This window comes from Amia ocellicauda, chromosome 20 (genome assembly GCF_036373705.1).
Source record: "Amia ocellicauda isolate fAmiCal2 chromosome 20, fAmiCal2.hap1, whole genome shotgun sequence".
Taxonomy (NCBI): Eukaryota; Metazoa; Chordata; class Actinopteri; order Amiiformes; family Amiidae; genus Amia; species Amia ocellicauda.
In genome coordinates this window covers 18,776,926-18,921,104 of record NC_089869.1, presented here as the reverse complement: position 1 = coordinate 18,921,104, position 144,179 = coordinate 18,776,926, and the positions used below count along the sequence as shown (strand labels likewise).

The 144,179-nt window shown below is 38.6% G+C and overlaps 10 protein-coding genes across 16 annotated transcripts; 4 read left to right on the top strand and 6 right to left on the bottom strand.

The window, feature by feature from the left end:
- Positions 1 to 51,882: 51,882 nt before the first annotated feature.
- On the bottom strand, positions 51,883 to 55,251 carry LOC136715784 (5-hydroxytryptamine receptor 7-like). The gene is made up of 2 exons (XM_066693165.1): positions 54,468 to 55,251; positions 51,883 to 53,096 (listed from the first exon to the last, which is right to left on the bottom strand). Exons 1-2 carry the CDS (start codon positions 54,992 to 54,994, stop codon positions 52,343 to 52,345), a joined length of 1,281 nt encoding a protein of 426 aa, XP_066549262.1. The 5' UTR covers positions 54,995 to 55,251; the 3' UTR covers positions 51,883 to 52,342.
- Positions 55,252 to 56,613: 1,362 nt separating this feature from the next.
- Positions 56,614 to 59,643, top strand: LOC136716112 (C-signal). The gene is made up of 3 exons (XM_066693605.1): positions 56,614 to 56,984; positions 57,100 to 57,277; positions 59,248 to 59,643. Exons 1-3 carry the CDS (start codon positions 56,661 to 56,663, stop codon positions 59,532 to 59,534), a joined length of 789 nt encoding a protein of 262 aa, XP_066549702.1. The 5' UTR covers positions 56,614 to 56,660; the 3' UTR covers positions 59,535 to 59,643.
- Positions 59,644 to 61,729: 2,086 nt separating this feature from the next.
- Positions 61,730 to 77,908, top strand: pank1a (pantothenate kinase 1a). Of its 2 annotated transcripts, none has more exons than XM_066693146.1 (7): positions 61,730 to 62,213; positions 69,711 to 70,063; positions 71,067 to 71,320; positions 71,839 to 72,015; positions 72,212 to 72,335; positions 73,747 to 73,872; positions 74,181 to 77,908. In XM_066693146.1, the coding sequence occupies exons 1-7, from the start codon at positions 61,958 to 61,960 to the stop codon at positions 74,238 to 74,240; spliced, it is 1,350 nt and encodes a 449-aa protein (XP_066549243.1). In that variant the 5' UTR covers positions 61,730 to 61,957; the 3' UTR covers positions 74,241 to 77,908. The 2 variants fall into 2 exon arrangements, with proteins under 2 accessions (XP_066549243.1, XP_066549244.1); XM_066693147.1 differs by lacking the exon at positions 61,730 to 62,213 and adding an exon at positions 63,003 to 63,201.
- A 7,478-nt stretch (positions 77,909 to 85,386) lies between these two features.
- On the top strand, positions 85,387 to 98,700 carry LOC136715714 (monocarboxylate transporter 12-B). 6 transcript variants are annotated; one of them, XM_066693077.1, is made up of 8 exons: positions 85,387 to 85,702; positions 87,359 to 87,453; positions 88,741 to 88,994; positions 93,620 to 93,723; positions 94,992 to 95,135; positions 95,393 to 95,981; positions 96,350 to 96,609; positions 97,048 to 98,700. In XM_066693077.1, the coding sequence occupies exons 3-8, from the start codon at positions 88,846 to 88,848 to the stop codon at positions 97,239 to 97,241; spliced, it is 1,440 nt and encodes a 479-aa protein (XP_066549174.1). In that variant the 5' UTR covers positions 85,387 to 85,702; positions 87,359 to 87,453; positions 88,741 to 88,845; the 3' UTR covers positions 97,242 to 98,700. The 6 variants fall into 6 exon arrangements, with proteins under 6 accessions (XP_066549174.1, XP_066549176.1, XP_066549175.1 ...); XM_066693079.1 differs by lacking the exon at positions 87,359 to 87,453; XM_066693078.1 differs by lacking the exons at positions 85,387 to 85,702; positions 87,359 to 87,453 and adding an exon at positions 87,942 to 88,153.
- Positions 95,901 to 102,937, bottom strand: LOC136715713 (interferon-induced protein with tetratricopeptide repeats 5). The gene is made up of 3 exons (XM_066693076.1): positions 102,735 to 102,937; positions 99,367 to 100,884; positions 95,901 to 95,988 (listed from the first exon to the last, which is right to left on the bottom strand). The coding sequence occupies exons 1-2, from the start codon at positions 102,764 to 102,766 to the stop codon at positions 99,441 to 99,443; spliced, it is 1,476 nt and encodes a 491-aa protein (XP_066549173.1). The 5' UTR covers positions 102,767 to 102,937; the 3' UTR covers positions 95,901 to 95,988; positions 99,367 to 99,440.
- A 797-nt stretch (positions 102,938 to 103,734) lies between these two features.
- LOC136716309 (interferon-induced protein with tetratricopeptide repeats 1) lies at positions 103,735 to 106,611 on the bottom strand. The gene has a single exon (XM_066693908.1). The coding sequence runs from the start codon at positions 104,731 to 104,733 to the stop codon at positions 103,735 to 103,737; it is 999 nt and encodes a 332-aa protein (XP_066550005.1). The 5' UTR covers positions 104,734 to 106,611.
- Positions 106,612 to 106,711: 100 nt separating this feature from the next.
- On the bottom strand, positions 106,712 to 109,585 carry LOC136715996 (interferon-induced protein with tetratricopeptide repeats 5). The gene is made up of 2 exons (XM_066693466.1): positions 109,382 to 109,585; positions 106,712 to 108,725 (listed from the first exon to the last, which is right to left on the bottom strand). The coding sequence occupies exons 1-2, from the start codon at positions 109,411 to 109,413 to the stop codon at positions 107,282 to 107,284; spliced, it is 1,476 nt and encodes a 491-aa protein (XP_066549563.1). The 5' UTR covers positions 109,414 to 109,585; the 3' UTR covers positions 106,712 to 107,281.
- A 481-nt stretch (positions 109,586 to 110,066) lies between these two features.
- LOC136715768 (interferon-induced protein with tetratricopeptide repeats 1-like) lies at positions 110,067 to 111,643 on the bottom strand. Its single transcript, XM_066693149.1, has one exon. The coding sequence runs from the start codon at positions 111,620 to 111,622 to the stop codon at positions 110,384 to 110,386; it is 1,239 nt and encodes a 412-aa protein (XP_066549246.1). The 5' UTR covers positions 111,623 to 111,643; the 3' UTR covers positions 110,067 to 110,383.
- Positions 111,644 to 113,189: 1,546 nt separating this feature from the next.
- Positions 113,190 to 115,937, bottom strand: ifit9 (interferon-induced protein with tetratricopeptide repeats 9). Its single transcript, XM_066693600.1, has 2 exons — positions 115,855 to 115,937; positions 113,190 to 115,319 (listed from the first exon to the last, which is right to left on the bottom strand). Exons 1-2 carry the CDS (start codon positions 115,857 to 115,859, stop codon positions 113,873 to 113,875), a joined length of 1,452 nt encoding a protein of 483 aa, XP_066549697.1. The 5' UTR covers positions 115,860 to 115,937; the 3' UTR covers positions 113,190 to 113,872.
- Positions 115,938 to 128,225: 12,288 nt separating this feature from the next.
- Positions 128,226 to 129,228, top strand: ch25h (cholesterol 25-hydroxylase). The gene has a single exon (XM_066693044.1). The coding sequence runs from the start codon at positions 128,238 to 128,240 to the stop codon at positions 129,030 to 129,032; it is 795 nt and encodes a 264-aa protein (XP_066549141.1). The 5' UTR covers positions 128,226 to 128,237; the 3' UTR covers positions 129,033 to 129,228.
- The last annotated feature ends 14,951 nt before the right edge of the window (positions 129,229 to 144,179 follow it).

Sequence of the window (144,179 nt, the reverse complement as noted above, 5' to 3'; positions counted from 1 at the left end):
CCTCTGGCTCAGCCACTGACTCCTCCTTTGGCTCGATCTCTGGGTCAGGCACTGACTCTTTCTCTGGCTTTTCCTCTGGCTCGACCTCTGGGTTGGCCTCTGGGTTGGCCTCTGGTTCGGCCACTGACTCTTCCTCTGGGTCGGCCTCTGGCTCAGCCACTGACTCCTCCTTTGGCTCGATCTCTGGGTCAGGCACTGACTCTTTCTCTGGCTTTTCCTCTGGCTCGACCTCTGGGTTGGCCTCTGGGTTGGCCTCTGGTTCGGCCACTGACTCTTCCTCTGGGTCGGCCTCTGGCTCAGCCACTGACTCCTCCTTTGGCTCGATCTCTGGGTCAGGCACTGACTCTTCCTCTGGCTCGACCTCTGGCTCGACCTCTGGGTTGGCCTCTGGTTCGGCCACTGACTCTACCTCTGGGTCGGCCTCTGGCTCAGCCACTGACTCCTCCTTTGGCTCGATCTCTGGGTCAGGCACTGACTCTTCCTCTGGCTCGACCTCTGGCTCGACCTCTGGGTTGGCCTCTGGTTCGGCCACTGACTCTACCTCTAGCTCGACCTCGGGCTCGACCTCTTGGTCGCCCTCTGGCTCGGCCACTGATTCTTCCTCTGACTCTTCCTCTTGCCCAGCCTCTGGCTCAGCCACTGGCTCTTCCTCTGACTCTGCCTCTTTCTCGACCTCTGGGTCGGTCTCTGGCTCGATCTCTGAGTCAGCCTCTGGCTCGGCCACTGACTCTTCCTCTGGCTCGACCTCTAGCTTGACCTCTGGGTCGGCCTCTGGCTCAGCCACTGACTCTTCCTCAGTCTCTTCCTCTTGTCCAGCCTCTTGCTCGACCTCCGGGTCGGCCTCTTGCTCAGCCACTGACTCTTTCTCTGACTCTTCCTCTGGGTCGGCCTCTTGCTCGATCACTGACTCTTCCTCTGGCTCAACCTCTGACTCTTCCTCTGACTCTTCCTCTGGCTCGGCCTTTGGCTCCCTCTTCCACCATCTCCTCCTAGAGCACAGGCCCCAGAAGATTAGCCCACACAGGATCAGCTCCACTCCCAGCAACCAGTGCCTGTGCATTACGTTCTGAATCTTCAAGGCACATTCCTCCCAACTCCAGTAAAGCTTGTCCTCTTCTGGTGCTGTCTGGCTCAGGCTGTCGATCTCCTGGTATAAGATCTGCAGCATGTCGTTCAGATAATTCTCGCGCACTCCGTCACGGAACAGTATCTCCAAACCGCGCTGATCTTCCCCCACAGACGAGGGGCCCTGCAGACCACCACCCAGGAGGAGGTAGAGCAGAACCACCAGTGACATTCTGCAACACAGAAACGGAAACTCAGATATTTAGGTAAAGTAAACCCACACAACTTCAGTAATATTGGTTCCAAGGCTAAGTTGAAACTACTGCCTCGGTTACACTTGCTTAAGCGTCTATGCCGTGTGTTTCGTTTAAAAAACAGAGACAGAAAACAACACTATGAGCGATACAGCCTGACTTTTGTGTCTATTTTATTGTATTTTTTTGCAGTCAGCATAATAAATATGCGTTTCTGTTAAGAGATATTAAGAAGAGCTAAACGTGACAACATTATATTCAGACAAGCATTACATTACCGTAAGAAAACATTTCCACGTGCAACAATAAAAAAAGAAAATGCTATTTAGTATTATTGTTATTGTTCTTATTATAATCATCATCAAGATATGTGCTGGTAGATATCTCTCTTAAACTTAAAGGTTTTGAGATTTAAAGTCGAAAATAAACTTTTGAGAAAAAAGTTGGAAGTTCAGGTTCAAATACCAACAGCGTCGATATGGTGTTATAAGGGGACTGGGTAAAACCTGAAATGGGTTCTAGATGAGAAGAAGGTTTTCGTGAAGCTAAAAAGACTGTTGAGCTGTATTGAACTGAAATGTAGCTGTAAAAGGGAATTATTGTTGTCTAAATTACTGAAAAGTATGCCTTGGAACTGAATTGATCAAAAGGACAAATAGTGTAAACTATTTTGGGTGTATGTTTCCAGTTCCAAAATAACTCCCCAGCAAAAAACGACTGTACCTTAAAAAGGACTACGATGATTTTGGGGAGCTGTCTTTTCAATATTAGAAAGCAAACCTTGGAGAGCTAACAATTCAATCTAAGACACAAACTTGTGACACTGGGGACACTAATTTGCGTGTCTATTCCCAGTCCCACAAATGGGTCCCCAGCATGAAACTATTGTAGCACTATTGAACCTTATTGCCACTATTACTTTTACAAACTCTGTTCAGTTTAACAAGTTGTAGAAAATGTGTATACATGATTAGTGGTAGTAGTAGTAGTAGTAGTAGTGGGGGGGGTAGTAGTAGTATTGTTATTGTTATTGTTATTGTTATTAGTAGTATTAAAGTTCATTATTAATATTTATTTACATTATGTAATATAATATTTTCAATTAAAACAATTAAAAGTTTCTGAAAACCCAGAATAAGTATTTTTCTGTTTCAGACGTCTTTGTAAATCTTTCCACCGGCCTTTCGGGTTTTACCCAGTTCCCTTATAACACCATATCGACGCTGATTGTGTTTGAACCTGAACTTCCAACTTTTTTTAAATTAGATCATATTAAATAAAATACACACATTTCACGATCAATCATACAGTAACAGCAGCTGCAATATAGCAGGTTATAATTGAACTAAAGTGTGCATGTTTCAGTCATGGCGTTTATGGACTTATGGACGCATTTATTAAACCAGCCCTTGTTTTAGAGGGAAACCCAGATCTGCTGTATTTATTCATTCATTTAACTTGTAAATGGGCACACGTTAACTGAATCGTGTTGGGCTTCACACTGACTGTTACACAGCAGACTGCACACCATCCACAGGACAGCAGCCTGAAACACCTGCAGCTGTTCATACAATATTAACACCATGTGCTGCTGCCGATCCGATGACTGTCCTGCAGGGCGTCCAACAGTCCGCACTGCGCCGCTGCGTGAAACCGTGTTCGCCACGTTTTAATGCTCGGATATGAACTGCAACCGTCATTGTCTCTGTACGTGGATTTCACTCCATGCTGCTAAGAAAACTGTCATTTCTTCGTGATCGCACACGACACTTGAGATGATATCTTGCGACACAATGTATCTGATCTCTTCCCTGTCTGTCTCATCTCCGATCTGAAAGCGCAGTGTTTCTCAGTGGGTGACGGACGCTTAAGCCAGTGAAACCCGTTTAAGCGTCCGGGGCGTCCGGCACTGGAAACGGGCACACGAGTAACAAAGACAATACAGCTATCAGTGCCAGCATTACCCACCAGCGGGTTCCGCAGATACACTCAGGCTAGACGACTGGCCTGGCAAAAACTTTGCGTGCACGTCGACTAAACTGAAATAACAAGCCTTTGCTCCTCCCCTGCTCTCGTCCGCTCTCTTACCTTGAAACTGTGCTGTGATTATTCAACCAGTAATTCTTCTCCTGGTCTCAGCTGCAATTTCCTCTTCAAACTCGAATAGTTTGGTATCTCGAATAGATACGGTATATAGCGAATAGATACGGTATATCTCCAAGCTTCACAGATGTGATGTTGCTCTCTCGTTATACCAGTCCGAATGTCTGACTTCTGCCTTCGATTGAACTAACAACTTGTCCATGTGACGGCATAGCCGCTACTGACGTCATAGCCAGCGGTAAAGTTTACTGGACATTGTGTCACGTGTGTCGATGAAGTTGTAACCGGAGGTGTATGTGTGATACTGGCAACTGACCAAGTGCCCCAGCCCCCCAACTGTGCACAGCTGCACCCGTCCAAAAAGTGCGCGATTAAGCGTCTGTTAAAGAAACTGTCCAAATTCATGATTCAATACTCGCAATAGCATTCTCCCATTTGGTTGTTCTGTTTATTGATTTATTTGATAGATTTTTGTTCTAGGTGAAGCAAGAAAACAATCGTATTACTTGAGATTTTTTTTATTATTGAAAGGTGCTGTTTAATGATTGTGATTATGCCATTCACTAAAAGTTGACATTGACACATTTCAAAGACAACTCCCAAATACTACAACTCCCACTACAAATAGGAAATAACCCACCCTTTTAGCTAAATTAAGTGACAATAATGTCATTTTGACCATAGGCACATATTTGTAGCAGAAGCAATACATGTTTAAATTATTTTTATAAAGTGACATATAATTCAAGCTTTTGTATTTTAATGAAAACCTACATATAAGTGGGATATATCACCTTACACTTTCAGGGCTGCTAAAGTGTGCAATAAGGTGCACACAAATAAAGCTCATGTATGTTGGCCATAATAAAACCACGCATGCCTGGAATAGGTTGTATGGAGTTACAGGAACTTTATACCAAATTTGAGTTTTGTTTTGTCGTTTTCTTACATTGATTGTGTATTGATTTACACCCATGTGCTGCATTTCCAATCAAGCCCATAATGTTAGATGTTTCACGCATTCCGCTTCTTCAAGCAATCCGGTGCTAATGGGTGTGTAAATAAATCCCATCCTTACAATTATACACAAGGTGGCGCTTCTTCTTCACAGCGATGACTCCAGTGATCTCACCATGGCTCTCCGCTGTCAGATCATGTTTGCAGTTTATGAACATCCCATGCTGGGTGACTCATGGGTGATTTGTATGAGTGCAAATGTTTTAGTACTGGCCTGTATTGGAGTGCATAGAAAAAATACATCACTTGTATGTTTAATTAAATACGATAGTGTATCGTCTTGAAGAAGTGCATCTCTCTCTGGATTTCTACGACTCTTCAGTCTCAACAAGTGCTCTGAATGCAAAATAACTAAACGTATAGGTGGAGGTTTAAAGTCGCAATGTATATGAGCATATGTGTAACTTGGGATACAGGGGGCGCATCTATTCATTCATTTCAGTTACAGTGGTTAAGCACTAAAAATGATGGTAAGATTCAACCTACTTTATCAAAAGCCCCTGGGTGCTTGAGTTAAGAACATAAGAACATAAGAACGTTTACAAACGAGAGGAGGCCATTCGACACATCGTGCTCGTTTGGTGTCCATTAATACCTTAGTGATCCAATGATCCTATCCAGTCTATTTTTGAATGTTTCCAAATGTTCAGCTTCAATCACATCGCTGGGGAGTTTGTTCAAATTGTGACAACTCTTTGTGAAGGAGTGTCTCCTGCTTTCCGTCTTGAATGCCTTGAAGCCCAATTTCCATTTGTGTTCCCGGGTGCATGTGTCCCTGCTGATCTGGAAAACCTGAATTTCATCTGCCAGGTGTCGGCCCACAACTGAATATTATCTAAGTCCCTTTGAATAGCCTATGCTGCCAAGATTGTATCTGCTCAGCCACCTATTTTAGTATCATCTGCAAATTTGACAAGATTGCTAACTATCCCAGAGTCCAGATCATTAATATAAATTAGAAAAAGCAAAGGCCCTAGTACTGATCCCTGTGGAACTCCACTAACAACCTCACTCCAGTTAGAAACAACTCCTCTAATCGACACCCTCTGTTTCCTATACATCAACCAGTTCATAATCCATCTACTTACATTAACCTGAATGACTGCAGCTTCCAATTTGAGGATCAGTCTTTGCTGTGGAACCTTATCAAAAGCTTTTTGGAAATCTAAGTATATCAGATCATATGCTTTCACATGATGTACAGCTGCACTTGCATGTTCAAAGAACTCCAATAAATTAGTAAGACATGATCTGCCTCGTCTAAACCCATGTTGACTATCTCCAAGAATATGGGTTTTATTAAGATCCTGCTCTATTTTCATATGCTTTCACATACATTTCCAACATTTTACAAGTGATGCAGGTGAGACTGATTGGTCTGTAATTTCCTGGCTCAGTTTTGTCCCCTTTCTTGTGGATTGGTATGACATTTGCTGTGTTCCAGTCAGTTGGCTCATCCCCTGTTCTAAGTGTCATTTGGAATATTTGAGTTAGCAGCATATAAATCATTTCCCTCATTTCTTTAAGCACTGTTGGAAATATACCATCTGGCCCAGGTGATTTTTGTGTTTTAATTGTGCTAGTTCCTGTAGTACCTCCTCCTCATTTATCCTGATCTCTCTTAGGGTTTGACTGGACTGGTTGTTAACCTGTGGCATGTTATCTGTTTTCTCTTGTGTAAAAACCTCTGTGAAATACTCATTTAGAACATTTGCCACATGTTGTTCGTTTTCCAAGATACTTCAATACTTGCTCTTTATCCGTTTCACTTCCTCCTTTATAGACCTCTTGCAGTTGTAGTATTGAAAAAAGCTGTTTGCATTAGTTTTAGCTCCAAGCTTTGCTTTCCTGATCCCTTTCTTAAGATCTCTTTGCAGTTCGATATAATCTTTGTCTATTGTTTTCTCTGCGCTATACAACATTTTCTTCTCTTGATATTTTTTTTACATAATTCTATCATTTATTTATTACAAAATATTTGGAATTATTAATATTGTTTGAATTTTGAATATGTCGCCTCTTACCAGATGTAATGTACACCGATCAGCCATAACATCATGACCACCTGCCTAATATTGTGTAGGTCCCCCTTTTGCCGCCAATACAGCCCTGACCCGTCGAGGCATGGACTCCACTAGACCTCTGAAGGTGTGCTGTGATATCTGGAACCAAGACGTTAGCAGCAGATCCTTTAAGTCTTGCGAGGTGGGGCCTATATGTTCAGCAAATTAATTTCTCATCAGACTAAGGCCACACACCAAAGCTGAAATTTGAGCTCTCATTACAAATTATTCTAACAAGTAAGATGAAGGCACGTGTATATCTGTTCGCAACTGAAACATTTTAAATAAAAACACAATTATATATATTGCTCACATTAAATAACAAGCCATTTAGTGTTTATTGTAATGTTTTATTTGTAATCAGGGAAAAGGGACATGAAGGAAAAAAAAAAGTGCTGAAGTGTTGAAGGAAAAGGGACATAGGGCAGTAAGGAAGTGCTGAAGTGTTGAAGTGTTCTCGGATCTTCACAGTGGCCATTCATTCAGCCTGTTCTCTGTGATTTCGCTGTTCCTGAGTCTGGTCTTTTCACAGAAACTGCGTGTGAACATCCTGAGACGTGTAGTTAGCCGCCGGAAGTCTTTCATTGCCACCATGTGCTGATGGGGGTCCTGCTTCAGTGGCTCGAAGAGGTTGACGGACGAGGTGTGAGGGAACACGGGGGGCATCCCCTGGAGTGACCCCAGGTCCCGGGACCCCTGCACACAGTGGGGGAGCCACTTGCACTCCAGGTGTTTCTCCAGCACACCAAGGGCGATTTGGAGCTGCCTAGATAGCTGCCTCTGCGTCCAGTCCTGCGGATCGGGCCATCTGAACAGCATGTACAGCACAATCGTCTTCAGGTGGTAGGAGGTCAGGAAGGAAGACTCGGGATCCTCTGGGCTGAGAGACGCTGGCTGCGTGTTGGCGACGGAGAGCATGTGCAGACATTTCAGGTGGCAGGAATTGCTTGGCATCTTCTGAGTCACGTCTCGCAGGAAATTGCCCTCGTCCACACTGAACCACTGGACCCAGTGCTCTGGAGGCCGCAGAACGGGTCCCTGGGTGACCAGGAAAGCATTGGTCCCCTCCACTCTCACTGCGGGCACCAGGTTTACATACAGCCTCCGGCCTGAAGGATTTTCCAGTTGTAGCCTGCAGGGACACTCCGCCCCCCCGAAGGTCACCTTCATTGTTTTTCTTTGGTCCCAGGCCTTCTTCAGTGTACTTCCCAGCCACTGCAGCACCAGGGCAGGCTCCAGGTGCTCCCCGGGGCCCATCCAGTCCAGGCTGCTCTTCGGCTCATGAGGCCTGGGTGGCACACCCTGAGAGGGCGGGGAGGTACTGATTAAACGCACCCTTCCCTGCCCGCGGTAATCAGGGGGGGCCTCCCAAGCCAGGGGATTGCTTGCATCATTGTAGCCAAGCTCCACCTGGAAGGAGAGAGTGCGGGGCGGGTTGATGACCACCAGCATATCATAATCAGGCTCCTGCTGTCTTCCGCTGCTCCAACCACCCTCAAACTGGCTGCCCACACCCACACAGCCTTCCTGCAGCATGTCGGTATACAGCTGGCTTGAGTCCCGTGCCACATCCAGGAGATGTTCCACCACCTCTTGGACAAAACGGATGTCTCTGTCTCTGTCTCCGGCAACACCACCTTTTGATATTACTTTAAGATTGGCTATCAGTTGCCTCTTGGTCCAAGCCTCTGTATTTGGCTCTACCTCTGGCTTGACCTCTGGGTCGGCCTCTGGCTCTGCCACTGACTCCTCCTTTGGCTCGATCTCTGGGTCAGGCACTGACTCTTTCTCTGGCTTTTCCTCTGGCTCGACCTCTGGGTTGGCCTCTGGGTTGGCCTCTGGTTCGGCCACTGACTCTTCCTCTGGGTCAGCCTCTGGCTCAGCCACTGACTCCTCCTTTGGCTCGATCTCTGGGTCAGGCACTGACTCTTTCTCTGGCTTTTCCTCTGGCTCGACCTCTGGGTTGGCCTCTGGGTTGGCCTCTGGTTCGGCCAATGACTCTTCCTCTGGGTCGGCCTCTGGCTCAGCCACTGACTCCTCCTTTGGCTCGATCTCTGGGTCAGGCACTGACTCTTCCTCTGGCTCGACCTCTGGCTCGACCTCTGGGTTGGCCTCTGGTTTGGCCACTGACTCTACCTCTAGCTCGACCTCTTGGTCGCCCTCTGGCTCGGCCACTGATTCTTCCTCTGACTCTTCCTCTTGCCCAGCCTCTGGCTCAGCCACTGGCTCTTCCTCTGACTCTGCCTCTTTCTCGACCTCTGGGTCGGTCTCTGGCTCGATCTCTGAGTCAGCCTCTGGCTCGGCCACTGACTCTTCCTCTGGCTCGACCTCTAGCTTGACCTCTGGGTCGGCCTCTGGCTCAGCCACTGACTCTTCCTCAGTCTCTTCCTCTTGTCCAGCCTCTTGCTCGACCTCCGGGTCGGCCTCTTGCTCAGCCACTGACTCTTTCTCTGACTCTTCCTCTGGGTCGGCCTCTGGCTCGGTCACTGATTCTTCCTCTGGGTCGGCCTCTTGCTCGATCACTGACTCTTCCTCTGGCTCGACCTCTGACTCTTCCTCTGGCTCTTCCTCTGGCTCGGCCTTTGGCTCCCTCTTCCACCATCTCCTCCTAGAGCACAGGCCCCAGAAGATTAGCCCACACAGAATCAGCTCCACTCCCAGCAACCAGTGCCTGTGCATTACGTTCTGAATCTTCAAGGCACATTCCTCCCAACTCCAGTAAAGCTTGTCCTCTTCTGGTGCTGTCTGGCTCAGGCTGTCGATCTCCTGGTATAAGATCTGCAGCATGTCGTTCAGATAATTCTCGCGCACTCCGTCACGGAACAGTATCTCCAAACCGCGCTGATCTTCCCCCACAGACGAGGGGCCCTGCAGACCACCACCCAGGAGGAGGTAGAGCAGAACCACCAGTGACATTCTGCAACACAGAAACGGAAACTCAGATATTTAGGTAAAGTAAACCCACACAACTTCAGTAATATTGGTTCCAAGGCTAAGTTGAAACTACTGCCTCGGTTACACTTGCTTAAGCGTCTATGCCGTGTGTTTCGTTTAAAAAACAGAGACAGAAAACAACACTATGAGCGATACAGCCTGACTTTTGTGTCTATTTTATTGTATTTTTTTGCAGTCAGCATAATAAATATGCGTTTCTGTTAAGAGATATTAAGAAGAGCTAAACGTGACAACATTATATTCAGACAAGCATTACATTACCGTAAGAAAACATTTCCACGTGCAACAATAAAAAAAAAAATGCTATTTAGTATTATTGTTATTGTTCTTATTATAATCATCATCAAGATATGTGCTGGTAGATATCTCTTTTAACTGCACAGGTCTGTAACTACAAACGACTTTTCTTGCCATATTATTAGCAGAGCATTAGGGCCACTTAAGAGAAAGAAAAATATATATACTTTGAGATAAAAAGTCAAAGGTTTTGAGATTTAAAGTCGAAAATAAACTTTTGAGAAAAAAGTTGGAAGTTCAGGTTCAAATACCAACAGCGTCGATATGGTGTTATAAGGGGACTGGGTAAAACCTGAAATGGGTTCTAGATGAGAAGAAGGTTTTCGTGAAGCTAAAAAGACTGTTGAGCTGTATTGAACTGAAATGTAGCTGTAAAAGGGAATTATTGTTGTCTAAATTACTGAAAAGTATGCCTTGGAACTGAATTGATCAAAAGGACAAATAGTGTAAACTATTTTGGGTGTATGTTTCCAGTTCCAAAATAACTCCCCAGCAAAAAACGACTGTACCTTAAAAAGGACTACGATGATTTTGGGGAGCTGTCTTTTCAATATTAGAAAGCAAACCTTGGAGAGCTAACAATTCAATCTAAGACACAAACTTGTGACACTGGGGACACTAATTTGCGTGTCTATTCCCAGTCCCACAAATGGGTCCCCAGCATGAAACTATTGTAGCACTATTGAACCTTATTGCCACTATTACTTTTACAAACTCTGTTCAGTTTAACAAGTTGTAGAAAATGTGTATACATGATTAGTGGTAGTAGTAGTAGTAGTAGTAGTGGTGGTAGTAGTAGTATTGTTATTGTTATTGTTATTGTTATTAGTAGTATTAAAGTTCATTATTAATATTTATTTACATTATGTAATATAATATTTTCAATTAAAACAATTAAAAGTTTCTGAAAACCCAGAATAAGTATTTTTCTGTTTCAGACGTCTTTGTAAATCTTTCCACCGGCCTTTCGGGTTTTACCCAGTTCCCTTATAACACCATATCGACGCTGATTGTGTTTGAACCTGAACTTCCAACTTTTTTTAAATTAGATCATATTAAATAAAATACACACATTTCACGATCAATCATACAGTAACAGCAGCTGCAATATAGCAGGTTATAATTGAACTAAAGTGTGCATGTTTCAGTCATGGCGTTTATGGACTTATGGACGCATTTATTAAACCAGCCCTTGTTTTAGAGGGAAACCCAGATCTGCTGTATTTATTCATTCATTTAACTTGTAAATGGGCACACGTTAAGTGAATCGTGTTGGGCTTCACACTGACTGTTACACAGCAGACTGCACACCATCCACAGGACAGCAGCCTGAAACACCTGCAGCTGTTCATACAATATTAACACCATGTGCTGCTGCCGATCCGATGACTGTCCTGCAGGGCGTCCAACAGTCCGCACTGCGCCGCTGCGTGAAACCGTGTTCGCCACGTTTTAATGCTCGGATATGAACTGCAACCGTCATTGTCTCTGTACGTGGATTTCACTCCATGCTGCTAAGAAAACTGTCATTTCTTCGTGATCGCACACGACACTTGAGATGATATCTTGCGACACAATGTATCTGATCTCTTCCCTGTCTGTCTCATCTCCGATCTGAAAGCGCAGTGTTTCTCAGTGGGTGACGGACGCTTAAGCCAGTGAAACCCGTTTAAGCGTCCGGGGCGTCCGGCACTGGAAACGGGCACACGAGTAACAAAGACAATACAGCTACCAGTGCCAGCATTACCCACCAGCGGGTTCCGCAGATACACTCAGGCTAGACGACTGGCCTGGCAAAAACTTTGCGTGCACGTCGACTAAACTGAAATAACAAGCCTTTGCTCCTCCCCTGCTCTCGTCCGCTCTCTTACCTTGAAACTGTGCTGTGATTATTCAACCAGTAATTCTTCTCCTGGTCTCAGCTGCAATTTCCTCTTCAAACTCGAATAGTTTGGTATCTCGAATAGATACGGTATATAGCGAATAGATACGGTATATCTCCAAGCTTCACAGATGTGATGTTGCTCTCTCGTTATACCAGTCCGAATGTCTGACTTCTGCCTTCGATTGAACTAACAACTTGTCCATGTGACGTCATAGCCGCTACTGACGTCATAGCCAGCGGTAAAGTTTACTGTACATTGTGTCGTGTCGATGAAGTTGTAACCGGAGGTGTATGTGTGATACTGGCAACTGACCAAGTGCCCCAGCCCCCCAACTGTGCACAGCTGCACCCGTCCAAAAAGTGCGCGATTAAGCGTCTGTTAAAGAAACTGTCCAAATTCATGATTCAATACTCGCAATAGCATTCTCCCATTTGGTTGTTCTGTTTATTGATTTATTTGATAGATTTTTGTTCTAGGTGAAGCAAGAAAACAATCGTATTACTTGAGATTTGTTTTATTATTGAAAGTTGCTGTTTAATGATTGTGATTATGCCATTCACTAAAAGTTAACATTGACACATTTCAAAGACAACTCCCAAATACTACAACTCCCACTACAAATAGGAAATAACCCACCCTTTTAGCTAAATTAAGTGACAATAATGTCATTTTGACCATAGGCACATATTTGTAGCAGAAGCAATACATGTTTAAATTATTTTTATAAAGTGACATATAATTCAAGCTTTTGTATTTTAATGAAAACCTACATATAAGTGGGATATATCACCTTACACTTTCAGGGCTGCTAAAGTGTGCAATAAGGTGCACACAAATAAAGCTCATGTATGTTGGCCATAATAAAACCACGCATGCCTGGAATAGGTTGTATGGAGTTACAGGAACTTTATACCAAATTTGAGTTTTGTTTTGTCGTTTTCTTACATTGATTGTGTATTGATTTACACCCATGTGCTGCATTTCCAATCAAGCCCATAATGTTAGATGTTTCACACATTCCGCTTCTTCAAGCAATCCGGTGCTAATGGGTGTGTAAATAAATCCCATCCTTACAATTATACACAAGGTGGCGCTTCTTCTTCACAGCGATGACTCCAGTGATCTCACCATGGCTCTCCGCTGTCAGATCATGTTTGCAGTTTATGAACATCCCATGCTGGGTGACTCATGGGTGATTTGTACGAGTGCAAATGTTTTAGTACTGGCCTGTATTGGAGTGCATAGAAAAAATACATCACTTGTATGTTTAATTAAATACGATAGTGTATCGTCTTGAAGAAGTGCATTTCTTTCCCTGTGTGTCTGAGTGGACAAGGTCGCTGTCTCACTGTCTCACTGTGCTACGGTACTGTGCTATATGTTTTCACCAGCAATTTGGGTTTGATATATCGTACAAACCCCCTTATATTAAACATTACGTGTGCCTTAATTCTCCCCGTTTTTACTGTATACGGGTCTTCCTGAGCAGTTGTTAGGCAGAAACTTGAACTCTTCTCGGGACAGACATGTGAGCCTGTTTTCTTTGTCTCTTCTCTGGTCTGCATAAAAGTGCCTGTGGTTTGTAACTTCTCTGAGACTGTTCTTGAGATTGCCTCTTCAACCTCTTCCATGCAGCTGCTTGTAATAAAAATGGAGGTGCATCTCTCTCTGGATTTCTATGACTCTTCAGTTGGCATCACGATCAGGATGGTGGCTTCGGCATCCCGGACTTTAGTGCCAGTGCAGAGCAGGATAAGGGTGAGTTTAGGATTTTCAATACCACCCTGTAAATTAGTGTTCTGTACGGGTATCAGTAGTCACCAGGGGCACTATCCTGCTATCAAGTATAAAAGAGTGCAATAAGTCTAGAGAGACTTTCTGTGTTTCCAAGTCAAAAGGTCCTGGGTTTTAGGGCTTTTTGCTGGTGAGGTCGTGTCGTAGCCATTGTTCTGCTGCAGTGTGCGGTTCGGGACCTGCCGTTGGGATACAGAGACTGCAGTGTGGTTGCAGGTGCCCAAGTCTGCAATCCAGAGGTATAATAATTGTGTGTTATACTGACCAGGGTATGCCACTGAAATGTAAAGTTTTTTTGGTTTCCTTGCAGTACGACTACAGTTTGTAGCGTATTGATGTAATATGCGTATGATATCAACGAAGTGTTACTGGAGTAATATGGGTCTGCGATTTGGGTGTTAGGGTAGTTACAGCTGTCATTGTTAAATCATTGAGGTGTGACTCGTGTAGCACAGGTCTGAGGTGAATTGCATATTTTGCAGTCGGGTGATAGCAGACTAGCAGCTGTCATTGTACTTTCGACCAGAGTATTACGTGGGACGGAAATACGGGAAAGACTGGGACACGATGTCAAACTGGGAAGGACGAATTGGTGGTGGATTATCTGGGAAGCATGAATAGGATCGGAATGGCAGGCCATCCGATCAAAAAAGAAGAACAGGATTGTAACTAGGTTTTACACATAAGTAGATAGATTAATAGCAGGTGTTGGGTAAAGGTATTCGAGCAAAACAAATACATAATAAATACATTTTGATATATATATATATATATAGAGAGAGAGAGAAACAGGAATCTGAGTAAACAGAAATTACTCAGTGAAGGTTTCTTAGATATGGGATAAAGCAATAGCCAAGTGCTATTATAATGCTGTAAATTAACTTTGACGGTCATTTCCATGATGAAGAGTTTGATGTCCCCACAGTAACAACACAAAATCCCTAAATACACTGAATAGGTAAGACATGAACTATTGATCAGTTCAATCTGGCTTCAGTAACACATACCAGTGTAGACTGGACTTCAATAGGAGGAAGTGGAAAAAATGAAGAGCTATGAGACGCACAGGCGCACACCTGTCTTAGTACTCACACAAACTTGTGGTTAGGGAAGTGATTGGCTGTACACATTTCATGAAACTTACTTTCCTGAAGTACTTGGGAATCATTAGATATAATATAATAATGATATAATATAATGGTATGATATATGTATGACATATGTTGATAAATAACTTGGACACCACTTTAGCAAGGAGGCTTGGGAAGCTGAAGAGAGAATTTGTTTCGATTGGGGGGGGAAAAAAAACACTGTATAGGTATTGAGACCAGGGACTACAGTCTGAATTATGACAGGATCAGATCTATCTGTAAACGGATTTCTTAATGATTAATATGTTAAGGTGGAAAATAAAATGAAAAAGAACGGATGGGATCCCAAGTGGATTCTGAGACAACATAGAGAATGGGGGGCCAGGGAGAGGAAAAAATATATCATAAAAATTCTAAAACTGATAAAGGAATCTTAGTTCTGTGCCACATTAATGAAATCGAGGCTGGGAGAGAAGCTGTGGGACAGAGCCACGCAGATAAAGGACCTTTGTGCCTGTCTTCACAGGCAGGAGCCAGCAGTAACGACTAACCCTCACATTCATCCCACAGGTCCCCCACCCACATGACATGACTTATCAAATTGAATGGTCTTTCGATCATTTCACTGATTGGGACTCCGACCAAAGTGAGGGAAATGTTTTTTTCCGCATGTCCCCCCCCCAACCCCCACACTGCCTCAGTGTACATAGGCAATAGCCCATCATCCTTGTCCACTGCAGACAGTGCCTATGGATGAACAGGAGGGAGAGGTGTGGCGGGAATATTGGCCTCAGGTCAAATCATATTATGGGAAAAAAGACTGGGTGAATAATGAGTTTGTCTCTTCCAAGAGCAGGGTGGTCAAAACAACATGTTTCAATACAAATTGAATGGAGTCTATTCCACGAATGTGTCAATGTACTAATTATAGTATGAGTCTATGACCCCATTCACACTTATTAGGCCGGCCCTGGGCTGCCTCAAATTTAGACCGGCTTTTTTTAGAGGACCCGTTCACGTTTGCGGTTTTAGGAGGCCTAAGTGCATTCACAAATGTGGGCGAAAAGGAGGCCTAAATGAAATGCTTGCCGGCAATTAAACAAATCTGCTCAAACAAACCAGTGACCCATGACATATTAGGTCTGCTTACAGGTATATGCGATGTGTTTATAATCACAACTTATTAATATTGATGTACAGTGAGGGAAAAAAGTATTTGATCCCCTGCTGATTTTGTACGTTTGCCCACTGACAAAGAAATGATCAGTCTATAATTTTAATGGTAGGTGTATTTTAACAGTGAGAGATAGAATAACAACAAAAAAATCCAGAAAAACGCATTTCCAAAAAGTTATACATTGATTTGCATGTTAATGAGGGAAATAAGTATTTGACCCCTTCTACTTAGTACTTGGTGGCAAAACCCTTGTTGGCAATCACAGAGGTCAGACGTTTCTTGTAGTTGGCCACCAGGTTTGCACACATCTCAGGAGGGATTTTGTCCCACTCCTCTTTGCAGATCCTCTCCAAGTCATGAAGGTTTCGAGGCTGACGTTTGGCAACTCGAACCTTCAGCTCCCTCCACAGATTGTCTATGGGATTAAGGTCTGGAGACTGGCTAGGCCACTCCAGGACCTTAATGTGCTTCTTCTTGAGCCACTCCTTTGTTGCCTTGGCTGTGTGTTTTGGGTCATTGTCATGCTGGAATACCCATCCACCACCCATTTTCAATGCCCTGGCTGAGGGAAGGAGGTTCTCACCCAAGATTTGACGGTACATGGCCCCGTCCATCGTCCCTTTGATGCGGTGCAGTTGTCCTGTCCCCTTAGCGGAAAAACACCCCCAAAGCATAATGTTTCCACCTCCATGTTTGACGGTGGGGATGGTGTTCTTGGGGTCATTCCTCCTCCTCCAAACACGGCAAGTTGAGTTGATGCCAAAGAGCTCAATTTTGGTCTCATCTGACCACAGCACTTTCACCCAGTTCTCCTCTGAATCATTCAGATGTTGGCAAACTTCAGACGGGCCTGTACATGTCCTTTCTTGAGCAGGGGGACCTTGCGGGCACTGCAGGTTTTCAGTCCTTCACGGCGTAGTGTGTTACCAATTGTTTTCTTGGTGACTATGGTCCCAGCTGCCTTGAGATCATTAACAAGATCCTCCCGTGTAGTTCTGTGCTGATTCCTCACCGTTCTCATGATCATTGAAACTCCACGAGGTGAGATCTTGCATGGAGCCCCAGACCGAGGGAGACTGACAGTTATTTTGTGTTTCTTCCATTTGCGAATAATCGCACCAACTGTTGTCACCTTCTCACCAAGCTGCTTGGCGATGGTCTTGTAGCCCATTCCAGCCTTGTGTAGGTCTACAATCTTGTCCCTGACATCCTTGGACAGCTCTTTGGTCTTGGCCATGGTGGAGAGTTTGGAATCTGATTGATTGATTGCTTCTGTGGACAGGTGTCTTTTATACAGGTATCGAGCTGAGATTAGGAGCACTCCCTTTAAGAGAGTGCTCCTAATCTCAGCTCGTTACCTGTATAAAAGACACCTGGGAGCCAGAAATCTTGCTGATTGATAGGGGATCAAATACTTATTTCCCTCATTAACATGCAAATCAATTTATAACTTTTTTGAAATGCGTTTTTCTGGATTTATTTGTTGTTATTCTGTCTCTCACTGTTAAAATACACCTACCATTAAAATTATAGACTGATCATTTCTTTGTCAGTGGGCAAACATACAAAATCAGCAGGGGATCAAATACTTTTTTCCCCCACTGTATCCTCAGACAGCAGCGCTGGACACTTCCTGCGGTTTCTTTTTTAATGCCAGCATTTGTGATTATATTGCTCAGTTCTATATAGTCCTATTTTCTATTGGCTAGTAAATAGCTGGTCTCGTTTTAAAATGCATTGATTTGAATGGAAACCTGCTTCGGTTAAATTTATATAGTTTTAATGCAAAATTCGGATAATTCATAAAGTTACCTGGTCCCGTTCACAATTTCACAAAGCAATTTTCACGTGTAAAATACATACGGTTAAATTTCAGACTTTCACACTTTTATTTTAATCGACCGAGTAGTTTGAACTGTTTACAATATTATAACTCATTACTTAGCATAGACTTTTTAATATATATAAAGTTGTGAGCTAGCGAAATGTATCGGTACATTTAAGGCTATAGATCGATATGACATTCAAACAATATAGAGACAATACTGTGTGTCCTGTGCAGTGTGTGAGTTGTCTTGGTGCCTGTGTTTATTCTGCGTCTCTTTGACTCGGACACAATGTCTCTGGGGCCGTGGCTTGAGCTGCATCACGCACTGACGCTTTCCACCCAGCCCAGGGCCCAGCGCATCACATTCACATTTAGGTCACCTTTAGGCCACCTCAAAAGATTTAGGCCGGGTCAAACAGTGGGAGTAGCCCTGGGCCTTTCTTCCTTTTTGCAGGTCCTGGGCCCACGACAATGAAGCAGGAAAAGATTATATTATACTCAATTATGATGTGTACACCGTACAGTAGCTCACAGCATATATCACTACATGGGACATGTTGACCACAAGGCTGTCGAGACCTGGCTTGAGATCTGTTTATTAGTTCTGCGACTGGGAGATTGTGCCTCTCCACACTACACTAGGGTCACTCCTATTATGCAGCATTATATTCTTAACCATTCTGAAACGATAGGCTAAGACTCAACATCATGTTCCCTCTTCCTCTGAGACAATCGCATTTCACTCACTGAGGCCCAGTTTAGTGCCGAGCCCTACTGAAAGCAGCTCGGTCCAACACTATGGGTATAGTTGAGTACTCCAGGGTGCACGCCTGGTTAGACGGGAGTCACACTAATGCCCACTGCCAATTCGCTGCCATGAGTCTCCCTCATGACAAGAGGGTAGGGCTGTGGTAGTTGTGAGGCACCTAGTGGTGTGTTGTGTCCCCTGTCACACAGTACCTCTACGGAGGTCATGGGAATCTACATATTTCCCCACACGGACTGCTATCATACCTCCATCTCTGAGACCACCACGAGGATATCACAGCACTAAAGGAGAGACTGGTTTGACTGGGGTGTAGCAGTTGCTTTTGCATTTATACTGATTATCAATATAGGCATGTGTTTCTGTTTAGGACAAGCATTTGAAAACTACACTTCCTGGTTCCTCCTGTAAGAGATATCTATATTTTAGAAGGGGTTTAGATGTGTTTATGGCTCTTCCATTACTAGAAGTATCCAGAATTATTAGAGTATGCTCTGTTTATGTTCTGTCTTTTTCACACTGCTCAGGCAGTAATATTATCCTTCAGGACTTTCCAGTCTGCCATATTTTTAATTTCTTTACTGATGTTTTCATTTCTTGAGATAACTAGCTTTGCTCGACCGAACGAAAACCCACTTGATTTCTTATTAGGATTTCAGAAACCGAATCAGGATTTGACTGTTGCATTAGCATAGAAACTTAGCACTCCGCTTTCAAGTTCCCTTATAACTGCATTTCTTTCCCTGTGTGTCTGTGTGAACAAGGTACCTGTCTCATTGTCTCACTGTGCTACGGTACTGTGCTATAGTTCAACCCTGATACCTAGAAGAACAGGGTCTGATAAGAACCAGTTTTCACCAGCAATTTGGGCTTGATATATCGTCTGGTCTGCATAACAGTGCCTGTAGTTTGTAACTTCTCTAAGACTGTTCTTGAGATTTGCCTCTTGAACCTCTTCCTTGCAGCTGCTTGTAATAAAAACATTTTGATTGGAGGTGCATCTCTCTCTGGATTTCTACGACTCTTCAGTCTCAACAAGTGCTCTGAATGCAAAATAACTAAACGTATAGGTGGAGGTTTAAAGTCGTAATGTATATGAGCATATGTGTAACTTGGGATACAGGGGGCGCATCTATTCATTCATTTCAGTTACAGTGGTTAAGCACTAAAAATGATGGTAAGATTCAACCTACTTTATCAAAAGCCCCTGGGTGCTTGAGTTAAGAACATAAGAACATAAGAACGTTTACAAACGAGAGGAGGCCATTCGACACATCGTGCTCGTTTGGTGTCCATTAATACCTTAGTAATCCAATGATCCTATCCAGTCTATTTTTGAATGTTTCCAAATGTTCAGTTTCAACCACATCGCTGGGGAGTTTGTTCAAATTGTGACAACTCTGTGTGAAGGAGTGTCTCCTGCTTTCCGTCTTGAATGCCTTGAAGCCCAATTTCCATTTGTGTTCCCGGGTGCATGTGTCCCTGCTGATCTGGAAAACCTGAATCTCATCTGCCAGGTGTTGGCCCACAACTGAATATTATCTAAGTCCCTTTGAATAGCCTATGCTGCCAAGATTGTATCTGCTCAGCCACCTATTTTAGTATCATCTGCAAATTTGACAAGATTGCTAACTATCCCAGAGTCCAGATCATTAATATAAATTAGAAAAAGCAAAGGCCCTAGTACTGATCCCTGTGGAACTCCACTAACAACCTCACTCCAGTTAGAAGCGACTCCTCTAATCGACACCCTCGGTTTCCTAGACATCAACCAGTTCATAATCCATCTACTAATATTAACCTGAATGACTGCAGCTTCCAATTTGAGGATCAGTCTTTGCTGTGGAACCTTATCAAAAGCTTTTTGGAAATCTAAGTATATCATATCGTATGCTTTCACGTGATGTACAGCTGCAGTTGCATGTTCAAAGAACTCCAATAAATTAGTAAGACATGATCTGCCTCGTCTAAACCCATGTTGACTATCTACAAGAATATGGGTTTCATTAAGATCCTGCTCTATTTTCAGTCTAATCATCTTTTCCAACATTTTACAAGTGATGCAGGTGAGACTGATTGGTCTGTAATTTCCTGGCTCAGTTTTGTCCCCTTTCTTGTGGATTGGTATGACATTTGCTGTCAGTTGGCACATCCCCTGTTCTAAGTGTCATTTGGAATATTTGACTTAGCGACCTATAAATAATTCCCCTAATTTCTTTAAGCACTGTCGGAAATATACCACCTGGCCCAGGTGATTTTTTGGTTTTAATTGTGCTAGTCCCTGTAGTACCTCCTCCTCATTTATCCTGATCTCTCTTAGGGTTTGACTGGACTGATTGTTAACCTGTGGCATGTTATCTGTTTTCTCTTGTGTAAAAACCTCTGTGAAATACTCATTTAGAACATTTGCCACATGTTCGTTTTCCAAGATACTTCAATACTTGCTCTTTATCCGTTTCACTTCCTCCTTTATAGACCTCTTGCTGTTGTAGTATTGAAAAAAGCTGTTTGCATTAGTTTTAGCTCCAAGAGCTGTTTCTTTCTATTTCCCTCTTTACTTTCCTGATCCCTTTCTTAGGATCTCTTTGCAGTTCAACATATTCTTTGTATTTTGTTTCGTCTCTATCCCTTTTGTTTGCGCTATACAACATTTTCTTTCTCTTGATATTTTTTTGCATACTTCTATTATTAACCTCAAGGTGTTCGATTTAACACATTTCCCAGCAAAAGGAGACTTATAGTTGTGCATGATTAAAGGCCTTAAAAGGAGCCCTTTAAAGAATTTAGAGCAAGTGCACAATAACCTATCGCCATAAAATGAATGGATGTATGAATTCATAAATACATCAAAAGATAATTGAGGAAGATGCAATTAATATATTTAATACGTTTTTATGTTTAGCACAAAATATTTGGAATTAATAATATTGTTTGTATTTTGAATATGTTGCCTCTGTAGCGTTATGTTGGGTGTATTTTGATAAGAGCATTTTAGCTCTGAGCTGAAGCACTGATCTAAAGAAGACCTCTCCCCCGCAAAGTTATCAGATTTCCTTAGCTCATCAGCTTGGAACTGGATTACATCAAAGTGACAGTTTTGGGGAGGATGGCACCGAGAATAGGCCAAATAGTTTGGAATCCTGCTATGAGATGTCTGGAGAAAGGGGCCTGTAGGTGATAAAAAACTCTTTGAAGTGGATGAGAGCCGAAATCCCGACATAGAGCTACGAACCCAGGCCAACCGGCATTTCCAAAAGATGGCATGGATTGACATCAGTCATAAATCAAGCCCCCCTCCAATAGGACACTGGGGGCTGAAACCGAAATCCAATCTCAAAAACTCAAGAACCAATCACCTATTGATCTGACAGACTATAAAGAACAGCGCACGGCCTCTTTCTCGCTCTCTCTCACCTGAACCAGAAACTCGCTGCCACAGCTCAACCTGTAGCTCTGTTGCCCGAACTGGAACCAGAAACCAACCAAGTCTTTGCCGGCAACAGAAGAGTTAAACTGGGAGAAGGAGATTGAGCCGTATGAAGAATTCTTTTAAAGGACTTTATCAAATAAAGAACTTTACAGACTGAGCTGCCCGCCTGTGCCCACCTGATCAGTGGAGTTTTACAGCTGGACAATTGACTAAGTCGACTGAATACGAAAGTGTCAGTCATTTAAATAGCTATTTGAGTCTTAAGAAACTTGACCCTTGGAACAAACAGGGCCCTGCTTTCCTCAAAGACTTTGTCTTCAAGTAACTACGGTGGAAGCCCTGCTTACAAAGAAGATTTTGTGCACAACCTTGGAGCCTTCAAACCAGTGGAAAATCTGTTTGGAAAAGACTCTACATTCGCGAAACCCCAACTTCCAGGTGCATCGACTGAGTGGAAGTTCTTGGACAAAGCCGAACCGGACCACACGGACCTCGTGCCGTGTGCTGTTATCTGAGCCCGAAGCCAGAGAGGCCTCTCTGCGACGAAGTTCAGATAAGTTTAACAGTTTGGAGTTCATGATTCATGACATTTGAGAAATCAATTAGAAATATTAATCTGTGATTCATAACTCTAGAATGTGTAATATCATTTAGTTTTCTTAAATATAAATGTGTGTTGCATTAAACTGTTTTGTTGATAATTTTAGAAATAAAATCTGTCAACGCCGAGAAATATCTTCTCATTCCTGTTTAACTGTTTAGTCTGAAATTGACACACGTTAATAGACATTAGATTATTGGTGGCCCTGCCTATCCTTAATCATTGAATAATAATCAGTTAAGGGAAATTGTGGTAACAAGTAATGATAGGATCTTTCTCGGCACCTAAATGTAAATGAGACTGATATATATATAACGAGAAGTTACCTGACATAAATACTAACCTGTGTAGTTATTTAATGTCTGACTAACAATACTAACAAGAGACTCACCTTTGTCTTACTAACCGGTATTGTAGTCATTGTGTTTATAACCTTTTTTGTTTAACGATTTGTGTGATTTCATATGCGATCCCATGGTCTTTGATTTGGTCACGGAAGTGATTTGTCTTTGATTTGTTGATCTAGAGTTGAATTTTAATTAGTTTTTCCCTTTTGTATAATTAGTGTAGTGCTACATTTAGTCTTTGTTTTGAATAAATTTGACAATTTATATCTTTGGAATTGGTGTCTGCGTCCAATTATTACAGAAATTGAGTTCTACAAGATTCCAGGATTCGTGATAAGGTGATACTATAAATTCACTTCTTTAATTGAAATTTATAAGTGTACCTTACGCTACACCTCTTACCAGGTGTAATGTATACATGTAATTAATTAATAAATTATGATTAAAAAAAAACTCTCACTTGTTTCTTTCCTGCTTCCTGTGTGCTACTGAAGCATTTTAAATAAAAACACAATTATATATATTGCTCACATAAAATAACAAGCCATTTAGTGTTTATTGTAATGTTTTATTTGTAATCAGGGAAAAGGGACATGAAGGAAAAAAAAAAGTGCTGAAGTGTTGAAGGAAAAGGGACATAGGGCAGTAAGGAAGTGCTGAAGTGTTGAAGTGTTCTCAGATCTTCACAGTGGCCATTCATTCAGCCTGTTCTCTGTGATTTCGCTGTTCCTGAGTCTGGTCTTTTCACAGAAACTGCGTGTGAACATCCTGAGACGTGTAGTTAGCCGCCGGAAGTCTTTCATTGCCACCATGTGCAGATGAGGGTCCTGCTTCAGTGGCTCGAAGAGGTTGACGGACGAAGTGTGGGGGAACACAGGGGGCATCCCCTGGAGTGACCCCAGGTCCCGGGACCCCTGCACACAGTGGGGGAGCCACTTGCACTCCAGGTGTTTCTCCAGCACACCAAGGGCGATTTGGAGCTGCCTAGATAGCTGCCTCTGCGTCCAGTCCTGCGGATCGGGCCATCTGAACAGCATATACAGCACAATCGTCTTCAGGTGGTAGGAGGTCAGGAAGGAGGACTCGGGATCCTCTGGGCTGAGAGACGCTGGCTGCGTGTTGGCGACGGAGAGCATGTGCAGACATTTCAGGTGGCAGGAATTGCTTGGCATCTTCTGAGTCACGTGCCGCAGGAAATTGCCCTCGTCCACACTGAACCACTGGACCCAGTGCTCTGGAGGCCGCAGAACGGGTCCCTGGGTGACCAGGAAAGCATTGGTGCCCTCCACTCTCACTGCGGGCACCAGGTTTACGTACAGCCTCCGGCCTGAAGGATTCTCCAGTTGTAGCCTGCAGGGACACTCCGCCCCCCCGAAGGTCACCTTCATTGTTTTTCTTTGGTCCCAGGCCTTCTTCAGTGTACTTCCCAGCCACTGCAGCACCAGGGCAGGCTCCAGGTGCTCCCCGGGGCCCATCCAGTCCAGGCTGCTCTTCGGCTCATGAGGCCTGGGTGGCACACCCTGAAAGGGCGGGGAGGTACTGATTAAACGCACCCTTCCCTGCCCGCGGTAATCAGGGGGGGCCTCCCAAGCCAGGGGATTGCTTGCATCATTGTAGCCAAGCTCCACCTGGAAGGAGAGAGTGCGGGGCGGGTTGATGACCACCAGCATATCAAAATCAGGCTCCTGCTGTCTTCCGCTGCTCCAACCACCCTCAAACTGGCTGCCCACACCCACACAGCCTTCCTGCAGCATGTCGGTATACAGCTGGCTTGAGTCCCGTGCCACATCCAGGAGATGTTCCACCACCTCTTGGACAAAACGGATGTCTCTGTCTCTGTCTCCGGCAACACCACCTTTTGATATTACTTTAAGATTGGCTATCAGTTGCCTCTTGGTCCAAGCCTCTGTATTTGGCTCTACCTCTGGCTTGACCTCTGGGTCGGCCTCTGGCTCTGCCACTGACTCCTCCTTTGGCTCGATCTCTGGGTCAGGCACTGACTCTTTCTCTGGCTTTTCCTCTGGCTCGACCTCTGGGTTGGCCTCTGGGTTGGCCTCTGGTTCGGCCACTGACTCTTCCTCTGGGTCGGCCTCTGGCTCTGCCACTGACTCCTCCTTTGGCTCGATCTCTGGGTCAGGCACTGACTCTTTCTCTGGCTTTTCCTCTGGCTCGACCTCTGGGTTGGCCTCTGGGTTGGCCTCTGGTTCGGCCACTGACTCTTCCTCTGGGTCGGCCTCTGGCTCAGCCACTGACTCCTCCTTTGGCTCGATCTCTGGGTCAGGCACTGACTCTTCCTCTGGCTTTTCCTCTGGCTCGACCTCTGGGTTGGCCTCTGGTTCGGCCACTGACTCTTCCTCTGGGTCGGCCTCTGGCTCAGCCACTGACTCCTCCTTTGGCTCGATCTCTGGGTCAGGCACTGACTCTTTCTCTGGCTTTTCCTCTGGCTCGACCTCTGGGTTGGCCTCTGGGTTGGCCTCTGGTTCGGCCACTGACTCTTCCTCTGGGTCGGCCTCTGGCTCAGCCACTGACTCCTCCTTTGGCTCGATCTCTGGGTCAGGCACTGGCTCTTCCTCTGGCTTTTCCTCTGGCTCGACCTCTGGGTTGGCCTCTGGTTCGGCCACTGACTCTTCCTCTGGCTCGACCTCTGGCTCGACCTCTGGGTTGGCCTCTGGTTCGGCCACTGACTCTACCTCTAGCTCGACCTCGGGCTCGACCTCTTGGTCGCCCTCTGGCTCGGCCACTGATTCTTCCTCTGACTCTTCCTCTTGCCCAGCCTCTGGCTCAGCCACTGGCTCTTCCTCTGACTCTGCCTCTTTCTCGACCTCTGGGTCGGTCTCTGGCTCGATCTCTGAGTCAGCCTCTGGCTCGGCCACTGACTCTTCCTCTGGCTCGACCTCTAGCTTGACCTCTGGGTCGGCCTCTGGCTCAGCCACTGACTCTTCCTCAGTCTCTTCCTCTTGTCCAGCCTCTTGCTCGACCTCCGGGTCGGCCTCTTGCTCAGCCACTGACTCTTTCTCTGACTCTTCCTCTGGGTCGGCCTCTTGCTCGATCACTGACTCTTCCTCTGGCTCAACCTCTGACTCTTCCTCTGACTCTTCCTCTGGCTCGGCCTTTGGCTCCCTCTTCCACCATCTCCTCCTAGAGCACAGGCCCCAGAAGATTAGCCCACACAGGATCAGCTCCACTCCCAGCAACCAGTGCCTGTGCATTACGTTCTGAATCTTCAAGGCACATTCCTCCCAACTCCAGTAAAGCTTGTCCTCTTCTGGTGCTGTCTGGCTCAGGCTGTCGATCTCCTGGTATAAGATCTGCAGCATGTCGTTCAGATAATTCTCGCGCACTCCGTCACGGAACAGTATCTCCAAACCGCGCTGATCTTCCCCCACAGACGAGGGGCCCTGCAGACCACCACCCAGGAGGAGGTAGAGCAGAACCACCAGTGACATTCTGCAACACAGAAACGGAAACTCAGATATTTAGGTAAAGTAAACCCACACAACTTCAGTAATATTGGTTCCAAGGCTAAGTTGAAACTACTGCCTCGGTTACACTTGCTTAAGCGTCTGTGCCGTGTGTTTCGTTTAAAAAACAGAGACAGAAAACAACACTATGAGCGATACAGCCTGACTTTTGTGTCTATTTTATTGTATTTTTTTGCAGTCAGCATAATAAATATGCGTTTCTGTTAAGAGATATTAAGAAGAGCTAAACGTGACAACATTATATTCAGACAAGCATTACATTACCGTAAGAAAACATTTCCACGTGCAACAATAAAAAAAAAAATGCTATTTAGTATTATTGTTATTGTTCTTATTATAATCATCATCAAGATATGTGCTGGTAGATATCTCTTTTAACTGCACAGGTCTGTAACTGCAAACGACTTTTCTTGCCATATTATTAGCAGAGCATTAGGGCCACTTAAGAGAAAGAAAAATATATATACTTTGAGATAAAAAGTCAAAGGTTTTGAGATTTAAAGTCGAAAATAAACTTTTGAGAAAAAAGTTGGAAGTTCAGGTTCAAATACCAACAGCGTCGATATGGTGTTATAAGGGGACTGGGTAAAACCTGAAATGGGTTCTAGATGAGAAGAAGGTTTTCGTGAAGCTAAAAAGACTGTTGAGCTGTATTGAACTGAAATGTATCTGTAAAAGGGAATTATTGTTGTCTAAATTACTGAAAAGTATGCCTTGGAACTGAATTGATCAAAAGGACAAATAGTGTAAACTATTTTGGGTGTATGTTTCCAGTTCCAAAATAACTCCCCAGCAAAAACGACTGTACCTTAAAAAGGACTACGATGATTTTGGGGAGCTGTCTTTTCAATATTAGAAAGCAAACCTTGGAGAGCTAACAATTCAATCTAAGACACAAACTTGTGACACTGGGGACACTAATTTGCGTGTCTATTCCCAGTCCCACAAATGGGTCCCCAGCATGAAACTATTGTAGCACTATTGAACCTTATTGCCACTATTACTTTTACAAACTCAGTTCAGTTTAACAAGTTGTAGAAAATGTGTATACATGATTAGTGGTAGTAGTAGTAGTAGTAGTAGTGGTGGTAGTAGTAGTATTGTTATTGTTATTGTTATTGTTATTAGTAGTATTAAAGTTCATTATTAATATTTATTTACATAATGTAAATAAATATTAATAATTAAAACAATTAAAAGTTTCTGAAAACCCAGAATAAGTATTTTTCTGTTTCAGACGTCTTTGTAAATCTTTCCACCGGCCTTTCGGGTTTTACCCAGTTCCCTTATAACACCATATCGACGCTGATTGTGTTTGAACCTGAACTTCCAACTTTTTTTAAATTAGATCATATTAAATAAAATACACACATTTCACGATCAATCATACAGTAACAGCAGCTGCAATATAGCAGGTTATAATTGAACTAAAGTGTGCATGTTTCAGTCATGGCGTTTATGGACTTATGGACGCATTTATTAAACCAGCCCTTGTTTTAGAGGGAAACCCAGATCTGCTGTATTTATTCATTCATTTAACTTGTAAATGGGCACACGTTAACTGAATCGTGTTGGGCTTCACACTGACTGTTACACAGCAGACTGCACACCATCCACAGGACAGCAGCCTGAAACACCTGCAGCTGTTCATACAATATTAACACCATGTGCTGCTGCCGATCCGATGACTGTCCTGCAGGGCGTCCAACAGTCCGCACTGCGCCGCTGCGTGAAACCGTGTTCGCCACGTTTTAATGCTCGGATATGAACTGCAACCGTCATTGTCTCTGTACGTGGATTTCACTCCATGCTGCTAAGAAAACTGTCATTTCTTCGTGATCGCACACGACACTTGAGATGATATCTTGCGACACAATGTATCTGATCTCTTCCCTGTCTGTCTCATCTCCGATCTGAAAGCGCAGTGTTTCTCAGTGGGTGACGGACGCTTAAGCCAGTGAAACCCGTTTAAGCGTCCGGGGCGTCCGGCACTGGAAACGGGCACACGAGTAACAAAGACAATACAGCTACCAGTGCCAGCATTACCCACCAGCGGGTTCCGCAGATACACTCAGGCTAGACGACTGGCCTGGCAAAAACTTTGCGTGCACGTCGACTAAACTGAAATAACAAGCCTTTGCTCCTCCCCTGCTCTCGTCCGCTCTCTTACCTTGAAACTGTGCTGTGATTATTCAACCAGTAATTCTTCTCCTGGTCTCAGCTGCAATTTCCTCTTCAAACTCGAATAGTTTGGTATCTCGAATAGATACGGTATATAGCGAATAGATACGGTATATCTCCAAGCTTCACAGATGTGATGTTGCTCTCTCGTTATACCAGTCCGAATGTCTGACTTCTGCCTTCGATTGAACTAACAACTTGTCCATGTGACGTCATAGCCGCTACTGACGTCATAGCCAGCGGTAAAGTTTACTGTACATTGTGTCGTGTCGATGAAGTTGTAACCGGAGGTGTATGTGTGATACTGGCAACTGACCAAGTGCCCCAGCCCCCCAACTGTGCACAGCTGCACCCGTCCAAAAAGTGCCCGATTAAGCGTCTGTTAAAGAAACTGTCCAAATTCATGATTCAATACTCGCAATAGCATTCTCCCATTTGGTTGTTCTGTTTATTGATTTATTTGATAGATTTTTGTTCTAGGTGAAGCAAGAAAACAATCGTATTACTTGAGATTTTTTTTATTATTGAAAGGTGCTGTTTAATGATTGTGATTATGCCATTCACTAAAAGTTGACATTGACACATTTCAAAGACAACTCCCAAATACTACAACTCCCACTACAAATAGGAAATAACCCACCCTTTTAGCTAAATTAAGTGACAATAATGTCATTTTGACCATAGGCACATATTTGTAGCAGAAGCAATACATGTTTAAATTATTTTTATAAAGTGACATATAATTCAAGCTTTTGTATTTTAATGAAAACCTACATATAAGTGGGATATATCACCTTACACTTTCAGGGCTGCTAAAGTGTGCAATAAGGTGCACACAAATAAAGCTCATGTATGTTGGCCATAATAAAGCCACGCATGCCTGGAATAGGTTGTATGGAGGTACAGGAACTTTATACCAAATTTGAGTTTTGTTTTGTCGTTTTCTTACATTGATTGTGTATTGATTTACACCCATGTGCTGCATTTCCAATCAAGCCCATAATGTTAGATGTTTCACACATTCCGCTTCTTCAAGCAATCCGGTGCTAATGGGTGTGTAAATAAATCCCATCCTTACAATTATACACAAGGTGGCGCTTCTTCTTCACAGCGATGACTCCAGTGATCTCACCATGGCTCTCCGCTGTCAGATCATGTTTGCAGTTTATGAACATCCCATGCTGGGTGACTCATGGGTGATTTGTACGAGTGCAAATGTTTTAGTACTGGCCTGTATTGGAGTGCATAGAAATAATACATCACTTGTATGTTTAATTAAATACGATAGTGTATCGTCTTGAAGAAGTGCATTTCTTTCCCTGTGTGTCTGAGTGGACAAAGTCACTGTCTCACTGTCTCACTGTGCTACGGTACTGTGCTATAGTTCAACCCTGATACCTAGAACAACAGGGTTTGATAAGATCCAGTTTTCACCAGCAATTTGGGTTTAATATATCGTACAAACCCCCCCTTGATATTAAACATTACGTGTGCCTTAATTCTCCCTGGCTTGACTATATCTGGGTCTTCCTGAGCAGCTGTCAGGCAGAAACCGAACTTGCACTCTTCACGGGACAGACATGTGGGCCTGTTTTCTTTCTCTCCTCTCTGGTCTGCATGTAACTTCTCTGAGACTGTTCTTGAGATTTGCCTCTTGAACCTCTTCCATGCAGCTGCTTGTAATAAACACCTTTGATTGGAAATATATATATTTCTCTATCTGGATGTCTACTACTATTCACTATTATTTTCTTTATTTTTGTTTGTTTGGTTGGTTGTTTGGTTGGTTGGTTGGTTTTCTAAAAATAAATGCAAGCAAGCACTGTAAATTAAATAAATTCCATATGAAATGGAATTAAAGGAACTAAACAGAAACTGCCTAGGTCACTGTAGTCTTTCTTGTTCATATTTTAAAGGGTGTGAATACTTGTGGAGGTTTTTTTTTGTGTGTGTGTGATTTGGATTAGGGAATGGAAAATCTTTTATTAAATCAATCTGACAAACCCACTCTGACCTTAGAATTACATTCTTGCACTTGCTGGTTTGCTGGCAGTGCACCAAGTTGTGTAGTACAGAACGCAAAGATGGGATTTGATGACACCACAGTCTCACAGCAAGGATAATGGGGCAGCAAGGTGGAAAAGACAACTGTGCGAGATCAACAGTGACACAGAGAAACAAGAAATAAAGATAATTAAGTAGAGATATAAACTGATTTGAGCTTTGCTGATTGGAGTAATGTCCCCAGGAATGTCATACAGTGGCAGGTGCATGGCAACACTGGGGACATGGAGTGAAGGGTAAAATTATGTTTTTCAAAAGCAAAGACAGGTTTAGATAATCATATATAACACTGTTGAGGACTAAAGGTATATTAACTGGATTTGACAGGTCCATTTCGCACACATTCCCAGCCCTCTGTGTTGTGAAGGGCAATATTGTAAGATGTAATAATATTATTAAAAAAAAAAAAAAATCAGTGTATCTTATTTTGAGGGGTTGGCAACAGACGAATGGAGGAAAGCAAAATACTACAGAGAGGTTGGAAATGGCACAGCAAACCCATAGCTGCATATTTGCCAGGGTTCATCTCCCACAATTTTCTACAGAAGGTTTTGCTCTGTGTATACATGAACACATTTATAACATTGCAAATGGCTTTCCCTGGTGCACTGTCAAAGTGTATGAAAACGGTTCTTGACTGATCAAATAATCATTTTCTACGCGCCTGATTCTGAAGGAGGTCGTGTTTGCCATTTCTAACCGACGCCAAAAGAGAGCTTAACGTATTTTGGGTTAGAAATATAGATGCAGAAAACAATGTTATTTAATGTTTAAAGAATCTTCCTGTCATGATTTGAAGAGAAAACATAAAAAGTACATCAGTTATGTTATTATTAAAGTATAATCATGGCATATTTAATGTACCTAGTTTTTATAGTGTTCTAAATCTTTACAGACCATGCACAGGCAGCTCACCTGTTTAAATTAATAATAATACATTGCATTTTCAAGATATATTGTACATAACTTTACTGGTATTTCACCCACAGTATTATCAGCTTTCACAGTGTGTGCTTTTATAGATGCTTAATCTGTGATTTACACCTATTTGTGTGCATTTGTGTTTGTTTGTGAGAAAATGTGAATTTGTATTTACACTGTCAAGTCATGGCTGATCATACTATAATTTTCCTGAATCGATTTAAATATAACACTGTACATCTGCAGACTGTTAAGCATCACGCTTTCAAAAGAGTCAAAATGATCAAACCTTAATAATAAATTATCCCTAGTCAAGCCTTGATCATGACGAAGATGCCGCAGATGCACAATGACAGACCATGAAGCGGAAGCTTGCAGTGACATACTTCATCTGACCATTATCCGGGTTAGCGGAAATGAAATGCATCGCCTATTACAGCCAAAAATAAATGAGTGGCAGAATGTGTGCTCTTGTGAAATCCTACAATATATTGGGGATTAGATACAGGAAATTCACTGGAAAAATATTACCATCTGTGTTATTTAATATTTATACATCTAATTGATAAAATATTGCCTTTAGGAAAACCTTAAATAGAAATGGAGTATTTCACCCCAAATGTACAAATATCAAAAGCCAAGTAGAGCAGACTGAATCTGTGTAATCATGTTTCTGTTTATATAACAGCACATGCGATCCAGTTCAATCAAAAATAAAAAAAATCCATTCAATTATGTAAAATAAAAATCTTAATTATTTGTATGTTTTGACATTTTCCAAGCCTCTAACAGACATACAATTAAAAACCAGCATCTGAAATTCGAATGAAGTCCTACTACCACGAGGGGCTTTCTGTGAACTTAAGGAAATATATCTATATTAATCCCTCATTAAAAAGGGCATGTCAGTAAAGAAAATACTTCATCTTTAACGTTGAATGTTTAAATCAGTGGCTTATTAACAAACCATATCCTTCAGCAATATCTAGATAAAATCAGAAGGGGTCCCCAGGAGCTCACAGCCCCCCCAGATACTCACCCACTGGATAGTGTTCAAGGAGAAGGGGGTTTATTGGGGGGTTAATTAGTCTAGCATTACCAACACTCACAATTTATCATCGTTCCAGCTGTTTCCAAGTGTCCCTGGGGTTTGAAACCTTGTGAGGGGGCTTCACAGAGTTTCCTCTGCAAAGGGATGTTTACATTTTTATTTGAACAAAGACAGAGACCTTGAATTTCATTTTGGTTTTCAATGTTCAAGGTTCAGTGTTTTCAATCGTTGTCCACTACAGCAACTAATACAACTCTGAATCTTAATTACACTTTAACCATTTAAAAACATGGAAAGAAAATATAATCTATTCACTAAATTAGAAGATAAGGACATTAACAATATGCTGTAAGGTGCCTAGAAATACATTGTCTGTCACATGACCTTAATACATGTCTTGCTAAAGGCACGTCAATTGGTGCACCATATTCAACCATGATAATCAAACCAGGTTCAATGTCATTTTCACCTGGTTCAAATGCACTAACTATTTTTACTTGTTTTCACATGTTTTTTTTTTGTGTAAGGTAATGTAAGTTATAGAAATGCATAAAACATATTTCAAGTCTTCAATTTGGATCGTTAATCATGTAATGCCTTGGTAACTATCTCTAGATCTCCATTAAATTAATTTAAGTAGTGTAAATCCTATAATACAGTACAGTACTAATCTTGCCTGCTCTTATCAATTTTAAATGCAATGCACTTTCAGCTTGTAGGTTCAGTACATCCCAGATCTGTATCTGAGTTTTTTAAAATAAGTTAATGGTATTAAAAAATAATCAAATTAAATAGGGAACCATTTTTTTTCTTTATGTTTTTTGTTTTTCTCCTGTGTATTTTTTTACATCTCATTCAGTTTCACCCAGACTACTTTCATGTTCCAGTCTTTGATGAAAAGGTGCGCTGCCGGGACCTGTTTTCTGTATGAAAGTTCCTGTTGTTGCATGAATCAGCTTTAAGATGGTTATATTAAGGAACATGCTGAGGTCTCTATTTTAAGATTTGAATCCTATCTGCAAGATGCAGCATTGAAATCAGTTTCTAAGAGCAAGGAATGAAAAGTTATAGTGGCACTGTTTGGGTTTCTGCTCATAGCAATACAAGGTTGGACAGTAGGGCAAAATAAAATTTGGTTTTGATAATTGTTCCTAGCTAGAACAACTTAGAAATGGATTGAACTAACTAACACACAATGAATCTATAGATACACAAGGTCATGAAATTTGTAATATATTATATGTTATATATGATGCCATATCTAATTGACAGTTTACTAGGATCATAGAGCAATTTTATTCCCTATTTATTTAGTTTAATTTTCTTTATAAAGTTGTTTCTAATTGGTTAAATGTATACTGTAAATGGAAAAAGTTACATATACCTATAAGTTACCTATATGGAAGTTATGAATGATGATGCAATAGTTAATGTGCTTTCAGTGTCAGCCAGTTGGGTCTGTTATATTTTCTAACATCGGAATTGCATGGTATTACAACTGAATTGGCCACTAAAAGCCTTTCCATAGATCTGTAAAAGTCTTTCAATCCCTCCGTTTTTTAAGTATTATTTTTGTCTTTAAATTGCAGTTGTATGTTCTAAAAGGTATTGTGACAATAACCCCTGTCAACCAGTTTAACAAAAAAACAACAACAAAACAAAACCTAAAAGCAGCCAAAAATGTTGTACATGTGGGTTTCTTTTGTACTGCATCTTGTCTACCTATTGGTTGATTCATCTCTAGCTGAACTGATGTAGCCTGCTCTGGGCATTGAATTAGGTGAAATTATCTTTTAATAATTAAAGTAGATCATTCTTGACTGTCATAGTAATGGATTAAAAATTGAATTCCTGGACTGAAGTATCACTTTGCTTAATTACCAAAAGGCCCATGTAAAGTCACCTTGAAGTCTATATTTTTCTGTGAAAAGCTTTTTACTTCCATCTAACTCTCCCCAAACTGAAGTTATTATATAATGCTTTCTCAGGTAAAAAGCCAGGAGAGTTGAGAGGTTGTCTTTGAATATTATTATTGCATATTGCTTCCCTTTGGTTTAGATTAAACTGTTGTGGCAGTCCAGCCATCTGCTTTGCTTATTCATGTGTATATTTCAGCACAGTACTGAATTTTTTAATTGTCCATATGATTTTCAGTCAACATTGAGCTAACTTGGTTTTGCTGCACATTATTTTTCAGTGTCGTTTGTAATTTTCTATTTTAAAACACTGGAAACTCACATTGCATCATGTTTTATTGTGACTGTTTTTTTGTTTTAGAGAAAAATTTTAATGTACCCTAGGACCTTCATGAAACAATTTCCAGGTTTTTAGAGAATTGGAATAAACAGGTTACATTCTGAATTATTCAGATTAAATTGAAAACTGATTCATAGAGGAGTCATGTGTATGAATTTATGATGTATTTTAGAGTCTTGTCTCATAAATAGTTTAATGTAAATATGCCTGATGCCAAACATTTAAAATTATTAATATTTTATGAAGGTTTTGTATGTCTGGGGAATCTAAACAGAGTTAAAAGCAGGAAGATTCTCATAATGAAGTTAAAGGAATTGAACAGAAGAGTCTTACCTGTATTTATTCTAATGGGTGGCTCTCATGATGCTAAAATGCAAATTAACTTCAAAAATGAAATGCTGTACTATCGTTCTTGTATTTCTCTATGTAATGTTCATATAACACTAACACATAGTCTTCAGCACACTTCTTTCAGATTGCTATTTTAAGTCACTGTTTCTCTAGGCTTTTATTTATTTATTTATTTATTTATTTATTTATTTATTTATTTATTTATTTATTGTTGTTTATTTGTTTGACTGATGCCTTTTTCCAAGATACCTGCTGTTCAAAAACATAATGTTGTCAATGGCCCAGTGTATATGAGTATTAAGGAATGACAATGCACAAAGTGTGTAAAGCAGTACGTTATGTTTATATAATATATATTTATTGCCAATTTTGGATGTTTAAATGCAATCAGCATTTGTCTCTCGGGCTATGAGTTGGCTCTTTAAAATTACATTGCTGTATTTAAAAAAAGAGAGAGTATTTAATTATTAGGTAATGAGAGGAAAATATTATTTTCCTTAACATGAGTTCTGCAATTTGAGGTTAATTATAAATGCAATTAGAATGCAGGGTAGAGCACCGACAACTTCTTCAGAGACTGGCTCTGGGTGATCTCTTTGGCCTCTCGTTTAAAATCACTCCCATTATCTTGCATATGACCATTACATTTTAAACCTGTGCACCTGCATTGATGTTATTATGTAAGTGACAAAGAAAGAAATGTCTGTAATAAGCAATTCAAGGAATGATAAGTCCCAGTCTCTGATATGCAGTTGATTAACATAATTTTGTATTATTTATTATTTATTTATTACGATTTCTTGCTTTTTAAAATGAAACTCAATGATTCACCATGTCATTATATTTGAAATCAATGGCAAAAAAACTAATCTTAAATAGGATAAGCAAAAATTATTGTGAATTTAGGTAGTATTGTGTAATTTTTTCTCTCTCACAGAAAAATAAATTGTTGTTGAGGTTTGGGAGGAGAGTCATACATTTCCCTTGTCATTACATCATGCCTGTGGTTCTTCAGTAAGATTTAAAACCTTGAAATGCTGCAGCACGAATCTGTATAGAATTTTAATTTATTATCTCAGGAGAAGGTTATTTATTAATTGTATTCCTATTTTCAACTTGATTGCAATATTATATAAAACTCTTTGACCTTCATTATAGAAAAATGTGGCTGCTGAAAATGCAACATTTTTTACAATTTACTGTCCTTGAAGAAATGACTGGTCAGTTATGTTTATGCACTTCAGAATGGTTTGTTTAAATATTGACAAAGCATAATTGTATGTAATTTCAAGAATATTATTGACTGAAGGCTCACTAATGATTAATAAGCTTGTGTGTAGAAAAGAGCTATTACATGGTTAAATTAACAAAAGGCAACAATATTCAGATGAGAGGAGAACAATTCTTCGGAATTCAAGTTTCAAGTCTGTGTTGTTAATAACCTCTACAAGAATTGTAGTAATTCTATATTAGGTTAAGCACTAATACCTATCCTTGTAATTCTAATGTGTTAAGTATTTACTTTAAGCTTTCCCCCCTTGTATTAGTACATCATGTAGCCAATCGTTTATAAAAAAATGTAATCGTGTTTTAATCAGGTAGATGAGACTAGGTTTAATTAATCCAGTTAATAAGGTAGTAACTGGTCTATTTTTCAGCAATTACAATTATAATTATCATATAGAAATATGTCTTTAAATGAATAATGAATAATTTTGTTTTCATTTTAAATTAAGCAACGTTATATTATTATTCTAGATGCTAGTTGTTCATGGGTTTGCAAAAGCATTATTGCTATATTATCTGCAGACTTAGTTTTCCAATTAATAACAATACCCAGGGAATAACAGCAGACCTGGGTAATTTTAAAGTTACTTAAATGTATGCTTTTTAATTTGAAGCAGGCAACAGAATGAACATATTACAAACCAGGAAAAACTTTCTGTATCAGCAGACCTTATAGATCCACAGACATCTGAGTATTGTGATGAATTTTGTGTTTTTGTTATTTTCTATCTTGATATAAATAGATTATTAAAAAAAAAAACACTGTTAAGAAATGAATAGCACAATCATCTCTGGTTTGAACAAATAAAACACAGAAATGTATTCAAGGTGGGAACTGATCCTGGCCTTATTAGCACAGCCTTTTCTCTACGCTGAATTCAGTTTGTCTTTGTTGTCTTGAAAAACCAGCACTGAGAATTATGCACAAAAGCTTCTATACACATATAGCCCTAGGTTCTTATATGTGGATAGAAACATCTCAGAATTGACGTATTCAGCAACAAAGAAGAATGGTTGTGGTTATTGTGAGCTTTAGTGTTATATAGTATAATCCATCATTACTAAGAATCCTTTAGTGAACCTTAACTCTTCAATTGGTTATATTTTACTGTTTCAGAAAAAAAAGCAATGTGCCAAGAGTAACAACTGATTAAGATCAAATCAATCCATTTCACAATAGTGACTATAAGCAAGGTCTTCTTGGAGGACAAAAATAAACCTTTTCAAATCACAAGACAGCTGTTTCAGCTCAGCACACCGCATTCATTCGATGGAATGGCCCCCAGAAGGGTTACAGAGATCAACCTCCAGCAACTAACCATCTCAATTGTATTAAAGGGATAAGGGAAATTAGGTCTCACACATGTTGGGAACGAGATATGACAACATGAGGAATATGCAGGCTGGGGCTATGAAAAGATCCGTGACCTCTGTGGAGATTTGCTACATGGTTTTCAAAGTGGGAAAATAAGAAGTTGGGAGCAAAGTGATTTTCGATGTCGCATTCATGTAACCAAATTGCTTTATGCATAGTTTAAAAGGTGCCGAAAGTGGATGCATGGTACATGTTTTCCAGATTGATTTGAAATCTGTTCATAATAGCGACCCAAATAAAGTTTTAGAAATGTCTTTGCAATCGGGCTCTTGTTTTGTCCCTTTTGAAGAGCTCGTCATTGTGGTCTAGAAAATGACATTGTTGAACAAAGAATCAACCGTACATTACCAGTACTGAACAAAAATTGACTGTAGTGCCCTTGCATGTGTTATGCATCCAACTGAAAAGCAGCTTCTGTTCTTTTATTTAGTATTTTTTCAGTTCTTTAAAGGATGCTGGAAGGACTGTATTCACAAGCTAGCTTCCTCATGCACCCTCACAAAATTATCGCATTCGTGCTTTTAAAAGACCACCGAAGGAGGAGATATGAATTCAGTCACTATGGCAACTAAATCCTTTTCCCCCCCACTAGACTCTCTTAGCATGTGCTGAATATTTTCACAAGCATAATGTGTTTGAAGAGTGTTCTAATGTCAGTTAAGTAAGCTAAGAAAAACAACTAATAGCCACTATTTTTAAGATGCATCAGACAGATACTAACATTTCTGAAAAAGGCTCTTACTGGTCTCGGCGTTTTCAGAAACAAGTGTGACTATAGTGCTTAAAATCTATATTTGGAACAGCAGTGTACTGGATGAAAATAGAAAACAACATTCAATCTGTTGGAAACTAAAATATTCTGTATTTATCATGAGTGGTCACGATCGACCGAACTAATAGGATGGTCAGACAGTTCGAAACTTGTGAAAATTCAGAAATTCGTGACTTTGGAAACAATTTGGTCACAATAATATGTATGGATGGTCGGGAAAACCCCATTAAAAGACTAAAATAACCCACAAATAACTAATGCAGCATAATAAACATTTAATATAAGCAGTATGGATGATTTGGTAACTGTCATTTGATTTAAATAACCTTTGCAAGTTATTGGTAACAAGAAATATAGGCCTACTATGTACCAACCTACCGACCTTTTCCCTTCCTTTTTTGGATCCAAAGTGAGACTCTTCTCCATAGATATTATAGAAAGGAGAAGCACTGCAAGGAGAATTATGGTCAGCAAAAGTATTAAAGATCCCATAGCGATCATACAGAATACAGAAGGAAACAGTTGGTCGCACTGAAGCGAAGTGATCCTACATCCAGTCTTAAACTCCAGTTCAGAATACAGCAGATTTGTCAGTGGCTTCAACCAGGCACTTCAAAACATTGAGATTTCGAAACATTGTGTATTCGATTCTTCGTGACTGCACTGTACTTATGATTTTCTGAGATGAGATTTAACTGTTTCTCACCTGTGAACTTATTCAACAAATATATATTGATAAAATATGAAAATATAATATACCCTGCAAGTGTGAGGTCTAGTTCAAAATGTGAAGGCTAACGAGTATTTGTTCCACATATTCAACATATAGGTTTTAAATGATTTCTATGTTTAAGAAATGTCTGATAGTGTGCCAAGGAGAGAGTGGAATGATAAATTATGTTTAATTTCGGTTTGGATGTGCAGAGGTGTGAGTAAATGACAAGTAATAACATCACCAAGCTCATTGAGATACACGAGAGATTTAACATTCAGCATTTGTCCTTTATTATGTCCTATCGTAGAAAATAACTTGAATGCACACAGTTGTCATTTGTATCCTCCTGTCTTTCAGCCCTGGGTAGACAGATAAATTAAAAACAGTTCAGACGACTTTAAGCACAGCTGATGAAAGGTTTTTACGGCAGAACAAAGTTGTGTTTTATTGACCTGCATTTATGGGTTGGTGCTAACAGCTAAGAGTGCAGATCTTATTTCGACAGGCTCGGTTGAAAAAGACAGTAATCTAATTGACGACCCAATTACTCAGGGTGCAATTCACTTAACACGAGGCAGACCTGCAGAAACATCCCATAACGTTGTTTGCCCAGCCTCCACACCAGCAGATCAGTCACATTTTCAACAGATGGGGATGGAACAACTTACCAGGGAATATTCTTTAATGGTGTGGGATCAATGCATCTTCAATATTTCATCTCCAGACCAATCTATTTCACTCCTGGCTTACACAACATTCCCACTGAGGTCTACAATATCTGAAAGGTCTTTCCCTCTCTGATGAATGAGGCTACAATGCTGTCCTACATGGGCTCTACACACACAAAGATATCTCAAGATGACACTGACATATTAGACAACATGGGTCTATGACCGACGTTTGTTTTTAAATATTTAAAATTAAATTTAAAAACTTGAAAGGAGAAAGGAAAGCCTGTATTCAGAAGAACAATAACTGTTTTCTCAAAACTACCTTTTCGGGGGGTTTATTATACGTTAATACAAAATCTATGAATATCTATAGATGGGATAGTATTACTATGCATTGTTATTAATAATTTTATAGGCATTACATAGTATGGTAAGTATAGCCCTCTTAACAAATATAAGCACCAATAGAAAGCAAAACAAGTCCAATAAATGTTTATTATATTGTAAATGTCAACACTTTTTGTACATCACATTTACAGGTACATGTTATACAATTTAATATATTTTTATATAAGTAGTAGTTTTAATAATTGTTTGACTTTAAGGTGATGCATTATTTTCAACATAATGCTACATTTTATAGTCCTGCTTTGCACTGTTGAAAAAAGATGAACCCTTGTAAGTAGGATTACAGATCCTTATGAGGAAATCTATTATTTCCTCATGATATTGTAATTCTTAGAATAGGCATTGGATGGGATATAATTCATTTGTGCATTTATTTTAGTTGTGTATTAAACTTATTATATATCCGTATTATTATGTGGCACCTTCATTTAAGTTCAAAACTATTCATTTTAATAGCATTTTGTAAAGATTTGAATACCTCAGATAAATCTTTATAGCACAGTACTATTCTTTAAATGTGCCCTTGGTTGTAATCAGCACCAGCATTTTATGATGAAGTTGGCATGAGCTTAATTATTTTCCTGTGAAAAGAAAGAAGTGATAATCAAAGGTGAAATGCTATCAAAGCACAATCTGACTTTTTTCTGGGAGGAAGGCCAAGCTGTAATAAATGCTGTCAGCCCTTGTGTGTGATAACTGAATTCCTATATTTGATTATTCGAGGCTTGAAAGCCAATATCTAGTCTGAATATTAAAACCCAATGACATCTTTCTCTTAAACTGGGTTATTTAATATGACCTATGTTATATCACCTTTAAAGAGGTTATTGCCTTGTGTGAATGTAAGTGTTCAGTTACTAAGATTGGAGCAATAAACTAAAATATACAAATTGACCTACATTAAAATATTTTAAAAATGGATTGGGAACTAAATATAACAATGTGGATACTTATGTTCAGGATATGTTTTATAAATAATACATGTTTTGAATGTACAGCTAGCTTTCGTGTGACACAGACGTATTTTCAATTTACGCGCTTGGTGAAACATAAACCCGCCATATCTGCCAGGACCAGCTGCATTTTGTTGTTGTTATTTTGGATTAAGCCAAATTAGAAAATTAAACAGAGCATTTTATTTGAGTCCCGTTAAGATAAATTAAATAATATTGAATCAATAGGATACATTGCTACAGGCTGTGTTGTGAGAGATTACAGCAAATACACTCTAATGCTTAAACAGTTATTTATCTATTTACTTATTTACTGACTGGAAGAATTAAGAGTGTGATAGTGTTTTCCGTGATTTTGTTTAGAATGTTTCAACCATCTGTCACAGCAGATGATGTGGATACAATAATGACAGGATGTGTCACTCTATAGAAATGCTGAGCTCAAAGCCAGCTGGTCATATATAGTATAAAAGCATGCTGGAATGGTATTGAGGATCTGTAGGTTTATATTGGACTTTTAGCCCTTGAAGCTGAAGCAGATGACAAACCATACGTTTTTCAGTTGTTTTCTTAGTTCTCTCTAGGCATTTTTTTCGTACAGCTACCGCTTTGTATGTATCTGTGGACTGTAATCTGCAATCCAGTGTTTCATCATTAATCAAATGCATCAATCATTCAAGGCAGATTGATGAGTTTTCGTACCATTTTCCCCTCGCATAGATCCTTGTAACTGGTCATACATTTTTACTTAAAACAAATTACATATCCTTGGATCCATTATATTCCTCTTCTACCCCTTTTGTGAGTTCCTCAATCTAGATGAATAACCAGTTATCACGAGAGTCTCTATGAATTAGTTTTTACGTAAAGGCAAACGTATACTAGGCCTATATACAATTCCAGTTAATCATATTTCTATCATGCTATCACCAACACATATTAATTCATATTTTAGAGAGTTTGATAGGATTCCATGTGACATCAACAAGTTTCCAATTATGAGTTATTCAACAGTAGTTGGATGATTTATGTAAAAAAACTAATGCTATTGGTCCCAATATGGGTTCATGAGGAACCCCAATCAGTGTATCTTGTGAAATTAGCTTCAATGGAAACAAATAAACACACAATCCCGATATAGGTTTTTGATTGTCTGATTTGACAATGTTTCTTCTGTACATCATGGTCTTTTCTAAACCCATTCTGACTATCTCCCAAATCACCTGTTTTACCTTTTTTATGTGAAATTACATTTGAGTGCCTCTAGTATATACAGTGTCTTCAGTTATTTGTCTAGAATCTGTCAGTGGCCTATAAATAACTTCTCTCATTTCTCCCCATACAGTTGAGAAGTTGATGTCTAGACCGTATGATTTATTGGATTTGAAAGCATCTATTCCCACCGGTACTCTTGCACGTTCTGAGTTCACTTCATTTAGGGTGGTCTGCATTGTAGAATATATGGGTGTCCTATCTCCGTAACATTTTAATATTTATTGCATCTCATGTTTCCCATCTGCCTGTACAGATAGAGAAAAGAAAGACCAAATTCTCTCTTTTAATCATTCTTGTGTTTACTTTTTTCTTAAATGGTTGTGTGTGCTGTAGGATGTCTTTATGAAAAGGTTAGCTGTATAATTGACCAATTTGTCTTCTTTGATGATGATTCTGAACATAATTGTTGGGATTTATTTTTAAATGAGCAAATTTAATTATTTCCCTCCAGTTTCATGTGAAATTGTCCTGCTTCAGTACATATTCATTGTTGCTAGTTAACTTAGGTAGTGTCTTTTCATTCGTGAAATGATATTGTAATAAAATTAAGACTTTGTGGTGTTAAATGACTTAACTGAAAAACTTTGTTTATCACATTTCCCAATAACTGGTAGAGCACTATCCAAAAGAAATAAAGGCTATTGAAGCATCAACAGTTTTGAGATCATAACTTCATTATACATACAATCTCCCTCATAAGATAACACTACATGTTTCTGTTTTTCCCTGTTCAATAATAACTGTCCAACCAAGTTAAATCGAATTTTAGCAAGATTTAGTAATGATTGTCTCCAGGTGTTTGAATTAAATAGCCAAAGGAAAGTGTCAGGGCACCCAAAAGAAAAAGAAAACAAACTCTACATTTTGAAATACATCCTTAATTCAGTAGCAATAGGGTCAAACTTTAATTTATTACAAAAATCCCATTGTAGCCCACACTTTAGAAGCCCAATGTCATCATCTTTTAAACTTTTAATACACCTATAATGAGAACTCAGCAAATTTGATCACAGTGAGAATGGCAATTAAAGGACAACAGAAAAAGTTTTTGTTGGCTCAGCTGGAAACCCATCACATACGTTTAGCCAGGTTCAAATGATTGCAAGACCTTGAAGGAGAGCCTGTGGACCTATAACAGTGGTTTTTCTGCTCCTGGGAGATTTCTACATTAAGGTGAGTCAGTTTGAATCACTTACCGCTTCATCATACAGTGAATGTGCTCTGTAATTTAGTTTGAAGCAGATTCCTATTGTATTTTCTGCAGGTGATGTATAGATTAATTTTTAAAAGTATTTATAATTAATCTCTTACAGTACATCTGGAAGACACCTTACATACTAATTGACTTGCAGATAATGGAAGTCCAAAAAGTCTCTGTAAAAGAGAGGTCAAAGGTTAATAACACTGGTATCATATATATATATATATATATATATATATATATATATATATATATATATATATATATATATATATATATATATATCAGTTTCTTTTATTTTTTTACAGAGGGAATTCAGCTCAGGCACTTCTTGCGTTGCTATCGATGCACCTATAAGTGTTGCATATCTTGTGGCAATTTCCAGTACAGTGACCAATGTCAAACCCTGCCCCCTGCTGGTTTAGAGTGCTGATCAATATCTCTATAGACACTTTACAGTAGTGTTGAGAAAATGAAGCTACATTTTCCAGTAAAGTTTTAAGTATGACTTATTTGTGTCCATTAAGGCTGAATTCTGACATCAGGCAATACCATTTAAATGCAGACCGATTCAAATCAAAAGTGTAACTGAAAAGAAAATCAGTTGAGTACATGATCGATCAAGGTTTCAGCCCAACAATGGTTATTGTGTGGAGTCAAATGCGTGGACACAAAGCTATGTCCAGAGATACACTGTGGTGAATAGGAATATCGTGTGTACTATGTGAGAGCATCACGCAGTAGTTAGGTAGGTATAATGGACATTCCACATAGGACCAATCATCCAAAGGGCATTATTACACCCACCTCTTAAGTCCTTGCATTGAGCATTGAGCCCACTAACAGCTTTTTGTTTGTATTTTCTTTTTGTTTTCTTACTACTCAGCATTGAAAGTATTTCCTGTTTCAGTGCACTCTCTTTTCCAGAATTGCTAACCTGTGGAAGAGAGAGCAGAGTTTTCAATCAATTCCCACAAGTATGGTGCTGCTGGTATTCCTTCCAGAGATGGCAGACTTGACCCATATACATGCACCTGCAGACGTTCTAGGGTATGATTACCACAGGACTAAATCACAGAAAACATCTCTTGAGAAGCAATTGTTGAAAGCCAGACCTGCTGTTTATCTAGCTTTGTCTGTGTTTGTATCTTTTAAAACCAGTCATTAGAAAAATTTCCTGAAGTATAATTAGCAAAGTTTAGAATTGGGAGGTGTTATTTACCACAACAAACAATCAGTTCAGAAACCCTCCATTCATTCTAAATGTGGAATGAATCTCAGATCAACATGGTGAGACTGCATCTTCTCCAAATCCCATAAATGATATTCGTTATAATAAAGACATATATATATAAAGTGCTCTAATTTTATGAATGAGTGAATGCGTATTAGTGTTTATATTTTTCTGTACAAATTGACTGATTCTACTACAGTGCAAAATGCTAACACAGACTGATCTTTGCCTCATCATTTGAAGTTTTTTTTTACCAAAATATACAGCCTAATTCTTCCTACTGCAGGATGGAAAATAAATAAAATGAAACATCAGGCTTTTCATTTTGCTCAAATGATGTACCTGTCACAATCTGAATTTCTGCAACATATTAAACAACCCCAGTCCTTTAGCTCAGCAGCAAATATGATGTTTTCAACTTTGTATTGTATTTTATTGCCCTGAATTTAATTGACTAGCTAATAGCATGTCAGCACTATTGAGCAGTGAAATCATTTCCAGTACAATTAAATGTCTAAACAAAAATGAAATTACTGCATTTTAACTCAGCAGACACCATAAACTCCTCATGGTATCTACATAACTCATATTTCACAATGGGAACAGCCAGCAGCAGCATAAATATGGTTTAAATGGAGGGTATCAAAAAATAATTGAGGCCATAGCAGTACAATTGATAATACACTCCAGTGTTTTAATGTTTTAAAAATAGTTCAGAGGTTTATGAATTAAGAGAATAGTTTAGACAATAGTTTAAATGTGAGTCTGGTTCGACTCTTATTGGCAGTGGTACATCTTTATCTGGGATACAGATGAAAATGTCCTATGAATATGTTTAGGTTGTTTATAGTTTATTATTGTCAGTAATTAAGATACATTTTGCATTCAAATTAAGTTTATTGATCACATCTGGATTACATTTTGGTCTGGGCAAGGATTAGGTTAGAGTTCCCAGTAAAGGTTAGGGTTTCTACTTAAACTGTTACCTGAGATGGGTGTAGATTTTCATGGGCTTAGCATTATATTTAGATTTTTGCTAAGGTACGTATTCAGGGTGTTTTATGGGCAGATAAATCTATTGATGTAATGCAGTGATGGATACTTCCTATCTCCTAATTTAGCAATGTCACTGTTCATTTGCCTTTTACAATTCAGAATATATTATTACAAAATCACTGTTCAGAGAATTCTTCCTTCACACTTCAATGCTCTCCATCTTCTGGAGAGAGTTATATACTTATAATTACACATTCTCTCTGAATAGTGTGAATAAAGATACACATAATACACATTTGTGTTAATATTCATTTTCTTACATTTCTGAAGTTAGAAAAGCATTATAATTGCAGACTAAAGTCATGCTTTCATGATAGACAAACGGTAAGCCTTTTTTAACAAAGGCAGTTTTTAGCAAGTGGATTTAAATCTCTAATTTTAGACCAATCATTAGTCAGAATCATAGAGATATCCCCCATTAATCAAATCCAGCCATGAGGTATAAAATTAAAATCAGTCAGCATTAAAAATGGCTGATTTAATGTAATCTGAGATAAAAATCCATCTAACTGTATTATTTCATCCTGCACTACATCTGCCTGAGGCTGAACGTGCAATACTGAACACGATGCTATACTTCTGGCATGTTAATTTAGCCAAAAATGAGTTTAAGGACACTTCCAAACTTTTTCTTAAACAGGGAAATTATTTGATAATATTTTCTAATACCTATTTACATACCCCCTGATTCTGTTTTTATAAACCTGTCTTTTGCATGTACTACTAGGAGTAGTTTCCCTTGTTGTGTGAGCTATATGGGGAAGCTATTATGCAGCTCACTGTCAATTCTACCCTCTATTCAGAGTTATTACACAACTATAAATATGATCAAGACAAGGCTACAGAGGTGATAGCTATTTCTAGAGTATCAAATTAAATGTGATGGCTTTCTAATGAGCCAGTATCCAAAACCTGGTTCTCTGCATGTAGGGTAAATTACAGTATCATATGTTAATGCAATTGAAATGTTATTCCAAATATTAGTTCTGCCTCAGCAGTTTCCAGTCTCCCTGTTTCTGTAAATAAGATATGACTGTGATCCCTCGCAATGGAAGAGATGAAAATGTGTTTTTGTGAAAATTGTTCGATTTGATGTTGAAAATTATATAGCTCTGCTTTGCTTATTTATAACACCCACAAAAATAACACATCAACATCATATTGTATGGCTTGCTTTATTTTTTATTCATTCTTTATATGTTATTTTACACAGTTTCTTAGCTGTGGACAAGCTTTGTAATTGTTTTGGGAAACCAAATTCACACTGAAGCTTTTTATGCTGCAGAATATGCAGGAAATCTCGGCACATTCAATTAGTTCACTCTTTCTTATATTAGTTTAGAAGCCAGTTGTTTCAGGAAGAAATCCACTTTAGTTTTTCTAACTTCTATGGGTGTCTGAGTTTAAAGCAGAGGATGTGGGGCTTATTATTTATAACAAGGTCATTTTTAAGCACATAACTATTACTGTGAATTGCTGAATAGAGATACATGTCCTTGAGTAAAACTGTCAGAAATAAGGTAATCTTGTTTGTATCAAAGACAAATCTGTTTTCATCCTTAATCACATTACAATAACAGATTGAATAGTCTTACATTAGAAATACGTGCTTGAATCTGCTTGAAACTTAATTAAATTAAATTAAATTGTATGTATATATGTTTAGCCTGTTTTAATAAAAACAATTACAATTTATCATCAATCACTGAGTCAATCAAGCCTTGCATGTACTCATTTTATTTAATTTGGTCAGACTGACCAAAAACACCCCCGCTTATTCCCACAAGAAATCTGTTTCCCTTGTGGTAATTACTCAGACATTAACTGTGAACTTTCCATGCAACAGATGGGATGACCAGAATTTATGTAATGCTCTGCTATTTCCAACTCCCATTTGTTTGAGTATTGGGGTGTTTGATACACTACATGAGAGAAACATCCCCAGATTTCTATTGACTGGGAGCTGCAGTGGTTTTGTTGTTATTAGGTGAGACTGTTTGTTTCCTTGACAATGAGTAACCAAAAGCTGATTTAGCCACAAAATGTAGGTGTAAACAGTATTTTTCCATAACAAAAACAAAAAATAAAAAGTAATTCATTGTATAACTAACAATACTCTATTCCATCAACGTCTCATGAGGCATATTTTGCCAGTTTATATGTTCACCTAGTGGTGCCTATGACATTCTGAAATAAACTCTTTCTCTATGGGCAAAAAAATTGAAGATTGAGTTTTACCAGTTCCCTAAGGAAGAATATATCTGTATCCTTGCCATCCTTGCAGTTTTACCATGTTTTGGAAAATGAAAACAAGTAAATATTGTCTTTTACAGTTTTAAATGACAAGTTTTCTAATCAGCCTTCAATAGTGTCCATTTCCCACAATGCTGAGCGTCCGCTGGGACTGATGTATAGTTTTAATTGTTACATCTCAGCAGTTTTCTAATCCTATCAGCGGGGCCACTTCATGTACATTTATAGACCACCATCTGTTGGATAATGATGTATTTTTTAACATGACAGACACCTGCCAAATCCTCTCTTTCTCCATGTCCCTCTTGGTTAGGGAACATTGTCTTGGTATTTGTTACTCCCATTTCTTTTAACAGCAAGGCCTATAAAACAGGCAAAATGAAACAAACAGCTTGTGGGTAAGAGATACTTTTGAAAACAGAGCTTCTTGCCATATAATCAAAAATAAAACTGATTCAAGGGTCCTGTATGTCATAAATAATGTCTAATAAGTAGAATAGTTTTTGTTTTCTGAAATTAGGATACAATTTGCCACACCATCTGTGGAAAGCGAGCTGCCATGTACCTGTCAGGGCTGGTCTTGTGGATTGATTCACTTTAATTTTAATTTCCAGAGGTATTTTTCATGGATTTATTTGCTTAGAAAAGTGAACAGATAAGCCTCATTATTGCACTGGGACTTACACTGAAAGAGTCTAATGTAAGAAGTTCATTCAAATGCTTTATTCATATTTAATGCAGGACTTGAACTATTCTGCAATGAAAGGTGACCATATCATATTGACTTCTCCATCAGACGAATAAATACATTTCTTAACAGAAGCTACGGTTTGGAAATATTTTATTTCTTCTCACTTCTCAAGAGTGGAAAATTCCATAGTCAGGAAAACATTTTGAATAAAAGTATCTCAAGGCTTTTAAAGTTTTGCTGTCTTGTCAGTCTTTGTTTATCTAGGCCAGGTCAGGTAGAAAGAAAATCTATTCTTCCTTAAAAACAATGACTGCTTGCTTAATAATTAATAGTTCATGTAACTGCCCTACACATAGAGTCTGTAACACAAGTCACAAATACCAGCATAGGTTAAGTTAGATCAAAGCATCATGAGGACTGAAGACATTGACAATAAAAACAACTTTGATGCCTTATTTTACCTTGAAAGCTTTGATTGGATAAAAACTCTGGGTATCTGGGTAGTATTATAAAACAGAAATCCCCATGAAGAGGAAATTGAGTGGTTCCTACCATTATGTCTTGGGGTCATTTGTTCTTCAGCTGAAACAGGATAAGTGTAGTTCAGCTTCCTCAATTATCTCTGCATATGTTCGTCTGACATAAGAACATCAAGCTAAATCTTTGTTATTAAAACCAATAATGTAATTACGTGGATGCCTCACAGTATATGAAGGGAAGACAGGGTTTAATTAAGCAGGGTCAGAGTCTAAAACACTCACAGATTATTTCCCAAAGCCAATTTTGAATTTCAGCAAAGTATACAACCTCCAATATGGTCTAAACAGTGTCAGAAATGCATACACCAAGAAAATCAAAGTAGACAGTTGCCATTGTTTGGTTTGTTTCTATTAAGGGCTTTAGTGGATTAATTTGATATGCTGATTATTTATTTATAAAACTAAATACAAAAGACATATTTGTAGCAATATCTTACAATTTGCTTCCACTCTTTTAATTCAAACGCGTTCCCCCGACAATTACATGAAAACCTGGGGAAACTGGCTCTTAGGTTTCAGAGAAATTAAAATCTGCAAGGCTAAAAAAATGTTGAAAAAAAATCTATATGACTGTCAGGCAGCACATAAGTCACTCCTCCAGCTTTCTCATATCTTGACAAAAATTCCTGTAATATATATGGAATATTTGTAGCAAGGGAATATTGTACACACCCGCATATACACACACATTTTGAATGAATGCCCTCCATTGTAAAATACACATTTAATTCAACTGTATACATATCTGAATTAATTAATGAACAAATTAATGGGTAAATAAGTGATAAGCTCTTCAAACTGTTGTCATATTGGCTCTCGGTATGGGTGTGACCTCTGAAGGGCACAGCTTTGGGAAACATCCTGTGAGTGCTCTGCAAAAGCTGATACTACACAAAATTAAATTACCAAAGGATGTGCTCTCAGAATTCATTGCCACAAAGAAAACGCATAACTGCACTGCTTAATCGGAAAGTGTCCCTCTGTTTTGTAAATAAATAACTAAATAAATGTTGAATAAATAAATGTTAGATGGCATTATTAGTGTGTTATAATATAAAACATGTCCTGGTGATGAGATTAGGTATTGTCCTCTATTATTCAATTGTAATAATTCACCTCCAAATAGAGTGCTTTGGCAAGAAAATAGTATACAAAAATGGCATTGAGCAAATACATTATTCATTGTTTTCTCTTTAACAGCCGCCTCATTAATCTTGTTCACCATAAAACACACCATTAAAACAGTTAATTAGTCAGTACCCAACCATTCATTATGAACAGCAATACAGAGTGACTATAATATCATTCAGTTGAAATGCAACTGTGGCTAATACATGAACTGAGTTATACACAACTATATACAAATATATATCTGCAGGAATACACTCAGCCTTTTTGTTCAAGTTGATTTCATATTTTGTATTTTGGGTGGGTCCAATTTGTGCTTTTTCTTTAAATATATGACTGCCTATCTTCAGCAAAGGTTCCAAGGGTTCATCTGAAATGTGTTTACCAGGCCTGTTATCTGTTTTTCTGCCTCATTAAATCTTGTATCCAGCTTTACCATATAACTGAGTGATTGTGGAAAGACATCTCAAACGTTTGGAAAATATCACAAATATACGTCTGATTGTTTATTTACTCTGGATACAATTTCCAAAGAAACAAATCACAGTCTTTCAATTCAAAGTATGCAAATGGGATGTAGAATATTAAAATAAGGTAACTTTGTAAAATCTGTCTTCTTTAGCACATCCATTCTCAAAAGAAATTCAGTGTGAAATATGCTTGGTTGTTTTTTAAATTATCATTAATGACTGCTATTGGTTTGCCTGGTTATCTAGTCCCAACATTGTTCCACATTTCGTCCAGCAATGAAAGATTTCATTCTACAACTGATAAGAAGGGTTTCAGGAGCTTTTGCCAAAACCAAATAAGACTTTGATCGATGGAGTATATAATAATGTAGTTAGATATGGCTTGAACTCACTTGGCTGAGAGAAAGATGGTCTGGCCGTGTCAAATATAATAAAAAAAATTATTTAAAAAGTTAAACTTCAAAACGCCAAAATAATGTGGAAAACACAGTGCTATATGTTTTTATTTTTGGATCACATTAAATAGTTCATTTGATAAATGAAAATGGACTAATTCTCAATATCTCAATAGTTTTTAAATGTTAAATATGGTCATGTAAGCAACACATTTTTGTTTAAATATCCGGGCACAGTATTACTCTGCATACTTCAATCTATCAACATAACCAAGTAGGCTGAAAAATATCAGTAAAAGTTCAATATTATGTTGTGCAAATACTGAAGTTATACAGGAAAAAGCCTTGAACAAATGATACTAACCCCCAAAAAACAAGTGCTGCCAATATCTTAAATATACTAACATTAACACTTACTGTACCATGACAGCATTTTTTTAAATTAAATTGTATTTATTTTTGTACACACCAGGCCCCATTTAGTTTTTATTAAAAAAACAACATACACAAAACTTCAGAGTTTATACTGGCAGTATGTTTCTATTTACATATTATTTAAGAAACACATCTTAATAACATAAAACTGTGATCATAAATATATTTACATGTTTATAAAAATGTCAAATTAGTTACATTCTTTACATATGTGTGTGGGAACATGTTCACGTGTGTGTGTGTGTGCATGTGGTATTTGGCACGAACAAACACCATGGGACATCAGGTAAACATAAAGTTGGTTGTTTTAGCTTTAAAGTGTTTTGTTTGTTTGTTTGCTTGTTTATATATTATTCATCTGTTTGGACTTTCCTGCTCCTTGTTTGTGAACAGATCCCAATAATCACAACATTTGGGAGATGCTGTGACTGAATCAGGCACAAGGGGATGTCCAGGCTTCAGAAAGAGAAGAGGGGTGAAAATATGCCTTCTGAGCTGCTAGGTCTAGAGGACCAGGTCTGGTCTTTCAGCGAGCTTCAGTGCCTCATGCATACCTGCTGCAGAGAGCTTACGATTTATGTTTCTGTACTTGCACTGCAGTAAGTTGCGGTAAGTGGTCCTCAGGTCTCTGTTGAAAAAGGCATATATAAAAGGATTGATGAGTGAATTGGCATAACCCAGCCACAGGAATGTCCGCTCTACCCAGAGAGGAATGCAGCTGCACTCAATACCACAGATGAAAGGACGGGCCGTGGAGAGCAAGAAAAAAGGCAACCAACACACAGTGAAAGCCCCTACAATTATCCCTAGGGTTGTGGCAGCTTTCTGCTCCCTCTTGAAGATGGAGATATTTTTTCTATCGTTCTTAAGAAGCCGTGAAAAATTGGTGCATTCCTCAGATTCTTTGTGCTGTTTGAGAGCTCCTGTGACACTGTCAATGGTGTCATTTTCTTCAGCCCGGGGAAACCCAGTAATCGTGTGTTTAGCAGCACTCCTCTTCGCAGCCCTGTATATCCGATAGTACATGAACAGCATCACTGACATGGGGATGTAAAACGCCACGGCGGTGGAGTAAATGGTGTAGCCAAAGTCTTGACTGATTAAGCACACCTTGTTGTCATTGACATTCTGCGCCCAGCCAAATAACGGCGGCAGAGTAATGGAGGCTGACAGGAGCCAGACAGAAACGATCATTTTGGCCATAAACTTTCCATTTTGTCTAACAGGGTAAGTCAGAGGCCTTGTTATTCCCAGATACCTGAAACATCACAGAAACAAACAGTAGGTTAAAACAACTCAAAGAACTCAAAAGACACATTGATAGAATATTGCTATTAAGAATTGTGCAGTTTTGTGGAATGAATCTAAAACCAAGATCAAATCTGCAATTATAGAGGAAGAGTGTAAATTAAAGTGTGCAGTTAGTCACTGATAAATTGACAGGTCTGGTGTTTCATTTAAAAGTCTAACCACAGCTATACAGAATCCCTCTGTGAACTAACCTATGTCTACAAGTCAGTCTTCATCTTTACATTAGAGTAGATATCTACTGAATATTCAATATTGTGTATTAAAATGAATTTTGTAGCAATAAAATGTGTTTATAAAGTAAACGCTGAGCAACATTTATTAATTCACCCATGTGGATATGCTGTGTTACTTGCTTTTCTGACGCTAGAGGGCCATTCAAACATCCAGTCCAGAAATATATTATTATTATTATTATTATTATTATTATTATTATTATTATTATTATTTACTTCTTGGCAGACGCCCTTATATATATATATATATATATATATATATATATGTATATATATGTATATATATGTATATGTATATATATGTATATATATATGTATTACAAAAGGTATTATTATTATTATTATTATTATTATTATTATTATTACTGAAAACTTGGTGGAAACAAACCTTAAATAAACCGTGGACAGCTCTTCACACAAAAGTATACAGTTATAATAGCTCGTTTTCTACTGAATTCAGCTAGGTGTGTAATTCTGGTATTAACTCTTAAACTTTTAATAAAAACAAATGAAAAAAAAATGTTAGCCTTATTCAAATATATATTCATATAGATATATGTCCACCCTGAAGAATTAATCTACTCATATAATTGTATTATGACAATACATGTTACCCTTCACAAATATAGGAATGCCATTTTGGAGGGATGGATCCATTATCCATTAGTTTCTGTTCGTATTAATCTGCGCAACAGGGACAGGACTTTGGTAGCCTAATTACAGCCAGTTAAAGACAAACTATGAAAGAATCTGCATGTTTTTTTTATGTTTTTGCAAATATACAACTTCTCTTCCTAGTATGAAAAAATAATCCTATTATCATTTCAAGAAGAAAACGGATTCATTTCAAATATCAGAAAGGCAAAACATGTAAGTTAAAGTTGCAAAACACAAACTAAAAACCAAAATAAAAAAATCAGCAAGAACACACTCATATCAAATAACCTATACTTACTTCTGTAATTTATTTAAATTCCAATACATGCCCCATGCACACATTAATTCGATGTGACAAACTAATGAATCCTTTAAATAAACACAAAGTTTGATATTAACGTCCCATGTGGTCGCAATGCTGGACTCACCTGTCAATGCTTATCACACACAGAGTCATGATAGAGGCTGTGCAGCACATCACGTCCATGGCAATGAAGACATTGCAGAAAACCTGGCCAAAGATCCACTGCCCCCCAATGAGGTCGGTGACACTGACGAAGGGCATCACGGCCAGAGCGACAGACAGGTCCGCCAGAGCCAGAGACACGATCAGGTAATTGGAAGGCTGTCTTAGCTTCTTCACAAAACACACAGAAATCACCACCAGCAAGTTCCCAGAGATGGTCAGCAGAGTGAGCATGGTCAGAATCCCCCCTATGACCACTTTCTCTATGTTGCCATAGTTCAAAATCTGTTCCCCGCATTGTGTATCGTTGTCCGCGAAAAGGCTGGGAGTTGGCAGGGGCGTGGGGGTGGCTTCTTGGACAATCTCCAGTAAATGTGAATCCAGATCTTCGGAAATCATGCTGCTGGTGCTGAGCTCCTGGGCTGCTTCTCCTATCATGTAGGGTCTGATATTACCGTAAATAAAACTGCTGTTGATGTCCATAACCATTGTGATGCCCGTTGTCCATGGAGGCAGCCTAGTGTTTCCAGCAACACCTACAGATGGGCACCTGGTCCAGCCACAGTCCTGCCTCTGATGATGATCTGCCTATCGGGACCAATAGGCAACATCTGGTCGGAGGAGTCGGTGAGGGTGAAGGCATGGCACAGGGTGAGAAGTCTTCAGGGTCTGCAAAAGAAAGTATTTGCTGAGGCTTTAAAAGCAGAAGTTGTGACTGTGAGGTTGCTGAAGCTGCTGCTCGCTTGTTCTGTCTGGGGATGGCACAAGAAAACTGATCCTGGTGCTTTAGAAAGCGGCCATATAAGGCTGTTCTGCGTAAGACATATCATGACGCCATGCACTCGCATGTGTTGAACTTGGCCAGCCAAAGGGGATTTCACAGTTGATCCCCTTTTTTGTAGTATTTGCATTATTATTTATTTGTATTTGATGTGTGTGTGTGTGTGTGTGTGTGTGTGTGTGTGTGTGTGTGTGTGTGTGTGTGTGTGTGACACAAGTCTATTTACGCTTTTATAGATAAATAGACGTGTGTGCGTTTGTGTGCTTGTATGTTTGTGAAATTAAATTAAATTAGTTGGATAAGAAACACAAATAAATATCTATGGTATACTTTTTGAGCTTTTCTGGAAGTATAATTATCAAATACATTATGATACCCCAAATGCATATTTTTATCAGCATGTTTTTATTGCTCAGAGATGGCATTGTATAGACTAAAGGATGAGTTGGTATTATTTAAAATTAAGATAAACGAAATAGAATACGCTTTTCATATCTAGAATAGAAGGTGTTAAAATATCCAACAACCACAGAAGACGCCTGGTTTTATAATGGTACTTTGGTGACACCTGGCGGTGAATATATATATATTTCGCTGAATAAAGGGATTAAGGTTAGGTTTCAGGAGGAAATCTTCTACTGGAAAGATATATGTTCATTATTTGCTAATAATTACCTTTTCCGATAGCACACTCCGTTAAATGTATAATACTTAATGAATGTCTAATTGTGTAACTGTAGATAATGTTACAAATGTGTTTTTTTCAGGAACTGGAGATGTATTTGTCCATTTTGAGTTGGTTTAACCCAGGCTACTATGAAGTGCATCGTTGCTGGCTAGAGCATACAAACGGCACTAAATATATCAATCCTCAACTTAAGGTCAGATGCATAAGTGGTACAAGTATAAAGCTGTTAATAAAAAGTTATAGGCTTGTGGTTTGAGTGAATACATTTATTTTGTTATACATATGTACAAAAAGTGGAGTAGTGGTGATGTTATTGTGGAATAGTGGAATAGTGGTTGTGGGTTCAAATCCCGGGTGGGGCAGTGCTGTTGTTCCCTTGAGCAAGGTACTTCACTTAGACTGCTCCAGTAAAATGCCCAGCTGTATAAATGGGTACAAATGTAAGTCGCCCTGGATAAGAGCGTAATGTAATGTAATGTTATTACGAAAGCACAGCTGTGCAGTATAGTATTAAGTAACCTTGCTTTCCCCCATCAGATGCCAGTGCTATTAACAAAACCACAGTCACGTGTTGCTTGTAGTCTCGTCTGCACGGCTCCACCAATAGAATCGGTGGGATCCGTCATATCTGCGCAGAACTGCGGAAATCTGCACTGGAAGAACGCGAGCTGCGCACTGCAGTGGCAATGGCTGCGGTGGCTTTAATTCAAGGAGCGAGCAGAGGACTGGGGCTGCAGTTTTGCAAGCACATCTTGGCGACGAAAGCCCAAGTCACGGTGGTGGCAACATGCAGACACCCAGAAGCTGCCCCACATTTGCGGGAGCTGAGTGCCCAGCACCCCGGGACAGTGACGGTGCTGAAGGTAGATGTGACCCGAGAGCAGGACATAAGAGACGCCGCGGAAACGGTTAAAAGCACATTTGGGAAGCTGGACCTGCTCATCAACTGCTCGGCCATGCTGCACCCATCTGGGAAGGGCGAGACTAGTCTCAGGGATGTGTCTGCACAGGTACAAGCTACAAAAAACATGGTTTACATTAAAGCAAACGCATGAATGTACTGCACATGTGACCGATCATAAATCACAAGATGGAGTTTGTCAGAGCACATTTCCTGTGTTTAAGGCAGTTCTTGCAACTCTGAGCACAAACGCAGTGGGTCCCCTGGTGATGGCCAGATATTTCAGCCCTTTGCTGGTGAAAGGCAGCGGCGGGTTTGGCCGTCAACCACAGGATCAGTGCCAGCAGCACAGTGGCATTCTGGTGAACATGACCGCTAGAGTGGGCTCTATTGGCGACAATGGTATGAAATACTACTATTTATGTTTTTATTGTTGTTTTAATCTTTTTGGTAGATTTTTTTCTTGCATTAATAACTGAAAGGTTTTAAGAAAGCTCTGTAACAACGCGGATACCATGTTTATTGTAAATATCACTATGCAACACAATTTTTGTTCTTGGGTAGTAAGTATATAGAAAATGGCTATTATTCCCCACAAATTTTGCTTTTGTGACCAGGACAGTGATATTTTGAAATGTACCTATTTCCAATGAGAAACCGGGCGAATTTTTGTCTTTTCATTCACATAAAGTCAGAAACAAACAACATATGAATCCAAATTAACATGTATTTATACTAAAGTAATACAAAAATAGAAGTGAGCCGTTTTCCGAGATTTACATTTATACTGTAAATCACTTTCAGGAATCAGCCCCCAAATGTAGTCTCCCATCATGTTCTCGTTATACTGTCCTTGGTAGCGGCGTTCGAAGTCCAGTATATCCTGGTGGAAGCGCTCGCCTTGCTCCTCCGAGTACGTTCCCATGTTCTCCTTGAATTCATCAAGGGGAGCATCAAGGATATGGACTTTGAGCGACATCCTACAGCCCATTGTGCTGTAATTCTTCACCAGAGTCTCAACCAGCTCCACATAGTTTTCGGCCTTGTGATCGCCCAGGAAGCACTGAACCACTGCGACAAAGCTGTTCCAAGCCACTTTCTCCTTACTATTGAGTTTCTTGGGGAATTCATTGCACTCCAGGATCTTCTTTATGTGTGGAACCTGGTCCGATGTGGCCAGTCACCTTGCTGGACGCCTTGACGTATGATGAGTATGGCTGGGAGGTCATAGGATTCTTCAAAATGGTGGCATTCCTGATGGGTCTCCAAGGCGGTTTTACCAAGTTTCCCTGCTATCTTTGCCTTTGGGACAGCAGGGACACCAAGGCGCACTAACACCGGCGGGACTGGCCACAGCGGACCGAGTTCTCTGTGGGGAGGAACAACATCAAGTGGGAGCCACTAGTGGACCCCTGGAAGGTGCTGATGCCACCACTGCACATCAAATTGGGCCTTATGAAACAATTTGTCAGAGCTCTAGATAAGGAGTCAGCAGGTTTCAAGTACCTTCAAGACTCCTTCCCTAAGCTGTCTGAGGCAAAGGTCAAAGCTGGTGTCTTCATCGGACCACAGATAAAGAAGATCCTGGAGTGCAATGAATTCCCCAAGAAGCTCAATAGTAAGGAGAAAGCGGCTTGGAACAGCTTTGACACATTGGTTTGAGGCTTCCTGGGCAATGTGGAGCTGGTTGAGGCTCTGGTGAAGAATTACAGCACAATGGGCTGTAGGATGTCGCTCAAAGTCCATATCCTTGATGCTCCCCTTGATAAATTCAAGGAGAACATGGGAACGTACTCGGAGGAGCAAGGCGAGCGCTTCCACCAGGATATACTGGACTTTGAATGCTGCTACCAAGGACAGTATAACGAGAACATGATGGGAGACTACATTTGGGGGCTGATTTGTGAAAGTGATTTACAGTATAATCGTAAATCTCGAAAAACTACTCACTTCTAAATCTTTTGTAGTCATTTTTGTATTATTTTAGTATAAGTACATGTTAATTTGGATTCATATGTTGTTTTTTTCTGACTTTATGTGAACGAAAAGACACACATTCGGCCGTTTTCTCATTGGAAATAGGTACATTTCAAAATATCACTGTCCTGGTCACAAAAGCAAAGTTGGGGGGGAATAATAGCCATTTTCTATACTTTTGAGGCATAAGCAATTAGGAAATAACACTTACTACCCAGGAATAAAAAAACAAATGTGTTACACGGTGTATTCAATCCCCAAATTACAATGACAAAAGCTGTGTGCACTTGCTTTACACACTTCACTTCCAAGTCATGTTTCTAGGGACTGGTTTAACCACAACATGCACTGCTTCAATCTGTGTTGAAAGCTGCTAATCTCTTTTGTTTCCCTAGGTTTAGGCGGATGGTACAGCTATAGGATGTCCAAAGCAGCACTGAACATGACTACAAAGAATCTCTCCATCGAACTGGGCAGGGGAAGACCAAAGATTGTGTGCGTCTCCTTACATCCGGGAACTGTCAACACAGAGCTGTCAAAGCCTTACCACAAAAACGTACCCAAGGACAAACTTTTTTCTGCACAATATTCAGTCCAGTGCCTCATGAATATCATAGACAGTCTCAGTATTGAGGAAACTGGGAAGGCGTTTGCCTGGGATGGATCTGAATTATCTTGGTGAACGCGTTCTTGAAGAATATTTGATTCTCCCATTGTGTGTCTTATCTCCAGACACTTGACTGGAAGCGTATGTTCCTGCAATAGTCATAATAAAGACAGAAAAATGCGAATGCAGAGGTTTTCATTTTTTAAATAATATGCTCTCGACTTTATTTGGTCTGTAGTACACTTTTGTTATTGAATATGTAATAATTTGTGTGTAGGATATGATTTTGCATATAAACCTTAAAAAATGATATATAAAACAAATAAACATGGGAATAGTTTCAGTTTGGCCAGCTGTAGTAGCAGAAAGCTTCCACATAGTGGTGCCTCAAGTATAAGGGATTCACAATTCATTTTGGTGAGATTTTAAAATGAAATATTGTAAATACAAATCAAACCTCTCCTTGCTGTGGGATCTGCCGTGATGTGAAAGATCAAATTACATGAATCAATGACTGATGGAAAGAACGGTTTGATGAGTTGCAGATTGTAATAATCACACAGATGTGTCTTATATGATGTTTCTTCTGCTGTTAAGAGAACAATCAGCAAATCAGTATTTAGGGCACCAAGACATACCTTGCATAGGAATGGTTTGGAAACAATTCTGAAAAGGTCAGAATCTTGTCATGTCTGGTATTAAACTGCATGAGCTCCACCGCCATGTTTATTCTAATGTAATCAGTAAGGTCAAATATTCAAAATAAATGCTTAGCACAGGATCAGGTTAACAGGGTAAATATCAAGTTTACATTTCTCTACTAAAATTTATATTTTTATACTGCTGTCAAGTGTATGCTTTTTTCATATACTCTGTTGATAGCAATAGTCTTTGATGATCTAATTTAATATCAATTTAAAGCAGTGCACTGAACATTGAACATGGTGTTTGTGTCACAGTTTGAATTAGGATCAGGCTCACTGTCGGTTAAGTGTTAGGGTGCAGAGTGGGATTGTGGCGAGTGTGGGTGTTAGCTTTAGGCTTGACGTCATGATTAGTGATTGAATTAAGATAAGGGTTAGGTTTTCATTTTTTTCTTCTTAATTTATCTTATGTAGTGTCAGTGAATGCTGCATTGAAGATACTGAATCTTTTACAGCTGAAGGCAGTGACAATTTCAGCCATGTTTAGTGTTCAATTAAACATTTTATTTTTATATATATATATATATATATATATATATATATATATATATATATATATGTTTTAAAAGCATTTTAGAATAACATTAGAAGAATATGGAACAATATAGGAACAAAATCTAACATTTAATGTAACAAATCATTGACTGAAGTCATGTATCTACAGAACATTTATGTAAAAGTATGTAAAAGTAAGATCACACTACAAAGTTATGAGAAGAAATATTCTTGTGTAGTTATTATTGTGGATCCTGGGTGAAGGTATAGTGTAGCTGCGTAGTCAGACCCCACAATATAGACATGTGCGATCAAATATAGTTACATTACAATAGGTCAGTATCTAAGACTAATGCTGAACCACTCAATCTTTCCATCTGGATATCAGTACAGATCTGAGATTAATATTGCACAATTTGTATGTATCACATTATTATTTATTTATTGGCAGATGCTGCTTATCCAGGGCGACTTACAGCTTACACAAAGCATTACAAAAGTGCAGAAATAACAGTTAATACAAAATACAAGACATATATTCTAGATTAAAGAGGTGACAAGTGCAGACACGATGCAGTGAAGTCCTAGAAAAGAGAACATGTACTGTTCTGCATTTTGCACATACGTTTATTACATTCTTGATTTAGTAGACATCATACTATATAACATACTGCCTTGCTTCGTAGTCAACACATTCATTTATGTATCAGGGTCAATTATTATTTGAGGACTGTATTATGCCACTTAACCCCAAGCACTCTTCTCTCAAATTCCATATAGAATCTTCAAAACGCACGCAGGAAAAAAGAACGTGCGTGCGTGCGTGCGTGCGTGCGTAATGACGTGCCAAAAAACACCTGCGACCTTCCGCCGTAACAACAGAAGACCGGGCGTGAGAAAGCAGGGTGTGTTTCCACTGTATTTATACCTATACATTGAATACATACTTCTGATTGCGTACAAGCAGGTCGGTGGAGGTGCTTCTGCGCAGGTTCGCCCATGTGGCCCCGGCGGGGGGAGGTGAGGTGGGCGGGGAGACCCGGCCGATGACGTAACGCGCCGGCTGTTGTACTCGGAAGCCGCCGCAGGAGGGGAGAATGGAGGGGGAAGATGACCGACAGTGACCTCCACCGAGCCGTTTCCACCTGGTCTCAAGTGTCCGCAAACACCCCGTCTTCACCTTGACGTGCACCTCCGTTATATCCCACCAGATCTCTACACTCTCTGGAAGTGACAGTGAGCTTACATCGGGAATCTGTTCCCCCCACTGCCATTTGCGTCCTCTGTCTGAGTGCAATTATGGATCAAGCGCAATCCATGGTGGAGCAAAACGGAGCCGGTCCCTGCCGTGCAACCGGGCTGCACAATGGCTTCCACCCGCCGCAGCTGAGCACCGGCGGCCGTGGGAGCAGCGCTGGTGGCGGCAGCAGCAGCAGCGGCCATGGTGGCATGGACAGTCTGCACCATCTGCACCAGGATCTACAAAATAATGGATCCCCTGCGAAAAAGTGCCGACTGCGGAGGAGGATGGATTCCGGGAAGAAGAACAGACCGCGTATGTATTTCATTTCATTTAGACAACAGGGTCGGGTCGGGGCGCACAGTGGATGCACAGCTGTAATTGGGCATGCACATCTGCACTAATAACCCGAGACGATCAGTGCTTTAAATGTGATAATGCAAGACACAGTGCATTGATCTCCGGTGTCAGTGGGAGATGCACACGAAGTCAAATGGTCATGCTGTGTCCAGTCTGCTTCTTTTATCTGCAGCAGTGCTGACATCTTAATGTTATCTGCCCACATGTAAATATGTATCTATTTCTGTGTGTGTGTGTATGCAATATGTTTAGTGCACTGATTGTGAGATTGTATTACTCTATTAAAATTATTCTGCTCTTGCGAAATATACTTATCATAATCATATATTTTCACAAGATAATGCAGGATTGACATGGTAGGTGGCGATGCCGCTGCCCTATACCTGGCATGGAGAAGATGGGCAGTTGTTTATGACCCCTTGCTCAAACCACCTCATTAGAGTGGTTTATCTGTATATCTGCTTTGCTTTGTGGTCCATTTTCTACATTTTGTAACCTTTAAATGTGCATGAACACGGTACCCTCTTCATTATTGTGAGCATGAACCGCGGTGAGGTTGTTCGGCGCGGCGTCTGATTGGCGGATCCGCGGTCAGGAGGTGTGTGGAAATCGCTCCTGATAAGAGGGCCTGGCCGGCTCGACCAATCAGCGTGCGAGCTGCGCCTCTGCAGGGCTGGCTGATAGGGTCACACAAGACCCAGCCCCTGAAAGAGCAGGATTTCTTTCTTTAGGCTTTTTAGCTATTCTGCCAATAGAAACTTTGTAACAAGCACAATGCCTAAGCAAGTAAATTGCATTTTATTGCTGTGACAATAATACCACCAGGCAAAACGCAGATTATAGTCTGCACTTCGGCTAAAACAGGCAGCTGTTTCTGGTGGATTCAAGTTTCTTTGCATGCACTTCTGCATCATTATGAAGCTGATAGATGTTAAGAAACCAGGTAAGGGATTGTTACATACTGTATATAAGTATGCACAATGCATTTTTCTGTATATAAAATTAATTTCGTGATCATCCAAATTAGCTGTAGGCTATTTTAAAACATCTTAGTAGACTTTATGTAAGAAATAATATTAAAAAATGCAACCACTATTTTGACACACTAAAATTAAAACCTTGTATGATAGTGAGTCAGCATTGATTTTGTATTCTCTGTTTTTTTCATCACTAACCATTTTTGGTGTTTTTACACCATGATGCATGCAAGAAAATCTAGTTTGTGTCAAATCACAGCTTGTGAAGGATGTTTCTAAAAATGAATGCTTGAATTGTTAAATTAATACTTGCAAATCTGAGAACTGGAGTTTAATGCTCCTTATTCAATGCACTATTAGCACTGCCTGATTGTGTGCAGTCCTGTTCTTCCTACTTTCGTTTGTCAGTATCTGAGAAGGACTTTACTTGTTAATCAAATTAATGAACCTTTTCTTTATGTTTGTTTGATTACTTATCGTCAGTAATGTTACCATCTAGTGTAAGATACAATATGTGGTTGTTTGTGCAGTAAACAAGACCTCTACAATTTACCAGTAGAATTAGATGGTTTTGTTTGCATTCACACCTTTTCCTTTGTGGAGATTCCACATTTATATTAGCATTATGAAGTTGGTGAACAGTGTTCTTCATTTGAACTTTTTGTTTAAAATTAAGGTAAAAATGGTTCTCTGCACACAGCATAACTAAGCCTGTTAATCTTAAAGAAATGACACTACACCTTTAAATGCACATAGATTATACCAATAGGAGCCACCCACTGGAGGCACAGCCAGTCTACAGCATAATACAATTCAATAACCTTGTCTTGGATCAAGGAGTCTATAGTCTATATATTTTTTATTTATTTGTTGAGAAGAGATGTAGGCATGCTTTTTTATGCTACCTTTGGGTAATCTTTCATCTTTAGATGGTTATTCTAGTTTATTGTCAAAATATAATTTATTTATTTACATACTTCCTCTGAAAGCATCTTGAAAATATGCATTTAAATTAAATTGTGCTGCTGAGGTTTTTTTAGATCTATTTTTTGGCACACAAAGCATATTTATATCCATTTTATTAACTGCTTGAAACTGTTACTGGTGAAAAGAAGCAACGACTCTGGCTTGGCCCACCCAACAAGTGCCAATGGCCTCCAAGTACCCTGATTGTTAGTTGAGAATAGCAGGTGGGTCAAAGTGTTGGATTTATCCCAGGCCTTTGTTGAAATGTACAATACATAAGTGTTTACTAACACCATTAAGAAGATCACAATTGCTACATGTTTCCAGAAATGTGGTTTCATGTTTTGCACTACCTTTTCACCTTTAAATATGTAGAGAGTTTCTCCCGGGTGGAGTTATTTTAGTTTTGGGAAGATAAAAGGCTATACTAATCACGGAGAAGAAGGAGGAGGAGGAAGTAATGGCATGCATCTGTTATCAAACTGTTTATACTCACCACAATGCACACCAGAAACTGTTTTTATTTGAAATATTCTCTGAAATTTATAGTCATGCTCTTGATGTTCATTAGATACAACCTAAGAAATGAGAACCACAGATTTGAAGGTCTGAAAAGGTGTATTATGAGTCTAGCTTTGGGGACAGCAGTCGGACGTGGTGCTGTACTTTCTCTCCGCTCTTGGAATCTCAGAACTTTGCTCTCTGAACGTCATGGCCAATGGAAGTAAACAGACCTTTCACCTACATGTCCTGTCTACCACAGGTTGCCTGAAGTACATTATGCCTGCTTCTTAATTCAGCCACCTTGCTGTGGAGGAAAACGTTTGCCATGTCAATGTCAAGCGCTAGTATACCATTATTGAATTAGGACTTTTTCACTGTTTAACTTGTAAAGGTTGAGGGGGTATTAGAGCTACAACTCAAACTCTGATATCTGTCAACAAGGCAGGAACAAAAGTGACAACCTGCGGCCTAGCACTACTGTGAATGGGGTATGCCTGTTGGTGTTGACAGTCTACCTATCTCATCTCCTTAAGAATAGCTGTAAATGTGTTTGCTAGATTAATTTTTAACAGCCTTCAAAATACATGCATATGACATGCATAGGAGGGACGGCTATTAGTTTATTTATATTTGCTCATTTGGGCTTTTGTTTAAGATTTTCTGAAAGGGGTTCCTGGATTAGGAGACTGCCAATGCTAAAAAAAATTGATATTAAATAAATAGATACTAATAATTATAATAATATATTAACTACTGCACATAATCTTCAGATAATCTGATTTGCCTATACAGCATCTGATTAGTTTGTTTATCATACAGACCATTACAATAAAGACGCTGACTTATGAAACTCAAATAGAAGCAGGTGTCACAGGGAAGAGAGTGTCTTTTATTTCAAAGCTCTGCTGATTGCACTCGATGTTTAATGTTTAACTTTAATTGCTGCATGTACCAGTTACATGATGTTCTGTGTACAATAGCAGAGATCTTCAATGTAAAGTTCAGGGTCATGATTGCAGGGGCTGATGCTGAATTTCCTAAAGTGCATGCATGGCAGTTTTGAAGTTACTTCAAGTTCAGTAATTGTTGCCTCTCTGTAAACAAATCTATTTAACTTTATTTTTGGAAAACAGACAACAACAAAAAAAGGTAGAAGGTAAATACATTATTTCATTTGTGACTTGCATTAACAGTTGTTTGACTGGTTTGCCTGAAATCGGAGCATTTACATATCAATTAAAATCCGGTTTGAATCCCATTACAGAGTAGTGCTATATAAACTGTGCAATCAGAATGGATAATCAGGTATCTCATGATGTGATCTCACTGCCGTGTAAACCAGGTGATTGGATTACAATATTACTTTGGCTGTTCATGTGTACTAGAATAATAAAACAGTTCTGCACGTGGGCTTGTATGTTGTTTCTATGTACAGTGCCTGTAGAAAGTGTACACCCCTTTGAAGGTTTTTCCACATTTTGAATCAGTGCCTCAGAGTTTCATGCATTTAAATGAGGATTCCCCCCCACCCCACACGTATTTACACACCATACTCCACACTGTTAAGAGCAAAAAAGTTGTTTATTGTTAAAAAAAAATGTATATATTGAAAATACAAATCTGAAACATTGGTTTCATGTCTCCACCCCACTGAGTTAGTACTTGTTGGAAGCATCTTTGGCAGCAATTACAGCTGTGAGTCTGTTGCAATAGGTCTCTACCAACATTGCACACCTGGATTTGGCAATATTTGTCTATTCTTCATTACAAAATTGTTGAAGCTGCGTTAAGTTCTGTGGGGAGCGTTGACGGACAGCAATCTTCAAGTCATGCCACACATTTTCAATTGGATTTAGTTCGGGGCTCTGACTGTGGCCACTCAAGGACATTTACCTTTTTGTTCCTAATCCACTCCAGTGTAGTTTGGGCTGTGTGCTTCGGGTCATTGTCATGCTGAAAGGTAAACTTCGGCACCAGTTTAAACTTTCTCGCAGAGGGCAGCAGGTTGGTAGCCTCTCTGATCAGTCTCCTTCTTACTCAGTTATCCAGTTTGGAGGGATCTAGGCAGGGTTTTGGTGGTGCCATACACATTCTTGTTCATTTCCAAACAGATGTGCTCCTCCACATAATTGATTTGAAAGGGATGATCAAACAAAACACATCAGGGTTTCCTGTCAATGTTTTCTATGAATGGGAATAAATGTACATTTACTTGGGAACGTCAAACCAGGGGACAGGGTCAAGATCAACAATGACATAAGGGCCAGGGGACACAAACAGAATCTATGTTTAGGACAATTGAGTAAGGAGTAATGCCTGGTCTGGAACAAACTCCTCAGCCACAGTGCTGAAGAAGACTGTTTGGGATCCTTTAAGAAACTGCTTGATAAGATCTTTGGATCGCAATTGAACAGGAAAGATGTGTTAAATGGCCTTCGTTGGTTTTTTATTATTTATTGTGTCCTCGTTGTTCTGTAAAGGAATTCTGACATTTAGTACAAAGATAATTCAGATGCACACTCACATTTCATAAATTGGCATATTAAGAGCTGATGTGATAGACTTAACTACATAATCACATAATGGGAGCTAAACCCAAAACAAGCACTTCCTAAAGGTTACTGAATGGCACAGCAGTTATGAAACCAGTTTGAGAACGTGTTAATACCACAAAATATGCGTAGAGAATTCACTTTTTTTTTTTTTCCCATTCTTCCAATTGTCACTGAAGGTCCTATGCTGGTTTACATATCTGTCCCCTAAATGATGAGGCCAAAGTGTTCTGAGTGATTTCAAAAGCCCTCTCCTACTCGATTATCATACAACTTTTTAACTCTTGTTTTAATTCTTATAATGTAGACTAGTACTTTAAGGTAATCTGGCAGTAAGCGTGCCTCTTGAAATTAAAATGACATTGGTTATTGCTGTCTCTGTGATGCGGTAGTTGTAGTACAGGCACCTGGAGGAGTATGATTCCATCCATATTAAGCGGGTAAACACTGTTCCATTGTTTTAGGTGGCTGAGGTGACTGAGTTCACTGTGCCCAGCTGTAACCTTTAATGTGAATTAAGAAAAGAAGGCGTATCCTTGCACTTCAGTCAAAACATTTCTGTATTCACAAGTTCATATTCGGCCAATTGCAAAGCCTCTGCCAGAGGAGGTAGTGTATTCCCAAACAAAATGACAGTTGTAATACGAGTGTTTAAATGTTTCCTCCCAGTTGTTGCTAAGTTTAGCATTTCAAGTATGTTCCTGGTGATTTGGAAAGCTTAGGATCATATATCAGCAAGCCAGATGGTTAAAGAGAAGATTTATTTTCTTTTTTTCTTTTTTCTTTTTCTTTTTTTTTTTTTTAATAGATGAGGTTTTTCAGAAATGCCCCAGTTTGCGGAAAAGCAAAACCTTTCTTCTGGTAACACCAACATATAGCCTAATTTATTGCTTAATAAAGCAACTTGCAGTGGGAAAGACATGCACTAGGTTTGACACCAAGTCAAGCTAATCTGAACACAATAGTCTTACAGTGCAATTAAATTAATTAAGCAGCTCATTAGTATTTTTTTTTCTTTCTGATTCATAAATAACCTTTACATTTGACGATTAATCAAAAATTGTATGATACAAAATGGAATGATAATGTATCTTGATGGAGAGATTCAAGCAATAACAGCTGGCATTATGATGTCATCAGTTAGAAGTGTAAACTTAGGGAAATTATTAGCATAAAAGTAGTGTGATGCTACAGCACATCTTGCATAAACCTGAGATAATGTGGCTCAGATTGCAGTTTCCTTATTTCAGCATGCTTGCAGATGTCTAGACAGATTTAGCTTAATTTTTAAAAATTAACTCTTATTGCAACATTCTTTGTTGTGTGGTATTGTCCTATTGGCCAATGCAGTGCTCATATGTAGTCTTTCCTTTAGCTGGATTTTAAAACACCCTTTATAATTTGAAGTTGTTTTTTCTTCAACTTCAATTTGTAGGTTGTAGACAACTATAGACTAACCAAAAACAAAGGTGAATGTTTGTCATTAGTATCTCAAAATATATTACCTTTATAATTCACTTCTTTCTCCTTTAATGTAATAGTTTTATAGCATAATTTGTGATCACAAAACCCGAATGTCACTTGGGCAAAGTTTTTAAATGATATAAATGTGATAATGAGTTTATATAATGTAAAAGGTTCAAATCAGGGCACTACATTCATATTCTGCAAAGGGCAGACCACTGCCAAAAATGTGCTGCTTGTTAAAATGCACTGCGCACAATTTTGAATGCTCCTGTTCAAGAAGGAAAATTAACTGGCAGTAATTAATATATTATACAATCTATGTATAGAAACCATTTTTCTATTCTAATGCTGGCTAAATAAATGTAAAGAACATTAATGAAAGAAAGAAGTAGCCTTAGCATTTACTTCAGATAAGTTAAAGGTCTGATTATGAGCTGAAAGAAATCAAGAGAAACCCCAAGGGGTGATCTAACATTTATTAAAATGCATAAATATCAATATAAAATACTGCTTCTTATTCGTTTTCTATAATTCCGTGTCAAAATTCAGATCCTGTTTCAGATTTGTGTGTCGGCTGCTCTTCCTTTCCGATTCTGCACATCCTTCTTTCCGTGCTCTTGTTTGCATGGCATCCAAAGCCATCAGCTGATCCCGCTGTCCTGGCTGCAGTGGATGTTCAATTACTCCTTCTCACAGTTACTGTTTGACTTAAACCGAGTGTTCGCTAAAATGGCAACTCTCGTGCAGCCTTGCTCGGCCTACTTAAGGGTGGCACACAATCTCTGGCACTGCTCGTTAAATCTCTGGGGATTTAGAAAGAAAGTAAGTGCATTTGTTTGTAGGGAAATCTAATCCACCGTTAAAAGCCTCAGGTATTTTTTGGTCACGCTTTTATCCCCCTGAACAACTCTTTGAGTACTACACTGCTGTTGTTGAGGAACAGCTCCAAATATCTGGATAGAAACCATTATCGTGTTGTGTTACAGCCTTCCCCTGGTTTGGCATGGACATAGGAGGCACCTTGGTGAAGCTGGTCTACTTTGAGCCAAAAGACATCACCGCCGAAGAGGAGCAGGAGGAGGTGGAGAACCTGAAGAGCATCCGCAAGTACCTGACGTCCAACACCGCCTACGGCAAGACAGGCATCCGCGACGTCCACCTGGAGCTGAAGAACCTCACCATGTGCGGCCGCAAGGGCAACCTGCATTTCATCCGCTTCCCTACCCAGGCAATGCACCGCTTCATCCAAATGGGCCGGGACAAGAACTTCTCCAGCCTCCACACCACGCTCTGTGCCACGGGCGGAGGGGCCTACAAGTTCGAGGAGGACTTCAGAACGGTAAGGATGAGCACCACAAGGAAGCGGGGGCGTTTCTCACAGTGCGGTTTATATCCAAACTCTACATCTAAGCAGAATAGTTCTCTCTCTCTTCTCTCCCTCTTTTTTTAAGTTTACCGGTTTAGTTTCTATATGCACATTATATTGCAAGGGATATTATAAGGGAGAAATCAAATGGAGCTCTTAGTTAAATATTCCCAATAACAGTGGGGCAGAGGTTTATGTGATGAAATCATTGTGGCTAAATTTGATGGATGCATTTTAAGAACTGCTCTTCTACCCGCCGTTTGCAATACTTTATTCCCTGTGGGTGCAAATTCCTGCACGCTGAAGGGTTTGGTTTCGGTGAGCATCAGATCAGCACCACGGTGAAGTGGTGGAGAGGAGCCGAAAGCAGATGACTACTTCAATGTTTACTTTCAAATCATAAAAGGTCCATTGAAGTGCTGGTTGATCTGTAAGCCCACATAGGGTTCTGATCCCTGAAGTCTTTTTCCCCCCTTGACATTTTCTTTCATTTAGTCTACATTATGTAATCATAAAAGACTTGCTAAAACTGGTGAGCACTATTCATTTCAATCACCTTTCTGAATTATTTTATTTATATCCAAGGGGGTTAGTTCAGCCATACTATAAGTGGCACATTAGACAGTCATAAATGCTGCATTCCAAGCATTTTTCCACTTTGGACAGCTTATTTATTGCTGTGGCAAGTGTATGCTTTAACATTATAAACAAGTTATCAGGCCTGTATCGGACCAAGCTCTTTGATCCTTTGATTTGAAGCAGACATCGTCTATTCTGGGGGACTTTGCGCAGCTATTCTTCCTCAGCCACTGCAGACGCCTGACAGGCAGCAGGGTGCATTCTGGGCAGTGCCGCCTACTTGGACAGGCTTGGCGTTGGTCGCAAAGTTGTTTACCGTGACACCTGCTCACTGATTAACCTGCTGTTTGCTTTAACGTGCTGTGATTTGTTTTTTTTCCCCTCTCCTCCTCTCCAGATGGCAGACTTAGAATTGCTGAAACTCGATGAACTCGACTGTTTAATCCAGGGCCTCCTCTATGTGGATTCTGTCGGGTTCAACGGCCACCCGGAATGCTACTTTTTCGAGAATCCTTCTGACCCACAAAACTGTGCAAAGAGGCCGTTTTGCCTTGACAACCCATTCCCAATGCTGCTGGTAAATATAGGCTCTGGGGTCAGCATCCTGGCAGTCTATTCCAAGGATAATTACAAACGTGTCACTGGGACCAGGTAAACTTACAAACTCAATTAATAGAAATTTGTCATTTTTCTGTCCTTTTCTAAGAGGAGTATATAAAAGTTAGGGTGTACATAATAAGATGTTTTAACTCTTGAACTTAGAAGCACAGCAGTCACCAGTGCTTGACAAACGCACAGGAAATACGAACACACAAAATTGCCGTTACTTTGTTGAGACAAGCCCTTCAGCTAACTGTACGGATTAGAAGTCCTCGTTGTTGTTGGTTCAGCCTGCCAAGTTTCCCACGTAAGTCAGCAGTTTTCACAGGAAAGGTATTGAGGATAGCCTTTGCAGTGTAATCCTTTATGTCCCTTGCTGATCAGAATAAAGAATGCACCCTCACTCTAAAGTGGATCACACTTCGGTTCAGACCGGCTGCCTCCCCATGGCGTAGTTTCTATAATTATTACCTTGTGCGTATGCAGTGTGTGTTCTCGTGATGACCGTTATAAACGTGATGAGATGTGTTGATTGCAGCAGAGCTTCAGTTGTCTTCCTCTTCCCCCAGTCTTGGAGGAGGGACATTCCTGGGACTGTGCTGCCTCCTGACGGGCTGCGAGACATTCGAGGAGGCCCTCGAGATGGCTGCCAAGGGAGACGGTACCAATGTGGACAAGCTGGTAAAGGACATCTACGGTGGAGATTATGAGCGGTTTGGTCTGCAAGGATCTGCTGTGGCATCGAGGTGAGGCGGCGGTCCTGAGCAGAGTCCTAATTTGCACTAGTTATGACTTCCAATGAGAGTAGACGCATCTCCAGATTACAGTTGAAGGAGAGAACATGTTTAAAGTTAACTGTGGAAAGTTCCAGAGAGGCAGTGGCTCGTCTCATTTTTAATTCTAATGTACGTATTCATCATTGATCTGGTTTGTTTTATATAGCTTTGGCCACATGATGAGTAAAGAGAAGCGTGACTCTATCAGCAAGGAGGACCTGGCCAGGGCAACCCTGGTCACCATCACCAATAACATCGGCTCCATCGCGCGCATGTGTGCCGTGAACGAGGTAACGTTCTCTTCTTGACAGGGCAGAGCATGGCCGGGAATAAACGCACTGGTGGTGTACAGGGAGGGGCAAACGTCGTCGGGGTCGGCAAAGGATGTGCGGCTGTCCTTGAATGTCCTTGAAGTCGATCTTCTCTTTGCTTTCAGCTTCTTTACAGTGTTGCCTTGTGGCATGGAGATCAAGCAGCATTGTACAGGGCTATCAAAGCACAGAGAGCAGCACCAGAAAGACAAATTGGTGCCTATAAATGGCTACTTTACTACTTTGTTTTTTATTATTTAGTTGTATTAAACATAGGCAATGTTGTACATTATCTGAATGTTAATATGCAGTGTTTGGGGGTTGACTTTCGAGAGCTATAGTTGTTTTGCACTCTTACCCCACCTTGTGGTCTTGAGTGGAACAGCTGTCAGGAGAGAGCCTGTGGTCACAGCTGACCTACTTCACAGCAGGTCCGTCCGAGCTGCTCAGCCCTGGCGCTTTCTGTTCAGCTACTTAATTAAACCATTAACTGAACTCATCGTTTGCCCAATCAGGGATTTTTTAATTATGTTGAATAACTGGAGATTTGTAACCAACCTTTGTAACCATAACAAAATTTGCTAACAATTCAGTCAAATTAAACGCAATATTTTTTCAATTAAGATTTTATTTCACTAACCGAAAGGTTGATCAGAGCCTGTGGGACAGTGCGTCCCCGGGGTCAGCATTCAGAATGCCCACAGTAGTGAGAACATCTATTTCCATAGTTTCGTTCCTGCATATATTTTGTCTTTAAAATGAGTTCGTTTCCATGCAGATTTACAGTTCTCACAAAAGGTGCTTTCTAAGATTTTAAAGACATGTATTGTTTAGTTTCCAAATTAAGAAAAACAACAATATATGATGTATATATAATGTATGGTGACTGGTTAATAGCGTTCTCTTTTATACGTGAGTCACATTTCCTCTGAAGGATGACACTAATGTAGCAGTTAAATGCTGTGATCTAATTGCCATCTAAGTGCTGCTGTTGGTTTGACCTTCACTGTGATTGAATGGTCTTTCTTCACAGACTTCCTTGTTATGCTCAATTGCTCAATCTTCTGATAATGTTACAATTCCTTGTAAAATGTTGCATTCCTGTGTTACTGATATCCCAGGATTAAACATAGTTGATATTATTTACACCACTAGAGGGCAGCACACTCCATTAATTGTGCTGTACTGTTTCTGAAGGACACTGCACCTGATCGGCTGCAGCACTATGTATTTATTGCTGTCAGAAACCGTTTTGATCTAATGGGCTGTTTGAACTCTGTGATTTTTTTTCGAATGCTTTGTTTTTACAAATTAAAATAACTCATGATAGTGATTTTTTTTTATTGTTTTCTTCACATCTGACATTAATTTGCCAACATGTTTCTTTCAGAAAATAGAGAGGGTGGTTTTTGTTGGGAATTTCCTTCGAATCAACATGGTATCTACTAAGCTGCTGGCATACGCCATGGATTTTTGGTCCAAAGGACAACTGAAGGCTTTGTTCTTGGAGCATGAGGTAAACATCTAATAATAACCAAGGTTGTGATTTCCGGTTATGCTTTTTCCACAATATGATAGTGGGAAATGTTCTGAGCTGTTTTTAGCTCTCTGTAGCAGTGCATAGGTATCATTTGACCGTCTGCTTCCAGAGCCAGGTGGTAAACATAACCGGACAAGGCTGGTGAACTCGGCGGGTCGACCATCAGCTTATTTTATGATTGAATGTTGAAACGACTATAGTTAACTTCACATCATAATAATTGAGTGCCATATGATCATGCTATAAATGGGATGACCAAGAAACAATACGTGTTTCGTTTGCAGGGTTATTTTGGATCGGTCGGGGCTCTCCTGGAGTTACTGAAGATGACTGATGACATCTAAGGTGATGAACCACTGAAGAGGAGGTCAGACTGTCTGTGAAGAAGCTGCTGTAACGTGTTAAGAAAGCCACTTCAAGAAATGGGAAAAGCCATTTTATAATTTTAAAACTGTAAATATTAATAATTCCTTCCCTGTTGTTACCTTGACATACAGATTTTTATTAACTAATATAAATTATAACGAGTCTGTGTCTAGACGAATGCCAGGAAACACTTTGCCTGGTACTGTACATATGTATTTTTTAGAACGTGCGCTAAGGCCAAAATCTACTGATTTTATTGTATTTTTCTTTTCTTTTTGTTATTTGTTTAATGTGAATAATTCTGACTGTTTAAAGATGGACCCACCTGTGAAAACGGACCTATCTTGTGCTGTCATCTAGTTTTAACCCCGCTGTTACATCTAGTTTAACAGCTGTGTGTTTGCAAATTAATGTCCCAACACATACCTTCATAATTTGACATTCAGACATATGAAGACATAGATGGAAGGAGAGTTTGTTTATTTTAACAAGAGTCACTATTATAACGTGTAGTTCCTGTCCATTTCCGTGTTTCAAGCTCAAAGGAATAGTCTGTTCTGTTCTGCTTTGTTAAGATCTATGGGGGAATGTGCCGGTTTTAAAATTGGTCAATAGACATTGTCCCCAGTGTGGATCCACTATTTGGTTCAGACCGTACATTTCTCACAGGCAATACTGAGAGAGGGGAAGCCTTTAGTGTTTTATTAAAGCCTTCTTTTGATCCTTCAAAATAGCGCTCAAATGTATAAAACTTTAGACACTTTAAGCCTGTGAAGAACCTGTAAAGCCTGAATCTCAATCTGTCATGCATTCTGTGATGCCTGTGATCTGCCTGCATTTATGTAAAATCAAATAGGTCCATTATATTTCTTCTAGGTGTACTTTTAATCAAGGTGTTTTCCTAAATGTACCCAGGGAGATTTTTATTATAGTATATTTTAGTTAATTTTCATGACATTTCATGATCTTTTCTTGGTTTCAAGTGAAACTACAAAGCTAACCTGTGAACTGCTAGAAATCGCACACTTTCCTGCCTTGGGGAAGTTTGACCTTTCTTTGATCGCACATCAACAGGGTGACCCAGATGGCCTGGCTATCATGCCCTTCATCCGGACACACTTCTGTGGGGTTTCCTGTGATTGATGGAGAAAGTGAAATCCCACAAATAGTTATGGCTACAATGGATTCAAATGTATGTCTGATTCCTATATTGAAGAGACTTGCTATTCCATATTTGTTCATTTTGTGTCAACCCCTGTTTAGTTTGACAGAAAGGATTGGTTTTTCATCACCTCATGAAAACTCACAGGAATTGTAAGTAAATAAATAAATACATGGATATTATAATAAAGTAAACCTAAAGTTTGTGTGTAGATTTGGACACCCAAGTGGCTATTTTGAATTTTGAAAAAATACATTTAATAGTCATATTAGGCACTGTTCAGTTTAGTCCAGGCAATACTATTGAAATGACTAATGCACTCACAATTGCCTTTTGTTAAGTTCCTAAGAACTGCTAATTGCCTCAAAGTATCAGGTGCCACTTCTCTGAATTGACAGAATAATCCTATTCAAACCTACAGGCAGAATTGTGCCACAACATTATAACCTTCGAACTGGAAAAAAAAACAATTGTCTTTGCAGGTTGCCTTTACTGAAGATTAAACTGTATGACTTTGGTTTACTCATGTGTGTAGGATACACTAATGCTGCCGTCATTGGCCCGCAAGTTTTGTTTTGTTTGTTTGTTTGTTTGTTTGTTTTTGTCACGCTGTTGTGATGTCCCATTGTGAACAGTTACCACGGTGTTTACACCAGTGGAAATAAATGCTTGACGGAGTTGATCCCCATGTACAACTTCATCTGTGATGATTTGAGTATTTCTTGTCCTCAATTTAAAGTGCAAAACTAGCGTGGAACCGTGAATTCCTATTATTGGCAAACTAGTAATTCTGTTTGTACAAAAGCGTCGGTGGCCTCCAGGGAACAGTTGTCAGGGTTCCCACAATAGCTGAAAAAGTGGAAAGATTAACTCATATGGATTCATTATCTTCATGAAAAACTATGAGAGTTAAAGACAATTTAAAACGTTAACTGAGGGCCTATAACAAAAGTATAACGTGTCAGGAAGAAAAATGTACTGTACTGGACACTAACTGTGGATGCTAATTTGTATTTATTTTTATCATCTAGGTTTATTGGTCTTGCTTTCAGGAGTTCCAGTTTGTTTGTGTTTTAAAAGATCTGATATTTTTTCCATGAGCTTTTCTACCTTCCTGGATAGTGTGGACTCTGCTGTAGTCGAGCATACCTTCTGAAACAACTGCATTTGTTGAAGAAGACAGTTATTGTTAGGAGCCAATAACCGAGCCATTCCTGAAACATACAGTATTTTCTGGTTGTGAGAATCTAGAATCACTGTTACCGATTCTAAGATCACACAAAAACATCTTCCCCAGGCGGGTAATGTGGACATTCATGTTGAAATGACCAAATGTCTTACTAGGTGCACTTGGTTTGTCTGGAGAAGGAAAATATTATCAGCTTATAAATGTATTTAGGCAACCAGAATAAATACTTCTTGTACTTTGAAAGGACATGAATTGACATGTTTTCTTTAATACCTGTCAGATAATGAGTTCAAACTGTATTTTGGGGTTGCTCTAAAATATCTTCTTTGCTGCCAAACATGTTAATTGAATCATTATGTTAGTGCCCAGAATAAATGTGTCCATCAGCAGAGCTATACTTTTAAGTACAGGTGATTAGAAAACAAAACATTTAAAAAGTGTTGAACAAGCAGTGTTTCTTTTCAGTGGCTGGCTAGACTGGTTTTACTGTAACTAAACCTGCCGAGGGGTTTGGGAGGGAAAACTTTCTATGCATTGAATTGGTGACCCACTGTCAGTGTTTTGCAATTTTATTGTCAGTCTGTGAATCTCTGTAAAGAAAATAATACTAATAGTAAATACATAAATAAGATGTATCTTTACAAGTGGCAGTTATGCAAAATAAAGACTGAACTGTCAGTCCTATTTTTTAAATAAAGTAATATATACACCTTCCTTTTTCCAGATTTCTGTTGTTTAAAGTTGTATGTGAAACCACCATATAGTGTCCTAACGGATTTAATCATTCTGTTTGTGCATCTGTCTGTATGTAAATTTATATTTTATGGACATAACACCAGCAATTGTTGTCTGAAAATTAAGACTTCTGACCTGATCAGTTTCTGAAAAAACCTTCCCATGCTGTGAACTGATGGGTTTACTTTCTAGCTTGATATATAAATGTTCGTGTTCACCCTTGTAAAAAGTAAAGTGTGAATGCAACAATTTTGTAGTGAAGGAACTGATTTTTAAATAATAAAAAGTGAAACAATTTAATATTGTTTTATTTGATCTTTATTTTGACTACCTCAACTGTAACAAGGAGGATGGAACAAGGATACATGTAAATGTACTTGCAGGCTTAACTCTATTGAGTGAATAATTCAGTAAGTACAGTAAGTTTACAGACAAAAATGGACATTGTGAATATGTGTATATTTGCTCCAAGTTGTCCCAAAATCAAGCATGAATGCCTTTTCTGACTTTGGATATTCAGAATATGTTCAGTGAAATAAATAACATTTGTTGTCTTACCATTCTTTTGCAAACATTTCTGGACCTACTTTTATTTTCTTCTACATGTGCTAACCAGTATAATGTTTAACTACAGTCTTTAAAGGGAAAGCAAAATGTTATTTTTCAGAACACAATACAAAGATGAAAGCATCACCAGAGTACATTTGAAGCATACTGAATCTAATTAAAGAATAATCTAATTCTTATATTGATTTTCTACGTATTTATAGATGATACGTGATTTACATAAATGTAATAAAACATGTCCTCATAGCCTTTTCATTCTCACATCTTTTTTATATCCATTATATTTACTTTGGCTTTGTTTCTTCTGGATAAAACTGGTGAATGTGCATTCAGAAACCCCTTAAAAACTGGATGTTTAATAAATGTTGGAAATTAACTGTAACTCCTGTCCCAGATTATCATTCTTGACTTTAAAGTCTTCCATGAAACTATCTATAACCAGGGCTCCAAATTGTTGCAGGTGGGTTGACCATGTCATAATAATTCACTTGACTATTTCAATTGACCTACTTTGGGGATCTTGATAAAAACCTCTGACTCATTGCCAGAAATACTGGTTTGCCTAGGTTAGAAGGGAGGAATCTTGTGTCTACTATATATATATATATATATATATAATATATTTATTTATATATATATATATATATATATATATATATATATATATATATATAAATCTATATTAAAGAGAAAAATATTTGATCAGAAGACCACATAAAATAATAAACTTTGCAGGCGTCACATGGAAAAGGGAAGCTCTATATCAAAACAAGTGGAAACATCTTCCAGCATGACCAGCAGTCGATTGATATAGACTGATGATGATAGATAAATATATATTAATTATTGAATTTTTAATTTGTAATTGCTGGGTGTTCATTTTGATTTAACTCCAGCACAAGGTCGAAAGTGTCCAAATCTTTACAAATCAGTCTCATATTGTTAGGGAAGTCCAGAGATCCCATTAAACTTCAGAGGGCAGCCCATTAACAGAAATGGAAGAATGAATAATACAACTACTTCAATCAACTTCAAAGTATTGGCAGTTGACCCTGAAAGGTCCCACATGCTCGTTGAGAAGACCGAGTCTGCAAACTGGAATGTGTTAGGATCCGTTCTAAACGACACAGTCTAATAAGGATCACATGGCAAAAGGAGAAGCAGCATGCATTTGGGGCAAAGCCGTGAGAATTACAAATGCAAACAGATGCAAGTTCCCCAAATCAAGGCAGTTTAGCGCCCCTGGCCTGCACGTAGTAAAATTAATTGAGATAGTATCACTACTCCTTCTAGTTTTGTATTTATGTCCTGTAAAAACAAACTACCTCACAGTTAGTTACATGTTTGAAAGATTACTTGCAGCTAATGGAATATTTGTGCATGTCACCGTGCCTTTTGGTTTACTGTATGTTTAGGACTGTTAATTATTTTATCCATATGGTAAACACTGCTCTTTGAATGCTTTGTGTTATAGTGAGGTAGAAAACCTTTGTGGAGTTGATTCGTTATTCATTATTCCTTTACATTAAAAGTAAGGGTTACTTATATAACCTATTATATAACCTAATTATATAAGATTTTTCTAAACATAAGTAATGATTAATTATGTTTATATTTTCCATGTTTTTCAAAAAATAAGTAATGTATACTTATTTATTTTTACTGTTTCGTGTTTTTTTTTTAATAAGTAGCCTAATGGTTACTCATTCCTTCCGTATTTAATTGTTTTCAAAAAATAAGTAATGTATACTTATTTATTTTTTCTGTTTTGTGGTTTTTAAAAAATAAGTAGCCTAATGGTTACTCATTCCTTCCGTATTTAATTGTTAAAAAAAAATATGTAGGCTGATGGTTACCTATTCCTTATTTCAGTAATGGCTTACTTATTTTTATATTATTATGGCGTACTAGTGCCAGAGTAAAGAAAATGTTAGTTTTTATAAGATACTTATTTCAAGAGTTCTTTTTTTTTTTTTTTTACATTTTTGAAAGCAAGCCCTTGTTTGCATAACAAATTCAAATTTGAAATAAATGACACCAAATGTGTAATTCAGACACACTCTCCAAAGAAATAAAATCAAATAATAATTGTTTTCTACTTTTTCTGGGACTCTCATGGCTGCCACTCAGCTTTAATTTGATTTGCTGCACTGAATTATGTGGAGGATGTTTGGCACTATGTGTAGACTGGATAAAACAAACTTAGATATTTAATTATGTACTTATGTATTTCTCTCATTGATTTGTCATCTTAACAGATTATGATTCATTTATGAAATGCTGAGCTAAATCCTTTGGTTACAACACCCACTGATTTTCTTAACACACAAAAACTTAGTATGGAACAAGTATGAAAAATAATTTCAAATAATATTAAACATTGTGAATTATAGTATGAATTACGAAGTATGCTACTTATTTAACTTTATGAGTATCTTAATTTTTTCTCCTTCTGTATGAATAAACCTTAATGAAAACCCATCTTTACAAATTAAATGAATGTAATTTTAAGTACAGTCAAAAGCATAGCCTTGCTTTTTATGTCAGGGTGAATTACCTTTCACATGTATTCACTGAAAATGGTATGAACAGGTTCTTTCATTTAATGTGAATCTGCTCACAAATCACAGAATACAGAACACTGCCCTGATAGATTATTTCTAGGGCTTCTTACTTTTTACTACTCCTCCAAAATGTCAAGAGTAAATAACTTATAGCATGGCATTTCATCAAGAGAAAATGGCTCATGCAAAGTTCTAGTTCTAGTGACAGTATGTCTACTGAAAGTGCAGTGTGCTCAGATCTTATTTCCATTCAGGTCAACTTCGAAAACGTACGGTGATGTATGGGGTCACTGGTGCCAGAAGTAGATCTGAAGATGTGTGCGTTACCCTCTCTCTCGGTGTCAGCAACTGTCTAGAACAAGAGAGATGTCCTGTTATTTGGAACCTTCTGTGCCGTTCTGTTTGTGACTCATTTATCAGATTCCACTTTGCTCTTTCAGGATTTATCACCATGTTTTTGTGTGTTTGGATCATTTGGGTGGGTCTCCATTACTTCTACAGACCACGGGAATTTACAGGAATTTGAACTAATTTTCCCTTTTAGAGCAAACGTGTTCAAAATATTGCAGTAATTGTTCTTGTTCTGTCCAGTGCTTCTTAATAGGTCAACATGCATTAGCCTCTCCAATCACCCTTCACAAAATAAGCTTGTTTCTGAAATTATAATCACATCGGTTTTCACAATGAGCATTACAGACATCGTTGTTTTAAAATGCAGAGATGTATCTGGATATGGCACCATATTATTGATACAATTTAGAAAAAGTTACACTTGCTATTTAGATTCAGCTGCACCAAAACAAGAGACACATTTCAGAGGAGCCCACTGTATGCACTTGGAAGTAGGAAAATTGTGCTCTGATTCAACATGGTCAGTAGAACTGCAGAAAGTTGGCTTGGTTTTTGCATCTTCTGCTTCCAGAGCACTGGATTCCAGGAAACCGCAACATACACAGAAAGGTACGATAATGCAAAGGCTGCTGTAACCTATACAGGGTAGAATGGAATCAAAAGGGACAAAGTCTAACACCAATACAAGACTTGATGTTGTGGCCCTGAGAAAAGTTACAGATTTGTCCTAGTTTGCATTCAAGAAAGAAAAGAGAATGTAACTGTTAACTGTATATACCTCAAGAAGAACTATCTATTTGTGTTAGTCTATATATGTACTTCTAGAGATTGTCTGTTTATCTATCCCAACACTGTCACTACTTTTATCTCTTCTCTCTGCAAGTATTCTCAGAAAAGATGGTGATCTGTATTTATATGGTATATGCATTTTCCTGGTCTCAAATACTGTATTGCAGACATTCTGTGGAAATTTTTCTGGCACCCTTTAAAGTACCTTTTCAGAGTCCCACATCGGGGTAATGTAAGGATAATGTGTTTACATTTTCAACATATTATTATTATATAGGCATTATGTTATATACAGAAGTATATGAAAATAAGTTTAAAATCTGTTCATTTAAGTTACAAATGTACTAGCAGAGATAGGATCATTGTTCTAAGGAGATTGGCTATAAAGGTCTTTTGACTGGGGCCATTTGTTACAACAGTGGAAGTGGTTGGCTGTGGTTTTACTGGCTGCTGAAATAATTGAATGATCAATGACCTAATATTGAGTGATCAACTCATGTAGATCAGCAAGATCGCTGTATTCAGTGGAGACTCCAGACAGTGAAATGCAAACAAGGCCAATCTTACCCTTGCACGTGGACTTGGACAGGTGTGAACTGGTCTAAGAGATAAGGACAATTGGGGAAAAAAGTGTCTATAGACATTGGTGCCTGTTCTATTTGACAGTGAGCTGGCTCCTCATTATTAAAGCACTACCCAAAAGGGATGTACCTAGGAGGAGAAATGGTAATAAGATCAAATCCAACAGTATAAATAGTACTCAACTTCATGCACAATTGGAGTCACATATTCATCATGAAGACCTGCCTATCCTCTTTGAAGCTCTGCTATAGAAAGGGTATGCTCATGTGTTCTCCCAGTAGGTTCAGATAAACAAGCTTATTTGTACTACTGTAAATACTGATATTTCCTGTATTGTCTAATGCATTTGTTACTATACACAGGATATCTGTATCCTAGAATCAATAAATGCTAGGTGAAGTTATGTTGATCTGTGCTTATTTAAAAAAAAAATGACAATCAATTGTTATCATTACTCAATTTCTTAGCAGACACCTTTATCCAGGGTGACTTACAATTGTTACAAGATATCACATTATGTTTTACTGTAGCAATCTAGGTAAAGTACCTTGCTCAAGGGTACAACAGCATTGACCCCACCAGGGATTGAACCCACAACCCTCCATTCCAGAGTCCAGAGCCTTAACCACTACTCCCCTAACGTATAATTGTTCCCTGTCTAAGTACTTACCAAGGCAGGTTTATAATCCTGGGGGGTTCCGGCTATGGCGAGATTTGAAATCTGTTCTCCCCCACCCCAGTAACTACAGTGCGCCCTCGCCTCGCACTGCTCTTCTATCTCCTCACTTGAGATGGCTGGACGCAGGCTCGTAATCCCACTGCTGACACCAGTGTAATGGAGCATGGGCACAAAATGAACAGACACCTTGTTGTTCTTCACCAAGGTGTTTATTATTAGACCCGCTCGCCACCTGGTCACTCTCCACACTACACACAATGGTGTAGTTCTACACTAGGAGCACCAACTCTGAGCTACACTACATGGCCAAAAGTATGTGGACACCCCTTCTAATTAGTGGATTCGGCTACAGCCTACAGCTACATTGCTGACAGGTATATAACATAAAGCACACAGCCATGCAATCTCCTTAGACAGACATTGGCACACTGCCTCTGGAAGCAACGTCAGCACAAAAACTATTTGTCGGGAGCTTCATGAAATGGGTTTCCATTGCTGAGCAGCCACACACAAGCCATGTTAAGTTAACCATGCGCAAATTCCTATCAACCTGCATTCACCCAACATTATAACCCAACTAAACCAACCAATCATACACAAAATAATGCATGATAGAGACATAATTAAACAGTCACCCTCACACAATTACATGCAAGGTGCCCTAGTGCTCCTGTTGCATAATTCCTATTCCTAATACAGAATTAGTTCCCAAGACTAATCAGGTGTACCCCCTGACATACTACAATATAGATATGTACACTCAAACACACACATATGTAATTATAGTCTGTGATATGTATATTGTTCTGGATCGTAATCTGTCAAGATTCTTACCTTGGGCAATATATTGTTTTTCTTGTGACCTTTGGGGTTAGCAAAGAGTTGTGCTTACTAGTACCAAATGATATTTTAGGAGACCTGGAATCCAGCTTTTATACATTTTGCACCATATAGTCATAATTCTTTTGATTGTCTTTGATTTGTGTAGTTTTACACCGGTGAAGGAATTGATTGTCCTGTAGGCTCTTCTGAGATTTATTTGCTCATCCAGAACTCTGCAGCTCGTCTGGTGTCTTTCTGCCCTGATTCACACAAGCTACTCCACTGCTCCGCTCCCTCCACTGGCTCCCGATACTGGCACGCATTCAGTTCAAGACTGACCCTCACCTACCGCTGTCTCGACCACACTGCACCAAGCTACCTTCAGACACTCGTTTCCCCATACATCCCCTCCAGACCACTGTGCTCCTCCAGTGCCAGAAGAGTAACTCTACCTCCTCTCCACTTCCCTTCTTCCAGAGCCGCTCCTTCTCATCCCTGGCCCCTAAGTGTTGGAACGACATTCCCACTGAGTCCTTGACCTCCTTCCAGCGATTACTCAAGACACATCTTTTCAGACAGTACTTGTAATTTAGTCCTTTACTCTCCTGTAAGATAGCACTTACTGTATGAGCGGCGTCGCTAGGGGGTAGGCATCCCAGGCAATTGCCTGGGGCCCCAGGCTTGGGGGGGGCCCAAATGGGAAGACTCCACCCCCGCTCTCACTGGAGAAGACTCCATCCGCCCCCAGTCCGCCCCCCTCGCTCTCACGGGAGAAAATACCATCACCGTCAGGAGTTATTTTGCCTGGGGCCCCCACATACTCTAGAATCGCCACTGCACTGTTTTGTCACACTACTTGCCTTGCGTTACTAGTACTCGTCTTGCTATTTTGATTTCCCCTATGCTCCCTCTCCCTTGGCCCTTGACTGTGACCTAACATCTTGTCTGCACTCATTAGCTTTTACAATTCAGGATGTAAGACCTCATAGATTGTATACACTTGTGTAAATTGGAATTAGTAAAATGTATTATGCTTTGAATTGCACTGTATTATGTAAATTGGAATTTGTAATATGTTTTATGCCTTGAACTGCCTTATATTTTGTAAGTCGCAAGTCGCCCTGGATAAGGCTAATAAATAATAATAATAATAATAATAATAATAATAATAATAATAATAATAATAATAATAATAATTTGGAGTTATCACCACGCAATTTTTCTATTTCATTAATTCTTCAAAGCATTACTTTTTGCAGGTGCTGGAGATTATGAGCTGTCATTATTATGAGTTTGCATACAGAGAGGGAGAGAGAGAGAGAGAGAGAGAGAGAGAGAGAGAGAGAGAGAGAGAGAGAGAGAGAAATCTACCCCAAATGACATTAGGGGCAAAATATAATATATGAAGATGCTCTTTTCAGGGGAGATTGTTTTGTGTTGTGTAACATTCTGGATAAAACATCACCCTTACTTTGAAAAATGTGCTATCTGTGCACTTTAGAGTCAGGATGTGTTCTTTGTTAGATATCTCATTGCATCCTAGGAAGGATACTGCAGAATATATACCACAGGGATATTTAAACAGTAGATGAAACTTAACTAATATTTACTGTGCAACACTAAAATACATGTCAATATGAAATCACACATGTCCATGTTCTTCGTAAATAACACACATCTTTGCGACTGAGAAGGTGTCCTAATAGTTATCCGCCCTTTTTTCTTAACAAGATAAAGCTTGCTTTACTGATCGTCAATAGCAAGGTTTCTTCCAGAGACAAACCTGCATATCTGCATTATTTAAGAGTTTGGCGTCTGGAGTACTGGTACCTAAGCCTATACACTTCATGTGCGCATTCTGGTGGATCTTTGTGCCGCTGAGATGGATAATTAAAAGGCGAATCCACATGCATGGGTCGCATCTACTTCAGAGCCAGGATTACTGCATGGGATCTGGGACCATGCGGGAGGAGACAGAAAGCCCAAAGTTTTGCTCTTAGGTAAGTTTACAAAGCACAACACCTGAATTCAGGACTTTGCTACATGTTTAAAGGGTTTGTTTATCTAACCTTAAAAATAATACTGATCTAAATACACATGTATGGTTTGTTCTTGTTATGTAAGTTGTTCTGTACATTGTGCCGTCTGAATCTGATACATATCCAACAGCTTTGGAAAAGACTTTCACAAGGAAGTAATTGTAACATATGTTCTGTCATAGTATTACAGGTATGCGGAAATATATTTGGGATTAGTCTCAGCCGATACAATTTGACACATCAGTTTATCACGTTTTTAAAAACGATATTTTCAATATAAACTGACAATTTGATTTAAGTAGAGTTAACAAAAAATAGGTCAATTAATATTTGACAGATTTCACAGTATTTGGGAATTATCCCAGAAAGTTTTAAAAAAGTTTGATTAAAAATAAACCCATGCCTATTTGTAACAATTATATAAAGTATAAATGTGTATGTAATTAAACATTTTTAATTTATAAAAGTTTTTTTTTTTTTAATAGTTTGTTGGCTATATAGAACTAATTTGTTTTGATATTTTAGTTGATTACTGCTTGAATTCCTTTACAGGAACAAGTAACTGTGTATGATATATATATATATACATATATATATATATATATATCATTCACAGTTACTTGTTTTTGTAACCGTGTATGACTGTATATATACATATATATACACTTAGTAAAGATGCAGGAAGAATAACATGGTAGTAAAAGCAGAAAAAAATATAATTTTATGGTAAAATCAACAGATAGAAACACGATTGTTTTAAGAAAAAGGGCTTTAGAGCAGCATATATACCCTTTTTTAATGACTGGAACGTTCGAACATGTGCGATATATATTTTCAGATTAATTAATTATTTATAATTTCGTTTTTTCCTTTTCATTAAAATATGTTACATAGTAAGAATGGATTTGTTAAAATCTCCGGCCACATATTTCTCCCTTAAATGTCCAGAGTTCATTTCTACAAAGAGGATTTCCAGTTTGGCTTCAAACTCGTCAGTATCTCTCCTCACTTGATAAATGTTGCCAGAGTTGCTTGGCTGGTTTTTCAAGACAGAAGTGAGAACTAATACCGATCTCCTCCAATTAGCAAAAACACTGCAGAGCTGCACTAAAATGCGTTGCATAATAATAACAGTAATAATCTTATAATGTTATACTTCATAAGATATTTTCGTTCACATGTATCATTCTTATATTCCCGTGAAGTGCCAATCAATCCCACGAAATAGTTAAAATCTATGCACAGTTGCAGGTCATATGTCAGTTCAATTAGCTCCATTTGAAACCCAAGATGTTTTGCGTCAATGTTGTGTTTTGAATGCTTTGCTTTGCACAAGAGCTCAGTTTTGCAGAGTCCCAGCGTTTGTTCGGTCACTCGTTGTACAAGGATCCATTTTAACAACAGGCTTTTCTTCTCACAACGTAGATCTGTAATCGTCCTAGAAACCGTGCTTTGTTTGTCCATGCAATGCCCGTGTCTCTTTATTTCATTGATACAGTTGTTGATGAATTTGCTGACATAAGAAACATCTCTGACATAAGAGATCTCTGTTTGCAAAGTGGTGGAAGTCCTACTTTTTCAGATTGGACTTTTATGCTGTTGTTTTTGTGCCCTTAGGTATCTTTATAGAATGCAATGTACTTTCACTGGTTGTATTTTGAAGATGCAGAGCTTGCTTACTTGGGACATTTCAATGAATGTGCAGCATAACTGTAAGTTTTTCTTGAAAAAATACATCAAGATAAAATTTTAATCTTTTGCTTACCTGAGAATCCTATTCATGTAGCACTGGGCTCTGGTTTTACACAGAGGAAGAGTTTTATTTGGGGGTTTTGTGAACTTTTGTTGTAATAATTATCTATAAAAATGTAGAAATTCTAATTAAACCAAATTTGAGTTTAACCCAGTGTAGGCCTAATGCAAATTAATTATTGAAAACTGAATCCAGTAATAGTGGCTGTATGTTGCAAGTTCAGTCTGTAGCTCCAAACAAAAGGTGTAAAGGAGGAAGGGCAGGGTCAATAATTTTGCAGCATGTGGCTGTTCTAAAAGTCCATTAGCTCCCTGTGATTATCTAAGCATGTGGCTGAAGGAGATAATAGTGTGGTCTGAGCATGTAGTTTAGGGTTTCCTCACTAGGGAGGTGGTTCAGCCCAGTTGTGGTGACTTGGCAGAAACAACAAGCATAGCAAAGGGAGTTGCTTTCCTTGACAGAGATGAAGCAATATAAGATGTGGAAACTTACCAGGATGAAGAATGTGCCCAGGGCAACATCTAATAAAAGCCCCTCCAGTGCACAGGGGATAACGTTTCAGGCAGTGTGGTGACATCCATGAGAGCAACACATTCTGTCAACACTTGCAAAACTAGGCACTTTTATACCAGCTTTTACTGACACAGATGGAGCTGGGGGTAATTGATACTCAGTTTCCTTCCTTCCTCTGTCTTGTTTCCCATTTGAACATTCAATTCATCTTCAGTTTACCGTAAGCAGATTTTGTTTGTTTTATTTATTTGCTAAGCAGTTAAACAACACATAAATCAGAGAATATATTTCAAAATACGATACATACATTTAAAAGTATTAGGTTCAGAATAATTTGAATATTAAATTACAGTGCACGCAATGTTCTACTGACTGCATTACAGTTTTTTTTTTTATATATATATATATATATATATATAGTCACAGTTTTACCAGAGGGACATTGAGGTCAAGACTTCAGACTTCAGTGCCTAAAGTTAAAACATAACGACACCTCCTTCAGAGTTTCTGTCGAGTCAAAGGACCATCACAACAAACAGATTAGAGCTGAGGTATATAAGGAGAGTTTAAACAGGAGAGTGTGCCTCTTCAAAGTTTTACATTGATTGTAAGCATGCAGTCTTTAACTTTTCTTTTTAAGCTTGTATGTCTACATTCTGCATAGTATTGCTTCTGTTTAAATTTGCTTTGCACTTCATTAATTGTGTTTCATATCCGTGTTGTCTTTTCAAAGCAACTAAGAAGCCCCCCATCGGATAACATTCCATGCATTCTGTGCAACAGGGAACACTGCCGCACTGAGCAAAGTATAGCTGGAGATCAGCACTAATAACTTGAAATGGAAAAAGGGATTAGGGGAGCGAGCTCTGTTACAACCATGGCCCAGACGAAAAAGGTGCCGGGAATCGCCCCTCCTGATGGAGGCTGGGGATGGATGATCGTTGCTGGCTGCTTCATCGTCACGGTCTGCACCCGAGCTGTCACCAGGTGAGCTGCGAACTGCTTACTCAACCGCTTGCAGCATGCCACTCTTATTACAACACACAATAGCCAAGAGCACAGGATTTCCACTTAAGTACGGGAAGTATCTGCTTTGTAATCACACTTGTAGTCCAGCTGCAGGAGGAGTAACTTTGGATTTGTGTGTTCCGAATGGGACTAGATTGAAATTGTATCTGAATAAACTCAAACCTGTTAAATCATTTATTTTAATACTGAATACGCTGCAGCTGTGCCTGTAATCTTTATATTTTCTTTATTTTTTGTATTCTATAATTGCTTTAATGACATATATGATCAACAAATGTATAAGCATTGGTGTATTAGTTTGTGGGATAGAACAGTAGCTCTGTGGCCTTTATGGGGACTCTAGTGCTGTCTTTCTGTGCAGCAAACTGCTGCACGCCTGTGAAAGCCTACTTTGAATTCATTCGTACCTTCAGGCATTTTCTTTCACTTTTCGAAACACTCCGAGTGAGGCAGCACTGAATGCAGAGAGAAGGAAGACAAGTGAAGTCTATATTTGGTTTAGCACTGACCCATTTTCTAGGCGGGACAGGGCTCCAGTTGTCTGAATTTGCAGGAGCTGGCTTGTGTTCCCTCGGATTACATTGCAGTTCATGTTGCAGTGGGACGCCTTGTAAACATGGAGCTTATTCGGAACGTGACCGAATCTAATTACTGTGTATGGAATATCGTGACATTTGGGGCCCCATGAATCAGGTGTTTTCTGTCCTTTTAATGGAGTACCCATCTGTGCTTTGGCAAGCAGGGGACAAACAGTTTCATTTACACAGCTGGTTTAAATGAAATGACAAACATCGCCCTGCATAACCTGGGGAGTGTGTGGATTTGTATTAATGTCAGACTAAATAGGCAGTAGATACTTGCAGTATTATGATAGAAAGCACCTGTTATCTCGGTTATATTCCTCATGCACTGATACAGACCAGAGGTTTTTGCATCGGGAGGAGGGACAAAGAGATTGATTAGCTTGGGTTGCTTAACACGAGTATTAACATTCCTTGGTCCACACGTTCCGCGGTCACATGCCATTAGCTCTGGTAGGGGGTACGGGACCTAAAGATTTCAAATCACATAATGAACCAATCTAACTACCTAAACAATCTCTCATACACACAGACAAACACACACATATATGTACATGTATATTGTTTTGATTTCACACACAAGTGCTGTTGCTCGTGCTGTCTTTAGTGTCCAGGGCTGATACACGCATTACTCACATCAACGGCCCTTCATGCTCCCAGTCGGCTACAGACTGGTGCTTTCGTGTTTTAAATCGGAGGGAGAAGGGAGGCTGGAGTCACATGGGTCTCTTCATAGGAGGCAATAAAATGTGAAGCACGTCAAAATGAATCAGCCAGTTTATGTAATCTCCTCAGTCACTGTAGTTTTCATACAATCACATTTTTGTTTTCCAAACAAAAGAGCTCTTTTATTCACCCAGATTACTTGGAACAGCTGTGGAGTCAACGCAAAAAAACAGCAGCTCAATCTATCCATATGTAGTATTGCACCGGGCTCCTGCATCCTCTCGTAAATAAAATAAAATAAAATACGATAAATAAAGAAGGACATAAGTATGCAATTATGCACATATACTACAATATTGTGCACATTTGCCATTTTCACCCATTCTACTCTGTGGGTGATTCAATAGTCAGAGACTTTCTGTAAGAACAAGTTAATAATTATAGGTTTTGTGTGAGCTGTCTTTTCGATGGGTAATGCCTGCAGCAAAATGAAAGACAGATTTTTCTATCCCTCTTTAAGGAGGCTTTGAAACTCAGGTCACCATTTCCTATGAGGAAAGCCAATTGTTACTAATTTCCACTGTTTCATGGCTTTGAACATTTTGTTAAGGCTTGAGATAGTTTGAAACTGTCATTAAAACTAGGACAGGTTGGATTAGCATAGATCCCCTCATTAACCTTAACTAAACAGTTGCATGATTACTAATTTAGAAGCTTAGATTTTTTGCTCATACACTATTACAGCATTGAATGCCAATAGCACAGTTTTACTTCCACACATGAAAATTAGATAATGCTGAATTAATAGGGATTTATATTTTCTATGATTAATACTTATACTACAAAATGTTCTGTGTCTTCTTCTGTGTAGTTGAGAGTGAGGAACCTGTCTTAACAGCTTCCAAAGAACCTTAATGTCTGTCAGTGTTCCTTAAATATAGACCATCCTTAGAAATACCTTTCCCATCAGAGCTGTCAAACTGAGCTGCTTCTGCCAACGCCTAAATTAATTAAACAGTTTTCTGACAACAGGACCTACACCTCTATTCTTCAGCCTTTTAGCAAAGCAGCCACATTTTTTAAATTATGACCTCTGAGGCACTAAATGAAAAAAGACTGCAAAGAACATCATGCTGTTAAGGTTAAGCTAAAGCTGGGTCCCAGGAGTACAGGTTTCCAAAACAAACGACCTCATTTTAAAGATTATTTCTCTCCCCTTTCTTGTTAGATGAGATTATAGTGGCATCTGTATTTAATGAGGAAATATCAGCAGGGGTAATTTAACTAAGTCATGTTGCAATTTATCACGACCTCCCTCTGTGCTGTATTACTATAAGATATTATAGTACAAATGGTGATAAAGCAGAGTTCAAGCATGTAAAGGGTTGATATAATCTGAAAAGAAGGCAGAGCAAGGTCCAAGCATGGGGACACAGATACACGTTGTACATTTATCATGGTATTATATCTGGCATCTCAGAAAGAATCTTGAAAAAGGATAAAACGATTTTCGAATCAAACACGATTTGTGTATCAATCAGCAAAGTGAATCTGTTTGTATTGTAAATGTATTAAATAAACCCTTAGCCACACATTACATGAAAATATCAGTTCACTAGTCTAAATTAAAATGTATGGATGTGCTTATATATTTATGGTCTTGGTTCAAAGTTAGCAAGAGAGCTATTAAGGCCATTTCCGCTGACATGAATAAACGTCTCTGTGTGTTCTCCTGCCAGTATAAGCAGTAGCAGGAACAACGGGCCGTCATCTTCACACTGTGCGATCTGTTCCAGCTATCTGTTGTAGGGAGCGCACTGTTTATTTGTGCAGGTGGTGATCTGTCTCATTTAGTGCTCGTTTTTTTGCACAGGGCTTTTTTTCAGGTGTTATTTTCCCATACATTAACCTTTTTTACTTTCTCATTGAAGCCTTAATTTTTCAAACACTTTCACTTCACTTCTCATACCTCTTGAGGAAACACCGTTATTCCTCTCGTGAACTCCGACACGGAGGGGAAATGATGGAGAACAGTGTGGGAATGGAAATTATCAAAGCAGGAGGTGGCCTTTAAAGGTTTTAGATTAGATTGTGCAGCCTAACTGATACTACAATTGCAGCTAAGAAGTATTCTGTATAAGCAGAGTTAAAAAAAATCTGTTTTTTGCATAGGAAAATATATCCTTTTATTCTGTCATTATTAAGTACCTTTTCATTTGTTGTTATATGTTTGGAAGCATATTTGTAATTAAGGGGCTTTATAGGCAGAAACTAGTTCCAGTTTGAGAAGGGAAAGCTGAATATGAGTTTGACAAGGGGTCTGATTATACTTTTCCCAGAAAAAGCAAAGTGATCTGGAGACAGACAGCTGTTTTGAGTGTGGAATACTTTTGTATTTACTTACTCTGTAACACAATGAATGCTGTATGTACAACTTGTTGGTCTTTCTATACACATATAGGAAAGACTTATACACATTTTACCACTTGTTGGTTAAAATGGTCTCGATAACATTTTAGTTTTCTATTGTTCACTTCCTACACAGCATCTACATTCAAGACGTTTTAAAGAACAAGCAGAAGACTTCTGAGAAATACTAAGTCTACTAAGTTACATATCTGTCATTTGTCCTTCAATCGTTGACATTGTTTGTGTTTTTTACATTGAAAGGTTGATGTCCATCTTGCTCCATGTTCAAGTCTCCTCTGCTGGGCTGTATTCTCAGTATGGTGGTACTGCATGTTCCTCTGCTTGTACCCTTTGACATCTTCCAAAAGAAACATTAAAAAAATGCAAGACATGCTTTTGATTCTCAGTTCCCAGTGACACCAGAGGTTATTCTTCCTGTACTAGTAGTTGAGTGTTGTGAGCAGTAATAATAAACCAAAGAATCTGTTGAAGTCTGTTTTTTTTAATCATTCTTCTGGAAGGGATCAAAGGGCACACCATGCCACCTATGCTGAAAACACAGCACATCAGAAAATTAATGGACCTTCAACAATTAATTGTTTATGAAATATGTGAAATTGTGTTACTATAAAAAGGAAAAAATCATCAAGGTTACGGAAACATCTGTGGAAACAATTGGGGAAATCTAAAGCTTTTTGTTTTTGTAGGAATTATTCTGCTTGCTCTCCTCTATGCTCACTTTAAGGTACCAACTTATATTTTGCATCACAAGAAAGTACATTAAAGTTCAAGAATAAAATACTGTATTTGTATGAGCAAAAATAATGGTTTGATGCAGAAATTGAACATTTTTCTAGCCGAATAAATGGTGTATTTTTTTGCTGCATACAACTGTAGTATTTCAAGATTTCCACTTTCCTGTTTCAGATGCATCTCCATCTTCTTTGTGGAATTTCAAATGCAGTTTGCTCGGGATTACTCAGGCACAGCATGGATTCACTCTTTAGTGGACTGCGTTACAATGCTCTGCGGTAAGGGAAATATTTTCATGTATTTTTTGGCCCATTTCGTTCCTGCCATGTAAAAATCACAGGCCTTGATGTTGAGAAAATAATTATGCCATACAAAAACAAAGGACATCATGCACAAGACCCACACACAACAGTACTTGTTGTCCTTAACCGATAAGGAATAACACATTAGCTACATTTTCAGGGATCTCTTCCCAAACAAATTGATGGTTGCTCCATCCGTGCAAATAACAAGTCTGGCTTGACCCTGACTTCTCAGTCTTCTCAGTATTAATTCAGGACTATTTCAAGATTAGTTAGCACAACAGAGAGGAATGCCCTGGACTTTACTTTAGCTTCAGCATCTGTTGACCTGTTGCAATTTCAGGTTATATATTAACTCAGTAGCCTCAACCTAAATATATCACAGAACAGATGCAATTTCACTTTCTGGGTTCAGTTATGCTCTACAAACATAGAGATACATTATTATGAAATAAAGCTTCCAGCATCATGAAAGAACAAATGCCGCCTCAGCCTGACTAAACTGGCACGAACCTTGTCTGAAATAATATGCAAAGTGGATTGCCATGTGGTACAATTTATTAAATGAACAAGCAGCTGATGTTGCCATGAGGTTGAGAGGCCCAGTACTGAGGGGTGCCCTTCTTATGCAGTTGTGATTGAGCTTTGGAAATAGTTAAATGCTGAATACAAAATAAAAAAAATCAAACATGAACTGCGACTGCATATCAGAGGGATATCCATTAAAATAAATAATAAAAACTTTTAAGGAAGAACATTTTAAATCTTACAAATCATTTGATTTATTTAATTGTGTAATATTAGGACTGTCCCAAATAGAATACTTACGTGTATTTTATGTGCTGTATTGTTAAAAGGTAATACATTTTGAATTGTATTGTGTAAAAATGTAATTTTAATCAAGTTATATCACACATTGCCTGATGAGATATAGGAAGTTCTGTGACTTTTGGCCACAGATCAGATTTGAAATATGAAACATGATCACTAATGTAATGCCTTTTAATCTTATAAACATTCATTTATGGAAGCATTTTGCTCAAGCTTCAGTTTCTCACTGCTTTTTTTTTATACAGTATATTGTATAGAGTTTGTACATTATGTATGTATTTTGTTTGAATGACACAGTGAATTTGTTTTCTACTTTCTATTTTCATTAAATAGTATATATTTAATATACTGATAGAAAGTCTAATATTATTACATCCAAATCAAATCTGATGTGTTTGCTTGTTTCTCTTTAGCGCCGCTTGGCAGCTTCATTGGGAATCGTCTCTCCTGTCGCATTGCTATCATTCTCGGAGGGTTTCTGGCCTCGACGGGTCTTGTCCTGAGCTCTTTCGCCACCAGCCTGGAGTACTTGTATCTGACTCTGGGAATCCTCACAGGTGGAAACATTTTATACACTCATTATTTTTTATTTAATTTACATTTCATGCTATGAATGAAATTAGTACAATCTATTTTTATTACTAAATATAAATACCAGACAAGACTGGCACTTTCTCACTCATGAAGTGATTGCAAGTAAGCGTGTCATTTATTGTATTGAGAATGACGTTTTGAGGTCTGCATGGCTTTATGGGATGGTGTTGCTGTGTTTGTTAATCCTGGTTTATCCTGGTTTATCCCAATGTGTTTACAGGTATGGGATTTGCACTGTGCTACACCCCTGCCATTGCCATGGTAGGGAAGTATTTCTGTGAAAGGAAAGCACTGGCTTATGGGATTGCCATGTCAGGCAGCGGAATTGGGACCTTTGTTCTGGCCCCGGCGGTGCAGCTCCTGATAGAGCACTACTCCTGGCGTGGGGCTCTTCTCATCCTGGGGGGGTTCGTGTCCAACCTGTGTGTCTGTGGAGCCTTGATGAGACCTATCACTCTTAAAGAAGAGGAAATCAGTGACACTTCACCGGCTGAGACAGAACACGAATACACCATTAAACAAAATTGCTTGAACTCACCGCCGGTGCAGCTGATCAGCAAAGACCGGGAGCAGAGCTGTTTCTGCTTCCAGTCGATCCAAGAGTATCGCTTTCTCCTGATGCCCGACTTCGTGGTGTTGGCGGTGTCCTTCCTCTTCCTGGCCTACGGCTGCAGCGTTCCCTTCGTTTACCTCGTTCCCTACTCCCTGAACGTTGGCGTGAGTCACCAGCAGGCAGCCTTCCTCATGTCTATCTTGGGGGTGATTGACATCGTGGGCAATATCACCTTCGGTTGGCTCACAGACCGCAGGTAAGCCCTGAATAATACAAAAAAAGAGATCAGTTCAAGGATTATAAAGAAAAGGGGAACAAGACAAGCTTTCAAAAGCTTTCCTTTCACTCTGCTCTAGCACAGAAAGAGCCTAACCTCAGCTGGAGCTGCTATGGCTCCCCACGGACAACACAACACATGACTGTGTTGACAAAGGATTACATACATCGAAAAAAGAACATACAGGCGGTTGATCTTCACGTGTTTCAGTAATATCACCCTCTAGGATTTTTCTTTTATGCAAGCTCTATATTGTTACAGGTACAATTTCAGTTTAGATTAGTTTAGAAAGAAAATATGAAAATATTTCAGCGTACTGACTTGATTTGTAATTTCTTTCCCTGTAGGTGTTTAAAGAAGTATCGAAACATCTGCTATATGATCGCAGTAGCCATGGAGGGTCTCTGCTGTCTTTTCATTCCCCTTCTGCAAAGTTTCCCACTCCTGGTGCCTTTTTCAGTGCTGTTTGGCTATTTCGATGGGGCCTATGTGGCCTTAATACCCGTTGTGACATCAGATGTGGTTGGGACTACATATCTTTCTTCAGCTCTGGGAGTTGTGTATTTTCTTCATGCAATACCATACCTTGTCAGCCCACCAATTGCAGGTGAGTGTTGTTAATGAACAAATAATCATTAGAAAGTCGGTCTCTCTAATATGTGTAACTTATTTTACCCCTAAGATGTCAATGACAGTGGAATGACATGTGGAATGGATTCCTCGGATCCGGCATATGTTAGCTACATTTTAAACTATAGCTTTCATCGTAAGAAACATGCATACTGTCAATGGTTTACAGGCTTCTGTCAAGTAGAGCTTTACAGACATTTTCCAACCTTTTTCTTGAAATGTTGTTGAAAATATTTATACAACATCTTTAGATTACGATATTTGTCTGAAGCACATAATTGTCTAAGTGACTGTTGTGCTCACACTGATTATTTGTTACATCTTTGAGGCATGAGACACTTGCTCTTGGAACAGGAATATTCTGGAAGCCTGTTCCTCTTTGAATGGAGTTTGTTGTTGTGTTTGTTCTTGCCAGGCTGGCTGGTAGACAGGACGGGCACCTACACCGCAGCCTTTCTCCTGAGTGGCTTCTCCCTCATCTCCTGCTCAATGCTGCTGTGCGGCGCAGCCGTCATTGAAAAGTGCCGGAGAACACGGTCTGGGACTTACACCACCACTAACACAGACCCAAAACTACAGAACTGGAAGAACAGCCAGGCAAATTGCTAGCTTCAGAACAAGAACCAAAGTCTGTGTGATAGAGACACATTTAACACGTCAGCTTGATAGAAACAAACTAATTTTTTGTTTTGTTTCTTCACTCAGTTCAGCCTGATTTTGTTTTGCCTTTTTTGTAATACCAAAGTACAGTACTGTTAAAGTATACAATAAAATGAAATTGTATTGATTCTTAAGGAATTTTACAATGATATACACATATTGGTGTGTGTGAGTGTTTATGTGCATGTGTGTCTGTACAGATTTCATATTTCTTGATTTGATCATGTTGTAAAAAGTATAATACTTTTTATAACTGATCTGGGAGTGTACGAGCTTTCCCCTAATTGCTTAATATGTAAGAATTCGAGAACATTATTATGATTATATTTTCATGGTATGAAACTAGGTTAAAACTGAAAACATTAACTTCTTACTAATCATGAATAAGTGGTTCATGTTTTTATGAAGATGACCAAAGTGTGTTGTTATATGGTTAGATGTCTAATACAAATTCAGAAGCTTTATTTTCCATCAAAGTTGGGTAACGTTTACAAAACTTTTTCTCCACACAATGTGGAAGATACTGACAGTTAAAAAATAAAAAGTCACAGTATAGTCAATGTTCAGGTCAGGACATTTGGTGGTGCCAAAGCAATGGTAATCCTAGATTTGTAACATAATCTGTTTTTTTCGTCTGTAGTCTACTTATGTTTAACCATCAGGCTAAATATCTTATAGTTACCTATGTCAAATCCACCCCATCTTATTTTATATTTGTTTACATGATCTGTGTTACTTGTTTTTGTGTTCTAGACCTCTATTTCGAATAATACGTAATTATTATTATTATTTATTTCTTAGAAGACACCCTTATCCAGGGTGACTTACAAAATATAAGCGCAATACAAAGTGCAAACATACAGTGCAGTACAAGGCATAACATATTTACAAATTCCAATTCACATTATATATGAGGTCTTACATCCTGAACTGTGAAATTGCTTTTGCTTGTATAGTAAGACACAATTGCATGTTTATAGATAATTAAAAGCACCAGAAATTAAAAAGTTGGAAAGTAACACAGGTTATGAAAGCAAGCCATAAGACCTGTATATTTTGATATTTGTTCTTGTGTTGTTGTTTGTTTGTTTTGTTTGTTTTTTAATCATAGATCTCCATCTGGTGGAATATTTTTAGCATTACACACGTGGATTTTGTTCAAAAGGGAACAGCTACTACTTGATCAATCTCTACAGTATTAAGGATTCATATGTAATATCATTATATCATAGAATGTCACACTATGAACAATTTAAAAACAAACAATTAAAATGTTTTTTGCAATCGGATTTCAGTCATGCTCATAAAGACAGATGTTTGATATATTTTAGCAACTTCCTTACTGTGAGCTTTTTCCTGCAAAATACAGCAAAAAGTGCAAAAATAAACGTAATACTTTAAAACCTGATCTGCTTCCATGTTTGTGGTGTAACATTTTATTTTAGTTACCTGGACCCATAAAGCCCATGCAATCTTTTGATAATCAAAAATGTTCAGCGTGTATAGTACATTATCATTTGTATTTCCAGTAACTACATGTTAAATCACTTAATTAAACAGAAATCCCAATGATATATGAGGTCATATATCCCTTCATTTAAGTACTATGCAGAATACATTTATACATAATATGGTAATCCTGCAACTTAAACAGCTTGCAGATACAATTTTATGAAAATAATAATAGCTGTAAAAATATTTTAATTGCAGACACTGCTTGAAGAATTACAGGGACTTGCATTATACAGAAATGCAGGTACTTAAACCTAAACATATCTTTGAAGTGTTATGTGCATAACAAATATATATGGAAGACATTTGTGAAATTCAGATATGTTTAAGCCAACAGCTTAAAATGGAATTAGTGTATTTTGTTCTACTTATTGTTTTCTACTTTGCAAGTATCCTAGCCATGTAATTGCTGCTATTAGATAGGCAAGACTAAAATCAAGTGGATTCAAATATATATCTGTAGCAAGATCTTAGGAAAATGAAGAATATGGGATATCCATTCTGATTACTAATATGACTACTGATAAGTAATAATAAGTAATACCAATATAAGTGTACATACCTTCTTTGTTTGTGTTTAAGGAATGCAAACTAATTTAATACAGTGCATCATGAGATTGTTGCAAAGTCTTCATTCTACTCCAATGAAAGACGCAGGTCACAGAGAGCAGATAGGTAGTCTTCATTGCCAGGGTCACATAGCAGCGCCTTCTCGTAACAGTCAACTGCGTGTTTTTTCTCATTTTTCATTTTATGCACAAATCCCAGAATACCGAAGGCTTCTCCTTTCTGGGAATTCCTTGAAATGTTTTTCTCTGCAATGGCACTCAGTTTATCAAGGCATCTTTCCCAGTCTAGTGTGCGTTGATCCAACTTTGATCCTTCTGTGTAGTGCTTAATAGCAAGAGACTCTTTTCTCTTGTGATAGAACAGAAAATCTCCATAAGAGAGATGTAGTGACTGTACACATTCATTCTTGGCTTTGGCAATGGGAAATATTTTGTGAAACAATTCTTCTGCTTTGGGAATGTCTCTAGATTGAGCATACAAGTTGGCCAGATCTATTATTGCATAAATAAAAGTTGGCTTCTGCATGATTGCTTTCTCCAAGTGAAAGATGCACAGCCTGTGGAGCTCATTGATCTCTGCATCACGAGCACGGCCACAACTTTTAATCAAATTGCTTTTTTTCCTCTTGTAAGAGACTGCTATCTGGTGGTGGAGAAACGCTGAATTTGGGGTCTTTTCCAATGCCCTTTGCAGGAGTTCAATGGATTTATCCACAGTTCCCTGCTGTCTGTAAAACTTTGCCACATATCGGATTACATGGGGCTCATCTGGTGACATCTCCAGAGCTTTCTCCACTAACTCTGTAGCTTCCTCAATTTCTTTATAATCTGCAAGCTTCAGCCCCAAGAGGACCATGATGAAACTGTCATCTGGATTGAGCTCCAGGGCCCGTCTTAACTGTTTGAGGGCAGCTGAGTCTTCAGCACTAACCAGTGTAGACTGAAACCCTTCAAGCCGATACAGTGTAATGGCATACCCAGAATTCCACTCGCTGTCATCCGGCTCCTCTTCCATAGCCTTCTCGAAACACTCTTTTGCCTCTATGTAGTGTTTCCGACTGAACTTCAGAAAGCTCCAGGCTTTCTCAGCATAGGTGGCAGGGTGCAGAACATCAGGAGAGACTGTGGGGAACTTCTCTTTAATCTCTCCCAGCTTCTCCAGGTAGCACTGTGCTTTAGTCAGCTGAGCCATGTAGTAATACACCCAGGCAAAATCACCGTACGTTACAATGAGCAGCTTCTCACATTCATCTCCAGAGTGATTTCTTATCAGTTCTTCAGCCTTTTCCAGATTCTTCAGTGCTTCTTCATTGAATCCCTGCAGGTACTTTGTGAAAACCAGCAGGTTGTAGGAGCGTGCAGTTCCTGCTTCTTTCCCAAGGCATATCTCAGTCGACACGTGAAGTCTGTCCTGAAGGTCGTCAAGATCAGTGTCACCTGTTTTCAAACCCCAAGTGAAGTGACACTCCAGCTGAAGCAGTTTGGTTTTAACTGATCTTTCCTGATTTACACTGTTGCACAGAGAAAAAAGAAATTGGGGGGAATTAATTAAAACTTTACTTACAACGTTTAAGTTATAGCTGTAATGTCATGTACAATATGCAATATATGAGAAACTAAAATAGATGCCAAAACTCCTACAAATGCAGGTATCTGAGACACTACAGAATATCTTCAGATTAAAGTTCAATCACTTGGATATTAAATAATCCAACTAGAGGCTTTTTCTGAACGACATGAGCTGAGAGTGCGAACAGTGGTCGCGTTCATGTTGCACAGATTATCTCTGATCTGCGCTGCTCCACCAATGGGATCCGGGATTTCTGCAGATCTGCGCAGAACTGCGGAAATCTGCGCTACAAGAACGGGACCAACCTCTATCAGGGAACTATTGTGGCAGGTGATGCCCAAGTATTTTTCCTCATCCATCACGATGCCATCCAACTACGGGTGAACAATACGCTCAAAATAGATAAAAGCAATTAATTACGTATAAAACATATATTAGTGCATTATTCGATTTCAATTATATATATATATACACTCACCTAAAGGATTATTAGGAACACCATACTAATACTGTGTTTGACCCCCTTTCGCCTTCAGAACTGCCTTAATTCTACGTGGCATTGATTCAACAAGGTGCTGAAAGCATTCTTTAGAAATGTTGGCCCATATTGATAGGATAGCATCTTGCAGTTGATGGAGATTTGTGGGATGCACATCCAGGGCACGAAGCTCCTGTTCCACCACATCCCAAAGATGCTCTATTGGGTTGAGATCTGGTGACTGTGGGGGCCACTTTAGTACAGTGAACTCATTGTCATGTTCAAGAAACCAATTTGAAATGATTCGACCTTTGTGACATGGTGCATTATCCTGCTGGAAGTAGCCATCAGAGGATGGGTACATGGTGGTCATAAAGGGATGGACATGGTCAGAAACAATGCTCAGGTAGGCCGTGGCATGTAAACGATGCCCAATTTGCACTAAAGGACCTAAAGTGTGCCAAGAAAACATCCCCCACACCATTACACCACCACCACCAGCCTGCACAGTGGTAACAAGGCATGATGGATCCATGTTCTCATTCTGTTTACGCCAAATTCTGACTCTACCATCTGAATGTCTCAACAGAAATCGAGACTCATCAGACCAGGCAACATTTTTCCAGTCTTCAACTGTCCAATTTTGGTGAGCTTGTGCAAATTGTAGCCTCTTTTTCCTATTTGTAGTGGAGATGAGTGGTACCCGGTGGGGTCTTCTGCTGTTGTAGCCCATCCGCCTCAAGGTTGTACGTGTTGTGGCTTCACAAATGCTTTGCTGCATACCTCGGTTGTAACGAGTGGTTATTTTCAGTTGCTCTTCTATCAGCTTGAATCAGTCGGCCCATTCTCCTCTGACCTCTAGCATCAACATGGCATTTTCGCCCACAGGACTGCCGCATACTGGATGGTTTTCCCTTTTCACACCATTCTTTGTAAACCCTAGAAATGGTTGTGCGTGAAAATCCCAGTAACTGAGCAGATTGTGAAATACTCAGACCGGCCCGTCTGGCACCAACAACCATGCCACGCTCAAAATTGCTTAAATCACCTTTCTTTCCCATTCAGACATTCAGTTTGGAGTTCAGGAGATTGTCTTGACCAGGACCACACCCCTAAATGCATTGAAGCAACTGCCATGTGATTGGTTGGTTAGATAATTGCATTAATGAGAAATTGAACAGGTGTTCCTAATAATCCTTTAGGTGAGTGTATATATATATATATATATATATATAAATAAAATAGATAGAGCTATTTAAAAAAAATAACAGAAAGGAAGCAGCTAGAGAAGAACACTGCAATGATGTACTTACTCCATTGCTGATGAATACGATGCAGTGCACATAATATCTCCAGCCTCCAACTCTGCCTGTCTGGCTGGTAGTCAATGCTCTTTTATCGGTAACTGTTCATATATAGGAGGACAGCTGGATCCAGACAGAAAACAGAAAAGTGAAAGCTTTGACGAAGGACAATAACAGTGCTGTTGCTCAGCTGATCTCAGACAGGTTTCTGAGGAAAGTGAAACTGATGAGGAAACGAAAGTATCAGTGCAGGCAGTACCACTGGTGCAAACTAAAGTTTCAATTACAATACTACTGTCTTATCCATCTTAAAATAATTCATATTTAAGTTTGAAAACATCGAAGAATAAATCATAGGCAAATCATATATGTGTTTGCTGAAAGTGTGTCATGTAGGAGCCAACACTAAATATTAAAGACATTTGTGTTCATGAATCTCACTTTTCAGTTGACATACTTTGTGAAACTTTGTTAGTGTTCAACAAAATTCATACTGTTAATACAATTTATTGTATTGTTTTAAAGTGCTATAGTTTCTCATTTCAAACCAGGCTTGATCATTACATTTGCATTGTCTCTTGAAGGTGTAAAATCACAGATTAACATAGAAGAGTGATAGAAGGCAACCCCCAATTAAATGAAAACACAACATTAATACAGTACTAAAATTCATTACAGCACTTTATTACATAACTAAATTACAACATGTTAAAACTAATGAAAAAAGCTTATAATTTTTGTGTGTGTGTGTATATATATTGGCTACAATGTTATTATGTATAATATCTCCACATTGTGTATCAATCATAAAATAGTACAAGTAAAAATACATTAGTTTCACACAACCCATTTGTTTCTGTTGTTGTTTTTACAATAATAATAATTTCATACTTAATTTCACTTCAATCATGTTCTACTCTTATTCTCCCTCACTCATACCAAGACATATTTACAGTATTCATTTTCTTTATTAATGCCAGAGTTTCAAAAGCATCTTCATGACTTTAACTCATCTTGTTTGTAATTTATTTAGTCGTAGGGAACACTTTTCTCGTGCCCAAGAGGGCTCTGATATTTTAATGCCTTCTTTATACAATGCAATTGCTTCCTCAGGAGATTCTCTATGATAGTACTTGAAATTGCCATAATAGAGATAAAATGCTTGCACATCTTTGGGTTTCATTTCAGATAATCTCCCAAACATCTCCATAAATATTTCTTCTGCTATTTCTTTGTCTCCGGACTCTGCATACATCTCTGCGAGGTCAAACTCAATATAGATGTAATTTGGCTGAACCCTCAGAACTTCGTTAAAATTTTCAATGGCCCGACTTAAAAGACTGTTCAACTCTTCTCGATTATCTCGATTGGATTGTTTCTCAATACCGTATTTCCACTTGCAACAGAGTGCTAACTGATGTTTCAGAAAACACGTATCTGGAGACAACTGCAGAGCCCTTTCCAACAGTGCAAAAGCTCTGTCTAATGAGCCATGCAATCTAAATAATTTCACTACATTTCGGATGACCTGGGGATTATCCTTTGCCTTCTGTAAAGCTTGCTCTGCTAGCTCTTGGGCTTCCTGCATATAGCCATACTCTGTTAGCTTTAAGCCCAGGTATATAGTGACAAAAGCATTTCCGGGGTCTAGTTGTTTCGCAAGCCTTAACTGAGGAAGAGCAATTGAATCTTGTTCACTGCTCATCCTTGTACCTAAACCTTCAAGCCGGGTAAGGACAATAGCATACCCTGAATGCCATTCCTTGTTTTCTGGTTGTTCTTTTAGAGCCATCTCAAAAAATGTCTTTGCCAACTCATAATTCTCCGATGAAAACTTGAGAAGAGACCAGGCCTTTTCCCCATACAATTCTGGATGAAGGATGACAGGAGAAGCTCTGGGGAACTTGTCTGCAATCTGTGCCAGTTTCTCCAGGTAGCGCTGAGCGTTAGTGTGGTCCCCCATCTTGTAGTACAGCCAGGCAAAGTCTCCGTAAGGAACAATGAGCATCTTCTCACATTCATTGTCAAAGTTCTTCCTGGTAGTTTTATCAGCCTCCTCTAGGCTTGCTAGTGCTGCCTCAGGTAGACCTTGCAAGTATTTAACGTACGCTAGGAGACTGTACAGTCTTCCAAGCCAATTCCCTTCTTCACCTAAATAATACTCAATGTCATTTTCTAGTCTCTCTCTCAGGTCATTGAGATCAGGTAAATCTCTCTTGAGACCCCAGGTGAAGTGGTATGGGTACAACTCCTTTCTGTATTTAATCACACTTTAATGTGATTAAAACATTTAAATAATATATGAGTGTAATTCTAGCAGAATGAAGGATTTCCTTGGGACTATTTTCACCAAAATAACAATTACAACAATGCAGTACAAAGTTCTCACACACAGAAAATGCCACAATAGGTTGTCTCGAGATTTTTCTGCTTCTTCAGTATGATTGCCTTTGATTGCCCTGTCCTGCCGGGATCTGACCCATTCCTGGTTGACAACCTCTACCACACACCGCAGCCATGTCCCCTGTTCCTCTGTCCCACGGCATGACCATTACATTGGTGTAAAATCACAGGTAAACAATAATTACAGTGTGAAAGCAAACCCCCCAAAAATGAAAACTCAACATCAATACAATACTGAAATTACAGTACAAATTACAGTACAAAACAACTGTTTTCCATCAATGTTCATTTTAAATTCACTTGTGTATATATTGACATAATGCTATTATATATATTATCTCCAGATAGTGTATCAATCATAAGAGTAAAGGTACAAATGCATTCGTTTAATTTTTTTCTTATATTTATAATTTCATTCATAATTTCACTTAAATTAAGTATATAAATGCATTATATGTTGAAAAACAAAACTGCAGTATTTTAGACATTTATGATTATGTATTCAGAAGATGTTAAAACCTCATGACAATTTAAAAACAAACTGGAAAAAAACAGTCTTTTTAGCTACGTGTTCTCTTATTCTCCCTCACTCATGCAAAGACATAATCTCAGTATTAATTTGCTTTATTAATGCCTGAGTTTCAAAGCATCTTCATGACTTTAACTCATTTTGTTTGTAATTGATTTAGTCGTAATTGTATCTGACTGTGGCAATCCTCACAGGTAGAAACATTTCATACTATGAATGAAATTAGTACAATTTTTTTTTTATTACTACATACAAATACCAGACAAGACTTGCACTTTCTCACTCATGAAGTGATTGGAAGTAATTGTGTAATTTATTGTATTGAGAATGATGTTTGAGGTCTGCATGGCTTTATGGGATGGTGACTGTTGCTGTGCTTGTTTATCCTGGATTAAACTGCACTCCCAATGTGTTTACAGGTATGGGATTTGCACTGTGCTACACCCTGTTTCACTTCCAGTCGATGCAAGAGTATCACTTTCTCCTGATGCCCGACTTCATGTTGTTGGTGGTGTCCTTCCTCTTCCTGGCCTCCGGCTGCAGCGTTCCCTTCGTTTAATAATTAAAATGTTTTTCGCAATCATATTTCAATCATGCTCATGAATGTTTGGTACGTTTTAACAACTTCCTTACTGAATGTTGTGTTCAGGCCTTTGGTATAGCAACAGAAAATGTGTATATTCACTCATAGAATATATAGACATTACCCTTTCATTGTACTGGTAGTGCCACTTGATGTCATGCTAGCAAGGGCATTTTGATAAAGTTACACTGTGTTTATTAATTTGTTTTACTGTATGTAAAGGTCTGTATTGATTTGTGACCTTTGTCCTGCAAAGAACACAAAGTACAGCAAAAAGTGCAAAAATAAACTTAGTACTTTAAAACCTGATCTGCTTCCATGTTTGTGGTGTAACATTTTATTTTAGTTACCTGGACCCATAAAGCCCATGTAATTTGCTAATTTAAAAATGTTCAGTGTGTATAGTACATTATCATTTGTATTTCCAGTAACTACATGTTAAATCACTAAATTAAAAAGAAATCCCAATGATGAGGTCATGTATCCCTTTATTTGAAGTTCTATGCAGAATCCATTTTACATAATATGGAAAGCCTGCAACTTGAACAGTTTGCAGATACAATTTTATGAAAATAGCCTTAACAATATTTTAATTGCAGACACTGCTTGAAGAATTACAGGGACTTAAATTATACAGAAATGCAGGTACTTAAACCTAAACATATCTTTGAAGTGTTATGTGCATAACAAATATATATGGAAGACATTTGTGAAATTCAGATATGTTTAAGCCAACAGCTTAAAATGGAATTAATGTATTTTGTTCTACTTATTGTTTTCTACTTTGCAAGTATCCTAGCCATGTAATTGCTGCTATTAGATAGGCAAGACTAAAATCAAGTGGATTCAAATGTATATCTGTAGCAAGATCTTAGGAAAATAAAGAATATGGGATATCCATTCTGATTACTAATATGACAACTGATAAGTAATAACAATATAAGTGTACATACCTTCCTTGTGCTACAAGTTTAGCAAGTGTTTAAGGAATGCAAACTAATTTAATACAGTGCATCATGAGATTGTTGCAAAGTCTTCATTCTACTCCAATGAAAGACGCAGGTCACAGAGAGCAGATAGGTAGTCTTCATTGCCAGAGTCACATAGCAGCGCCTTCTCGTAACAGTCAACTGCGTGTTTTTTCTCATTTTTCATTTTATGCACAAATCCCAGAATACCGAAGGCTTCTCCTTTCTGGGAATTCCTTGAAATGTTTTTCTCTGCAATGGCACTCAGTTTATCAAGGCATCTTTCCCAGTCTAGTGTGCGTTGATCCAACTTTGATCCTTCTGTGTAGTGCTTAATAGCAAGAGACTCTTTTCTCTTGTGATAGAACAGAAAATCTCCATAAGATAGATGTAGTGACTGTACACATTCATTCTTGGCTTTGGCAATGGGAAATATTTTGTGAAACAATTCTTCTGCTTTGGGAATGTCTCTAGATTGAGCATACAAGTTGGCCAGATCTATTATTGCATAAATAAAAGATGGCTTCTGCATGATTGTTTTCTCCAAGTGAAAGATGCACAGCCTGTGGAGCTCATTGATCTCTGCATCACGAGCACGGCCACAACTTTTAATCAAATTGCTTTTTTTCCTCTTGTAAGAGAGTGCTATCTGGTGGTGGAGAAACGCTGAATTTGGGGTCTTTTCCAATGCCCTTTGCAGGAGTTCAATGGATTTATCCACAGTTCCCTGCTGTCTGTAAAACTTTGCCACATATCGGATTACATGGGGCTCATCTGGTGACATCTCCAGAGCTTTCTCCACTAACTCTGTAGCTTCCTCAATTTCTTTATAATCTGCAAGCTTCAGCCCCAAGAGGACCATGATGATACGGTCATCTGGATTGAGCTCCAGGGCCCGTCTTAACTGTTTGAGGGCAGCTGAGTCTTCAGCACTAACCAGTGTAGACTGAAACCCTTCAAGCCGATACAGTGTAATGGCATACCCAGAATTCCACTCGCTGTCATCCGGCTCCTCTTCCATAGCCTTCTCGAAACACTCTTTTGCCTCTATGTAGTGTTTCCGACTGAACTTCAGAAAGCTCCAGGCTTTCTCAGCATAGGTGGCAGGGTGCAGAACATCAGGAGAGACTGTGGGGAACTTCTCTTTAATCTCTCCCAGCTTCTCCAGGTAGCTCTGTGCTTTAGTCAGCTGAGCCATGTAGTAATACACCCAGGCAAAATCACCGTACGTTACAATGAGCAGCTTCTCACATTCATCTCCAGAGTGATTTCTTATCAGTTCTTCAGCCTTTTCCAGATTCTTCAGTGCTTCTTCATTGAATCCCTGCAGGTACTTTGTGAAAGCCAGCAGGTTGTAGGAGCGTGCAGTTCCTGCTTCTTTCCCAAGGCATATCTCAGTCGACACGTGAAGTCTGTCCTGAAGGTCGTCAAGATCAGTGTCACCTGTTTTCAAACCCCAAGTGAAGTGACACTCCAGCTGAAGCAGTTTGGTTTTAACTGATCTTTCCAGATTTACACTGTTGCACAGAGAAAAAAGAAATCGGGGGGAATTAATTAAAACTCTACTTACAACGTTTAAGTTATAGCTGTAATGTCATGTACAATATGCAATATATGAGAAACTAAAATAGATGCCAAAACTCCTACAAATGCAGGTATCTGAGACACTACAGAATATCTTCAGATTAAAGTTCAATCACTTGGATATTAAATAATCCAACTAGAGGCTTTTTCTGAACGACATTAGCTGAGAGTGCGAACAGTGGTCGCGTTCATGTTGCGCAGATTATCTCTGATCTGCGCTGCTCCACCAATGGGATCGGGTATTTCTGCAGATCTGCGCAGAACTGCGGAAATCTGCGCTACAAGAACGGGACCAGCCTCTATCAGGGAACTATTGTGGCAGGTGATGCCCAAGTATTTTTCCTCATCCATCACGATGCCATCCAACTACGGGTGAACAATACGCTCAAAATAGATAAAAGCAAGTAATTACGTATAAAACATATATTAGTGCATTATTCGATTTCAATTATATATATATATATATATATATATATATATATATATATATATATATATATATATATATATAAATAAAATAGATAGAGCTATTTAAAAAAAATAACAGAAAGGAAGCAGCTAGAGAAGAACACTGCAATGATGTACTTACTCCATTGCTGATGAATACGATGCAGTGCACATAATATCTCCAGCCTCCAACTCTGCCTGTCTGGCTGGTAGTCAATGCTCTTTTATCGGTAACTGTTCATATATAGGAGGACAGCTGGATCCAGACAGAAAACAGAAAAGTGAAAGCTTTGACGAAGGACAATAACAGTGCTGTTGCTCAGCTGATCTCAGACAGGTTTCTGAGGAAAGTGAAACTGATGAGGAAACGAAAGTATCAGTGCAGGCAGTACCACTGGTGCAAACTAAAGTTTCAATTACAATACTACAGTCTTATCCATCTTAAAATAATTCATATTTAAGTTTGAAAACATCGAAGAATAAATCATAGGCAAATCATATATGTGTTTGCTGAAAGTGTGTCATGTAGGAGCCAACACTAAATATTAAAGACATTTGTGTTCATGAATCTCACTTTTCAGTTGACATACTTTGTGAAACTTTGTTAGTGTTCAACAAAATTCATACTGTTAATACAATTTATTGTATTGTTTTAAAGTGCTATAGTTTCTCATTTTAAACCAGGCTTGATCATTACATTTGCATTGTCTCTTGAAGGTGTAAAATCACAGATTAACATAGAAGAGTGATAGAAGGCAACCCCCAATTAAATGAAAACACAACATTAATACAGTACTAAAATTCATTACAGCACTTTATTACATAACTAAATTACAACATGTTAAAACTAATGAAAAAAGCTTATAATTTTTGTGTGTGTGTGTGTATATATATTGGCTACAATGTTATTATGTATAATATCTCCACATTGTGTATCAATCATAAAATAGTACAAGTAAAAATACATTAGTTTCACACAACCCATTTGTTTCTGTTGTTGTTTTTACAATAATAATAATTTCATACTTAATTTCACTTCAATCATGTTCTACTCTTATTCTCCCTCACTCATACCAAGACATATTTACAGTATTCATTTTCTTTATTAATGCCAGAGTTTCAAAAGCATCTTCATGACTTTAACTCATCTTGTTTGTAATTTATTTAGTCGTAGGGAACACTTTTCTCGTGCCCAAGAGGGCTCTGATATTTTAATGCCTTCTTTATACAATGCAATTGCTTCCTCAGGAGATTCTCTATGATAGTACTTGAAATTGCCATAATAGAGATAAAATGCTTGCACATCTTTGGGTTTCATTTCAGATAATCTCCCAAACATCGCCATAAATATTTCTTCTGCTATTTCTTTGTCTCCGGACTCTGCATACATCTCTGCGAGGTCAAACTCAATATAGATGTAATTTGGCTGAACCCTCAGAACTTCGTTAAAATTTTCAATGGCCCGACTTAAAAGACTGTTCAACTCTTCTCGATTATCTCGATTGGATTGTTTCTCAATACCGTATTTCCACTTGCAACAGAGTGCTAACTGATGTTTCAGAAAACACGTATCTGGAGACAACTGCAGAGCCCTTTCCAACAGTGCAAAAGCTCTGTCTAATGAGCCATGCAATCTAAATAATTTCACTACATTTCGGATGACCTGGGGATTATCCTTTGCCTTCTGTAAAGCTTGCTCTGCTAGCTCTTGGGCTTCCTGCATATAGCCATACTCTGTTAGCTTTAAGCCCAGGTATATAGTGACAAAAGCATTTCCGGGGTCTAGTTGTTTCGCAAGCCTTAACTGAGGAAGAGCAATTGAATCTTGTTCACTGCTCATCCTTGTACCTAAACCTTCAAGCCGGGTAAGGACAATAGCATACCCTGAATGCCATTCCTTGTTTTCTGGTTGTTCTTTTAGAGCCATCTCAAAAAATGTCTTTGCCAACTCATAATTCTCCGATGAAAACTTGAGAAGAGACCAGGCCTTTTCCCCATACAATTCTGGATGAAGGATGACAGGAGAAGCTCTGGGGAACTTGTCTGCAATCTGTGCCAGTTTCTCCAGGTAGCGCTGAGCGTTAGTGTGGTCCCCCATCTTGTAGTACAGCCAGGCAAAGTCTCCGTAAGGAACAATGAGCATCTTCTCACATTCATTGTCAAAGTTCTTCCTGGTAGTTTTATCAGCCTCCTCTAGGCTTGCTAGTGCTGCCTCAGGTAGACCTTGCAAGTATTTAACGTACGCTAGGAGACTGTACAGTCTTCCAAGCCAATTCCCTTCTTCACCTAAATAATACTCAATGTCATTTTCTAGTCTCTCTCTCAGGTCATTGAGATCAGGTAAATCTCTCTTGAGACCCCAGGTGAAGTGGCATTCCAGCATTTCCAGCTTGGTTTTCAAGGGATCCTGGTTTAACCTTGACACAAACATAGAAATGAGACAAATGTTATGTCTTTAATCATATTAGCATTCAACTACATATTGTTCCTCAGCCACCGGGCAGAGATCCTGTGAAGTTATTTATAAATGGACAGGTAATTGTGTAGCAGGTGAGAAACTTAAGTAAACAATGTAATGAATTGTAGGGATTAGTCTGCAATTATATTACTGTCTCTCAGATTGAAATATTGAATATTTATAGTTCTTTGAAGACTTCTACTTTAAAATGTGTATCTTTTTAAATACAAAATATGCATTTTAATTAAACATATATGTATGTTTAAGTTGTTGTACTTACATCATAATGGCAACAGGGGTAGAGAAGGAATCCTTCACAGTTATCAGCTTTCCAGATATTTCCAAGAATGCTCAAATTCAGAGTCTGTGCTCTTTTTAAACTCACCTCTTATGTCATAAATGTCACTTAATGTAATCTAATTTGTTGACTTTGTGGGTGACTACTCTTGCTTCCTGGTTTATCAGAAATGGGAACTAAAGAGCTCAGATAACACTTATAAGATTAAATTGATTAGAGTTGTGATGTTATCAATGAGTACAGAATGAAAACAGGCTCCACATTCATGTAGCATCTTGTGCTCTCAGCTGTCAAAATTGTCTGAATTAACATGTTATTATAAGAGCGTCAGCTAAATGACAAAAATAATGTTATTATGTATTCAGAAGGTTATACTTAAATGAGTCTATTCATTCATGGACTATATTAATATTTCCCCTGTTAATGCAGATAGTGTCGTAAAAATTAACATGAATTAATGTTGGCAAGGATATTTTGATTTAAGTTATAAGTTAAAACCTGGCCCTCTCTGTATACACAAACAAGTGCAACTCATTATTCAAACACACAGTCACAACGAATCCAACACATGCATAACACATTAGTGTAGAATACTGTAATGTTGAACCAATCCAAATTTGAAGATAATGTGCAGATACAATCCCAGTATAATATTAAATGTACTCCATACAGTTGGTAAACATTTCAATTCTACCCAAACAAACTAAAAACAAAACTTTCTAAACTCCTTCATCAATGAAAGGGAAGTTCAAAATATGTATTTCCCTCTTAGATATGATTTGCAGAATAGGTTGAACTTTAGGACAAACTTAAACCATCCCACTTGATAAAGAGCAGCTGATAGCTTTTACTGCCATGAGTGACAAAGTGTTTATGGACACACACAGTAACATGCCTAACTACGTTCACAAGAACAAACCCTAAAATACTGAAAATGCGGTTTCACTGTTTGCATGATCTTATGCATTTTGAAATTACCCTGGCACTTTATATTTTGTATTAGAAACTAGACAGTTAATTTAATAAGGTTTTACAGTACTTTACAATAATGAAAATGAATGATTTTGAAATTATTGTTAATAACAATGTTTATTTTTATATTCATTTGAATAGGATTATTTTGTAAAGGGAAATATTTGTTTAGATATATTATATACTGTGATTGGTTTTATAATAATACAAAATGACATTCAATCACAATAATGTGTTCTCTTTAATACATATACATGCATACATACATACACCCTATATACATACATATCTACACACAAAAAAAAAAGTATAATTTTGAGAACTTCAGAATACATTTAATATCCAGAAAAACTAAATGTAGTTACAGACACCAGAATTGGTGTCCAGAATTCCTTTTGACAGTGTAAGAGCATACATCTTCAAAGAAAGGCAGACAGACACAAAGACAGGGTTTTCAAATATCGAATTATACGACGGGATGAATACAAAATAATAGTGTATTTAACCTGTATATTACATTTATATCAATCAATTACAATTCAATTATTTGTATGTTTTACATGCAAGTATACAATATGACAAACTGTTATTTTAAATTATAGAATGTTGATCAGAAATATAATATTTGCTCTTAAACATCCCTTCATAAAAGCAAATTTAATTTAATATGATTATATTACCCACTTTAAATGTAAATGTGTTTTTAAGTACAGGTAAATTAATGCATCTTAATTATTCTGTAAAGCCATCTGGGATTTCGGTAAAGGGCAGCTATAACATTATTATAATATGACATTTTAAAGATTATTTTTGTTTTTCTTTAACTTCTTTAATGTATTATTTTAACACAAATCAACTTTTTAACCACCCGCAAAGCACTTTGAAATGTGTTTTGATTATTCATTTCATTCAAGTTTCATTGTTTTAGTAAAGGCAGAACTAAGGCTGTCCACGCTGGGTGTGTCACACTGCTTTGCCCTCATTGTGTACTCCATAGCCTTTCTCTCTTGCTTGTCCTCAGTGCACACAAAAGCCAGCATTTCAAAGCCCTCACTAACTCTATCCTTGGATTTGAGTTGCCTTTCTGCAATTTGTTTGAGTTTTCTGCCAGCTAGATTCCTGGCTGGGGTCTGCACTGGCATTTTGTATGCAATTTTAAATTGTCTTATGGCGCTGAGCTCCGATTTCTTCTTGTACATTAAAAACAAGCCATAGTTGGCATGACAGTGCTGCCTGTCGGAGTCGCACAGGGTGCCATCTCCAAGCAGGTCAGAGAAGATCTTCTCTGCATCCTCCAATTGCCGGTTCTCGCCATAGGCTTCGGCCAAATTGACTTGAGCATGCACATTGGACGGCTTCATTTCCACAGCCTTTTTGAAATGATAGATGCACTGAGCAGCCAATGCCCTCTTGTCACCTGCGGGGACACGTCGGGAGCCTTTCTTGACCTGGAACAAGTCAATGAGCTGCTGTTTGTAACAGAGGCCGATCTGATGGTGCAGGAAGGATGAATGGGGGGCCAGTTTTACTGCCTCCTTAAGGATCTCTAAGGACTTGTCAACAGACCCTGCTGCTCGGAAATATTTTGCTGCATATCGTGTCACCTGAGGCACGTCAGGAGAGAGCCTGAGCGCTTCCGTCACGAGCTTCAAGGAGTCTTCTTTCTTGACATTTTGAAGTTTAAGGGCCAAGAGCACCATGGCCTCAGAATCGCTGGGCTCCAACTGCAAGACCTTTCTCAGCTGGTTTACTGCAGCACTGGATTCCGGATTCATTTTTCTCCCCCTCAGCCCCTCGAGTCTGTAAAGGACAACCGCATATCCGATGTTAAATGACACGTTCTCTGGCTCTTCGTGGAGAGCCTGCTGGAAACTTTCCTTTGAACTCTGATAAAATACGGCCCCAAGTCTGAGAAATGCCCAGCCTTTCTCTCCATAAACAACGGGCACCTTGGCTGAATACTGTGCTGACCTGGGGATGCCCTTGCAAATGCTTTCCAGTTTGCCAAGATAGTTACTCACTTCAGTAAGATTACCAATGTGATAGTAAACCCATGCAAAGTTTGCATACGTAACCAGCAAACTATCCTCTGAAAATGGATCTTCTCCTCTTAAAATGGTCTCTGCTTGGCCGAGGAATTCAAGGGCAGCTTCATTGTTTCCCTCTAGCTGGCTAACATATGCTAGTATATTAAAGTATGTGGCATGATATCGCCGGTGGCAGAATTTCACTCGATCCAGGAGCTTTTCAGGGATGTTATCAAGATCTTTAATGTTGTCTCGTTGTAAACCCCATGTGAAGTGACACTCGAGTTTCTCCAGCTTGGCTTCAAGGTCAGCGTTCTGTGGGGCACTGGGAATATAAAGGTGACAGAGCACATTAATTGGGCTGTACATCATTTAAACAGAAGAATTAGAGAGACTATGTTGTATACTGTGAATAAAGTGATGCTACAGTACATTACACCCAAGAAAAATTGAATATTTAAACTACAGTTTCTGCAAAAACACCCCACCTTAATCTGAAAACTGTCAATGCAGTATTGTCTAGTGTGTTTGTCCTATAACAATAGACGTTTATAATTCAGTAATTTATTAATATTAGGTATAGAAAACAGATATACTGTAAAATGTGAAGGAAATGAAGAATACATTTTACCATAAGAATGAAAAATCATAAAACAGATATACTGTGAAGTAAATTTTATAAGCATACATTTTACCATAAGCATGAAAATCATTATACTGTAGATTTGAAAAATACTTCCTTAAGTGAGTCTTCAGAGTAATAAAAGCCTTAAAATACTGTACACACATTCAGATCTACATGCAATATATTATAACGTTTGAATGTTTTTATTCATTATTCGTGTTTTTATTTACTTTACCTCATGTTTGTGAAGAAAGAGCAGATCAGCCTGTATCAGTGAGTGTTCATAAGCACAATGAAACGAAAGTGAAACCTGTGCCAACTTTCCATTTCCCCGTTTGAGTCTGTAGATGTCATAATAGTGCCACATGTGTTAAAGGAACAGATCATGTGTATTGCGTTTTCCATTCGTAATGGGATTAAAGGACAACTTTACGACATCAGGGATTTCAACGTCAATATTTGAGGATGCTGGCATTCGTATGATAGGAATTTTTCATAACGTGTTTTTGAGCCGGTTATGAATGGATGCTGTAAAGCGGTGCAGTGACCTGTATTCTTGGTCAGGTATAGCTCACAAGTCTCACGCATTGCCCCTGAAATATGAAGCATTTGCCCCAGACATGTTTGTGCCCCCTTGGTATCTGTCACCGCATTTTTTTAATGTGAAAAATCTCATGCATTGTCGTTTTGAAAAAATGCAAAAACATTTGTGTGTAATTGTTATATCGATTATTGTGCAGCCATTAAAAAGACAATGCGTGGGTGAACATAACAGCAGCTGCCAATAAAATATACAGTATTAATAAATAACATGCATCATTAAATGTGATTTTTATTTTACATTTTAACTGTATTATTCACTTTATGATGTACATAGTACAATTGTATATGAGAAAATGTCCCGAAATCAGGTCCATGGTGATGTTTACACTTTATATAAAGCAAAAGAACATATGAACATGAGAAAGTTTACAAACCAGAGGAGGCCATTCGCCCCATCGTGCTCATTTGGTGTCCATTAATAACTAAGTGATCCAAGGATCCTATCCAGTCTGTTTTTGAATGTGCCTAAATTGTCTCTTCACCCACATTACTGGGGAGTTTGTTCCAATTTTTAAAATGGCATGCCTAAGGATAACATGAAATTGTATAATTATATATATATAATGAAAAATTTATTTTGTAGCCACACTCTCACTTATTAGGTATGTATAGCCCTGATGAAGACACAGTAGTGTCGAAAGGCTTTTTTATTCAATAAAATGAAACTTTTGTAACACAAGAGTCCTGTCTAAATACCTAATAAAATGAGCATGTGGCTGCAAAATCAATTTTTTATTATATATTTTTGCCTTATTTGGGCCAGCACCTCATTGGAACACACATAAACACACACACACACACACACACACACACACACAGTACTGTGCAAACGTTTTAGGCAGGTGTGAAAAAATGCTGTAAAGTAAGAATGCTTTCAAAAATAGACATTAATAGATTATATTTATCAATTAACAAAATGCAAAGTGAGTGAACAGAAGAAAAATCGACATCAAATCCATATTTGGTGTGACCACCCTTTGCCTTTAAAACAGCATCAATTCTTCTAGGTGCACACAGTTTTTGAAGGAACTCAGCAGGTAGGTTGGCCGAAACATCTTGGAGAACTAACCACTGTTCTTCTGTGGATTTAGGCAGCTTCAGTTGCTTCTCTCTCTTCATGTAATCCCAGACAGACTCGATGATGTTGAGATCAGAGCTCTGTGGGGGCCATATCATCACTTCCAGGACTCCTTGTTCTTCTTTACACTGAAGATAGTTCTTAATGACTGTCTCTATATGTTTGGGGTCATTGTCATGCTTCAGAATAAATTTGGGGCCAATCAGATGCCTCCCTGATGGTATTGCATGATGGATAAGTATCTGCCTGTACTTCTCAGCATTGAGTAGACCATTAATTCTGACCAAATCCCCAACTCCACTTGCAGAAATGCAGCCCCAAACTTGCAAGGAACCTCCACCATCCTTCACTGTTGCCTGCTGTTGGGGTACAATTGCTTTCCAGTAAGATACTAGTTAAAACTTGCTCTTATAAGGGTTTCTTTGTTCTCTGCTCAGACTTATCTGTGTGGCAGATTGAGATAGTTTACTGCCGTGGACATTCCTTACGTAACGAACTGAAAATATATATATATATCACATTCTAATCAGTACAGTGTGTGCTGTGTCCTTGGTACCAGTGCCTCCATGTCTGGATGAAATATTGTTTTCCCGATTATAAAGAATACCTTATCAATTATTTCTTCCCGTGTCTCGGAACTGACCCAGGACATATGCCAAGAAAATATCATTCAGGTTCGGGACTGCCCCGAACCTCCTTTGAAATGTTGCTTGTAGATGTATAAAAGGCTGTGTGAAACTTTCAATAAACGAAGATAAATGAACAGACATTGTGTCAGTGACTTTACTTCCCGGGCCTGTCTCCTGTTGAAAAGCCTCATCTGTTACTGGAAGCGCTCACTGGGGTGCCTGATTCACTGGGGAATCCGAAGTGTTGCTTCAACTGAAGCATTGTACCTTAACAAATGGGGGCTCGTCTGGGATACAATCAGGTGAGTGGTCTCTTAATTGCCTTTGTGCTGTACCCTAAGAACTGCTCCCTGATTGTATCCTTGCAAATTGTGAGTGGTCTCTTAATTGCCTTTGTGCTGTACCCTAAGAACTGCTCCCTGATTGTATCCTTGCAAATTGTGAGTGGTCTCTTAATTGCCTTTGTGCTGTATCCTAAGAACTGCTAACTGGGTGTGAATCCGAGGCTGAACGTATCGAAGTACGATACTGGATCTTACACGTAACAGTGGACGTATCGAAGTATGATACTGTATCTTGCGCGTAACAATTGAGACTTGATGCAGGAGAAACAAAGTGTCTAAAGTCATGTCCTGTGGAGGATCCACCATCCTGCACTGACAGCACTGTTATCCTAGTCCAGGGGTGATGGTCTAGAGTGTTGTTACAATTATGTGAACAAACTCAAAATGCTTTAGTGCTGTAACCAAGAGCTGCCGACTAATTGTATTCAAAATATACTGGACTAGAGGGCTGTACTAAAATATTGCGCTGTGCTGATGTGTGGCATCTGAAACAGGAAATCTTTGTGTTTGTAAGTGTATCACTCTTCTTGTTTGTCTTTATGTGTCGAGACTGGAATGTCATGTTATGACTGGAATTGAATAAGCAGTACCTGAGAATCAGTGGGAATGATTAATGGTATCATGAGACAGGATTTTTACATGTGTAATGAAGACAGAAGCCTGACTTATGGCCAAAGACAGAAAAATAAGATTGTAAGAGTAAATGAAAGACTAGAAGCTAATGTGTTTATCTCTCATAGTACACTGTATCCGTTAAACAATATGACTTTGAAAAGAAACAATCTGTGTATAGGACACAAACGAAACCTTCGAAACTATAAGTAATATACAGTGGTAAGAAATGAGAAACTAAAGCTAGCTAACTTAGAACATTCATAAGAAAGAAAAAAAAGGAAAAATCTAATAATAAATAAGAGTAGTTTGAGACATGCCCAACAAAACTAGTATCCGAATGTACTTATAAAGTAGTATGTGTTTATTTGTGTGTTTGTAAGTGTAAAGTTTGAGCAAGGTAAATGTATTTTGTATGTATTTGTTTGTATTGCATGGTACTGTATAAGAGAGAGAGAGAATCTGTGGAAACAGCAATTACTTAGTGAAGGTTTCTTAGATATGGGATAAAGCAATAACCAAGTGCTTCGGGAAATTATAATGCTGTAGTTTAACTTTGCCAGTCATTTCCATGATGAAGAGTTTGATGTCCCCAGTCATAACACACAATCCCTAAATACACTGAGTAGGTAAGAGATTAACTATTTATCAGTTCAATCTGGCTTCGGTAACACATACCAGTGTAGACTGGACTTCAATAGGAGGAAGCTGAAACAATGAAGTCCGCACAGGCGGACACAGTCTTAGTGCTCACACAAACTCTTGGTTTGGGAGGTGATTGGCTGTGCACATTTCATGAGACTTACTTTCCTGAAGTACTTGGGAATCATTAGATATAATATACCGGTATGATATATGTGTTACATATATCGATACATAACTCAGACAACTGTTTAGCAAGGAATAGAGAAGGTTTGAAGGTTTGAGGAAGTTGCAGAAAGCTGAGGAGGCTTGGGAAGCTGAAGAGAGCATTTGTTTTGTGGGAAATAAGAGAGGATGAATAATTAATTCACAGGTATGTAAAAGTACATACAGAAAAGAAAAAAGGCAAAATACAATCTAGTCTAAGCCGAATGACACAAAGACAAATGAAAAAAATAAGTCTTCTGTATTAGTGAAAGTCCTCAAGATACTGTGGGAAATTAATAGATAAATAATGATAAATAAGGGTAGTTTGAGATACTGCAGGCCAACAAAACATGCCCAACAAAACTAGTATCCGAACTTACTTTGGATATAAATTAGTATGTGTTTATTTGTACGTTTGTATTGCATGATACAGAATAAGATTAAGAGAGTCTTAAATAATGAATAATAATAGAATTATAGTGTTTATACAGTTGTTAGGATGCAGAGCGATAATAACCAAAGTTGAAGAGGGCCTGAGGAAGTCGAAGAGGGTCTGAGGACGTTGACAAGAATTTGAGAGTTGATAAGGCTTGAGAAGCTGGAAAAGGAGTTTGTTTTGAAAATAAATAATAATGTGCTGCTGTTTTCAGCACACGAGGTTCTGAAGGTAATTGACAGAGAATACGAAGGAAAATAAGGAATTTACTTGGTGTAAAAGAATGCAATGTTTTATAAATAATTCAATGAGACAGTCATAGTAAGATCAAAGTTATGAAACTGTTTGGCAGTTATCAGGTTAAGAAAGTATCAAGCACACAGGAGAAATTAGAAACCCCCCCGAAAAAGAGAGAAGGAGGAGGGGGGGGGCGGGGGCAGTGACAGTGTCTGTGGGGTCAGCTCCCCCCGCTCGCCTGCCAAGCAGCTTGAGAGGACAGAGAGAGAGAGAGAGATAGTAATGGTTGCATTATTAATAATAATAACACTGATGTTGATACAGACAAATAAGAAAAAAACTAGATGCAAAAAGAATGTATTCAAAATTATATTGGGAATTGTTCCTAATACTATGAAAATAATTACAAATGTATGTTTATGGGAGTGTTTTAAGACAAACTGAAACAATAATAATTGATTAATAACTGCAAATATTGAACTAATAATTATTAACTATGTTGTCTCAGGAGTTTCTATAATGACGACTGATATTAATAAGATCTTATGAATATATCTGATATGCACATTGCGAATCATATCCAGATGAAACTGATATTTGACCCTTATGACTTGGACAGGATAAAAAAAACAATCTGCGATGTGCTGTGAAAAGCTCCAGGAAATTGGAACTGGCCACTGCACCTTCTATAAGAGAGCTCAAATATCTTTTAAGGCAAGGTTGCCACACGGGCACTCCTTCCCTGGCTTGCCTGTCTGGCGCATGTTGGCCACACGGGCAAGGGGGGGAGATGTGTGGGGGGAATGTCTAAAGCAGTCTTTTTAAATTGGTATGTCCCAGGTTTCATAGTAACAGTAACCAACTGCAACTGCAAATTTTCCCCCTTGGTGTGTTTTTGTTCATATGCAAAAAGATTGTGTTCAAATGTCTAAATGTTGTGGTTATGAATATATACTTGTAATAATGTAAATGTTTTCTAATTTGGGTTGAAGCCTATCTCTGTATGAAGGCTGATGCAATACAGTAGCAAACATACTGTTAAGGGGTGCTAAAGAATAAACTGGCTAAAATGTGCAAACAGGGCTCAAATGTCCAGATGCCCTAATGACAATGAGACTGTCAGCAAATCAAAAAAGAAAAGAAAGAAAAAAAGCTTTCTCTGCATGAGATTATTATGGGATGACTTATGAGACTCTATTGTCACTCCTCCATTGTCTGTAAGGAAGATGCTATGTTGTTTATTTTTGATTGGGATTAACACATGCAATTGAAGCTGTCCATTCACAGGTAAAAGCTGCTCAGACTGAACCAGCCCAGCAGGACTGTCACCCATTCCAACCAGGTGACTGTGTACATCAAAGCACACAAGAGAAAGTCCTCCCTGCAGCCCAGGTGGACAGGGCCCTACCAGGTGCTGCTGACCACCCACGCAGCTGTGAAGTGCCAAAGGGAAACAACACTGGTGGAGACCAGAGGGATGCTCTCCTTTACTCCTGGATCCTCTTCCTCGCTGCCTGCAGGACCATCGTCTGCACCATAACAGCCAAAGGACGTCTTCAGTGCCCAGCCAATGGGATCATCGCGGACTGAGGAAATCAGTCCAGAAGCAGCTGACATCATCATCAACCTCTAGATAACGAGGCCAGCGCAGGGCCAGAGCAGTGGCCCACAAGGAGTAGCCGTACGCACGAGTCCACAAATACCGGGTGATGTGCTAGTAACCTCTCCCCTTCCACATATTGACATCACAGACACTAACACTTACACTGATCAAACACAACTGAGGATTCGACAGGGACAACAAAGCCACCTGACCAGAAGAAACACCTACAACCCCAATCGAGGAACAGTGCTGAATCCTGATGATGGCCGAGGTCGACCTTACCCTTCTGATCATTGCCCTGACGGCTCTACTGGAGCGATCCAGCTCAATTGAATGCCAACAATTCAACCACTGTCCCACGGTGGGACACAAATAACAGCTGCTCCACCTCCCTGAAGAGAGAACAAAAGCCTTGCTTGCTGCATTCAAGAAATGCATGGTGGACGATATGTAACTTCACTGCTAGACAATGTACTAATGAATCATGTTATATATGCACTGCTATTCAGATGGTCTTTATATTGCCTTAATTGACAGTGAGAACCATGGACGGCCTCCTAAAAGGCCAGATCATACGAAAAGACACAAGAGGGCTTCGTTTGACACATCAGTATATGCCATACCTGAAGAACATCGCCTCACATATAGGGCCAGGAGATTCTGGACCTCTGTCTTATCTTCCTTTGGCACTGTGCAGCAATGGCACATTATTGAACATTTACATTATAGATTAGCGCAATTTACAATGACACAATAACAGCTCTTGAAGCTATTAACACTAAAATAACAGTCACATGCCTCATGAAAACTCAGAATTGCTTGATCTTAGATGTGCCCCTTGCTAAGGAAGGAGGTGTGTGCCATATTGTTGGGGATCACTGTGTTTACAGAATCTGATCAAGAGGGCTTACTTTGTGATTAACATGTCCAAAATGTCTTTTTATATCTAATGGTTGAAACAACTTTTCGCAATTTTACGAAATTAATGTAACATGTTCATGTTTCATTAAAGAGGGCAACTGTTGGGGTACAATTGTTTTCCAGTAAGATACTAGTTAAAACTTGCTCTTATAAGGGTTTCTTTGTTCTTATTTCTCTGCTCAGACTTATCTGTGTGGCAGATTGAGATAGTTTACTGCCGTGGACATTCCTTACGTAACGAACTGAAAATATATATATATATCACATTCTAATCAGTACAGTGTGTGCTGTGTCCTTGGTACCAGTGCCTCCATGTCTGGATGAAATATTGTTTTCCCGATTATAAAGAATACCTTATCAATTATTTCTTCCCGTGTCTCGGAACTGACCCGGGACATATGCCAAGAAAATATCATTCAGGTTCGGGACTGCCCCGAACCTCCTTTGAAATGTTGCTTGTAGATGTATAAAAGGCTGTGTGAAACTTTCAATAAACGAAGATAAATGAACAGACATTGTGTCAGTGACTTTACTTCCCGGGCCTGTCTCCTGTTGAAAAGCCTCATCTGTTACTGGAAGCGCTCACTGGGATGCCTGATTCACTGGGGAATCCGAAGTGTTGCTTCAACTGAAGCATTGTACCTTAACACCTGCAGACACTCATTCGTGTACCACTGTCATTTTGCTGCACCCCAGTTCCTGTGTTTATGTGCATAGTCGCTTGGCCTTGTTTCCACATAGGAGGTATGGCTTTTTGGTTGCAAGCCTTCCATGAAGGCCACTTCTGATCAGACTTCTCCAGACAGTAGATGGGTGTACCAGGGTCCCACTGTTTTCTGCCAATTCTGAGCTGATGGCACTGCTGGACATCTTCCGATTGCAAAGGGAAGTAAGCATGATGCGTCTCATCTGCTGCAGTAAGTGTCCTTTGCCGACCTCTGCGTCTACTGTCCTCAATGTTGCCTGTTTCTTTGTGCTTCTTCAAAAGCGCTTGGACAGCACACCTGGAAACCCCTGTCTGCCTTGACATTTCTGCCTGGGAGAGACCTTGCTGATGCAGTATAACTACCTTATGTCTTGTTGCTGTGCTCAGTCTTGCCATGGTGTATGACATTTGACAGTAAACTGTCTTCAGCAGCCTCACCTTGTTAGCTGAGTTTGGCTGTTCCTCACCCAGTTTTATTCCTACACAGCTGTTTCTGTTTCAGTTAATGATTGTGTTTCAACCTACATATTGAATTGATGATCATTATCACCTGTTTGGTATAATTGTTTATTCAGACACCTGACTATATGCCTACAAAATCCCTGACTTTGTGCAAGTGTATCTAGAAGAATTGATGCTGTTTTGAAGGCAAAGGGTGGTCACACCAAATACGGATTTGATGAAGATTTTAATTCTGTTCATTCACTTCGCATTTAGTTAATTGATGAATATAATCTATTACTATGTCTATTTTTGAAAGCGTTCGCACTTTGCAGTATTGTTTCACACCTGCCTAAAACGTTTGCACAGTACTGTATATATTTAGTAACATGAGATTCAAACTCAGTCTCCTGCACCACAGTGCAATAGATTACATTATAACAAATCACTACAGGGGCACATATTTTATATTGTTTATTTAGTTTTGTGTTTATTATACAACTCTTTGGGATGTGTGTGTGTCTGTGTGTCCATGTGTATTTGTGTGTGAACAGTGAGTTTGCTAAGAAAACTCAAAATAGGGTATTATATAAATCCCCCAATGTTACCCTTTGTTAATATTGAATACAAATGAAAGTAATTTCCAGATATGTGCCTAAATAACATTTATTTTTATTGGACATGGTTTTCTTCAAGATAAAATTGATGAATCATAAAAATAAAATACTTTGATAATTTATGGAAAATTAAATGTTGGAATAAAACATCAAATCTCTTGCGTGCCTCTTCATAACACTCACACACAAACACATGCACATTCACTTTATTACTGTTTGAATGGGAGACTTTTTACTTTTACTGGAGTAAGTTTTTATTATGTAAATATGACTTCCGACTACTTTTTACACCTCTGTATATAATAATGTAAAATATAATAATATTTTCCTAGCTTTGGACCCTATTTCAAACTTTACATGCACACATGCATAAAAACAAAACACATACACAAAGCAACAACCAATCCCTGTCTTTATTTATGGTCATATGCCACTGTTGGCTCATTGGAAATGCCAGTAGCCATTAATCAATTAGGTTTGCAATCAGGGGTTAAAACATTTAGTGACTTTAATAACAAGAACGAACACACCACAATAATAGAGAAGAAGTAAATTGCAAAAGTGTAATCTGGTTCATTGACAGCAGATGGCACCCTGGGTAACTGAAAGCTGATGGCAGTATAGATGTTAGCCAGAATGTGATTTTCCTTTTTTATGGTGGTAAGGTAACATGTAATGAATAATAGCTATATAGAAGAGCCTACAATGATCTTTACTCATTCAAAATATGTTCTTAAATGTAATGATTGATGTTAAACTAATGTGTTGTATTTATTCAGAATGGATTAAGACTATTAAATCAAGACAAGGTTCAGGTAGACAACGTGTATCAACAGGATATTTACATGCAAATAGCTTCTTGTCGTTTGCTGACATAGCCTCCATTTTCAGTGACTGCAGGGTAAGTATTTTAATGTTTAATTATTTAAGGCAGGTAAAGACAGGGCAGCAGTGTGGAGGAGAGGGCCGGGCTCTGAATGCTTGACTGGTGGGTCATGATACAGGTCCTACCTAGATTGCTTCAGTAAAAACCAGCTGTATAAATGGGTCATTGTATGTTTAAAACAAACAAACAAACAAAAAAAGAGATATGGTAACAGTTATGAATCTGCTTAGAAAACTAACCTTTTACAGTTGGACGAAGTGACACAACCACACTTTGTGAGGCATGTATTCTGTCACAACAGATCCGTCTCTATACCGGTCACTACATGTCCTTTAATAGCATTCAACACTGACATCTGAATGACTTGCTATATTATATTATGTTACCTTCCTGACGTTTCTCATTCTTGCCCTAAGATTGTACTATTCCGACTGTACTGTTTTCTTTTTCTTTTATTTTTCGCTCATTTGTTTCAGTAATAGTAAGCTAAATGACTATGTGACTAAATTGTTAACAATAATATATGGTTGAATTTAAATTCAATATATAATTTTATTAACCTTTTGTAACACAAGTACATTGTTTTAAATCCCCACAATAAGCATGTATTTGAACATTTTCACACATTCATATCCAAATTTGTAAACAGACGTTTTTGTATGTTTTGGACTTTGTTTTGTTTGAACTAATTCATCCATTGAAACAGTTTGCTCTGTTGTTTAGTCACTGATCTAAACACAGGTAAAGCACAGTACTTGTGTCATGCTGTTGACAGTCGTCTCAACTGTCTCAGACCACAGGGTGTTGATGGGCTCATGGTTGTTTTTACTCATGCCTGCAAGTAGAAAACCAATTCTAGCTTTGATTTCCATTTAATCCACTGGCCTCAATTCTGCAGGTGTACAGTTGTATCCATATGTTGCCACAATAACTCTCAAATACACTACATGGCCAAAAGTATGTGGACACCTGCTTGTCATCTCATTCCAAAATCACGGGCATTGATAAAGGTCCCCCTTTGATGCTATAATAGCCTCCACTCTTGTGGGAAGGCTTTCCACTAGATGTTGGTACATTGCGCAGGGATTTGCTTGCATTCAGCCACAAGAGCATTAGTGAGGTCGGGCACTGAAGTTGGGCGATCAGGCTTGGCTTACAGTCGGTGTAACAATTCATCCCAAAGGTGTTGGATGGGGTTTAGGTCAGGGCTCTGTGCAGACCAGTCAAGTTCTCCCACAACGATCTCCACAAACCATTTCTGTGTGGACCTGGCTTGTCATGTCAAATTGTCTACAATATCATTGTATGCTATAGCATTAAGATATCCCTTCAGTGGAACTAGGAGCCTATGGTGAACCATGAAAAACAGACCTAGACCATTATTCTAGAACCAGACCAGTGTTCTCCAGGCATCTGCCAAACCCAGATTTGTGTGTGGGACTGCCAGATGGTGATACATGATTCATCACTCCAGAGAACTCGTTTCCACTGCTCCAGAGTCCAATGGTGGTGAGCTTTACACCACTGCAGCCAATGCTTGGCATCGTACATGGTCATCTTGTGTGCGGCTGCTCAGCCATGGAAACACATTTCATGAAGCTCCAGATGAACTGTTCTTGTGCTGACGTTGCTTCCAGAGGCAGTTTGGCAAACTTGGAAGTGATTGTTGCAACAATGCGCACATCAGGACTTGGCGGTCCCATTCTGTGAGCTTGTGTGGTCTACCACTTCGCCGCTGAGCTGTTGTTGGTCCTAGATATTTCCACTTCACAATAACGGTGACTTTTGGAAGTCTTTTGGTGACATCCTATGACGGTGCCACATTGAAAGTCATTGAGCTCAGCCCATTCTACTGCCAATGTCTGTCTAAGGAGATTGTATGACTGTGTGCTTGATTTTATACACCTGTAACCAATTGGTGTTGCTGAAATAGTTGAATCCTCTAATTAGAAGGGGTGTCCACATACTTTTGGCCATGTAGTGTATAAATAGATATTTAGTGTCTAGTTGATGTTCCTAAACCAAAATGAGAAGCCTATCTTTCATATGCAATTGGACTCTAGATGTTAGAGAAAAGTATTCCATTAAGAGCTTAAATTGTAAAGTTCCTGTAGCCGGTATTGTTTTTTCCAAGTGATCAAAATAGACACACGAGAGATTTGTTCAGTCCTCCACATTAACACAAATCATAGCAAATGGTGTTTTTTTTTTTTTTTTTGGTAACTAGTTGCTTGAAGTCCTAAAATTTCAGAAATATTGAAAAAAGGGTTTCATAGTTCCAAATTTTTTTATCCCTTGGGGTTTTTAAATTACCCCCGTTGGCACTTTTAGGGTTAAATTACATAATAATAATAATAATAATAATAATAATAATAATAATAATAATAATAATATATAATTCTAGCTCACAACATTAAAAGACACCCAGGCAAAGCTTTAGATTTATAGAATGTGTGTTTAGCAAAAGGACATGTTTATAAGTATGTAAAATGTACTTCAGATCCTCACATTATTTCAGATGCTATCCTGTGGAACATATAAGCCCTTATTTGTACTTCCTATATGACGCATGTCTGTGACAGGAAGGAGGAGGGGTGTGACTGGAGGATATAAATTCCAGAAACATGTCATTTTACACAGACACACTGCAGCCAAAATGCAGGTCTTTTTGGTATTGCAGCACAGCTGGGACATGATCCGAGCCCAAGAAGCCTACCTAAAGTCTCCATTCTTCCCAGTGCTCTTTTCATTCTTCGTGTACCTGGGGTTTTGCCTGCCCTACATGATACTGGACATGCTTTCATGGAAAGTGGATTTTTTGACAAAGTACAAGATACAACCAAAGAGCCAAATCACATGGGCAATGTTAAGGACTTGCATTGTGCTGACTGTATATAACCACATTGTGTTCATTTTTCCACTCACTGTTTTAAACTGGTACTGGAGACCAGTCAGCTATCCGCTGGAGGCACCGGGGATTCTCAGACTGATACTGGATATTATCGCCTGCCTGCTGCTATTTGATTTCCAGTATTTCGTCTGGCACTTGATTCATCACAAGGTCCCCTGGCTTTACAAAACCTTCCATAAGGTTCATCACAAGTACACCTTGACGTTTGCACTGGCTACTGAGCATTCAGGCGCCTGGGAGACGCTCTCCTTGGGATTCTTTGCTGCAATTAATCCTGTATTGCTGAACTGCCATCCTCTGACTGAGATGCTCTTCTTCATTGTGAACATCTGGCTGTCCGTGGAGGACCACTGTGGCTATGACTTCCCATGGTCACCTCACAGGCTGGTGCCGTTTGGACTGTTTGGAGGTGCTCCTCATCACGATATCCATCACCTGAAGTTCAAATCAAACTATGCACCTTACTTTACCCACTGGGACAAGCTGTTTGGCACCTTTCTTCAAGCCAATATAAAAACAGCCATATTAACCCATTTCTGAAGAGGAATATTTTAAACACTAACAGTATAAATGTTTCTGCTGGACAGTAACTGTCATATTTATTGTCATATGTATGTTTGTTAGTTTTGTTGTCATCTTTTATGTTAAAAGGTCACAAGTATATTGTTATTTTATTAATAATGGTTTATTCTATACAAATATATATTTATACCAAAAATAAATTATTTAAATTTAATTGTTGTCCTGATGTCTTCCTTCTTTTTACTGTTTTTCCACTCCTACAGATTCAGTCAACAAATATAGCAAGGATAATTTAAAGTGCATTCAATGTTGTATTTACACTTTTTTCAGAGGAATATATTATAGGAAATTTGGATGTGTTGAAAATATAATGCAGTAAAATCAATAGTATCCAAAGCAATGTGTAGCATGATATGTTGAGACCCGAAATGAACTCTGATGAAGAGATACGTCATTTTAATTTCTTCTTTTATCAGGAACATGTTGTAATATATATATATATATATATATATATATATATATATATATATATATATATATATATATATATATATATATAGTCTAGTATTACATTTAGTGCAAGTTGCAACATTTCATCACAACAAATTCCTCTGAACTGAATATGATCTAGGAGGGGTGCACCTTACTCAGATTACAGCACTTTCACTGGAGTCCAATACATCTTACTTCCAACGGCAAAAGTGATTCTGCTGATGCACTGAATAAACTGAATAAACAAGAAAAAAACCATAATGCACTGATTTATATAAAATCAGAAAAATGCTATAGTCCTAGGTTGATTAACACTATAAGTTCATCAATAAGAGTGTATGTGCATAGACATAGATGTATGTGCTCAATTATTATTATTATTATTATTATTATTATTATTTCTTAGCAGACTATTAAAATGTTTATATTGCACTTTTCATGACTTACTGATTGCAGAAAAACATTAGCTTTTTTGACTTGGCTTATGGTGTGAATTTAACCCATTAATGGGGTTAGTGAAAGGGATCCCATTCATCAAACCCTTAGGAAGCACTTAAGTAAAAAGTTATTTAATTCATTTACGTGTTAAAAAGTACATGTAAATTATGCAGGAGACAGGCCAATATCTGTGAGTTTGAATATGAATTATTTGTATGAAACTTTGCATTATCTTAATGCACGTATTAATACCATTAATCTGAAGATAAGATATAGGAGTTGCATTGTTAAAACATCAGTGACGCCTCACAAACCTAGTACAATTTCTGGGAAGGGAAGACTTTGCTTTTACAACAGTCACTTAAAAACAAGTGTTGTCCTGTTAATTAACCAGTAGTACAGGCTATGAATCTACCCAGCCACAGGCATGTTTATCATGCACATTTGAGAATCTACTCATTATTACTCAGTCTTCTTTGAATTAGTTCTATCTTTTTGCTATTTTCCAGCTAATCTGAACTTTTCAGTCTTGCCTAATAGCTGTCATTTAGGCATGAGTTTCCTGTACAACTGTGAAGGCAAGGCTTCACATCTTTACACTTCGCAAAACCCAACTGAAACACGTTTCCCTCTGACCACAAAATACTTCCCAGACAAGATTTCCATGTTTTTCACCATCAATATTGTGTTATAATTGCAATTTAAAGTGTTTTAAAAAAAATACCTTTCCTTAATTTTATATTGACAAAAATAACAACACATAATAATCAAAAATCTCCCTTAATTTGAGACTTTACATTATCTGTTCACTATCAACTACTATTATAGTTCCATCTCTGGTGAGTGGGATTCCTGTAAATACTTCTCAGATAAAACATAAAAAAACTAGCAAGGACATTTCTTTAAAATTATTATTATATTGATTTTTCACATTCGAAAAGGGGAAAATGCTAATTCTTCATGCATATAGTACAGAAGAGCTTTTTTAAAATCTTTGAAGTTCAAACTATTGTTTTCATGAATAGGTTATTAAAACAACAGGGAAATAATGTATTTTATGCAGAGGAAGGATATGATTTAATTTCTGTTGTGCCCATGAGAGCTGATTTGACATTAAAATATATCCTATTCGAAACCAGACAAAGTTCCTGTAATGTCCCATCAAGATGGATTCTGGCCTCTTTAGAGAAATGAAAGGATGTAACTTTCATTTGAGCATCCTGTCACATCACAATGTGTTACCCTCATGATACATTTGCTATTTTTACAGCAAAGTACAGGGTATAGGCATGTAACCAATGACCAAGATGAATACTTAAGATAACAGCATTTAAACAATACTTTTATTGCTTAATTGTATACTCATATATTTCTATATATAACAAAGTTCCTACTGTTATTACAATGAATGGTATGATATATTTTCCATTGCTGGTGGAAATGAAAAATATAAAGGGAAATCACTATACAGCAGTCACAAGACATCAGAGCTGTACATCTCACTATAGATATCTGAGGAGGTGTCATCATCTTTGATCTTCAGAGGTGGGGACGGGGACAAGGGACGTATATACTATTCCATCGAAATCTGAAAAATGATCAAAGATACCAAACCATATCCTCCACAGTGATGTTCGGTCTTTAGAAACCACCAACAGGTATCATTCTTGTCTGTGATTTCCCCATTTCAGCAAAATGCATTGATGGCTGGTTAGAAAAGATTCTAGATCATCAACTGTTTTCCTAATGAGGGAAACAAAAGTCACTCAAAGAAGTGGCCCACAGAAAACGCTCATTGTATTGTGTAGGTTTTGATATGTGTTTCTCGAAAAGGTAGAATGAAGTTCTTTATCATTTAAGGAAGCGATTTAAGTAAATAACGAAATAAAGACGTACTTTAAGAAATACTTTCATTTATGCTGAAGTAAAAGCACTAAATACCTTTATAAACTGCGAGAAGGAGTTTCATCATTTCATTGTTTTTGCTGGTATGGTGCTGATCTAAATTAAGTCAAACCAGAAATCGGAAACAGTGTTTTGGCAGAGTTCTTTGGAAATTCCACTCAGATGTTGGCTGATAGGGAAAACCTTAACCTCTTCACATATGTTCTAGGACCAAACATGCCTTCTTTTCCTTCATTAGTCAATCTAGATCATCTTAAATAAGACAGTAGCTATGAAAGTGGCTGATACACTGAAAAATTCATATTCAACTTGATAATGTTTCTCAGATAATGTCACAGAAAACCTCTATGTGTTAATGCCAAGGAGAAATGAAAATCATATTGTAGGGAAAGTACATTGTTGGATATAATTAATAAACAAATTTAAATGTATCCCCTTCAGACACACTGTTAGCATTTATGCCTGGTGAAAATGGTGTACACAGTTGTACACACAGTTACCAAGGGTTCAAATAAAGAAATGTACAAGATGACTATAACACCATGAATGACAATTATGATCATATAGATTAGGAGCTGGAACCCCAGCAAATACAGCCTTATCTTATCTTATTTTTCTCTGTGATCTGTCAAAACAATTGCTTTGTACAAGTTTTTATTGACGTAATTTCCCTTACAGTTTAAAATAGACAAACAGTTCAGAGCTGTTATCTCTGCGTTCTCTGCAGTGTCTTAAAATGGTATTTTCCTCCAAGATGAAGGGGGTGGACAGACTCCAAATCAAGTGCATCAACACAGGTTTCTACACTTAATAAAAATACCTCATGACCTTTTAGTGGTTATTTTTTGTCAACATTTGATATGATATCTTATTTTTCCTACTATGGTCAGATGTATGTACAATAAATGATACACAATTTACAGTTTACTCAACTAGCAATTTAAGCATAAAAACTGCAGTAATACAAATGTAGTATACATCCTAGGTAGATCTGTGTAGATCTAATAAAAAAAGTTAAGTCCCAGATATGTGCTAGAGGAGAGGAGAAATCACTAAAGAAGTAAAACTAGAAGTTACAGTTTTTGGCAGAGGATTCAAAGAGTGATTTTGAGTGAGAAGGACAGTGTAGACAGAAGAGAACGGGGGAGGTTGAGAGCAGCTGGTAGTTTGGATCTCTTCCTTGATGAGACATACATAGTATTTTTTCACTATATATTTGACTAAACTTTCCTTGTGATCTAAAACACATTTAAAGATGATATAATGGAATTTGTTTTTAAATAGTACTATTAATGTATTCCCCTGAATTAAAAAGCTTTGTGAATGAACTACTTCCTACTTTACATATTTCCCCAAGTTATTAAATGTGGTATCTGTAAATATTTATAGTACAAAAATGATTTACCCTTTATAAAGTTCAACTGTTAGATGATTAATCAAAGAAAAAGCAGATTTCATTTTTTTCTAGTATCTTGACTTGCAATTGTTACATCATAAAAACTTGATTGTACTTTTAGGCATGCAGCTAAAAACCAAACCCCTTAAGTGCCTTTTTCCAGTATAACACAGTCAATCAAATCAATTTTACAATTTCGTTACGTCATTAAATAAACTGTATTATAAGGAAGACTGATATGATACACAGGGCTCTATTCATGGTTGACTATAGTACATTTTAATTATTACAATAAATGTAATCTTCTGATTTCCAGAGAATGCTTTTTAAATGTCTTTTGAACTGGTTCGTTAAACCACAAAAGGTTACATACACATATCTACATTCAGTGCTAGATTGAAGATTGCCTCTAAGAAGCCAAATTTTGCTTTGTATTATTTTGAATTAAAAATTGGAAAGTTTTTTCTTCTAAGAGAGTTGTTTTATTTTATTTCCAGGAGCATCTTATCTGGGAGCATCTTATGGTACAGTGAAGTGATATAACATGTTGAAAGGGCAATGGGGGTACATGTGGGTACAATGGCATGTTTCACTGTACTGGCACACATTAATATACATGCTAGTAATCAAACTAGACATTGCATCCCTTGTCTTCAGTTTGATTTGTATGGCTGAGTTCTGTCGTTGCTCATTCAAAGATAACCTTCACTGGAAACCTGGGAGTTAAATGTTGGATTTCCTGATACACATAGTTTGGTTTTAATTAACATGAATGAAAAGGAGAGTCTGAGATTTATTCCAGAGAATGGCCTGTAAGGAAAGGGATTAGAAAGACTAGTGAAACACAGCTGGAAAACAGCCTGCTGTCTGCATATTTCTGGGATGTGTGGTTTATTACAAACATTTACATTTATGGTAAATAGGAGAAGAATGATCAGAAAATGCTGTGAACCCAACATCCCCATATTAACAATTTTCTAAGTTGCCCTGGACAAGGGCATCTGCTAAACAATAAATAATAATAAATAATAACAACTGTTCTTAGTTTCTAGTTTAGAGTAAAGGAATTTATTTTCATGAATTATGTTTCGACATTGGTAAAAGAACATGAAATGATTGCGTTACAAAGCAAGCCTTCATTCCAGTTAAGTTCAGTTCACATATTACAATCAGTGTGCAAATGTGACATTTTTCTCGAATGAGTAATCTGGAGGGCACAAAGAGGGCACAGGAAGTGTACAGTGCCAGTCTTAGTTCCAGCATGAGACTTTTAAATACTTCATGATTAAATCAATTTCATTAATCAGTTGCATTTATAACTTGATTGATTGTGATTGATTCCCCTTTCCTTTTAGTTCATGTTATGTGTTTAATATTATATTTCAGTATTTTTATTGAATTTCATTCTGATCAAAAGATTCAGTTGAGCAACACAAAATAATCATGTTGTGTAACTGATGGGGGTGGGGAGTTTCTGTTGAAAAATGGAAAAATACCAGATCATATGATAAAGTGGGTATTACAGAATATATTGCATTTATGTTTGTCTAATTAATATCATTTTTGTACTCATATATATTATTGAGAACCCTTTAACTACCTGAGTAAAGAACAAAGCCAGGAAACAGCTCTGCTACTTGTCATGCAAAGGCACGAGGCAGCAGACAACCATTTCTTAAAATCAGTCCGGTCCTTTGTGTTAGGATCCTGAAAATCTTCCCTGGGGCAGGACACTCCTAGTCCCTGCCAGGGTGTGAACACTCGTAAATTCCCACTGGAAGTTTCTGTGCAATTTGAAGTTGCTTCTTAATCCCTTGTCTGTAAAGACACTGTGGTAATCTATAGGGTTCGTGAAACTGTATGTTGTGGCCATGTTTCCTATGGAATATGTTATTCATTTTCATGCACAGCACCAAGAACCGCATTGGGTATTATTTCATTTGTACAGTAGAATTGTGCCAGCATTGATGATGTTTGGATTGTGAGGGGCTGTACAGCAATTAATATGACAATATGATATATATCAATATTTATGGAAAGTAACATGGAGGTACAAGAAGTGTAATTAAAACGTTTCATGATCTGTTGATAGTCCTGACATCTGAACCAAAGAACTGAGTTCAACTGGAATGGTAAGTCAGTGAAAGGTGACATGTTTTATTATATAATTTTTGGCTTACTGCAATTTGAACCATGCTGTGGGAACGGCTCAGAATTCACCAGGCCATCAGCCAAAAGATCCTCCACTTGGTCACCCTGTGTAAATACAGTACACTGAGGACAGCTATGTTGTTTGAATTTTGTTGGTAGGTTAACTTCATTTCAGGTTCAGCAGTGAAAAAATTATGAGCGGCAATTACCAGTAAGTACACTTGGCCAACACAGAGGAAGTGGGTTTCTTCCATAAACAGCTGGAGGAATTACTGGGATAGAGCTAAACATTTAAATATCAAACATTAGTCAAAAGGCCCCCCTCTTACTGATGACCTTTTTATGATCTTTTAATAAAAAATGTGTCTGGGAAGCTACAGACTGGAGACTGTAGCTGTGGGATTTCCTCATTATTCTAGGCAGCTCGGTGAATTCCCATCAGATAAATGGTTTACTTTCCCAGAAAACATGCTGTACGTAAGCAACACTACCCCTGATAAGTACTATAATAGGTAGCTCTTTTCTCATTTTTAAACAATGGACTTGCATACAAAGTAGACTGTTTCCAGCTCTGATGACGTTTTATTTTGTAGAGAAAATATCTGGACTTGAGGTGTGAACTATTTGAGAGGTAGGATTGAAGGTTTCTCAAGTATTTGAATAAGGACTGTCCTCATTATTAGGGTACCACACAATGGTGGGAAAAATAGCAACAAGTTTGTGACCAATCTCATGTACAATTAGAGAAAACTGTTCATCCTGAAGACCTTATCCTGTCCAAAAGCTGCAGAGAGGCTAAATGAGTTACTTGTACTTCTGAAAATGCTGGTGAGCTGGTGATATGACATGTATGGTAACAATTGCATTAGACAGCACAGGAGCCCTGTCATATCTGTATCCTGGAATCAATACCTGTTGAGTCAAGTTCTGTTCATCTATCATTGCTTTAAAATGTAATTTACTATCAAAAGACAAACACATTTTCTCTACAATACGAAACATTTAATTTCTGCAGTCAGGTTATGTAATCTATAGCCAGAGTCAGAATTACACTGAACAGTTAAGCCTTGATTTTCTCAGCTGAATTTGACAGCATGAACAAGCTGACCTTTTTGAAAGAATAATAACATGTTGCTTAAGTCAATCTGCCCTTCATATGTGCCCACACCATTTAGTCATTTGATATTTAATCATTGTTCTGTTCAAGCATATGTTCTGTTCAGGCAAGTCATATGTCAAGTTATTTACAAATTATTTCTGAATTGCTTGCTTTTCTTCAGCTAATGTTTTGACTAGAATATAACTTACAGGAGTGTGACATTTATTTCACACTGAACTGGCACCATAAAGTGTTACTTAAGTCTATTCTCTCTCTACAGTGGCTCTCAAAATTATTCACCCCCCTCAGACTTTCCCACATTTCATGTTGTAACACAATGACATCAGAATGGATTTAATCAGGAGTTTCTGCCACTGATCAACACAGAAAATGTCCATAATGTCAAAGTGAAAAATAGAATCTGTAAATTGTTCTAAATGAATTACAAATACAAAACGGAAAATAATTGTAATCACCCCCTTTAATGTGATACACCTGATTGAGCTGTGGAGAAGCCAATTGTCTCATAATTACATAAGTCACATAATTAGTTGAATGAAGTCCACCTCTGTACAATTAAGGTGTGTCACATGATCTCAGGTTAAATACACCCATCTCTGGGAGGTCCCACATTTGGTTAGTACAATTCCTAATGACTGCATCATGAAGACGAAGGAACATTCAAAGCAAGTCCGGAATAAGGTTCTTCAAAAGCACCAATCAGGGGTAGGATATAAGAACATTTCCAAGGCATTGAATATCCCCCGCAGCACAGTAAAGTCCATTATTATGAAATTGAGAGAATTTGGCACAACTGTGAATCTGCCTAGATCAGGCCGTCCTCAAACACTGAGTATCTGGGCAAGAAGGGCACTAGTCAGGGGGGCCAACAATAGACCTATGGCAGTAGTGTGGAGTAGTGGTTAGGGCTCTGGGCTCTGGAGTGGAGGTTTGTGGTTTCAATCCCTTTTGGGTGACACTGCTGTTGTACCCTTGAGCAAGGTGCTTTATCTAAATTGCTCCAGTAAATGCCAAACTGTATGAATGGGAAAAATAATGTGAAATATTGTAAGTCACCCTGAATAAGGGTGTCTACTAAGAAATGTATTCTTATACTACGGTTACATATATATACAGTGCATCCGGAAAGTATTCACAGCGCTTCACTTTTTCCACATTTTGTTATGTTACAGCCTTATTCCAAAATGGATTAAATTCATTATTTTCCTCAAAATTCTACAAAAAATACCCCATAATGACAACGTGAAAGAAGTTTGTTTTAAATCTTTGCAAATAAAAAATAAAAAACAGAAAAAGCACATGTACATAAGTATTCACAGCCTTTGCTCAATACTTTGTTGAAGCACCTTTGGCACCAATTACAGCCTCAAGTCTTTTTGAGTATGATGCTACAAGCTTGGCACACCTATTTGTGGGCAGTTTCTCCCATTCTTCTTTGCAGGACCTCTCAAGCTCCATCAGGTTGGATGGGGAGAGTCGGTGCACAGCCATTTTCAGATCTCTCCAGAGATGTTCAATTGGGTTCAAGTCTGGGCTCTGGCTGGACCACTCAAGGACATTCACAGAGTTGTCCTGTAGCCACTCCTTTGTTATCTTGGCTGTGTGCTTAGGGTTGTTGTCTTGTTGGAAGATGAACCTTCGCCCCAGTCTGAGGTCGAGCGCTCTGGAGCAGATTTTCATCAAGGATGTCTCTGTACATTGCTGCATTCATCTTTCCCTCGATCCTGACTAGTTTCCCAGTTCCTGCCACTGAAAAACATCCCCACAGCATGATGCTGCCACCACCATGCTTCACTGTAGAGATGGTATTGGCCAGGTGATGAGCGGTGTCTGGTTTACTCCAGACATGACGCTTGCCATTCAGGCCAAAGAGTTCAATCTTTGTTTCATCAGACCAGAGAATTTTGTTTCTCATGGTCTGAGAGTCCTTCAGGTGCCTTTTGGCAAACTCCAGAAAGGCTGTCATGTGCCTTTTACTGAGGAGTGGCTTCCGTCTGGCCACTCTACCATACAGGCCTGATTGGTGGAGTGCTGCAGAGATGGTTGTTCTTCTGGAAGGTTCTCCTCTTTCCACAGAGAGACACTGGAGCTCTGTCAGAGTGACCATCGGGTTCTTGGTCACCTCCCTGACTAAGGCCCTTCTCCCCAGATCGCTCAGTTTGGCCGGGCGGCCAGCTCTAGGAAGAGTCCCAGTGGTTCCAAACTTCTTCCATTTACGGATGATGGAGGCCACTGTGCTCATTGGGACCGTCAATGCTGCAGAAATGTTTCTGTACCCTTCCCCAGATCTGTGCCTCGATACAATCCTGTCTCGGCGGTCTACAGACAATTCCTTGCACTTCATGGCTTGGTTTGTGCTCTGACATGCACTGTTAACTGTGGGACCTTATATAGACAGGTGTGTGCCTTTCCACATCATGTCCAATCAACTGAATTTACCACAGGTGGACTCCAATCAAGTTGTAGAAACATCTCAAGGATGATCAGTGGAAACAGGACGCACCTGAGCTCAATTTTGAGTGGCATGGCAAAGGCTGTGAATACTGTACATGTGCTTTTCTTGTTTTTTATTTTTAATAAATTTGCAATGATTTCAAACAAACTTCTTTCACATTGTCATTATGGGGTATTGTTTGTAGAAGTTTGAGGAAAATAATGAATTTAATCAATTTTGGAATAAGGCTGTAACATAACAAAATGTGGAAAGAGTGAAGCGCTGTGAATACTTTCTGGATGCACTGTATATATATATATATATATATATATATATATATATACACAGTTAGGTTCATACATATTTGGACAGTGACACAATTGTCATCTCTTTGGCTCTGTTCGCCTCCGCAATTAATTTAAAACAAAACAATCAAGATGTGCTTTAAGTGTAGACTTTCATCTTTGAGGGTAGTTACATCCACATTGGGTAAACGGTGTAGGATTTACTCTCGCCAGCAGAGTCCTTGACCTCCTTCCGGTGCTTACTCAAACACATATTTTTGGACAGTACTTTAATATTTGTCCTTTTAATCCCCTGTAAGACAACACTTCACAACATTTTATCATGCTTCTTGCATTACTAATACTCATATTATTGATTGATTTCCCCATTGCTCCCTTTCCCGTAGCCCTTGACTGTGACCTTACATCTTGACAGCACTTAGCTTTTATTTTCCAGGATGTATGACCTCACTTACTTTTAAGTTGTAAAATGTATAATACTTTGAATTGCTTTGTTTAATGTAAATTTGAAATTGTAATGTTTGATGCCTTGTACGTAGATGTATTCTTGCACTTTGTATTGCACTTATGTTGTAAGTCGCCAAGAAATATAAATAATAATAATAATAATAATAATAATAATAATAATAATAATAATAATAATAATAATAATAATAATAATATGTGGTCCCCCCAATTTTAGGGGCTCAAAAGTAATTGGACAAACTAACATAATCATGAATTAAATTGTGAGTTTCAATAGTTGGTAATAATCCTTTAGATAATACTCCAGATATTAAAAAAAAAAAAACTACAAGAAAGAAAAAAATATGAATTCTTATGTTTATTAATATGAAATCTGTCATGATTGCATAAGTATGCAAACCCTCTGATGTGGCAAACCTAAATTAATTCAGGTGCACAAAATGACTTACAATTAGCTGAATGGCCTCCATCTGTGAAGTAATAGTGCTTCTCAGTGCTAGAACAGTCTACTCAATCATCAAGGGATGGAAGGTGTATTGTATCACCCAGACACTGCCAAGATCAGACCATCCCTCCAAACTGAGCAGCTGGGCAAGGAGGAAACTGAGGGATGCCACCGTGAGGTCAACGACAACTAAAGAGAATACTAAACACTAAAAACACTAAACAAAAACCAGCCTGTATGGCAGGGTGGAAGAAGGTAGCCATTACTAAAAATAAGTGATCCTGGATAAATGACGAGACAAAATGTGAACTGTTTGGTATAAATGCAGATACGCACGTATACATACCTGACACCTGTGAGAAACACAAAGACACACAAATATAATATTGCACAATATGTCTGAAAGGTCCCAGATCGCTATCTAACATTGCATTTCGTTTTCTCATTGATTATCTCTAAATCATCACATAACATTGATTCTTATTTACTAAAATTAATCATTAAATGTCTAAGATCATTCATAAATTCTTCTAAAAATGTTACGTATTTTAACAGTAAAAAAAAACAGCATCCTAATTTAAATTAGTGAGCAGAATACAAGTTTTAGTGCGATTTAGTCTTCAGATTTCTATTTAAAAATATGTTTTACATAGCAGTACACATACACATTTTAAGTTTAACCTAAAAACAGGAATATTTTTAAGTGGTTTCCCAGCCCAGCAAAAGACATTTGCTATAGAAGAGTCGAGTGCACATTTCAGACCTTGATATTGACAAGAATGTACACAAGTGTGAGGGAGTTTTAGGAATGAATATCTTATTACAGTTTAACCAAGTATAACACACATCCCATAGAACTAAAGTGCACTCGGAGTATGGCAATAGTTGGCCAGTTTTCTAAAATATCAGCATTGAAGGGTAAAGACTATGTGGTTTTATCAACAGTTTATTTGAAATAAATTATACAAATTAGAATCAATAGAATTATACATAAATCAGTTGTGCAGAGAAAGGTGGTTTACAACTAAAACAAGGACAGTATTGGTTTTCATGACATCACATCTAAAATGTATAGTATAAACATATTAAAGAGACTTTTCATAAACTAGTCTATATTGCTAACTTAACTGAGCAAATAAGTTTCAGAGCCCACACACTAACTTATAGAACCTTAGAAAGTGACTATTCCGGGTAGTTTTAATTAATTTTAAATCATTTTTAAATTGTTTTAATTTAGCAAATTAATCAATTAATCCATTAATTTTGCCAGTTTAATAATTGTAATGCTAGTGGTATTTGCTGTTATGATCTTACAAGAGAAACAAAATCTGGTTGTTATTTTCACGAATTAAGTGCTGCTCCATGTGGTTCGGGCTCTCTTACCCCCTTTCTCCTGCTCAATGCATTACTATTCATGCATGTCTGACTAAGCCTGTAATATAATATATATGAGTGTAGCTTTTCACTTTCCCCTTCTCACTCTGGGAGAAATCAAGTTTGTGAACTGTTTGGAAGAGAAAACACCTTCTGGCAGTCATGCGAGTCATGTCCCTACAAGATGTGTTGAAGACAAATCCCATCCATTAATCCTCACACTTCTGGTAGGATTTACTGAGAGCTCAATTTGCTAACTTTTGGTTTCCTTCATAGCTGTGATGGGACAGGGGAGGCTGGCTATATCTGTCCTGGTTACTGACTGTATCCATGCTTCTTAAAATAAAATTAATTGTTTAGTATGTACTACATATTTATTTGAGTTACCTCTAGACTTACTTTGCTAAACAGGAGGACTGCTTGATAAGTTTGGACACAAGCATATGAAATCATTGATAACACTTCAGTTTTAAACCAATATGAAATATGTTCAGTCATACACAAATTTACAAAGACATATTTCCTGAGATACTTTGGAGAGAGAGTCGGGGTGGTTGCAATGAGCACGTGGTTGCAGACAGCTTGACATTTGTTTTGGGGGGGTGGAGGGGGGGTTTCTTCACTTAGGAATGTAGTCAAGATTTATTTTTTGATTTGAAACAGTCTCACCTTGTCCATCCAAGTTTCGGCATTCTTTCAGACGGCCACCTAAACAGATGGTTACAGCATTTTGTTTCTCTACATGTTAAAGCAGGCAAATTCGTAGAAATCATTTAAAATGGTTCATGTAGCGGCGAAGATTGTGATTTCAAAGGTTAGAGAGAAATTTGAACATACCAGGTTTGTTGTGAACACTTCTAAAAAGCCCCGGGGGAGGGGGAAAAGTGTGCGTGTCTGTAGGAGGACAAACAGATAAGTTAAACCATTACTCATTGGGACTCACTCCACTCACACAAATTGACTGTAATTCGAAAGTAGGTTCTAACAAATTATCGGACATGGCTGACTTCCAGACATCCTTACACAAACTAGATAACAACAAAAGTGAGTCACTTTTGGGAAAGTTTGTGAAGTTAAGTTTGTGTGCCTCCTCCCTTAATACTTTCATGTACAGGATGATGCAGAAAACAATGTTACAGTGTGTGTGCGTGTGTGCGTGCACGTGTGTGTGTGTAGAGCTCTAAAAGATTGCAACAGATTGAAATATATAAATGTAATGTATGTCATTAATCACCTACGCACACAAAATCAAGTACAAAACAAACAATATATCTTTTGTACCATGTATGATTATTAAAAATCAGCGATATATTAATTCATGATAACTTATGGAAAAATAAATCATCTTGTTTTGAGGTTTACATAGGTACATAGGTAATCCCCTCTGATTACCAAGATGAATACAGATGAAAGCTATGACCATTTATTAATGTAACCTGTTAAATACACATCAATAAGTGTAGATGAAGGGGAGGAGACAGGTTAAAGAAGCATCTTTCTCTGAAGTAACTATGACTTCACAGGAACCAGGAAAAGTAATGGCTACAAAATTCATATTAAATAAATACATACATATACACTCACCTAAAGGATTATTAGGAACACCTGTTCAATTTCTCATTAATGCAATTATCTAACCAACCAATCACATGGCAGTTGCTTCAATGCATTTAGGGGTGTGGTCCTGGTCAAGACAATCTCCTGAACTCCAAACTGAATGTCTGAATGGGAAAGAAAGGTGATTTAAGCCATTTTGAGCGTGGCATGGTTGTTGGTGCCAGACGGGCCGGTCTGAGTATTTCACAATCTGCTCAGTTACTGGGATTTTCACGCACAACCATTTCTAGGGTTTACAAAGAATGGTGTGAAAAGGGAAAAACATCCAGTATGCGGCAGTCCTGTGGGCGAAAATGCCTTGTTGATGCTAGAGGTCAGAGGAGAATGGGCCGACTGATTCAAGCTGATAGAAGAGCAACTTTGACTGAAATAACCACTCGTTACAACCGAGGTATGCAGCAAAGCATTTGTGAAGCCACAACACGTACAACCTTGAGGCGGATGGGCTACAACAGCAGAAGACCCCACCGGGTACCACTTATCTCCACTACAAATAGGAAAAAGAGGCTACAATTTGCACAAGCTCACCAAAATTGGACAGTTGAAGACTGGAAAAATGTTGCCTGGTCTGATGAGTCTCAATTTCTGTTGAGACATTCAGATGGTAGAGTCAGAATTTGGCGTAAACAGAATGAAAACATGGATCCGTCATGCCTTGTTACCACTGTGCAGGCTGGAGGTGGTGGTGTAATGGTGTGGGGGATGTTTTCTTGGCACACTTTGGGCCCCTTAGTGCCAATTGGGCATCGTTTAAATGCCACGGCCTACCTGAGCATTGTTTCTGACCATGTCCATCCCTTTATGACCACCATGTACCCATCCTCTGATGGCTACTTCCAGCAGGATAATGCACCATGTCACAAAGGTCCAATCATTTCAAATTGGTTTCTTGAACATGACAATGAGTTCACTGTACTAAACTGGCCCCCACAGTCACCAGATCTCAACCCAATAGAGCATCTTTGGGATGTGGTGGAACAGGAGCTTCGTGCCCTGGATGTGCATCCCACAAATCTCCATCAA

Excerpts from the sequence above, each read along its gene's own strand:
- LOC136715784 (XM_066693165.1), bottom strand. The coding sequence starts at position 54,994 with ATGGTTATGGACATCAACAGCAGTTTTATTTACGGTAATATCAGACCC. Across the intron at positions 53,097-54,467 it reads TGTGTGATAAGCATTGACAG|GTATCTGGGAATAACAAGGC; the intron begins GTGAGTCCAGCA and ends GTGATGTTTCAG.
- LOC136716112 (XM_066693605.1), top strand. The coding sequence starts at position 56,661 with ATGGCTGCGGTGGCTTTAATTCAAGGAGCGAGCAGAGGACTGGGGCTG. Across the intron at positions 56,985-57,099 it reads TCAGGGATGTGTCTGCACAG|GCAGTTCTTGCAACTCTGAG; the intron begins GTACAAGCTACA and ends CCTGTGTTTAAG. Across the intron at positions 57,278-59,247 it reads GGGCTCTATTGGCGACAATG|GTTTAGGCGGATGGTACAGC; the intron begins GTATGAAATACT and ends TTGTTTCCCTAG.
- pank1a (XM_066693146.1), top strand. The coding sequence starts at position 61,958 with ATGGATCAAGCGCAATCCATGGTGGAGCAAAACGGAGCCGGTCCCTGC. Across the intron at positions 71,321-71,838 it reads AAACGTGTCACTGGGACCAG|TCTTGGAGGAGGGACATTCC; the intron begins GTAAACTTACAA and ends CTCTTCCCCCAG. Across the intron at positions 72,016-72,211 it reads GGATCTGCTGTGGCATCGAG|CTTTGGCCACATGATGAGTA; the intron begins GTGAGGCGGCGG and ends TGTTTTATATAG.
- LOC136715714 (XM_066693079.1), top strand. The coding sequence starts at position 88,846 with ATGGAAAAAGGGATTAGGGGAGCGAGCTCTGTTACAACCATGGCCCAG. Across the intron at positions 88,995-93,619 it reads TGCACCCGAGCTGTCACCAG|ATGCATCTCCATCTTCTTTG; the intron begins GTGAGCTGCGAA and ends TTCCTGTTTCAG. Across the intron at positions 93,724-94,991 it reads CTGCGTTACAATGCTCTGCG|CGCCGCTTGGCAGCTTCATT; the intron begins GTAAGGGAAATA and ends GTTTCTCTTTAG.
- LOC136715713 (XM_066693076.1), bottom strand. The coding sequence starts at position 102,766 with ATGTGCACTGCATCGTATTCATCAGCAATGGA. Across the intron at positions 100,885-102,734 it reads TCGTATTCATCAGCAATGGA|TGTAAATCAGGAAAGATCAG; the intron begins GTAAGTACATCA and ends TCTGTGCAACAG.
- LOC136716309 (XM_066693908.1), bottom strand. The coding sequence starts at position 104,733 with ATGCTCATTGTTCCTTACGGAGACTTTGCCTGGCTGTACTACAAGATG.
- LOC136715996 (XM_066693466.1), bottom strand. The coding sequence starts at position 109,413 with ATGTGCACTGCATCGTATTCATCAGCAATGGA. Across the intron at positions 108,726-109,381 it reads TCGTATTCATCAGCAATGGA|TGTAAATCTGGAAAGATCAG; the intron begins GTAAGTACATCA and ends TCTGTGCAACAG.
- LOC136715768 (XM_066693149.1), bottom strand. The coding sequence starts at position 111,622 with ATGCTGGAATGCCACTTCACCTGGGGTCTCAAGAGAGATTTACCTGAT.
- ch25h (XM_066693044.1), top strand. The coding sequence starts at position 128,238 with ATGCAGGTCTTTTTGGTATTGCAGCACAGCTGGGACATGATCCGAGCC.